At 36.6% G+C, this 144,179-nt stretch overlaps 3 protein-coding genes, 1 long non-coding RNA gene and 25 other non-coding genes across 30 annotated transcripts; 3 read left to right on the forward strand and 26 right to left on the reverse strand.

Annotated features, from left to right (window-relative positions):
- Positions 1-3,272: 3,272 nt before the first annotated feature.
- Positions 3,273-4,593, reverse strand: LOC114472827 (uncharacterized). The gene is made up of 3 exons (XR_003675202.1): positions 4,526-4,593; positions 4,339-4,381; positions 3,273-3,341 (listed from the first exon to the last, which is right to left on the reverse strand). It is a non-coding gene; the product is annotated as an uncharacterized LOC114472827 (long non-coding RNA).
- A 12,254-nt stretch (positions 4,594-16,847) lies between these two features.
- mfsd14ba (major facilitator superfamily domain containing 14Ba) lies at positions 16,848-36,099 on the forward strand. The gene is made up of 12 exons (XM_028463229.1): positions 16,848-17,173; positions 25,621-25,719; positions 25,819-25,881; positions 26,347-26,474; positions 26,560-26,674; positions 27,901-28,119; positions 28,206-28,319; positions 29,174-29,245; positions 29,360-29,472; positions 32,340-32,437; positions 32,520-32,683; positions 33,797-36,099. The coding sequence occupies exons 1-12, from the start codon at positions 17,099-17,101 to the stop codon at positions 34,028-34,030; spliced, it is 1,494 nt and encodes a 497-aa protein (XP_028319030.1). The 5' UTR covers positions 16,848-17,098; the 3' UTR covers positions 34,031-36,099.
- A 1,185-nt stretch (positions 36,100-37,284) lies between these two features.
- ndor1 (NADPH dependent diflavin oxidoreductase 1) lies at positions 37,285-65,919 on the forward strand. 2 transcript variants are annotated; one of them, XM_028463112.1, is made up of 18 exons: positions 37,285-37,376; positions 40,437-40,556; positions 43,554-43,916; positions 44,812-44,925; positions 52,126-52,265; positions 52,468-52,545; positions 53,396-53,493; positions 53,577-53,675; positions 54,905-55,006; positions 55,090-55,284; positions 56,570-56,697; positions 58,952-59,163; positions 61,284-61,391; positions 61,466-61,580; positions 62,087-62,233; positions 62,320-62,438; positions 64,333-64,427; positions 65,511-65,919. In XM_028463112.1, the coding sequence occupies exons 1-18, from the start codon at positions 37,298-37,300 to the stop codon at positions 65,653-65,655; spliced, it is 2,457 nt and encodes an 818-aa protein (XP_028318913.1). In that variant the 5' UTR covers positions 37,285-37,297; the 3' UTR covers positions 65,656-65,919. The 2 variants fall into 2 exon arrangements, with proteins under 2 accessions (XP_028318913.1, XP_028318914.1); XM_028463113.1 differs by lacking the exons at positions 37,285-37,376; positions 40,437-40,556; positions 43,554-43,916; positions 44,812-44,925 and adding an exon at positions 50,214-50,365 and having other exon boundaries at positions 65,511-65,655.
- A 1,513-nt stretch (positions 65,920-67,432) lies between these two features.
- ntmt1 (N-terminal Xaa-Pro-Lys N-methyltransferase 1) lies at positions 67,433-73,983 on the reverse strand. The gene is made up of 4 exons (XM_028462946.1): positions 73,851-73,983; positions 71,976-72,135; positions 69,385-69,637; positions 67,433-67,919 (listed from the first exon to the last, which is right to left on the reverse strand). Exons 2-4 carry the CDS (start codon positions 72,132-72,134, stop codon positions 67,663-67,665), a joined length of 669 nt encoding a protein of 222 aa, XP_028318747.1. The 5' UTR covers position 72,135; positions 73,851-73,983; the 3' UTR covers positions 67,433-67,662.
- Positions 73,984-81,304: 7,321 nt separating this feature from the next.
- Positions 81,305-81,386, reverse strand: trnas-cga (transfer RNA serine (anticodon CGA)). The gene has a single exon. It is a non-coding gene; the product is annotated as a tRNA-Ser (tRNA).
- Positions 81,387-81,650: 264 nt separating this feature from the next.
- trnas-uga (transfer RNA serine (anticodon UGA)) lies at positions 81,651-81,732 on the reverse strand. Its single transcript has one exon. It is a non-coding gene; the product is annotated as a tRNA-Ser (tRNA).
- A 1,675-nt stretch (positions 81,733-83,407) lies between these two features.
- Positions 83,408-83,489, reverse strand: trnas-cga (transfer RNA serine (anticodon CGA)). Its single transcript has one exon. It is a non-coding gene; the product is annotated as a tRNA-Ser (tRNA).
- A 263-nt stretch (positions 83,490-83,752) lies between these two features.
- On the reverse strand, positions 83,753-83,834 carry trnas-uga (transfer RNA serine (anticodon UGA)). Its single transcript has one exon. It is a non-coding gene; the product is annotated as a tRNA-Ser (tRNA).
- Positions 83,835-85,499: 1,665 nt separating this feature from the next.
- Positions 85,500-85,581, reverse strand: trnas-cga (transfer RNA serine (anticodon CGA)). The gene has a single exon. It is a non-coding gene; the product is annotated as a tRNA-Ser (tRNA).
- Positions 85,582-85,845: 264 nt separating this feature from the next.
- trnas-uga (transfer RNA serine (anticodon UGA)) lies at positions 85,846-85,927 on the reverse strand. The gene has a single exon. It is a non-coding gene; the product is annotated as a tRNA-Ser (tRNA).
- Positions 85,928-89,127: 3,200 nt separating this feature from the next.
- On the reverse strand, positions 89,128-89,208 carry trnas-cga (transfer RNA serine (anticodon CGA)). Its single transcript has one exon. It is a non-coding gene; the product is annotated as a tRNA-Ser (tRNA).
- A 264-nt stretch (positions 89,209-89,472) lies between these two features.
- trnas-uga (transfer RNA serine (anticodon UGA)) lies at positions 89,473-89,554 on the reverse strand. Its single transcript has one exon. It is a non-coding gene; the product is annotated as a tRNA-Ser (tRNA).
- A 1,024-nt stretch (positions 89,555-90,578) lies between these two features.
- On the reverse strand, positions 90,579-90,660 carry trnas-cga (transfer RNA serine (anticodon CGA)). Its single transcript has one exon. It is a non-coding gene; the product is annotated as a tRNA-Ser (tRNA).
- A 264-nt stretch (positions 90,661-90,924) lies between these two features.
- On the reverse strand, positions 90,925-91,006 carry trnas-uga (transfer RNA serine (anticodon UGA)). The gene has a single exon. It is a non-coding gene; the product is annotated as a tRNA-Ser (tRNA).
- A 2,486-nt stretch (positions 91,007-93,492) lies between these two features.
- trnas-cga (transfer RNA serine (anticodon CGA)) lies at positions 93,493-93,573 on the reverse strand. The gene has a single exon. It is a non-coding gene; the product is annotated as a tRNA-Ser (tRNA).
- Positions 93,574-93,837: 264 nt separating this feature from the next.
- On the reverse strand, positions 93,838-93,919 carry trnas-uga (transfer RNA serine (anticodon UGA)). Its single transcript has one exon. It is a non-coding gene; the product is annotated as a tRNA-Ser (tRNA).
- Positions 93,920-95,078: 1,159 nt separating this feature from the next.
- Positions 95,079-95,160, reverse strand: trnas-cga (transfer RNA serine (anticodon CGA)). Its single transcript has one exon. It is a non-coding gene; the product is annotated as a tRNA-Ser (tRNA).
- A 264-nt stretch (positions 95,161-95,424) lies between these two features.
- On the reverse strand, positions 95,425-95,506 carry trnas-uga (transfer RNA serine (anticodon UGA)). Its single transcript has one exon. It is a non-coding gene; the product is annotated as a tRNA-Ser (tRNA).
- A 1,148-nt stretch (positions 95,507-96,654) lies between these two features.
- Positions 96,655-96,736, reverse strand: trnas-cga (transfer RNA serine (anticodon CGA)). The gene has a single exon. It is a non-coding gene; the product is annotated as a tRNA-Ser (tRNA).
- Positions 96,737-97,000: 264 nt separating this feature from the next.
- trnas-uga (transfer RNA serine (anticodon UGA)) lies at positions 97,001-97,082 on the reverse strand. The gene has a single exon. It is a non-coding gene; the product is annotated as a tRNA-Ser (tRNA).
- A 2,479-nt stretch (positions 97,083-99,561) lies between these two features.
- trnas-cga (transfer RNA serine (anticodon CGA)) lies at positions 99,562-99,642 on the reverse strand. Its single transcript has one exon. It is a non-coding gene; the product is annotated as a tRNA-Ser (tRNA).
- A 264-nt stretch (positions 99,643-99,906) lies between these two features.
- Positions 99,907-99,988, reverse strand: trnas-uga (transfer RNA serine (anticodon UGA)). Its single transcript has one exon. It is a non-coding gene; the product is annotated as a tRNA-Ser (tRNA).
- A 988-nt stretch (positions 99,989-100,976) lies between these two features.
- Positions 100,977-101,057, reverse strand: trnas-cga (transfer RNA serine (anticodon CGA)). Its single transcript has one exon. It is a non-coding gene; the product is annotated as a tRNA-Ser (tRNA).
- Positions 101,058-101,321: 264 nt separating this feature from the next.
- trnas-uga (transfer RNA serine (anticodon UGA)) lies at positions 101,322-101,403 on the reverse strand. Its single transcript has one exon. It is a non-coding gene; the product is annotated as a tRNA-Ser (tRNA).
- Positions 101,404-102,561: 1,158 nt separating this feature from the next.
- On the reverse strand, positions 102,562-102,643 carry trnas-cga (transfer RNA serine (anticodon CGA)). Its single transcript has one exon. It is a non-coding gene; the product is annotated as a tRNA-Ser (tRNA).
- A 264-nt stretch (positions 102,644-102,907) lies between these two features.
- On the reverse strand, positions 102,908-102,989 carry trnas-uga (transfer RNA serine (anticodon UGA)). Its single transcript has one exon. It is a non-coding gene; the product is annotated as a tRNA-Ser (tRNA).
- Positions 102,990-104,632: 1,643 nt separating this feature from the next.
- On the reverse strand, positions 104,633-104,714 carry trnas-cga (transfer RNA serine (anticodon CGA)). Its single transcript has one exon. It is a non-coding gene; the product is annotated as a tRNA-Ser (tRNA).
- A 270-nt stretch (positions 104,715-104,984) lies between these two features.
- trnas-uga (transfer RNA serine (anticodon UGA)) lies at positions 104,985-105,066 on the reverse strand. The gene has a single exon. It is a non-coding gene; the product is annotated as a tRNA-Ser (tRNA).
- A 10,260-nt stretch (positions 105,067-115,326) lies between these two features.
- trnas-uga (transfer RNA serine (anticodon UGA)) lies at positions 115,327-115,408 on the forward strand. The gene has a single exon. It is a non-coding gene; the product is annotated as a tRNA-Ser (tRNA).
- Positions 115,409-144,179: the final 28,771 nt, after the last annotated feature.

Here is a 144,179-nt window from a genome sequence, read left to right on the forward strand (position 1 = left end):
GCAGGAGCTTCTCCTTTCACGTTCCACTTCTGCCAAAGCAGATTTTCTGATAAAAAAAAAGGAGAAAGAGGCTGATGATCTATTTGGATCAGACTGTAAAAATATGCATTTGAACTGTTCTTGTCCCGGTCCACATTCGACATGTGGCATAGGCAGCGGATACATGGGGGATGGGGGGACTTGTCCCCCCTGATAATTCAATTATTATTAAAATGCTAATGAAGTTAATGAAAAATTATCAATTTAATTTTTCATTTTGAAGTTATTTTAATGCATAAAAATATTGTAGCTTCTTCTAAAGACTTTTGATAGATTTGAGATCCATGGAATGACAAAAATTGATGCTTATTTATTACTTTTGATTAGCATGTTCAGGGTTGTGAGTTTGATTCCCAGCTGTCGGACTTTTCGGTGAGGTTTTATTTATTTTTGCTCTGTTTTTCTGTTTAGTGTTGGGTTAGTGGTCTGTTTGGTGTCTCCCTGTCTGTGTTTTGTGGGTTTAGGCTCATCTGATTCGATTTATTTTAATCACGATACTTTGATGCTGCTGGTACATTTACATTGCAATTCTATTTTATTAAGTATTGTGATTCAATAGAAACAAATATTGATATATTCCATCAAAAACTTTGAATCATACACTTCTAGACACAATATATCAAACATTTATTTCAACTGCACATGATAACCTTTCCCTTCCAGGGAGAAATATTAAGTTTCAGTATAAAAAGATAAATCACAATGTATTGTATGTCATTATTTTTGCACCCCTACTATATATGGTTAGGTAAAAATGCATAAAACATGGATAAGTGGATAAGTTAGTATATATACCACTTATCCTTGGTGTAATATTCCCCCTACTCACAATCTTGTTTCTTGTTTTTCTAGTGAATCAGACAAAATACGGACTGTGATGTACTTGGTAAAGGTCACATGTTTTTAGTTTTGCATCCGATTAATTTTCAAACCCAAGCGGTAAGATTCCATTAAAAAGTACATAGATGAACTATAAAGTGATATACCTGTATTAAAAACAAATAGGTCTTTAGAAAAGTCTCCTGTAACTCCAAATCCTCCAAACATGAAGAGCTGATCATCTATCACAGCCAGACTCTGACCCCATCTACAGAAACATCGCAAACAAGTTACCATCATCATCATCATCATCATCATTCAGACCAATGTTCTGTCAGAGAGGAGTGTTTCTCACAAGGCAGGAGGTGGAGATCCACTGGTTTTAATGGGCGTCCAGGTGTGCGATACTGAAACAGGTGAAAACAAATCATTTAAACTGCGTGTTTTCCAACAGAAGTGAACATTCGGAGTTCTTTCACACCTATGTTGAAAACCATGAGATTATCAGTGGGCTCTCCATCCACAATTCCACCATAAACGTAGATGTTGTCTCCAACTGCAGCAGAGCTGTGTCTGAGGCTCCTGAGGGCCACACCGCTGACTGACAGGCATCTCCATGTCAGAGACACTGATAGAAATGGAAAACACCCGCACGTTGTCAGACACAGGATTTAAGGTGTCACTATATTCATCGTGAGATCCTCACCAATATCATAGCTGTAGACTCCAGGTAGACACTCAGAGGCATCGCAGCAGGAAACTCCTCCAAAAAGATACAGCCTGCCTTTCACAACCCTAGACATAACAATAGACACAACACAACATTAGTCACTTTCCTATTTAACAATGGCCTCACAATGAAAGCCAATGATCTTGTTTGACTTCCTACCAGATGAATTTATCTGACATTTCTACACTAATTGAATAACATTCTTCAAAGCCTTTGATGTAACAAGCCTCTTTGTGACAACATAGGTTTTCACTCGACATCAATTAGATAGAAGGACCTACAGGGCCTGTACTACGAAGCTGGATTTCCCGTTATTGTGTTAGTTTATTTATTTGGTGTGTGGTGCACGACAACGCTACATAACGTCTACTAAACGTCTACATAAGGTCCACATAACGTCTACATAATGTCTACATAACGTCTACATACCGATGTACTAAATCACAGTGGTCACTTAGGCCAGGGGTCTGCAACTTTTACTCTCAAAGGAGCCATTTTGTCTAATCTCACCTGGATTAAAGTCCTTCCGGAGCCAAAAAAAAAACACTTTCTCAATACAATACAATGTATTAAATTCTCCAGTTCAAATTATATCAAATCATTATGTGTAAACAATATTTTTTCGAGTTAATGTATTTGAAGGGCTACAACACATGATCACGTTGGGCAACACATGCTAAGTGATCATTTCTCGCAACATCAAGCATGCATATTAAACTAAATTATATTAAATTATATTTTGTTCCAGAATATTCTTTTTGTTAATTATCATATCAGGGATTTCAAACCTAAGGTTAGCCACAAGTGCAAGTAAAGTTGATGGTCTGTAGAGGTTTCAGGAGGTGATTGATTTTTAGGTCAACAAATGGTTTTATCATAATTATATTTGAAGTCAATGTCATTAATAATCAATACTCTCTGTGAGAAATAGCAATTCATTATTTTGATATATTTTTTGAAAGCTACAGGGAGCCATTGCAAAAGAGTCAAAGAGCCACATGAGGCTCCAGAGCCACAGGTTGCAGACCTCTGACTTAGGCTAAACAAATAACCTGGTCGGGATCAGGTTTTGTTCTGGCTAGGATAAGAGCGAGTGCAAAACTCCCGCCTCCTGACCAATCATTTCTCTTAGAAAATGAGCTGCTCATTGTTAGAAGATCCTGGTTGGTGCAGATCTGAGAGCTGCTTTTAGAGAAGAAAGAACATTAATGGATAAATGCAATCCTTTAATTTGCCGATGACACCCTTTAGGAAAGATATAGATTTACATCTGATGGACCGATCTACTGTCAGCTGATGAAGCCTGTGTTGGACACTCTCCGTATTATGGACGGATCAAGTCATTCATTCTTTGATTCATTCATACATACGCTATAGTGAGGCTGACAGAATCATTGGGAACATACTACAATGAAACAATGTGCTCTCATCCCAGTGTGTGTGATAAATGGAGGACTACTTGAATAGAAACATGTCTGTGCTGTAATAAAGTGAAACTGATCAATTGTTGTATAGTATTGTATAATCTCACACTTTTATGCATCACCAGTGTCAGCAGCTTCCTGTCTGTGGTCTTTTCTTCCTGCTTTTTATGCATCAACAGCATTGTTTTTTATTTGAATTGTACAACATTATGTAACAATATTGAGAAAACAACATTGCTCTGTGCTTTACCACAGTGTGTGTCCTTCTCTGGGGGAGGGAACTTCTCCACTCTGAGGAATCTCTTCCCACGTCACATGATCAGGATTCACTGTAATCAACAACAAATAGACAATGGCCTTGCTGCTAATAGATCAAAGAAACAAAAACAATTGTGTATGTAATGTATCCTGACTGAGCATAAAAATGTGGTTTTAATTTTCAGTTGGTATTAGTTGGCTAACTCAGTGTTGCCAAATCAGAGCTTTCAGAGTCCTGTACTACGACGCTGGATCTTCTCTTATGGAGGTAACTTCAGGATCAACTGAGGGGTTTTCTGTACTACAATACTGGTTAACTTCTAACCAGGGTAAATCGCCATGGTAACTTTTTTGTTTTTGTATGACAATTTTACAGAAGAAGATTAGGGTCACTGGAAAAAAAAAAAAAAAAACATGAGCCACTAGTGAAGAAACAAAAAAAAAAAATAATAATAATTATAGAACACTATTTTAATTAATGTGGTTATCTTCTTATTTTTTGTTTGTTTGTTTGTGTGTTTTTTTTTTCAGTGGCCCTAATCCTCATCTTGGACTGAATTTCTGGTTGGGCATTTGATTTTCCATCACTTGAGTTTTTTCACGTGAGGTTCGGTTCAAAATATAAAGGATAAAAGTAAAGGTTTGTTGTCAATTTTTTAAGTCATAAATGCATATAAAACAAAGCCATGTTTGTCAATTTATTTATTTTTTGAACGAGTTAAAACTATTTATAAATAAATGCATTCTAAAGCTGCTGACAAGAATTCCCACATTTTTGGAAATTTGTGTTTTGTGTGACTTATTATTATTGTTTTGGTTTTATTTTTATTTAATGTTTGGTTCTTTATTGTTAATGTTGCATGTTTTGTGTATTTGGTTAATGTGAATGATAATAATAATAATATATTTCTGGTAAATGTATCTAAAATACAAAACAACAAAAAAAAACTATCATCTACAGGTAAATCCAGAGCATAATGGAGTTCTTTTGTGTGTGTTTTTGTTGTTGTTGTTGTTGTTGTTGTACAATGTTACAAAAAGATGGATCCACTCCACAGAAACTCTTACCTGTTAGCATGTGGAAGTCATTAAAATACACAGAGCTGCTCTCCTGAACATACAGAAAAAAAGTGAACTTTACAAATCACAGAACTTATATTTCTTCTTGTCATCTTCCTTAGTGAAGGTGCTTCACAACAACAACAAGGAGGAGGTTTTCCCAGTAATGCTCAATATTCATGGTGTTTAAAGTCACCTCTTGGTTGATCCTGAAGGCTCCTCCAAAAATAAAGGCAACATTTTCAGCCACTGCTAAAGCGTGACCATGTCTGTAAATAAAGATGCAAATACATGGAATATGTTTGTTTAAAAGTGTCAAACTCTTTTGAGTTCAGGGGTCCCATACACCTTAGTGTAATAGTGTACCAGGAAAATCATGGCATATACAAACCTATAAAAAAAATGACAATTCTAAACTATTTACTTTAAGTTCAAAAAAGTTAAAAACAAACAAACCCAAAAACATATTTGTAAAACATTTACAAACCTGGGACTGAATAATGGAGTGTTTTACTTTATCATTAAAAACTGTTTGCCACACTGTACACACCCCGAGTTAGATCCCTGATCCGTTATCATACTTATTGTATAAGTGAATAAAAAATAATATTACAAAAAAAAAACAACAATCCTTATTATGTTAATAAATAAAACAAATATTGTTTTGGGTGTTTTTAAACCTACAGATGTTGAAATAATTTACTCTACCTCTGCTTTGTAAATGTATAGATTGAGGAAATATTTAGGTTTAGGTTTAGGTTTAGGTTAGGCAGGCTTAGTACATCATTGGTTTTGCTGCCATCTGCTGTCCAGTTCTGGCCTTTGGTTTTGTGTTAGGTCTGGTCTTTGCGTGCACAAATAAGTAATGAGAGTAGTTTGTTAAATTCGTTGAATAATTAAATTTTTATGTGATGTGTTCTCTATAATTTGCCAAATATCCATGTACCAGATTGGATGAGAATCTTATGCACCTCATTTTATCTAATGATATAAAATATTGACATATTTTATCTAAAAACTTATATTACAACTAGGGTTAGGGTTATAGTTGTAGCTAGGCTTAGGCATTTGATAAATGGAAAAAAATAAAACTGGGATTTTGTCTATTTTTTTTTTAAAGTCCAATTGTTAAGGCACAAACTACATTTTCAGTTGCACTTTTAAAAGAAAAAGAACTATTATGCAGTTTTGCATTGTTTATTATAGAACCAGAATTTAAATTAATAGGCTTCATTTTCATTTGTATTATTCCTTTATTTATTTAATTCAAGATTTATTTTTAGTTAAATTGCATTGTTTTGAATAGTTTATCAAGGAATTCTTTTGACAATGAAAAATAAAAGGAAAATAATACAGTATTTTCTAGTTTTTTTCCCCAAAAAAATTTTTTGTCTACAGTCCCATTTTGTAAATGAAAAAATCGTGAGAGAATCGTATCGTGAACCCAGTATCGTGAATCGAATCGTATCAGGAGTTGAGTGAATCGTTACATCGTTACATCCCTAATATATATATATATATATATATATATATATATATATATACACCTCTGGCCTTAACCTAAATCATAATGTCAGAATTACTCCTATGTGTTTTCAGTCCTGTACATATTAATGTTGAAATAGTTTATGTCCTTTGCAAACGTCCTTCTTTAACCAAAATAAAGATGGAGACTCTTACCTGGGACTTGGTGTGTTTCCTCTGACGTCTTTATCCACCCACTGACCACTGGCTAAAGCCATCCTTTCTCCTACTCCACCTGGATTAGTCCAGCATTAAGTCAAAGTCAAAGTCATCTTTATTGTCAATTTTTCAACATGTGCTGGACATACAGAAAAATCAAAAAAAGCATTTCTCTCTGAGCCATGGTGTGAACTAACAGTAGAAAGATTTTTAAAATATATACAAAACATAAAGGATAAAAATAAAAGTACAGATTTACAAAAATTCCAAGATACTGTGCAAAGATGCAGTGCATTTAAAAAAAAAAAAAAAAAAGAGTAGCAACAACAAATGTGCATGGACTTGTATTAACTGCAGGTAAATAAATATAAGGCACTAACTGAGTGAATGAAATAGTAAATATTTGTTTTGTATTTTAAGAGTCCTTTTGTTTTTAAGTGACTGATGCTTCTGTGTTGCTGATGAGGATGTCTTTATAAAATGGCATTCATATAAAAGTTTCCAGTGCTCATTGGTTTCCAGTTCCATTTCGGGTTAACAAGATTGAGCATTAATTTCATCTGTAGGCAATGGTTTTGATATTTCAAAAATAATGAGAATTAGTGAACAAAATGAACAGAACTCCAGGATATACTGTACTGCAGATGTTTTAAGTGACATTTCCTCATCAAAGCATTGTCCATAATCACACAGTAAAACTGATTAATTAAACAAATGTTGGCTCGTAACTGATTTAACATCATTTAAAAAAAAAAAATAAAATAAATTATTTCGTTCTGTTGAGCCAGACATCTGTTTAAGAATATGAGGTAGATTAACAAGTAGATATGTTCGATATAATGTTTTGTATTATTGTCAAGAGGAACATGAGAGACAACAGAGCCAATAATACAAATGAGCCTCTATCACAGACATGAAAAACTGGGGGGCCACAGGGGGGACCTCGATCTAATTTTGTGTGGCTCCCAAAACAAGCACAAAACGACGGCAAAAACCCACAAAATGACGGAAAATTACACATAATTTACTCCAAAAACACACAAGACGATAACAAAAATGCAGGAAAAAGGCAAAATGACATAAAACAGACTCCTAAAACACAAGTTTACACAAACAACATGCAAAATGAGAGAAAAATATGCAAAACAACAACAAAAATACACAAATTGATGCCAAAAACACACAAGATATCTATAAAATACACAAAAATAACAGGAAAACGCATAAAATAACTAAAACACACAAAATGCCTCCCAGCAATGTACCAAATTACATACAAATGCACAAGATAACTCCCAAAATACACAAAACGATGACAAAAACACAACAACAAAACAAACAGAACAATATGGGATCCGAAATACACACCAAAAAATCCTATATCATTTATATATATATGAATAAATATGTATTCCTGTGTTAATGCTCATGATGAAAGTGGCCTCAGAGGCCCTGATCTCCAAGTTTGTATAGTTGTAGGCTTTCATTCATTTTGTTCTTATGGGGGAAGGGAGAGGAGGGGAGGGGTGACTGACCATCTTTTCTCTATATACACTCTGGAACAACAAGCACCAGAAGTAAATCACTCCAAGAGAGAACATGCAGTCTATTCCTCACACAGAAAGTTTCAAGATATTTAATTATTATTTAGGTTAGGCTGAATAGAACAGCAGACATAAGCCTTGTCTCTAGTAGTTCATATTGATCCTCTACACACACACACACACACACACACACACACACACACACACACACACACACACACACACACACACACACACACACACACACACACACCCTACTCAGTAGAGAACAAATTTTAAAGCAAGTGGAAACCATTGAGTGAATAACTGGGAACCAGTAGCATCAGACCTACCTGTACCTGTTCCTGTATAGGAAGTGGACGTCTCACTGCTTTGGCTTCACATCTCCGTCCTTTGCTTCTCAGTTTACAGGTGAACACTGCTTACCTGAGACCTTCTCTGCAGGTACACTGTTGCCCAGCAACGCCTCCAAATGCCGTGTCAGCATTAAGCAAAGACTCAGGGAGGACACTAAGCGAAAAGAAAAACACTTTATTGCTGCTTGAAAATGAATAAATTGAACTAATCAATTATATACAGTAGGTTGACGTTACATCACAGCTTAAGAATTAAGAATTTAAAGGCAAATTTATTTGTATAGCGCATTTCATACACAAGGCGATTCAATATGCTTTACATCAGTTTTTCTCAAATGGGGGTACGTGTACCCCTAGGGGTACGCGATGGCACTACAGGGGGTACTTGAGAGGGAGAGGGTAGAAAATTAACAAATAAAGTGTCAGTCTTGGTCTCACCCCATACATAAGATTACCAAAATGATAAAAAGTATATAAAGAAATATTTTCAGGAGCCACTGAATCAGGACCCTATGTGGGGTTGCCTGGAGTTTAAATAAAGTCACTTGAAATTTCAGAAAAAATAAAATAGATTTTTGAATTTAATTAGGGTCTGAAGTCTCAGAATGGAAAAGAGGATCTTAATGTTTTTGCTATTATTATTACTAGTACAGTGCCCGTCGGAAGTATGTATTCATGAGGAAGCTTAAGTAGAGTTGTCATGCGTTTGTTGTTTTTTTTTACTCATTTTTATTTATTTTTTGTTTGGTGTATTTTTCTGTAATGTATGTTTTTTGGAGTCATTATATATATTTTTGTATCTTTCTGTTGTCTTTTTGTGCATTTTTTGTATAATTATAGTTTTTTGTTGCCATTGTAGTGTGATTCTGGAGTCATTTTGTGTCTTTTTGTATCTTTTTTGTGTAGTTTTGTGCATTTCTGTTGTCATTTTGTGTAATTTTGTATAAATATTTAGTTTTGTGTATTTTGAGTCATTTTCATATTTTTGTTGTTGTTTGGGGTATTTTTCTGTAATTATGTTTTTTGGAGTCATTTTGTGTGTTTTTGGAGCCTTTTTGTATATGTTTGTGCATTTCTGTTGTTGTTTTGAGTACTTGAGTAGTTTTTGTTTTGTTTTACTAATTTAGCATATGTTTTGAGATCTATATTTGAAGCTTTTCTGCTTATATTATCACTTGTCTCTGTGCAAATGACCTCCATGTCTAAAACCAAAATATTTGCAAATTCCACTGACTATGTTTTCTTTCCTTTTTATCCCCGCTGTGTCTCATTGAAAGCTAAATCCAAACAATTTTTTTTTTTTTTTTTTTTTTTTTTTTATCTAAGCATTATTTTTTTTTCTTTTTAGCTTCACAATGGCAACCACTGACCTTGTATTTTCACACAGCTTTGATTTGCCAAACAAGCACAACTGAACTTGCCTCTCATGTCTAAAAATTAGCTTAGAGGTCAATAAAGTTTTAATCTGTTTGATAAAAATTCCTTTATCGGAAATGCTGGTTCTTTACAGCGCTCGAGGACCTCCTCAGATAGACTGGCAGCCTCCTATATACCTCCCTCTCCTTCGTCACCGGACATCACTCAGAACTTAATATTTCATGATCTAGGGAAGTTTCAGGTCCCCTTTCCGTAGAAAAATGGATTTGTATTAAAAATACATTTAAATCCATCCATCATTCTCGTGTTTAGGTGAAAACACTTTGTTCAGATAATCATTCCTTTCATTTTTCTTATTTATGATTTCAACTTCCCTCTTTCTTCTGAAGTGATTTCCCACACGCGGAGAGGGTGGTGTTTAAGGTCAGAACTGCGGCTTCTATTAGCTCAGAACACAGGAACAGAAGAAAAACAAATGAAATGTTTGTTATTGGCTCCAAATATTTCCTTAAGTGCATTCTTACTCGCTTACCGTCTTCTTTCGGTTTCCCTTACTTTACCTTAATTTGGCCTCCGTAGAGAGAGATTTAATCTGAAAATCACAACTCACAAATAATATGTTCGTCTCAAAAAGCTCATCTGCTGTATTTCTAATTACAATTCTGAAAATGTCAGGTCTGAATTTTTCATATACTTATCTTACCCTCCTAAAATAATATGACCTAACTGTATAGTTTTATTCAATAGTAGCACTTTTAACCTTTGATCTCTTAGCATCTGGACCCAAAAATGCCATCACATTCGCACAACATCAACCCAAACACAGAAAATTAAACAAAGTAAACACACATTTCCCCTAACCTATCTCCTCATAGACAGTGGAACTTCCCAAATTTCGTCAGACTGTTTCTGTTCATTATTTTAATTCATATTTCTTGTCTTTTTATCTTTATCTAGTTGTGTTACATTTATTATAATTAGGCTTCCAGCTTGTAAGAAGTGAATATTATTTGGAACTGTATTTGGATCAACTAATAGGATAACCAGAGAAAAACTATTGGACACTTTTCTCTGTTTTTAATAGCATCATTCGACCATCTGACACCTTTCCCTCCCACTTCTACTCCTCTGATACCTGTAACTCCCTCCTCCGTTTTTTTCATTGATAAAGTGAATAACATCCACCAACACTAATCGCCCTTTTCCGAGCTCCTTCAAAATCCCCCCCTGTAAGAAATTTCAAACCTCATTAAAAAATCCAAGCCATCTTCATGCCAGCTCAATCTCATCCCCACAGTCAAGTCCTGCCCCTCTTCTCTGCTTCCCTTCATATCAGCCATCATGCACTCCTCCCTGTCCACTGAAATCATCCCCTCTCTCTTTAAATCAGCAGTCATCACCCCATTCTCAAAAAACCTGGTTCTGACCCCAATGATTTCAATAACCTCCACCCCATTTCCCACCTACCCTTCATTTCAAAACTCTTCGAAAAAATCATAGTCTCTCAACTCCACTCCCACCTCACCCAGAACAGCCTCTATGAAAAATACTAATCCGGTTTCCGTCCCCTCCACAGCCCTGAAACTGCACCCTTCAAAATCACCAATGACCTCCTCATGGCAGCAGTTTAATCTCCATCCTCATCCTCTTTGATCTGATTTCAGCCTTCGACACCATTTATTACCCCATCCTCCTCAATAGACTTTCCTCCATTGATGTCACTCACACCCCCTCCACTGGTTTCACTCCTACCTCTCAGACCATACTCAGTTCATCCAACTCAAAACCTTCACTTCCCAGCCCTCCCAATCACTTCTGGTGTTCCCCAGGGCTCCATCCTGGGTCCCCGTCTCTTTATCATCTATCTCCTTCCACGCAGCAATATTTTCAGGAAATTCGACATTCATTTTCACTGCTTCGCGGATTACATCCAGCTCTATCTGTCCAGACTCCTCTCCCCCCTCCTCCTCCCTTACCCACTGCCTTTCAGAAATTAAAAACTGGTTCACCTCCAACTTCCTCAAACTTAATTGTAATAAGACAGAACTCCTCCTTATTGGCACTAAATCCATCTAAAGCTAACTCTTTCTCCTTCACCATTGACAGCTCCACTGTGTCCCCCTCCCCTCAGGTAAATAGTCTGAGTGTCATCCTCAACAGCTCCCTATCACTTCACTCCCACATCAATAACATAACACGGTCTGCATACTTCTGCATACTTCTACCTACGCAACATCAACCGTCTCCGCCCCTCTCTCACTCCTCACTCCACTGCCATCCTGGTTCACAGCCTCCTCGCTTTCCGGATCTTTTTTTGTAACTCTTTTTCAGTGTCAGTTGTTAAACTACCAGACATAATCTAGCTGAATGTGGAAAAACAAACATTGGCGCGTTAGCGCCCCCTACAGAGTGAAGAGAATTAAATATGGGGTAAACATATTTTAACGCATTTCTCTTAAGGCGTTTCACTGACGGGTTAAAAATCGCTGGAGATCATCTAGAGAAGTGGGACATCAAAAGTTATCTATAGATTTTTGATAACTTGCATTTTGGCTAAAACCTTTTGAAAATTTGAAATGTTTGAAAATGCTCCCATTTTCACATGCAAACTTTGACTTACGTCAAATGTGAATCAGTTCAATGTAGAAATACGGAAATTGACGCGTTAGCACCCCCTACAGAGTGAAGACAATTTAATACGGGGAAGAAAAAATAATCAAGAAAAAGCCAATGAGACACATGCTTTATTTTTCATTGTGTTATTTTAGATCGAGATACTCTCCATTTTGTGTTATTAGGATATTAGCCAAATGTTGAAAATCGCCAGCTCAAACTTTAACACACTCTCCTGGAGCTACTATTACTACTACTACAACTACAACTACAACTACAACTCCAGCAATGTTCTTGGATGTATCGCGGCAAAGGCAGTGCGGCGAAGGCAAGGGCCGTTTATCGCCGCTTGTGGGTATATTTTTCCTATTATACTGGGTTTTTACTAATACCACTGTGTAAACAGGCCTTCTAACTGGTTTTATTGTTTTTCTCTTCTACTGCAATATAATTGTGATTGCTAGGCTAATGGTAAGTTATGGCTGTTAATGCTGTTGCTAGGTTAATGCTAATGTTTGCCTAAAGATAATGCTAGGTTAGTGGTATTGCTAGGTTTAAGCTAATACTAGGTTACTGATATTATTAGGCTAATGATATTATTAGGCTAATGATAATACCTAGTTATTGCTAATGCTAGCCCAATGCTAATAATGCTAGGTTAATGTTAAGCTAATGTTAATGCTACATTAATGTTTATGCCAAGCTATTACTAGCTAATGCTAATTTTAGGGTAATGCTATTGCTAGGTTAATGTTATTGCTAGGCTAATGCTAAAACATTTTAAGTGCAATATCTCAGCTGTTTTTTCACCAATTTGCACCAAATTTAATCAGACCAAACCCGATCCCCAACACTGGGATACGCGACTTTGGGTTACCGACCCTGGCCACTTCTTCTGGCCACTTCTTCGGACTCTACTGCTTGCGGCTTTAATTATTATTCTTTTCTTTTAAAAATTAAAACAACACACAATCTTAAACAACTGTATTTCTTTACTTTCATTTTGTCAAATATAAATCTAGTTAAACTAAAATGCAGTAATACTCAAACATGATAAAAAAAAATGTATCTTAGAACAAAAAATTATTGGGGTCGCCAGAAATTCTTGATATCAAAATGAGGTCACGATCCAAAAAAGGTTGGGAACCACTGCAATAAATAATGTTTCATTCCATCTATTTACAAAATGAGATTCTTTAAAATGTTTATCACTTGTTCATTCCATCATTTTGCTCTTTAGTTGTTTTTAAATAGTTTTCTAAGCAAAATGTTGTCATCAGAAAAAGGGAGTACTTGGATTCAGAAAAAAAGGAAAGGGGGTACTTGAGCCAAAAAATTTGAGAACCACTGCTTTACATGATTAAAAAGTACAACAGAAAATATTCAACAGTTTAAAAAATCAATAACAAGATTAAAACCAGCAGTAAAAACTCATACACAGTTGAGAAAAAGAGTCCCTTTATATTTAAAAATGTTCACATTGGATGCTGACTTCAGCTCTGCTTGCAGTTTGTTCCACCTCTTTGCAGCATAACATCAAAAAGCAGCATCACCATGTTTGTAATAACAAAACAAGTATTTATTTTTTTAATCCTGTTTTTGTGGGTTTTATGAGCTGGAGCCCAAATTATCTAAAAATAAACAAATAAATACTTGAAATCGTTTAAATTGTGGGCCCTGAATCTAAAATCTATGAAAGTTTAACTTTTTGAATGGAATTATAGAAATTAAGCAACTTTTCCATTATGTACTAATTTTTTTGGAAAGAGTCTGTATATTTCTAAAATAGTCAAATGTTAACGCCAACTCTGTGTATAACATTAAGGAAATAAACATTGAAAAATAACATTAAGTTATAAAGGTAACTGATCATATCTTCAAGAAACCTAAAAGCTGTGACACGTTTCCTGCAAAAAGAGGAATAAATGAGACAGATAATAAAGGTAAACATAATCTATAAACAAAACTGCAAGAATACACAATATGACTGCAACACACACACACACACACACACACACACACACACACACACACACACACACACACACACACACACACACACGATGACAACCAAAATGCACTAAACATGACCAAAAACACACAGAATGACAGAAAAATATACCACTGACATAACACAAAACGACAAAAACAACAACACTGTATTAATGTATACGATGGTTATCTGTCTATCTATAATGTGTGCGAGTGGAGCCCATATCTCCATGACATGGTGTCTGATCGAAATTAAACTTTTTTAACAGCTAGCACATAGCCCAATTGTGTGCATCCATTATTTTGGACTTATTTGGTGTTGCAAAACGTTTATTTAAATTTTATTTTGAACGCATGAGGGGGGAGGGGTGTCCGGATATTCTCTGGCTCTGTACTGTGAACACATACCCGCAAAGTCTGTGTAAACATGCACATTTCTCCGAGAACACAGCATTGACGTTGATATTTTCACCACGTGTTCATAACCTAATGCGCACCTTGAATGTATTGCCCCACGCACACAGAGCAGTTTAGAGAGAGAGTTGCGACAAGTTCGAAATAGACTCAAATAGTTCCCCGAGGTTATTACCGGGCAATGCCAGCGGCTGTGCTCAAAGCGAACAGCGAAACATGCACCTTTCTCCGCAAGCATGCCATTATAAACGTTTATAACGTGTTTATAATCTAATGTACGGAAGCGTAGAGCTTCCGTACTAATGCTTGAATGTACATGACATGTTTGTGTGTAATTCATTTTCTCACAGGGTTTTTTTTTTTTTTAGTTTTTCCTTGTCGAAGGAGGGTTTAAGGACATTTGCTTACATCCAGCAAACATTGGTACAAACTTTATTATCAATTCATTATCGTGTTAATGTCCCATAGAATTACACCAGGGAAATTGCACACACTATTTTACTTTGCACCCGCAAATATACCTCTTTATTTTTTTATTTTATTTATTTATTTAAAAAAAATATATATATATATATATATATATATATATATATATATATATACCTCTTTATAACTCGACAGAGTATGTACACCTCTTTGTACATCCAATCTTCAAACACATTCTCATTTGCCCATAATTGACAACTCTACTTAAGCCCCCACTATATGAATACATACTTCCGACCAGCACTGCACTAGTTATTGTAAATGCTGACATGCATGTTGATATTGTGTTACCGATACTGTGTTAAAATGTCTCCATTGATTTAGAACAACAGCCTTACACTGAATTACAATCATAGAGTCTTTGATTTATCTGTTCTGGGACTGACGTAAGTAATGCAGTCACGTTTCCCCTTTAATAATCTTAGTCATTCTCGCTCAATTCTCACACGCACGCGCGCGCGCGCACGCTCGCACGCACACACACACGAGAGGATGATAACCACAGTCAGCGACACGTGAGCTCTGAGCTAATCCGTCGTTGTTAGATCCACCGGAAACCAGTTTTGCTTTCAAAATAATAAACAGACCCTGACCAAACTAACAAACTTTGTTGAGGAAAAGCCTAAAAAAAAGATGTTGACTAAAAAGAGTTTCAATTATCCTTTACAATTAATTTAATTTCAAATGAAATTAGACTTTGCAAACGTTTTTTCTTCTTCATATTTCTATTTTCACAGTAGCATTTCCTTATTTTAATCCCGAGATTTAATCCCACTCGACGAGTGGTTTATCATTGTGATGCTTTCAGGGTCCAAAATCTATTTTAGTGCGTTCCCTGATCCTTAAAATCATCATCTCATCCTATTCTCTGCTCTTCTTCTCTCTATCAGGCTTAGGTGTACATTTCTAAAGGATGAACTAAATAAAATCCTATATTTGTCCTTATCAAATTAAGTGTACAAGGCAGAATGATGTCAGAGTGTTTTCAAAATAAATTTCAAGACATTGCCCACTTTTTTTTTTTTTTTTAATTAATATATACTACGCATTATAACTGGAAAATATCCAAATCCCTACCCTTGTCAAATTTTCATCAACTCTGAGGTCAACGAGGGACCAAATATGGAGCAAATTCTAGGCTGGAAAATGAGCAATTTCAACATTCATGTGCCCTAGTATAGTTTACCCCTCCATGTATAAATTGTATGTAATGTATGTAAGGCACAGACAATATCCAAGCTAAAAGTGACACATGTCTGTCCCTAAAGGACTGATATTGATTTTGTGACCCATTTTAATTTAACTTTGTGGAAAATTTTAAGAAAAATTGCAAGTCTTTCACCAATTTGACAAAAAATAAACAAAAAATCATGGGCATCATGTGATAAAGCATGGTAAAACTGTGAGCCTGGGCACATTTTGTGGAGTTTCATTGAATTTGTGTATTTGGAGGGAGAGAGTAAGATATCCAGAGCTGAATTATTTGGTAAATTACACAATGATTAATTTTTTCTCTGTAACTTTTGCTTTCTTCTGTGGGCCTAATTTGGTGCTTGAAAGGGCTGGACTTTGCCCCTGAGCCTTGAGTTTGACACTTGTGATCTACACCACATGCGTGACAGAGAAAACATGAATTGTTGTGTAAATTACCCACAAATCTTGTTGTAGATGTCTCAAATTCAGCAACTCTACAATATTTTTAGAGGCTTGCATTTTTCCTTGTTTATATTACATGAATGCAGTCATTTGAATTAAAAATTGTGGAAAGAACTCTGAAATTTTTCACAAATCTTGCAAAAAAAATGTATTACACAAAAATCGGTGACAAAATCAATAATTTTTAAAGTAAATTGAACTGATATTGAAAACAAGGGCACAATAATGTTAAAGTTGTTATTTTTCCCCACCTACAATCTATGGCCACTTGAGGTCAAACTGGTCCATATTTGGCCCCTGAACTAAAATGACACTAAACTGACAGGAGCAGAGACACAGAGACAAGCAGCGACTAGTCAGTGTTTGTCATGCTTTTATTATGAAGGAGCCGGAAGTCTCTTCCTGCTCCGCTCCATCGTCACCGCGTCCGTAAACAGTCAGTGGAGCTGTTCACTGACGGTCTGTAGTCTGTAAAGAAAGGAACCGGACCGACAGGCACCAGCAGGGGTTTCTCGGTAACGGTTTTTGTCAGCCCACCACGGGTTCAGCCTCTTCGGGGCAACACACGGAGGCATCCTGGAAACCTCCGGAGAGCCGCGGATATCTACGCGGCAAGGATGCTTCGTGACCCGCGGCAGGTGTGAGGAGATGGCGGGGGAGCCGCCGGCAGGCACCGGCCGAGTGGTGCTTGTTAAGAAGATCATCATGAAGGACGGGCCGGCGGTGAGTGTTACTGTGTCCTCCATTTAATGTGTCACATTTAACACCAATACACAAATCTTTGATTATCTTTGATCAATCATTAATTTAAAATCTAAAAAAAAAAATCTAAATGTGATTTCTTCACCTACCGTCAGAGAGGAGGACAAAACAACATGAAATTAATAATATTTGGTAATATATTAAATGAGGAATGTGGTGCCTATGACATAAGGTGAAGCTGAACAACAGAGAGTGATGTGTCACACTCAGCAACAGAATGACAGGATGTGATGAGGCTCGGTCAGGTGTGTGAGTCCGCACACAGGTCGGTCAGGTGTGTGTGAGTGTTATAGTCCGTACACAGGTCCTCACGGATGGGATGAGACAGACGGCAGCGGATCCGTTATTCTGGGTTACGTAACAGCCTCCCCCGCCCAAGCCCTCCCTGTAGGGCGGCCAACGCAGACTCAGCGTCCATTTTAACTGCAAGGACACCTTGGTGTGTTATTATTTGCAGGGCCGGCTCCAATAATGCATGTATGACTGACGGGGAATCATGTATAGGGCGACCAATGACCAGATTTTGATTTCCGAAAAAGAGGACGCTACGGTTTCTTGAATCTGCCTTGTAATGGCGAAATAAATAATGAAGTTTTCCATTAGGTTTGAAAAAAATAATTTATCTTTTTATAACAGACTTAAGAAAATCAAGTCAATCCCCTTTTTTATGCGTGATGCATTATAACATTATGTCCTCAAAAAAAAAAAAAAAAAATCGCATTTATACCTTCTTAAAATCTATCAATCATTAAAACAATGAGAAACATCTTCTCCTAGAAATTAAAACTATGACAAAAAACTAAAAACTTACCATAACTTCCTCTAGGCCATATATGTCAAACTCAAGGCCCGGGGGCCAAATCCGACCCTTTAGAGCATCCAATTTGGCCCGCAAGAGAAATTAAAAATGAAAGAGAAAACATTAGTTATTGTGTAAATTTCCAAATAATCCAGTTGCAGATAGACGAATTCAGCAATTTTATGAAACTCCACTATATTTTTAGGGGCTTGCAAGTTTCCTTTGTTTATACCACATGAATGCAGTCATTTTTAATTTCAAATTGTTGAAAGAACTCTAAATTTTTTCACAAATCTTGCAATTTCTCACAAACAATGGCACAAATTTCTCTCAGTTACACAAAAATTGGTGACAAAATCAACGAGTTTTTGAAGTGAATTGAACTGATAATGAAAACTAGGGCACAATTATGTTAAAATACCCCCCCCCCCCCACCCCCACACACACCTATAATCTGCGGCCCACTTGAGATCAAATTGGTTCGTATTTGGCCCCAGAACTAAAATGAGTTTTACACCTCTGCTCTTGGCTAATTTTCCTCCTTTGTTTTCAAATCCCTCTCTAAACCTCCATCCATCCATGGAGGTTTTTACTTTTTAATCATCCCGATGAGTCTTCCTTTTCAATTAAATTCACCAGTATTTTATCTTTTTTACTCTCTCTCTCTCTCTCTCTGACTTTGTTCCTCTTTCTCTTTTGCTCGTGTGTGGCAATTTTGTCAAATCGAAGCATCATCTTTAATGATTCCGAATTTAAAGGGAAACTCCTTAGCTTTCAGAAATTGGCCGAATTTTTCAGATAGAGCAAATATTAGCAGAGTTACGGTGTCACATACTGAGTTTACCCCCGTACTGAGATTATAACCCTAACCTAATCCAATAAACAAATAAAACACGTGTCCGTTCACTTTGAAAACAAAAATGAACAAAAATTAATTTATCAAAAATTAATTTTCCGGTAGTGTGCATGTGCGCGAATGGGCATAAATGTGCATATACAATCTCAGTACAATGCGCAACACGACACCAGCCTTTTAAATTAACACCTTCCTCGAGGTGCATTCAAGGTCCCTTTAAAACCCAGACAAATTCATCAATTTGTCAAATATCCCCATACAGCTCGGCCAAATGCGAAAGGAGGACATGTCTGGTAAAACCGGACTTATCCTCACCCTAATCATGCGTGTACATGGGTTACACGAATAAACACAACAGAAATGTGAATTTAAAAACTCACTCCTGCTCCATCACTGTCAGCATATGGCTGCACATTATTTATTAATGTATTTACATTTAAATGAAACATATACTTAACAGTAACATTTCTGTAAATCAGCTATTAAATGTTAGTTTTAAGTTGAATTGTGATATATTTTTAATTCAAATGTTGCTTATTAGGGCTGGAATGATATGCTTTTGCCCTGAGTGGATGTTATCATGATACTTGTGTGACAATTTGAGAGATATTGTATTGCCATCCTAATGAGTATTCTGATCCAATAATAAGATAATTGTAATTTTAATTTCCTTATCCAAAAACAAAAGCTGAATCATACACTTCAAGAAACAATACATGAGTCATAGTTCCCAAAAACTATTCCAAGTCAGCTGGTCACTCTGATATTTATTTCAACTGTACGGCACTACATGTTGTGTTAACCTATGACCACATATGCAGACACGGGGGAAAATAAATATAGAACTTTTGGGTGAAAAATCCATTCTGGTGAGGAATTTCAATTAATATCGTCATCAAAATCATTGGATATTGTGAATGGATATTTTTCCCCATCCGTACTGGTTATATATTTTTTGAGAATTTTCTTAAGTTAGTTTTTATGTAAAAAAAGACAGATTTTGAAAAAAAATGGTTAATTTATGAAATGTACCTTTTAAAAAAAAAAAAAAAAAAAAAGGTGCCCATCATTTAAAAAAAAGTAATAATAATTTTAACAAATTATACAACATTTTACTACCACTTCTCAATGGAGGGATAAAACACATTTAAAACAAATAAGAAAGAGGTAAAAGAAGAAAATTAAAAAAAAAAAAAAAACACACACACAAGCTGGGGGTTGTAGTTTTATATATAACTCCTTTTGGAAGCACTGGACCTGAGGGAATTTGTTCACTAATATAAACCTGTTAGCAATCATCATGCCAATGTAGTGTCTGTTTTTTAAAATTTACACATAACATAATAATTAGAAAGTTATTTAATTGAATACTGTCACAAAATAATGTCTCTCTGTAAGAGCTTAACTTTGAAATAATTGGCATAAAAAATGCTTTAGGAATACCTGTGAGTTCAGACACTGATATTGGTCAAGAAGGCGTGGCTCACATTCTCCACTATAATTCATCCCTAGGGCCCTTTTTTCCGTCATTGCGGAAATGGGCGAAAAATACGGAATTTATTTCCTGAAACGAAAATGGCAATTGGGTGATTATTAATATCTATGAAATGATTTTTTATCATTCTGTTTAACAAAATAAGGCGGAAATTTATATATGACAGTGAATATAGCCTCACATTCATGTTTTCTGACAATATCACACACTTTGTCTTTGTCAACGGGTGGTTAGAGACACTGAAATGTCAATTCTCACTCAAAATGTAACATAATAGGGTGCAACATGATGGAGTTCACCATCTGAAATGGAACTAACTGTATGACACGGACTAAACCCTCACTGACTTGTTTTTGGCCAATATCACACATTTACACCTTTTTTTTCCCACACAACAGTGGTGAAAAATGGAAAATGGAGGCTCTATATGCCAATAGAATTGATGTTCCCACACATTGTTCACCTGCTGCCTGATGTATTCCACCTACTGAAAATGTCAAACAATACAGTAAACATATCCATTTTTTTTCCATAGAACGTGCTCCAAAAATAAGATATTTGGAAGCACAAAGAGATATTTATTTAAAGACAAACAATTAAGCAGCATGTCACACATTTTTTATTTAGATTTTGTTCCCTCATTTCTTTCCTCTATAAACTAAACACAAAGGATTTCAGTTGTCCGACTGCTTTTGTGTGTTGTTGGCCATCTGTTATGTTTAGAAGATCTCCAGCGTTTCACAGCAGGAGTGGGATCAAACCCCTCACCACTGCACTAAAGAATATGAACTACGTCACTAAACTGGAAACGAGTACGTCCTGTTCCCTTTCCCTCATTTAGAGAAAACGACTCTGATTGGTGCGTTGTGACCAGAGGAATTTGGGTGTCATAGTTTTTAATTGGGACAATAATTAATAAACAAGCCTATAAATGCCTGTATATGCCTGTGTGTTACATATCAAGAATGTGTAAATAAAACTATGAGAACATATGACTGAGTACACACTGCATTTGAGATTTTCTGTTTATTTTCATCAACTTACCTTGTTTTTATGGAGTGCATTTAAGTAATTCAGCCCAGGCGACACGCTCTAGGCAGCACAAGCACCTCACTATGTCAATCAAGTGACAAGCACTGATTAATTAGTGCATACATTTTAATGTGACACTGTAGCGAGTAATTATTAACAGCATTTTTAGCATTTCAAAATTCTCCCAAATCCGTTTCAGAGTTTACTAGGCCTGACCAATATATAGAGATTCAAGATATATCAAGATTTCTATTTTGGCGATATAGAAAATTACACTATTGCCTATAACTATATATATATATATATATATATATATATATATATATATATATATATATATATATACATTTAGCTTATTTTGTATTAAAATACTCATTTTAGAAGTTGCTGCTTTTTTGCTACTTCTCAGAACAGCATTAAAAGCACAAGCCACACTACAGAACTCACTCACACATGCTGTCCCTAATAGGAAAAAAAAAGCCAAAAGTGGCATATATAAATGTGCCTGTGTGGCATATTATTACATCAGTAATTTTAAACCAGAAATGCATTAATAGTAAGACTTTATTTAGTTAAATATATTGAGAATCATATTGTATATCGCCAATTATGAGAAAAAAATATGGAGTTTTTGTCCATATTGCTCAGCCCTAGAATTTACACATTTTCGCGTCAGTTTTCTCTTTTGCGTTTTGTTTTCGTTTCATTGGTTTTCCCTATTTAGATGTCATTACAAACCTTTAAACTTCCAGAAATCCTGCCAAATATGCTTAATACTAGGGGTGGGATCAGGGCCAGTCCAAGCCTTCATGGGACCCCTTTACACGGAAGCACAAACTACTGTTAATGAATGCTTTATCATTCACATACACTAAAACGCTTACATTCATTATCAACTACATTATAATTGTTTTTATGTTTCTTTGTTTGAGAAGTCTTGTATTAATGTGTACTTTAAGATTAAAAGTGGCAGTTAATGCAGTGTATTGTCACGTATCTTTTATTTGCTTTTGTTAGCAAACTGAAATTTCAAAAAGTGCAGACAGCCAAAAATAAAAAATTATCAGAACAATGTTGTCATGGTAACTCAGACTAAAATGGAAGCTGTGCAGAACAGAACAGGAGTGACTGCACAAAAGAATGTCAGAAACGACTAAAGAATGACTAATATCCTTCAAACACCCCGTAACGATTGACCAGTAGATCTCTTCATCGAGCAATGTGTTTGACCAAAGTGAGTTTCTTTTAATAATACTGTAAACTAGGGATGGGCGATATGGACTATAAAAAATGATCCTGATAATTTCAGGTATTTATCATGATAACGATAAACATCACGACAAAAAATAAATAAAACAATTCCCAACTTAAAGTGTAAACAGGTTCATTGCAAACACAAATAAATGTGAATACACCAACAGTAGACGCATTAAAAAGGATACAATATCTGCTGACTCAAAGAGCTCATGAGCTGATATTTCATGGAATATATTAGTACATGTGGGTCACTCTATTAGTGTTATTGTTTGTAATTAATTTATTTCCTCACTTAAAATGAAATTATTTTCTAAAAAAAAGCACGTGAAACGCACAATTAATTCATTAGTATTTTTACTACTGCTGCTTATAATGAGTTACATAAAGTTATGATGATTGATAAAAAAACTCTCTGATTTCCTGTAATTATTAAACCAGATCAAGCTTGATGATTTAATCATTCGGTATATTTAGGTGTAATAATCTAACTAGTTACATTAGTCTAATGGGACCAGCTTTGTCTGTGAACACATGAAATATGATTAAGAAATAGTGAATAGGGACATTAGTATTTATGCAAACATTTATTTCACACAACGTGTGACATGTTAGATTTTATCCTTCCATACAAGTGTTAAATCTTACAATGTATCGTTTCTATCGTGGGATGACATATTTTTACCGGTGAGAATTTTTTTGACGATATATCGTGAACGACAATATATCACACATTCTTACTGTAAACGTCAATGACCAATTCAGTGATATTCCTGAATCAAGTTAGTAAATGCTGCTTGTTTTATAATATTGTAAACATATTTACATTTTCAGTAATAATCCTGTGTGAATGAGCTGATATAGTACAGCGCTTTGGAACTACTTTGTCATAAAAGCGCAATTTAAATCTAGTCCATTTTAACATTTACTATTTAATTTAGACAAAATTGCTTAATTTTGCCTACAATTGTGAATGCACTTTGGTGTAGTGGTTAGCACGTCTGCCTCGCAACAAGAAGGTCCAGGATTCAAAGTGTGAACACTTGGCTCCTTTTTGTGTGGAGTGTGCATGTTCTCCCCGTGCTTGCGTAGGTTTTCTCCAGGTACTCCAGCTTCCTCCCACCATCCACAAACATGACCGTTAGCTTGATTGGAGTCTCTAAATTTTCCATTAGGAGTGAATGTAAGTGTTAGTGGTTGTCTGTGTGTTGCTCAGCAATGGACTGTCGCCCTGTCCATGGTGTACCTCCACCTCAAGCCCAACGAGAGCTGGAGATAGGCACCAGCAGACCCCCGTTCTCCTGAAAAAAGAAGAAAGTTATTGTTACTTTTCAACATGTACACATTAAAACATGAAAAAATTGATAGAATCACATTTTAAATTAAAAAAAAAACAATGTATATAAAAAAATAATAAAGTGTAAACTTCAACTATGATAACAAACAAGTTTCAGGTTATGCAAAATGTAAGGTAGTACAAATAATTTAGAGAGAGAGAGAATCGATACTTTAGCAAATAAGTATTGCATCCAGATACGATTTCATATTGATACTTTTTGTGAATATTTATACTTTTTGTGAATATCGATACTTTCGACAACCCTAATCGTGATGCATGATCTTGGAAATCTGAGGTCCTGCGTTTTCTAGAGTGGCTGCAACAACGTATCGATAAAAATCATTGGCAGTGAATGTCATTATTGATTAGTTACGTCGTGGGATTTATGTCACTGACTGTGACGAAGAGCTGTTTGTTTCACCTGCAGAGCTTTGTGTGTGCACAAGATTGTTTGTGTGCGCGCACCAAGAGTTCTTGTTTGTGTGCGCAGGCAGAATATTTGTGTGCACGCACCATGAGTGTTTGTGTGTGCGCGCACCATGAGTGTTTATGTGCGTGCGTGCCAGTGTGTGACTTGCGTGTGCGCGCGTTTATTTGTGCGTGAGAGACACTTTCATTTCAGTTTAATCAGCATAACCAGGGTTTAAATGTGCTTTATAGATAAACTGTAAAAAAAAAATTATTTGATCAATCAATTAATTTATTGACCGATTTTGAAAATAATCGTTGGTTGCAGCTCGTGTTGTAGATCAGGGGCCGTTTTTGGGGGAAGGGAGTCTGAATGAATTGGGATACTATTTGGTTGCATTGGCCGTCTACGTGTGGTTGGTGTTTACCTTTAGTCACACAATGTGCAACTAAATCCTTTTTGTGTTTCACATGCTCGCATTGTATGATGTAACTAACCATGCACATATGACAAAAGGAAATTCAAAGCCATATAATAAATAGACATTATAAATAAATAGAAATAGATAAGGTTGTATTCTTAACATCAGGTACCTTTCGGTCCTCTGAAGACTTTTCCACAGAAATAGAACATAATAACTGGACCAAGCCTCTTCATTAGAATAATAGTGAAAGAGAGCAACAAAAATGAATTAATTAGAGAAAATGGGCCAGTGATAGAAAATGGTCCATTTCAGCACGAAACCTCTTAATCTGTGTCAGTGGGCTAGTAATTAATATATTACTGCACTTCTCAGGGCTCTACATTCATTTTCAAAGGTCACATATCATGTTTGGCAAGTAGGGCAAGTTAAGACTTTGCTTAGGAAACTGAACAATATATCAGTGAAGGAAACGATTAACCATTGAGTATAATTAACACGTGAATGTGTTGTTTGTTTTACCATCAAAAACTACCAAAGTACATCAATATTTAGTTTGATTTAGTTTATATGTAAAACATTAAAATAACAAAACAAATAACAATCCTGCTTCATCCTCACTAATATTTATAAATAATTTTCTAGCAGAGAACAAAAAGAATAAATATTGCTGATTATTGCTTATGGGACTTGGTAAAGTCCCATAGGGAAATGTTTCCCTTTCTTCATTACTTCGCTGGAGAATCGTGATTCACATTAATTAACGCCTGATATTCATATCTCCATTTTGTGTGTGCGTGCAGCTGCAGCAGGGCGTCGGCCGGCCCAGCGTGTACCACGCCGTGGTGGTGATCTTCCTCGAGTTCTTCGCCTGGGGCTTACTCACCACGCCCATGCTCACTGTAAGTGTCAGTCAACATTGTGAGGCCGTAGATTGTCATCATTCAACGCTCACTGCAGCAGACCTACCAACCACTGACGTGTGTGCTCTTTCCTTTTAGGTTCTACATGAAACCTTTCCTCAGCACACATTCCTGATGAATGGACTCATTCAGGGTGTAAAGGTGAGAACCCCTGTCATATATAGCATTACATGTTCGGCCCTCACATGTCAGCGAGTGTTTGCACAATGACGTCTGTGTTCAGACAAAAATGAATACCCATATTCTGACTGATTAAAGAAATGATATTGGTATAGGATTTGCAATATATAATAACAAATGATCTCTTGGATGTATCGTCCGTGGAGGAAGGGTTTGATATGTATACTAAAGTAAACCTTGGCTTACAATGTGTATTTATATTTAATTAACATTACTCAGTTTTATTATCACGGAATTATGTTCAAGAATAGTTTATAACAGCAGAATATAACATTCCTGATTGTTATTGATTTTGTACACAACTTTTGTTCATGTGTAACTGACCTTTTTTAGAGTTTTGAACTAAAACCTGCTGATAAACTTAAAAAAAAGTTTCCTCCTAGAATGTGTCGCTCTTTGTCTCTGACTCCGCCTTCTCCTGTGAAGGGCTTGCTTTCGTTCATGTCGGCTCCGCTGATCGGTGCGTTATCAGATGTGTGGGGCAGACGTACGTTCTTGCTGGTCACTGTGTTCTTCACTTGTGCTCCTATTCCTTTGATGAGGCTCAGCCCCTGGTACGACCTTGTCTCATTTCTATAATTTCCCAGGATTGTCATCATCCATTGAATTCACCTTCTGCTCTTCTCACACCTGCTCCAGGTGGTACTTTGCCATGATCTCTATGTCTGGAGCGTTTTCTGTCACCTTCTCTGTAATCTTTGCATACGTGGCGGATGTGACAGATGAGAGAGAGAGGAGCACAGCCTACGGCCTGGTAAGAACATTTTTATCTATGTATACAGTTGGCCACCTGATAGATATTTATGAGGTTGTCCGAATTGGTTGAACAGGTTTGATCTAGATATGGCTCATAATAACGTAAATCTAAGTTAAACTGATTTTTTAAATATATATATATATATATATATATATATATATATATATATACATATATATGTATATAATTCTGCCTATATTTAAATTCCAAATGGCTGTAACTGAAGGCTTCAATCCTTAGTAAATCCTATAAAATTAGGGCTGTCCTCATACATCTTTTTCACTTCCAATACGATACCGATGTTCATGCCTTGAGAATTGTCTGATATCGTTGACTCTTTGGCATCCCTTCCATTGTCCCACCCTGACTCCATCTTCCCTGTTCCCTTCCCCCTAACTTAGGTGTAACACTGCCTTCTCTTTTCATATTCTCTCTTTAATAAAGTTGTTCTTACCCTTTCTTAGGGAGGGCTGGTAATGGTCACAATTATGCAATAAAATAACTTCATTTATTTGAGTGCAATAATAAAACATGCATTGCTGTCGTAAAAAGATCACACTACATCATGTAGTGTTGACGTTCGACAACATAAAAAGAATAAAAAAGAGAAATGTCCGATACCGATGTTGATCCGGTGGGATACCAGCAGGAATCATATATACTTTTATTACTTTTATAGTGTGGAATGTTAGAGAAGGCTTGATTAACAGGGAGCAATAGTCAGCGACAGTTGGTATGAGAAAAACTGACCCATTCATTATTAACCAATAGGTTACAGACATTTAGACGTTAAACATAAATCATAATATTCTACAGTTGAATAAAATAAATAGAAAATATCTCAATAAATTCAATCTCCTGAATAAATTAAATAAAAACAGGCAGATATACAGTATATTTTCTGATATGGGAACGATATCCGATTTCAACTTTGGATTGTAACACATTCTTCTATAAATAAATGCTAAGCTTTTATTTTGTAGTGGCCCATTTGAGATCAAACCAGGCCATTTGTGGCCCCCTGGACACGCTGATCAATGTACAAAGTGCACATTGGAGCTTCCTTACACTGCATTTACTTGTCTTGTGTTACCCAGCACAGTCATCACAGCTCTTCCTGCACATTTGTTGGCCAAGCCCCTGCAAAGCATTTGGGGATTTAAACAGGGCACCAATGTCCCGCTAAATGAGTTCACCTCCGTTCTGTGCATCCAACCCCACAGGTGTCGGCCACCTTTGCAGCCAGCCTGGTGACGAGCCCAGCCATAGGGGCGTACCTCTCAGCCTGGTATGGAGACAACCTGGTGGTCCTGGTAGCCACCCTGATCGCTCTGGCAGACATCTGTTTCATCCTGCTGGCTGTGCCTGAATCTCTCCCTGACAAGATGAGGCTGAACAACTGGGGGGCACCCATATCCTGGGAGCAAGCTGACCCTTTTACAGTCAGTACACTCTGGATTTTCTTTTAAAGGTTGAGAAGTTGAGATTTGATGATGGATTGAATAACGACTTTGTGTCTCCTTTTCAGTCCTTGAAAAAAGTGGGTCAGGACCCCACAGTCCTGCTGATTTGTATCACTGTGTTTCTCTCATACCTGCCAGAAGCAGGGCAGTACTCCAGCTTCTTCCTCTACCTTAGACAAGTGAGTCACACTGCTAACAAATGCACACTCACACCAAAGCAGAGCTGCCCACACGTTTGTTTGACTCACAATCTATTTTTAAACCTTTGCAAACAAGTATTGGCTAATATTATTATTGTAAAGTGAGTGTTGTCTACGTAACGTGGGATTTGTTTAACATTTCAATGAAAATTTGAGTACATCTTACCGAAGAGCTTGAGGGGTGAAGGCATAGATATAAAAAAAGGGAGACAAGACACGTTTGATATTCCACTCGGATTTGGAATGGTTAATGGTTGACTATAACTAATTTATACTATACTATAAATAATAATAAATAAAATGTTAAAAATAAAATAATTAATACATCGTCACAACACGATATACCCTGATATATCCCGATACTAAACAATACAATAAACATCACGATATATCATAATATCAATAAATACAAGTACAAAATGGCATGAAATACAATTTATTAACACATTTCTTTAACTTGCGAAAACGAGTGGCATATCAAACTGTCAAATTACTTTTTTTTTTTTTTTTTAAAGTTCAACTTTTGCTTCTACAACAGATTCTGATTATGTAAAGTTCTTAAATTTAAAAAGATAAGTAACGACATACATCTATAAAAGTGCCCAGTATGTTTTATGAAAATGAATAAAGTCCAATCAACTTTCAAGCTAAAATACATTGAGGAGTTAGGTAGTTTAACAAGATGTGGTTCACTGAGATCTAGTGACGAGGCGTTCGTCTACGTCATATGCATGTTAGCGCAATGTTAAATGTTCATACCCTTATGGTCATTAATGTTGGCAATTCATTTGAGATTTGAGATTATTCTGTGTTCTGTTTGTCTCTTCCTGCAGGTCATCAACTTCTCCTCCACCACCATTGCAGTTTTTATTGGAGTGGTGGGAATCCTGTCCATTGTGGCTCAGGTAGCACATCTCACACACTCTGAGCGTTTTCTGCTCACAGTCCTTTGGTTGTGGTGGGTACGTCACACTGTCTGGCTCCTAAAGTGTAGATGTCGTGGTTTCTTCTGTCCTCAGACACTCTTCCTCACACTTCTGATGAGGACGCTGGGTAACAAGAACACTGTTTTGCTCGGGCTGGGCTTTCAGATCCTTCAGCTGGCCTGGTATGGCTTCGGATCGGAGCCGTGGTAAGACCTTAGGGAGCTTGTGTTTGTGTTGGGCCTCCGATTTTCCCATTCAAACATTCCTCAATTCTGTTTCAGGGTGTACCCATTTCCACTTTATACTAGGCCTTACACGATCAGGATTTTTGGGCCGATCAATGAGTTTTAAAAAAAACGATCACTGATCCGATCATGTGAATTCAGGTTGTTTTTTTTAGGTACCGACCAAATTTTTTTGGTTCTACTTGATACAGATTCACAGAAAATCAAACGGTACCATGTCTCAGGACCTAAACACAGACTTGTGACTGTGAGGGAGTGGAAGAGTTGGCTATTTCCATGCAGGACCTCAACATAACATTTGTTGTCAGAGTGTGTGTGTGGGTGCGTGGCCCTTTAACTGGGAATAATGCGTTGGCCGCTCAACCAGTGTGCGGAGCGACTGTGACCGGAGCAGATCTATTATAAGCTGTATGCCGTTTTTCAGTGATTGGCAAATAAACGTTGCAGCTGTTGAATTAAATCGGAGTCCCATGTCATACTCAATGGCTGTGAAGCCATCACCGCCCTGAAACGGACGAAAGTCTCCGGTAGGACAGTAAATGTTAACGAGAGCGCATTGCTCCGCTCTTTTTACACGCTCAGGCTGAATAAACAAAACAAGCATGCGCACACAAAAACACACACACATACATACACTGATAAAACAATGCAATGGGAGCATCTACAGAAAGTTTCATCACGTCAATAACGTCATTGATCGGATCGGCGAATTAAGACATAATAATAATAATGCATTGGATTTTATATAGCGCTTTATCAACCTTGGTGTTCTGATTGACTCAGATCTTACATTCAGCAGTCAGATCAATTCTATCACAAAAACAGCTTCTACCACCTAAAGAACATCTCCAGAGTGAAAGGTTTAATGACTCAGAAAGATCAGGAGAAGCTGGTCCATGCTTTTATCTCCAGCAGACTGGACTATTGTAATGGTCTTCTGACAGGAATCCCCCAAAAGAGCATCAAACAGCTACAGCTGGTTCAGAACGCTGCAGCTCGGGTCTGAACCAGAAGAAAGAGGTCAGAACACATTACTCCAGTTTTAAAGTTTTTACACTGGCTCCCAGTCAGCCTCAGAATAGACTTTAAAGTTCTGCTGCTGGTGTATAAATCTGTGAATGGGTTTGTGAATTGATTTTACTGATGATTTTAATTGATTTTTACTGATGATTTTAAATGTTCTTATTGATTTTAAACAATTGAATGTTTTATCATGTAAAGCACATTGAGTTGCCTTGTGTATGAAATGCGCTATACAAAAAAATTTGCCTTGCCTTGCCTATTGTAACCACAGCTGCCCTGGGGCAGACTGATGGAAGCGAGGCTGCCATAGTGCGCCATTGTGCCCTCCGACCACCACCAGCACTCACTCACACACTACATTCATGCTAGGCAATGTGTGTAAAGTGCCTTGACCAAGGACACAATGATAGATACCACTGGAGCAACTGTCCCCCATTGTGGCACCTGGAATTCTCAGTCCCATCCAACTACTAACCAGGCCCAGACATATATATATATATATATATATATATATATATATATATATATAGCATAAATAATAATGCCACTGTTCATTCGTCCCAACTTGTGAAACACATTCATTTATCACTAATGTAACTTTTGAGATTATTACACCAAAATATACTGAATGATTAAATCATCAGCTTGATCTGGTTTAATTATAGGAAATCACAGATATTTATCAATCATAACTTTACGTAACTCATTATCAAATATGAAATAAACAAGGTTCATCAGCAGTAAAAACAGCATTGGAGTTATCTGTGCTTTTCATGTGTTTTTTTTTTTTATTTTAAATAATTTTATTTCAAGTGAGGAAATAAATGAATTACATACAATAACACTAATAGACCCATATGCATTTATTTGTGTTTGTAAGGAACCTGTTTATACTAAGATGTTAATTTTTTTATTAATTTTTTTTTATTTATAGTTTTTATTTATCGTGATTTTTATCATTATCGTGATAAATACCAGAAATTATCGGGATAATTTTTTTTGTCAATATTTCCCATCCCTACCAAGTACCCCTTTTGTCCGACTAACACATTTTGCTCAGAAGTATAGTTATCATTTCCGGTTATCTCCCTCGTTGTGTGGGACCAAGACTGACTCTTGTATCTTTAGTTCACGTTCTAATCAAGATCATTTTTTATCATCATTTTGTGTGTTTTTTGTGTCATAATCAGAATCAGAATGAAACATGGTTTTCCTCTCTCTCAAGTACCCCCTGTAGTGCCACCATCATGTACCCCTAGGGGTACATATACCATTTGAGAAACGCTGCTGTAAAGTAACCACATACTGTAAATCTATAAAAATGTCCAGTGTGTTTTATGAAAATAAAGTGCAATCAACTTCCAAGCTAAAATGCACTGAAGAGTGAGGTAGTTTATCAAGGTCTGATGTGGTTCACTGACACCTAGTGACCGGGTGTTTACATGCTATGCATATGTTAGCACAATTAAATGTTTTTTTGTTAAAAAAACATCATTTGGATCAATACGATAATCGCACAGTGAAATATTGCGAGATATCGCCAAATCAATTTTTTTACACTCAGTTTTTTCTATGATCACGGAAAATCTGAGGCCCTACTTGTGTATGTGTGTGTGTGACTCCAGACTATCCCTGTAGTATTTATACACACTGATCTTCAGTCTTATATGAAGTCTTTTTCTTTAACACGGGATGGTAAACTGACATCATCCTGTGAACATCTCGCACTAATGAGCTTTGATGTAATGCACACTAACAAACGTGCGTGTGTGTGCGTGCGTGCGTTTGTGTGTGTGTGTTACCAGGATGATATGGGCAGCTGGTGCCGTGGCAGCCATGTCCTCCATCACCTTCCCAGCAGTGTCAGCTCTGGTGTCACAGTCTGCTGATCCTGACAAACAAGGTGAGAGAGAATCTCTCCCTAACCGTTCTCAGCCTGCGTGACCTGTAAACTCAAACAGCGTGGTGTTTCTGTGCCCTTATAGGTGTGGTGCAGGGCATGATCACAGGGATCAGAGGACTGTGTAACGGTTTGGGTCCAGCTCTCTATGGATTCATCTTCTTTCTCTTCAACGTTGAGCTCAACTCCATGGACCCCATCCAGGGCGACTTCAGCATAGACCCCCTGCCTGTGCATGGCCCCGCTGAGGTACCGCCAACGCTGATCTCTTTTATTATGTGAAGAATTAACTGATTTATTTATCAGACAAAATACAATTACCGATATTTATAGGCATCCCATTTTAATTAAATTGTTCTTAGATCCTTATAATTGGAGGAGGAGAGTCAGTGAATCCTGCCCATTTCTGTCCAAATCACTAATCTAATGCCTATTCGCATTAGATTAGTATTATCACAGGACCTTGGATTTCAGCAAAATATAATAGGTAATTTGCGGGGGAATTTTTACTTTACAAATTACTGACATGGGCGATTTGCACGGGATTAACATCACAGACATTCTCCGCAATTATTAAAAATCGCATGTGGTCTCTTGGTAAAACTAATCCCGTGCGAATAGGGCTATAGTCGCACTTTTTCTCGCTTCATTGTTTCATCTACTACAGTGACGTGACGACCGGGGAAGTGAGATGAGGAGAAACTCGCCTCGCAACACAGCGTCACTCAAAGTTGCTTGAAAACCTCAAAACTTTCCATTATGAGTGACTTCCAGCGACTCAGTTTGCATGATTGAGTCAATTGAATTGCGTGTCGCTTGAAGGGGGGGTCACTTGACGTTGCGTCATTTACATTGATTTTGAGTGTAATCTCGTCGTTGAAGTCACATTAGGTATGAACGCACCTTTAGACATTTCTTCTGACAGATAGTCTGAGAGTCTGAATGATAACTGCAGGGCTTAGTTTAATTAGTTCAGCGTTTCGCCTGAAAAAGAAGAGTTATGTGTGTGTTTGTGGTTCTCTCTGGATCCTTTTTGGCAAAGGTGGTTTTTAAATGTGTTTAAACAACATGGGATGAGTAAAAGGGGAGAAGAACTTGGTCAGGATGTGTAAAAGAGGTTAAATGCTACTCTTGTTTCTTGTGGTTTACAGTTGAAAGAAATTATTTTGTTGAGAAAGTATCTTCTTTGATCTTAGCATGTCTTTAGGAAGCCTTAGTGTGTAACAATTCTACTTTCCAAAAGTAAGAATAGGTTTTTATCTTTTTATACTGCTTATTTAACCGGTTACTGCAGTTTTGATATCACATGATGCTCAGACAGAATAAATAAAGATGGCCTCTTCTTTTCTCCATCTGTCTCAGCGAGCGCTCATCCCCGGCCCGCCCTTTCTTCTTGGATCGTGCACCGTGGTGGTGGCGTTCCTCGTGGCTCTCTTCATCCCTGAGAAACGTTCCTGCCCCTCCTCCCCCTCCCATCTGTCCTTAAGCGAAAAGTCCCGTCCTGACAGCAAGGAGTCCATGTCCTCGCTGGCCGGCGTCCACATCAACACGCCTCTCCCGGGCAGCGACGAAGAGAGCCCCCCCCCCTGCAAGTGACGAGGACTTTGAGCCCCTGCTGCAGGACAGCATTGTTTGATCGACAGGTGAAGAAACCATTGGTCGTGTGGTTTGATTGTTCGACATTTTGGGGAGAACATTAAAGTGTCGCACATTGTTTTTGTTGGACTAAGTGTGCTTTAATACAGAGGTGTGGGGTAGGATGCAAGCAAAGAGCTATGATGTGATTGGACAGATGAGTCAAGGAGGACTGTTTGACAAAATAAGGAATAAGAGTGAGGTCATGGAAACAATGACTGACAAAAAGAAGGACCAACATTGGTTTTCTAATGGACGGATGAGCGGCATTTTTCTGTCTCCCATTGGAGGACTGAGAGAGATGAGTTTTTACCATCAGCTGTATCATTCCAGGTGTATTTAATGCTGTGTTTGTCAGATTGTACAAAGAAAACATTTCTGCAGCTTATTTAGTGTTGATTTCTCATTTCTGTCGAGTACACGTAACGTCTCGCTGAGTGAGTAACGCCATTAAGGCATGAATGCAGAAGCACGGAGAGGATTAAACATCACGAATGATATCTTTTCTTTTTTTTTTTCACACATAAGAGGATTTTCTCTGCTCTGGAGAAGATCCTAAATTTTAAAAAAGCGAAAGTGCAATATGAAGCGCCTTTAGGAAGACTCCCAACAACGCTAGTAGAAAAACAAAAAAAATCCCACTTGTTTATACCAAAATGAAAACAATTCTCACTACATCTCAACCAATTCACCTCATTAGATCACTTTTGTTTTTACTACCTCAAATTATTCCGTTAGTTTCACAGCAAACAACTTTAGTTTCATTTTTATACCATGGTCACTTTATGAAGCTGCTGCTGCCAGTGAAAAATGTTGTTAAAAAAAGCAAAAGAAACCATAACTTTATTATGAATCCTTTTTGTTTGTTTTTTTTTATTTACACTGTGCAGCGTTACAGAAGCCATCATTCATTCACACAGCTGTCAGACTGGTGGAGGTTAACTAAAACCAGATTGGTGCTTCAGATGATGAGTAACTCTTTAAGCTACTGTATGTACAGGTGCTCAAACAGGCTCTCACTGATTGAAATGAAATGGACATGCTATTGATACAGCTAACATGCAGCACATATTGTTAATATGAACATGGATACAGTGAAAGCACGGTAGAGGGAGCATCAGAGTTTTGTGCTGCTGTGGTTGAAGTAATTACAGCAAAACAGTGTTGAAATCCAATGTGACAATGGATGCAGATTCAAACCTATTCTGTGGTCTTTTAACGTACAAACATTGGTGTTTAGGGTTTTTTTTTTTGCGGTTCAGATTATGTTTTTTGGCCTTTAATGCGCAGAATAGATTTTTACACAGATTATTAGAGTTTGTACCAATATTCTGACCATCCAATGTAAATGATGATTATGGATACTTTAAAATGCCTATCGTTAAATAGGACGATTAGTATGTGGGTCATTGATACCTCCACTGGATTCCTGAAGTCCAACATTAGTCATATCTCCTAATCATAACCGATTTTCCTAATATTTATTCTGCGCACACGTGTGTGCACATGCTCTTATCTGCCTAGAAAGGGCTCTTTTTTGTTGTAACATATTTGTAAACTCTATAAATGATGCCTGATATTGTTCAAACCCCTTTATATCTTATTGAAAGTGACACTCTGAATAGGAGCGTGCGTGTGTTCGCACGCCCTACTTCTCCCGACATTGAAATCTTTAACTTGAATTAGCTTTTTGTACATTTTCTGACATGATTGTGTTCAGTATTAACTAATTTAAACACATCTTCTTCATTGTTGTATCCATAGTATGTCTACTCAGTAATGAAGGTTTGTTTAAGAATTATAATCCATTGTTGTGTAGCAAATGCTCACAGCGAGCTATACTGGTGTAGGTAGGAGAGCTGTTGGACGACGACCTCACGCTGTAAATACTGTACATGGAGTGAATGTGTGAACATGTGAAGGTGAGATATGCACACAGGGTTCACTGTATTTCATAGATGTCAGCTGTCTCGTCTGGAAGTGCACCAGCTGGTTGTTGCTAACTGAGAATAAAACACTATAACACTGTTTAACTTCATTCTTGTTATTAGCCTGTGCACTGTCGAATAATGATTGTTTCTAAATCATTGATCCTCATTACGGTGCATCAAACCCTGCAATGTTTAAAAATCATTCTGTCCCGAGTCACATTATGTTTCAATGACCAAAATAAGAATTTTTGCAAAAAATTTGGTAAATCGATTTATATTTATTGGGTCCACCTCAAGGTTTACATTTTTATATATGCCCCATAATCAATTCTTACATTTAGATAGATAGCATGTGGTTTTTTTTTTTTTTGCTGGAATAAACTATGTTTTGCATTGGTTAATGTAGCCTAATAAAGCACTATTGACACATTTACACAATTAACATGATGAATTGATGATTTAGCAGTAATTTGTAATTTTTGTTTTCTTATGTTCTTCAGGAAAACAGGTGTTTTTTTGGGTTTTTTTCACTGGCTTGGGGGACCCGATAAACTTATAGATTTAGCTAATATTTTGCATGATTATTATTATTTTATTTTTTTTAATATTGGAACAAGTTTAGATTGGGGACAGAAATACTTTTTTAATCCTCATTCATCTACAATTTAAAATATCGCCCTTAAAATCTAAAGATATTCAAGGATTGTGCCATAAATGATCTTCATTTGGCATGGGAATGCATCAGTAGAATTGTTTGAATAACTAAAAAACAAAATATCTACAATAAATGACCTTGTCACGATAAAGAAATGCAAAGTTTGTCTTGTGTGATTAAGCCTTTCCTCAAAAAAAGGTCACATACAATATTTCAATTTTCAGCTACACAACTGACCATTTGTGTTTGTGGAGTTATTTTGTGTGTATTCATTGTCATTTTGTGTATATATGTTGCCATTTTGTGTATTTTTTATTTATTTTGTGTGTTTTTGGAGTCATTTCTATTTTTGTTGTTGTCCTGTGTTTTTGGAGTGATTCTGTGTGTATTTTTTTGTGTTCTTCATTTGCCAAATGGAAACATTTGAATGAATGCATTATTAATATAAAGAAAGTCGAATTTACTCCACACAGCGTGAGTCAATAAGGATATTCAAAACTCACACAGCTGAATTAAATAACATTAGATTAGCACCCTCTACAGGGCAACGGGAGCACTGCCTACAACTCCTTAGAGGTTGTCCAATCAGCGTCCTCATTCCGTGTCACATGACCTTAGTTGAGCAGGAAGGCAACTGTCGCCATGGCGTTGGCGCTGAGCCTCAACGTAGAGAGACACTGGACGGAAGACAGGGAAAAGACACTCATAGCCTTCTTTTCCAGTAAGTCAGCAAAGAGCAACAAAACTGCCCGTTCTTCTCTCTCCCTTCCGCTCTATAAACTTTTTAATTATTGCCTATTTCATGTCATTTGAAGTCGCGCATGTAGAGGCAACCATTGCTGAGTGTAAAAGGCAGCAATGGCGACCAGCAACCGAGGCGGTGTTCTTCCTACCCATCATTTTAAGTTTCTGCATTATCAAATTTAAGCCTAAAAGTCTGAACTTAAAAATGAAATTGAATTTAATACATCCCAATACATTTTTAGGTGAAAATAATGTTTACATTTTAATTTATTTATTTATTACTTTGGGGCTGGTTATTATATATTTATGAAATAAAAGAACAAAATATATATATATATATATATATATATATATATATATATATATATATATATATATATATATATATATATATATATATATATATATATTTAACGGGATGGGTAACGTGACATATTTATTGAGACATTTGATTTGAGATGAAGCGCATTCTAAAATTATTATTGTAAATAAAAAAAGTACCTGTTGGCCAAACTGCTCATAGCGATTACTGGGATAAAAATTTAATTAATGATTTTAACATTGCAGTGCTGGAAATAAATATATCAGAAAATATAGTTAATGACTTAGATAAATTATTAATTGTTAATGGGCTCAATAGAGGATTTTCACGGTGCGTCATCCACTCACTGCGTCATCCACTGCGTCATCAACCCGGAAGTCACAATTTTGGAGGTAAAGCAGCAGGTCTACTAACAGCACGCAGACAAGAAAATCCCGAATTTCGGTGATCTACTGCCGTGTTTTTGGCTGTACCAATCGGTCAAATAAAAAAAAACACATTTGGAGATTTATAGATAAATCATAACAAATCAGGGAGAAGAATCTGAACTACATCCAAATTTTGCAATAACAACATCATCAGTAGGATAAAAACTAACCTGCACTGGTGAATAGTGCAAAAGAATGATGAAGTAAACACGTGATTATCTTTTCCAGTATTTACTTTACTGTGTGCATAGCTGTACATTTAAATTAAATGATATACATGTATGAACATTCACAGTTGCAGTTTAGCTCCAGGGTTATTTCACAGCAACAGGTCTGACACTCTTTGACTGTTTAGCGTTCATTAGAGTGACAGCCTGGAGGAAGAAACTGTTCTTATGACAGGTTGTTTTGGCGTTGATATGAATTATATTATTATCATCACATTACAAAATTAGTTCAGCGCTGCTGCAAACAACAATTTACTTACCTGACAAGAAATGGGCCCAACAAATTCGGATGTTCTCTAGATTTTTTCCTCATAGATCCTGGTTTAGCTTTGCTAGCCACAAGTGCCTCCTTTCTAGGGATGTAACGATTCACTCAACTCCCGATACGATTCGATTCACGATACTGGGTTCACGATACGATTCTCTCACGATTTTTTCATTTACAAAATGGGACTGTAGACAAAATTTTTTTTTGGGAAAAAAAACTAGAAAATACTGTATTATTTTCCTTTTATTTTTCATTGTCAAAAGAATTCCTTGATAAACTATTCAAAACAATGCAATTTAACTAAAAATAAATCTTGAATTAAATAAATAAAGGAATAATACAAATGAAAATGAAGCCTATTAATTTAAATTCTGGTTCTATAATAAACAATGCAAAACTGCATAATAGTTCTTTTTCTTTTAAAAGTGCAACTGAAAATGTATTTTGTGCCTTAACAATTGGACTTTAAAAAAAAAAAAAAGTCATTGCACTGATTTACGTCATAATTGTTTGGACCAGCAGAGGGCGCTGGTAACCCAGTGGTCGGTTGGCATGCAGACATCTTGCAGTGAAGAAGAGATGCTATGCTAGCAGACAGAGCTAATAGAAAAACGTGACTTTTACAGATATTCAAGTAATATTACAGATATTCTTTCGGTGCTAAAGGGGTAATGAATCATTTATTAACATATTTAAGAGTAGAAGGCGGCCAGAAAGAAAATATTAGCAGACTCCGCCCGCCGCCCTCTGCTGGTTAAAAAAAGTACTGCGATTCAATTGTCAGAAAGTCGATATCAACCGTGATACCTATGAATCGATTTTTAACTGCCTTACGATTAATCGTTACATCCCTACTCCTTTCCTCTCATAACTTGTGAAATTGTTCTCTCTGATTTGTTATGATTTTTGGCAATCTAAAAAATTCCAAATGTGTCTCACTGTTTGACCGATTGGTACAGCCAAAAACACAGCAATAGTTCACCATTTTGTCTCGAATTTCGGGATTTTCTTGTCTGCATGCTGTTTGTAGACTTGCTGCTTTATCTCCAAAATGGCGACTTCCGGGTTGGTGACGCACAGTGAAAACCCTCTATAGAGGACAACTCATCTTAAATGAAATGTTATTTGTGAAAACACATCACTCTATTTTTGTGTAGGCTCAAAAATAAACACACAGAATTACCTCAAAAATACACAAAATAACTCATAACAAACAAAGTGACAGCAAAACATCTCCAAAAACACAAAAATATACAAAACAACAACGGAAACACAACAAGAACACAGAAAATAAGAGAAAAATATCCAAAATCATGCAAAAAAAAAAATGACAGGAAATAAAAACGAGCCTTTGTTATTTCCTGGATTAATGCATAGATTCGTCATTATTCTAAATGATGACTTGAATGTCGGTAATGTGGCCTACGGAGCAGACAATCACATTTTTATGGCCACTGCTGTGATAAAAATTTTCCATTTCTGTGATAGATCCATGAATGGAGAAATATTGATTTTTTTCGATTAATAAGGAGATTGACATACAGAGATGGATAAGTTCCTGTGTTGATTAATTCTTTTTTCTAATAGATTCAATTTGGCTCATTCTGATATTGAAGCATTACCATTTTAAATAAAAACTGTATAACAAACAAATATATTATTAGCTGTTGCTTTAGTTTTAATGAAGCAGGGAATTTGAAATAAATTACATTAATTGTAACAACGTCAAAGTTAAAACACGATAGGTAATTTTCTGTGTTGGCAAATGTTGTGTTTGTTTTGTGGTTGTCAGAGCACAGCTGCCTGTGGAATCACAAGTCAAAGGGATACAAGAACCAGACGCTGCGATGGCAAACGCTGGAGCACCTGAGGATCCTGCTGTGTGCTCAGCCCCCTCCTGCTACTCTCACTGGTGGGTTAGTATAATCAGCTCATCTGTTGGGACGTCTACTCAGACCGCAGACAGTGGCGAGTCCAAAAGACATGTTTCAAGAACTATTGACTCATATTTTATTATTTAAAAATAAGTCACACGGATTTCTTCGAGGGCTGGGCGATTTTGCCCATAAAAAAATACAATTTTACAGAAAAATTCGAGTTTTGATTTGATTTTCGATTTTCTTTTTTCAATTTACATCAGATATATGGTCAAAAGTGCAACTTTATTGCTGTGATTGTCCTCAATAGTTAAAATGCATAGAATAATCCCAAAATAAAAAGTAAATGAGGCTCCGTCATTTGACAATTTCAAGCTTTAACCCAGGTTTAAGCAAAACTTCACAGTAGCTTAAATTTTCTGATTAAGAAATCAGACAACTACATATTTTATAACATACAACATTACAATTAAAAAATTATAAACTCTTCCCTTAGCATCTCAGCATAGTGTGAATAAAAAATGAGAGGGGGCTGGCTCACATCGCGCTATGGTAACCCACAAGGACGGAACACGAAAAATAAGAAAAAACTGTGGTGGAATAAAAACAAACTCGAATTTGCAAAATAAAAATAATTTTTATCTACAAATTCAATAAATCAATTGAGTCGATTTTTTTGCCCGGGCCTAATTCCTTCAATAAAAAACTACACATTAATGGATTTACATTTTGTACACGTGCCTTAGGGAACTTGCTTATCTCTGTGAACCTTGTCAGTGACACCCAGAGCAGAGTCACAGAGGGTTCACCAAGATAAGCAACTAATGTCAACCTCAGACAGTGGTCACTAACATGTTAGAAAATACTATTTGTTACTTATACAATAAAAGCACACAGAAATCAGACTTAGTGATCATTCTTTGTTTCCTCAGTCGTTCAGCCTAAGTTACCACGGGAATTTAGCCCGATAAGACGTTAGCCAGCGTCGTAGTACAGGACACACTGAATAAACCCCTAAAGTTAGAGCAATAAGAGGAAATCCAGCTTCGTAGTACAGGCCCATAAAAACTGTAGTGGAGGCCTCATAGATCATCCATCCATCCATTTTCATACCCGCTTATTCCCGTTTAACAGGGTCGCGGGGGTCTGCCGGTGCCAATATCCGGCTCTCATAGGGCGCTGGGCGGGGGTACACCCTGGACAGGGCGCCAGTCCATCACAGGGCAACACAGACACAGACAACCATTCACACTCTCATTCACTCCTATGGGCAATTTAGAGACTCCAATCAACCATACAGTCATGTTTTTGGATTGTGGGAGGAAGCCGAAGTACCCGGAGGAAACCCATGCAGCACGGGGAGAACATGCAAACTCCACACAGAAAGGACCCAAGTCCACCCCAGGGCTTGAACTCAGGACCTTCTTGCTGTGGGGCGGACGTGCTAACCACTAAGCCACCGTGCGCCCCCTCATAGATCAATAAATCAAAAATCACTTGCGCAAAAAAAATATGTATAAGGTTAAAATTGTCGCTCAAAAGTTTGTTTTGATCTCCACTGTACACACTCTCTTATTTCCATTGTCAGAAAAGCTTTGTGCATTGCATTATGGGATGTGGAGTCTCGTAGACGGATGCAAAGACGTGTTTTTACTTAATTTCTTCTGTGATTTCTTGTGTTTTTTCACCAGTTTTAAATGAGCAATTGTAACCCTTATAGTTGCCTAAATTTCATATTTATGATAATAACAAAAGTATTTGCCTCTCATCCAAAGAACTGCAAAATAAACAGAAGCACAATAAGAGTTACAATGTAAAGTATAAAGTGCTTTATGCTGAGATTTTAAATCTCTCGTCGACAAATTAATCCTGCCTGTTCAGTTTTGTGGTTTTGGGCTGCAAAGTTATTGTTGATGGATTGTTTTATGTGAAAAAGTGAGCAGTTTGACCTGGCACTGCGGTAGACAGTATTACATTTATTTACTCACTGTATTTAACAAGGGTGGGAAAAAGTGTTGATTCACCATATATTGTGAAGTTTGTGTATGACCATATAAAAAAAAATTTAATTTCTCCCCAAAATCATCAATAATTAAACCAACTACAAAAGAATTAAAGAAAATATTTTATTGTATTTGTTTTAACCATCTCTGCATTTGTGATGACAGGTTAACACTCTGTGTAGTTTAGTGCACTTTCATGTGCAGTTAAAATTAATGTCGAGCCACTGACTTGTTGTGTGCATGTATTTTATGGAACTACTTGACAGACATCACATTTCTAGAAGTGTAGGATTCAACTTTTGTTTTTGGATAAGAAAAACAAGGGAATTTCAATTGTAATAATCAACAATATCAAATTGCAATGCTTGTAGATTGATGCAGAATAGCAATAATTGAGTTGCAAAAAATGTCAACAGACAAAAGTATATCGTTCCATCCCTAGTATTTAGGTACAGTTTTTATGTATCTGATTCTGTACGTTACTTGAGTATTATTGCTTTTTTACCACATTTCACAGACAAATATTGTTCTTTTGACTCCACTACTTTTCTATAGATGCTCTTGTTATTCGTTACTTCTTTCATCACGGCTCACGTTTTTTTCTTTTTTCTTTATTGCTCTAGTTCTAATAAAAAGTTTCTGTGTTGCTTGACCCAATTTTACCGTCCTTACTTTGTTTGATACGTCATAATCGTCAGTGCCAGAGAAAGTCAAAGAGAGATGGATCACTTGCAATAGCAGTCAATCGCTTCGGGAGAGATGGACCCTGAGAACAACCAAAAAAATAGATTTGTATTTAAAAACAACAGCAATTTGATGATAGCATGCCAGTCTTGTTAGCTAAACAAAAGACATTGTATTATCTAACCTACCAGGTTGTTGATTATATTTAATTTTCCTAAGAACAAAAACTCTTTGGACCATGTCTCATCTGAACACACTTTCCTGACCCCGTCCCCAATGCTCCGCCCTCTTATTTACTTTATTGTGAGCTTAATTATCCTCCCATCTGTCCTACTTCTGTTCCAGTGGAGGACATAAAGAGTAAGTTCAAGAATCTTCGCACCTCCTTCCATCGTCAGTACAAAATGGTCAAAGCAAGCAAAGCGTGTGATAACGAGTTTGTGCCGCTGTGGAAGCACTACCAGCAGCTGATGTTCCTGACGGACTGCTGGGAACAGGACTACACCTCTGAAGACCCCTCAATGTCACCAGTAATTATCACACAACAGGCCCCCAGCCCCCATGTTCTCACGCCTCAATCACAGACCCAGACATCCTCCTTCGTACCAATCCCGTCCACCTCCACTTCCTCCTGCATCCCCATCAACTACATGTTCAAATATCACTGGACTGAAGAGCGGGAGTGTGCACTCATATCATTCTACTCAGGTAAAATAGCCCGACAGATATGTCAAAAAAAAATTCACTTCTGGAATAAAGCATGAAAATTTGTACATGGGGGTTTTTGAGTATGCTGAATCATTTTTAATGGGATTCAAACCAGTGGTTCTCACGCATAATAAGAGAAATCCAAGATGGTCCCCATCCATATTTCCAATGTGGATATTTTGTCATAACTTTGGTTCTATTTGACATAGAAGCATGATCTCAGTGGTGAATGGTTTTCAAACTTTTCAGGGTCAAAGAATTCAATAAAATATCTTAAAATACCATAAATTGTGCTCAGAGCAAGATCCAAGATGGCCACCATTTGTATCGCGAATTTCAATATTACCATAACTTTGCTTTTGTTTGACTTAGAAACATGATCTTTGTGGCAAAATGTAAGTTTTGGGGAACAAGGATTGTGATGAAATGGCTTAAATACTATATCTTGCATATAGAGCGAGATCCAATATGGCCACCATCTGTTTGATTAAATTCGACAACCCTTTATAACTTTTGGATCTTGCTCTGAGCACAATTTATGGTATTTTAAGAAATGTTATTGAATTTCTTGACCCTGACAACTGCCACTGAGATCATGTTTTTATTTCAAATAGAACCAAAGTTATGACAAAATATCCAAATTGGCAATACGGATGGTGGCCATCTTGCATTTCTTGATTTTGAGTGGGAACCTTTGGTTTGCCATTAAAAATGATGATTCAGCATACTCAAAGAAAAAAAACATACAAATTGTCATGCTTTCTTCTGGAAGTGAACATCTAGCCTAATATTGCTACTTATCTGCTGGGCTAAGATGAATGCCATAGCCTGATAATGTGTGTGAAACTAGTTCTGGCTGAAGCTCTTGATGTGTTTGGTTGTCTAATGTACACAGAGCACAACTGTCTGTGGAACATGAAGTCTGAAAACCACAACAATCGTCAGCTCCGTCAACAGCTTTTCGAGACTCTGAAGGACCAACTGTCCGACAACTCTGTGTCCTTCTCAGGTACGAACGATGTCATGCATGTGAATCATTACATGCAAGAGCGGTAAAACCTCAGCCAAGCTCCAAATATCTGGATCACTGATCCTGATCATCATACCATGATCATTTACACTTAAAAGGGTTGAAGAAATTTATATTCCCATTAATAACCATACAGTGGGTCTGAATGTATGGCCCCCCTCTTTGTTTTTTTTAGAAAGATTGCAATGAAATGCACAATCCGGATCCAATCTGGATGAAACTCAGTGTGGTAATGAGGAACCAACTCAACAAAACTGAGTCACATTTCATATAGAGTGGTCAAATACAGAGATAGAAAAATGTCAAATTTGGCCAATGATGAGAAATAGAGAATTTTTGATTTTTTAAATCTATCCAGAATCAGTATAGTATGAGGTCATTATTTGCGTGTTCGCAATACAATCCCTGTGTCTGTACCTTGATGCGTGTGCTTCAATCTGTGTGTGTAGAATTAGGATTTGTAAACAAAGTTGTCTGTACGTAATCCATACGGTGTGCCTGTATTGACAGCCGTATGCGTGTCATCGAACACTCTGTTGGCTGTCTCTGTGCACGTGACCTTTTTGAACACATTTGGCGATTGCGATCTGTAACTTTTTGAAACTTGTAACTCGTGCAATACTGCTAGAAACCACCAGTTGTTGCTGGTACCAAGTGACAGACCCTTCAATCGGAGGCCAACTTTCTTAAGACCGAAGTGCGTGGAATGTCCTGAAAATTTGTTAAAATGACATGGAATTACTCTGTATTGATCTGGATCCCCTCCAAAATTTTATGTAATCGTCCATGGCCTAAGGTCTGTCTTTGGTACAAGTTTTGTCAAAATTCGTGAAGTATTTTTGACATAATTTTGCTAACAGACAAACAAATTTCCCCTTTGTGGGACGAATAAAGGATATCTCATCTCAAATAAACCACTGTGAAAATATTAACTTCTTGGCGCAGGTAATAAAGTGTAGCATCGGTAATGTCCTTTTGTAGCTAGTTCTGTCCCTCAAGGCGCTTATAAAACTATATTCTTCTGTTGCTGTCTTACAGTTGAAGACATAAAGTACAAGTTCAAGAACCTTCGAACTGTCTTTAACCGTGAGCACAAGGCGGTTCAGGCCAGCCTGGCCTCAGACAAGCCTTATGTTTCTAAATGGAAGTACTATCTGCAGCTGCTCTTCTTGGCTGAGTCCTGTAAGCTTAACAACAGCCCAGAGCATCTGCTGATACAGAGTTATCAAGATGACAAGGATGTGGAAGAGGGAAAACAGACTTCCTTTTTCTCCATGGACACATTCTCCTCCAACTTCAACCAAAGCAATGGTAGCAACCTGCATCTCCATGATTCTCCCTGCAGCTCCAGCCAAAGTGATACCAAACCTATAGAGAGACCTGCACCTGGAAACTTTTCCTCTTCGTGTGCAGAAAACCTGCAACCAGGCAGTGAAATGACCACAGAAACACTTCTCACCATCTCATCTCCAGACTCAAAGTCACATGCACTAATATCGCCGCTCACTTCTGGAGCCAGTGTGGTGCCGCCAGCAGACAACAAACTGTCTGCTGATTCCTGCTGCCTCTGGACTGAGGCCAAAGTCCAAGAGCTGATATCCTTTTACTCAAGTAGGTGCACAGTTACAAACTAATGATGCTGAATAGAGTACAGGCCATTTGAAAAGGAGGCATTCAAGCTCCTTTTAGCATCACTTATGTTTTTAAAAAGTTGCTGGGGTCTATAGCTGTATTTCATCCAAAAGTTTGTGTCATCCACTACTGATGTCAGTGTGTTAAAAAACACTCTGACAACGTGACATTTCTGCTATTTTTACAGATTGAAAGTTATGACAAAACAACAGCAGATGTTGATTTTGTGGCTTTACAAGGAAAAATACGAATACAGCCGACTATGGGGCGCCAATTGTAAAGTTGTGCATGCTAAAATAAACAGCAACAATTAGCAACAAACCGCGTTTAAAAAAATGTATGTGGGTTTTTTTTTTTTGTTTTTTTTTTTACGTCACTTTAGGTCAGATTTACGGCAATATTGGTGAATTTTTTACTTTTCTTGTAAAACATAATGCCAATGTTAAATATTAAATCTAAATCTAAATGTTAGATCTAAATGTCAAATCTCAATCTAAATGTTAAATATAAATACAAATATTAATTTTAATCTAAATATTGAATCTAAATATTGAATCTAAATATTGAATCTAAATAATGAATCTAAATCTTGAATCTAAATCTTGAATGTAAATATTGAATGTAAATATTGAATGTAAATCTTAAATGTTAAATCTAAATGTTATGGGTGAAACTAAATCTTTAGCTAATAAAGATTTACTGGAAGTACCAAAATAAAATCTCATTGATGTGAAGGTCATTTAAATGTATTACTTAGATCTAACATTGAAATTATATTTTTATGAGAAAAGTAAATATCACAAATTTGCTGTAAATCCGATCAAAATCAATGCTTTTTTGAACATGTTGCAAAAAGTTGCTGTTTATTTTAGCATGCGCAACTTTACAATTGGTGCCCCATAGCTGACATTTAATGTCATTCACAGGGTGACGTCATGTCACTGGGAACACCATAAACAAACCAGAAGACAAATAGCATTAAGCAAATGACTATCTTCCTTGTATTGCAAAGAAACACAAAAAAAAATCAGGTAGAGGTAACATTCACTTCCCATCGGGGTTGGGGTCAATTATAATTGTAATTGCCTAATTGATAATTAATTACAATTATGACTTAATTATAATTGTAATTTTAAAAATATGTTGCTGTTGTAATCAGAATTGAATTTGTAATTGAGTTCAGATAATTAACTTTGTAATTGAAATGGCATGGAAATTCTATAAAAACTGTCAATTACCGAAATCGAGGGATAAACTGACAGAAAAAAGGCTGAGACGCCCACACCAAAAACATTAATACCATATATTTATGAAATATTTTTTTAGTGTATTTTACAGCTGATTTAAGACGTGTCAAACTGACTCATTATCATAAGGGATGCTAACAGAAAGCTAACACAAAGAAGGGATTATTTATTAAAGGCTCAGTAATTGTGATTAATTGAAATTGAACTTTAGTAATTGAGAATGTAATTATAATTTACTTTGGGGGGGGGTGATTGTAATTGTAATTGGAAAAATTAATTAATAAAGAAATTCTGATTCTGAAAATGCCAGCCATCGTAACTGAGCATGGATAATTGAAGTCGTAATTGTAATTGAAAAATGTATTGGACCCCAACCCTCCCCCCCATACAAAAAAACAATATGATCCTTAAGGTTTTCAGCTGCTAACTAATGACTCTGAGCTCCATCATTCAGTGTGTATCTGTCTGTGGTGGTTCCAGAGCACGGCTGCCTGTGGAATCACAGGTCTGATAGCTACAGGAACCGCGCACTGAGACAGAACCTGTTAGAGACACTGAGCAACATCCTGTCTGACAGCGAGACAGTCTCAGGTACTGCTGCATGGAAACACATCATAAAAACAACATTGGTATAATATTAACTCAAAAAAACTGTGTTGTTGGTCATTTTGTAGTGAAAGACATAGAGACAAAGTTCAGGAACTTGCGAACCATCTTCCAACGTGAGCACAAAGCAGCCAGCTTCAACAAAACCTGTGGCTCAGGGGATTTCTACCTTCCAAAGTGGAAGCACTACAGTGATTTGATGTTCCTCTGTGACTCCTGTGACGAGGACGAACTCCCTGAAAACAACCAAAGACTAGACAACACTTCCCAGACTCTGTCACCCTCTGCCTCTAAGCACTCCTCTTCCTCCTCCTCTTCCTCCCCCTCCAACACAGGCAGCCACGTGCCGGGACGCAAGCGAGGGAGCCGCCCCCAGACGTCCACTGACAGTGAGGTAGTGGAGATTCTGAGGACGTTATGTCAAAATCAGTCCAAGTCGCCACATGAAGGTTTTCTGAAGTATGTGGAGGAGTGCCTGAATGAGACTCCACAGGACAAAGTGAAGACGATGAAGAAGAGGATAATTGACACGATCCACAGTGTGATGGAGCAGGTCTAGGCTTTATTTAAGGAGTTTCGCTCTCTCTCAGTGCAGTTCATTTAATTTCAGGTTTATCTGAGATTAAATGTGTGAATTAAAAGCGTTTGGCCTTTTTCTTCCCTAGACTTTACTTACTTTGGCTGAATTCTAATTTCTAATGCACTTGATTTACCAAATGTTGAGAAAAGAAAAGAATTACTGCATGTCAAAACCAAGAACTTTCATAACAAATGCACTGTTTCTGATTCACAGCTTGCCTTTCTGAAATAAATAAAAATGTACAGCACTATCAGTTGTGTTCGATATATCCATCCATCCATTTTCAGACCCACTTGTTCTTCTTTTCAGGGTCATTTTGGATATAGTTTATCAATATTCTCACTTTGTTAATAGACTCATCATCTGCAGCTATTAAAGAAACTCAGATGGAATGATTTCAAACCCGACAAAAAACCAAGCTTCTCTATTCCCTTCAGCAGAAGTGTGAGCAGGAGGTGAAAGCATTTGTACTTAGATCTAAAAAATAAATTATAAAAATAATTTTGACCAAATATTTCACAGCCCAATGTACAAAGAATAGAACCTAGTCTTTTTTTTTTTTTTTTTTTACCAAGATATATCAATAATTCAGGGGTGTACGGTGGCTTAGTGGTTAGCATGTTCTCCCTGTGCTGTGTGCGATGGACTGGCGCGGTGTACCTCCACCTAACGGGCATTGAGAGCTGGAGATAGGCACCAGGAGACCCCCGCAACCCTGAAAACAGCAACAAGCGGGTCAAAAGATGGATGGATGGATGGATATCAATAATTCCACATCGGACAACTATCTAGGGTGAAATTCTGTTTGTATCATCAGCATTAAATAACTGGGTGATGAAATTCAAACAACTTAATGGTAAATGTATTAATACAGAAATCATATTGTATCAGGCAAACATTCCATAAGTGGTATGAAACCAAACCCATTCAGTTTTTAAGTGAAATGTAATTATTTTAGCTTCATCACTTCAGATTCATAATCAATCTCATTTTGACCCTCTTCTGCTGCTTTTACTAAATCTGAATTTATAATATAATGTTGTTTGGTCAGTGAAGTTAGATATTGCTTGATTAAAAGTTTAATAAATGAATACAGAATGTTAAAAGCTGGTTAGACGACAGGTATCACGTGCGTTTGTTTACATGACCTCTGACACGGAAAAGCTAACGGACTAGCGGACATGCGCAGTGGATCCGTCCGTCTGTTTAAGCTTCCGGTTCACACGAGCTGCTGCGGTGGGTCACTAGTTTTGGTAAACTTTGCTTTTCAGGAGCAGGTCTGTTAGAAAAAAAGAAAAAAGTAGACCAAATGTATCTGATTTAATCCTTTCTCCGGAAGTGTCAGAATCTAAAGGTAATGTTCCGTTTGTGTGTGTGTCTGTGTGTAATGTTCAGTTCAGTTCTCTAAGGCTAACTATTAGCATCCTTTAGGCTCATATACTGACATTGCTGTATAGAGCACATTATGACCCCCTGTGGTAAGGGTCTCCAATCTAGGCAAGGCCAATGTATTTGTATAGCGCAATTCATACACTAGGCAACTCAATGTGCTTTACATGATAAAACATTCAACTGTTTAAAATCAATAAGAACATTTATAATCATCAGTAAAATCAATTAAAATCATCAACAAACACATTACATCAACAACATGACCAAAAATCTCTTTCTCAATCATACGCAGTAGAGAAAAAAAGTGCCTTTAACTTTGATTTAAAAATATTCACATGTGATGCTGACTTCAGCTCTGCTGGCAGTTTGTTCCAGTTCTTTGCAGCATAACAACTAAAAGCATCACCATGTTTACTGTGAGCTCTGGGCTCCACTATCTGACCTGTGACCATAGATCTGAGAGACCTGCTGGGTTCATACTTGACTAACATCTCACTGATGTATTCTGGACCAAACCCATTCACAGATTTATACACCAGCAGCAGAACTTTAAAGTCTAATCTGAGGCTGACTGGGAGCCAGTGTAAAGACTTTAAAACTGGACTAATATGTTCTGACCTCTTTGTTCTGGTTAAGACCCGAGCTGCAGCGTTCTGAACCAGCTGAAGCTGTTTGATGCTCTTTTGGGGGATTCCTGTCAGAAGACCATTACAATAGTCCAGTCTGCTGGAGATAAAAGCATGGACCAGTTTCTCCTGATCTTTCTGAGTCATTAAACCTTTCACTCTGGAGTGTGGGGTCTGTGTAGTCCTCTAATGCAGTGACAAGAAACTTTTATCACAGCAGGGGCCACAAACATGTGATTGTATCTTGATGTGAGGGCCACATTATCAACAGTCACATCAGCATTAGATTAAGGATCAATCTGAGCATTAACATAGGAAACATTTTTGCATACTAATTCTCCTTTTGTGTGTGTGTGTGTGTGTGTGTGTGTGTGTGTGTGTGTGTGCGTGCGCGTGCGCGCTGCTGTTTCTTGTGCTTTTGGAGTCATTTTGTGCATTTTTGTTTTGTACATTTTACTGTCATCTTGTATGTTTTTGAGTTTTATGTTATATCTTTTTTGTCTTTCTCTGTATTTTTTCTGTAATTTGGTGTGTTTTTATTGTCGTTTTCTGTATTGTTGGATTCAATTCAATTTAGACAACTTTGATTCATTCATTTTGAGTGTTTACTTTGCTAATATTTTAGATGATGCTATATTTATTTTCCTAACTATGTTCAACAACTCTGTTATGGGCCATACTTGAATTTTAAAAAGTTTCCCATTAATTCCCATGGAAAGTTTCCAACTTCTAGAATTCTTAGAATTTTTCCACCGTAGGTGATATTTGATATTATTTAATTGTATTATTTATTTTTGAATGGAGGCTAACATTTATATTTGGATATGATACTGTTATTACACATTTCAGGTTAATTCCAATAAGCAATTCCCATAATTTTCTATTTTTGAATATTCCCAAAATGATCAAGCTTAAGTTCTTGTGGAACCAGAACTTTTCCGCCCCTTTGCACCTCTAGTTGAATAATCATACACACAGGTTTCACCTAAAGTTTAAATAGCTTCTTTGGCGTATAATCTGGAGTCTTCTTGGCTTTTTCTGATTAATCATGGATTTAAAATGGGCTCCTGTTCTGTTTCTGTGATTGTGTCTGTAGTCGGGATGCCTCTCCCTCCGCTGCTGGTGCTCTATGGGAGTCAGACTGGTACGGCCCAGGACTCAGCTCAGAGAATAGCTCGACAGGCTCACAGGAGGCATCTGCACGTCCGTGTGCTGCCACTGGATGATTACGATGTGGTGAGTCGTCAAGTTTTTTTTTTTGTTATTACATTCTTAAATACAGCTCCTGTAATTACAGATATCACTGTACACTGGCAGAATATGTAACGTATTAGTGGATGTAATCCTGCTCCTCTGAGCGTCTTTTACTGAATTCATCAAAGACGTAGACAGGCGTGGTTCCATAAAAGCTAGTATTGTGTTTTCTTTCATCCAACAGGCTAACCTGATTACAGAGACACTGGTTGTGTTTGTTTGTTCTACAACTGGCCAAGGAGACCCTCCAGACAATATGAAGGTAATGAAACTCTTTGTGGCTGTGGGGCCATGCTCTGTGGAGACCCCACAGGGTTTGTTTCAGCTAAGGCAACAAAATGGTTTAAATGTGTTTTCGGAGTCATTTTTTTTAAATGTATTTATTTATTTATTTTGTTAACTTTTGTAGCTGTCTTGTGTGGTTTTTTTTTTGTGTATTTGTGTTGTCATTTTGTAAGTATTTTTAGGCTTTTTAGTGTTTTTTGTAAATATTTTTGTGCATCTTTCAGTTTATTCTGTTGGTTTTTGTTATTTTTTAGTCATTTTGTATATTTATGTTGTCATTTTTTTAATTTCTCTCTTATTATTGTGTATTTTTAGTCATGTCTCTGTGATTAATTTTCTGTATTTCTGTTGTCAGTTTGTGTATTTTTGTTTTTGTTTTAAATATTGTTAAATATAATTCCAGCAAGTTCTTTTTGTCTTCTTTTTGAATAATATGTTATGGTTTCATTCATTAAGACAACTCTTTTTCAGGTAATTTGCTTTGATCACCTGACATGTTTAGACTGTCAGATGTGTCCTTGACCTCCGTGTAATAATTCCAGCAAGTTATTTTCCTGAAAAACAGTTGTCTGAATAATTGTGACCTTAACATATTGTTAAATATAAGTTGTATAAGTTATATATTTGTTATTGTTTTGTGTGTTGTTGTCATTTTGTGTATATTTTTGTTGTTTGTTTTTTTGGAATCATTTGGTGTATTTTTCTGTCATTTTCTGTGTTTTAGGAGGTATTTTTTTGTATTTTCGTTGTCTTTTTGTGTATATTTTGGAATTTGACCGAGGGCTCCATGCCATAATTGCTTCTGCCATTGTTTGTGTTCTCTGTAGAACTTCTGGAGGTTCCTCTTCAAAAAGTCGTTACCCGTTGGCTCGCTCAGCCTTTTGGACTTTGCTGTGTTGGGCTTGGGTGACTCCTCTTATCCAAAGTCAGTGATTTGTTATCTGTAACTTTTTCCAGTTGGTGAAACCAAGCTCATGCTTTCAAAGAATCATCTGATTTGTATCTTAGGTTCAATTTTGTAGCTAAAAAGCTTCACAAACGCCTTCTGCAGCTCGGTGCTAATATCCTGCTGCCTGTGGGGCTGGCAGATGATCAGCATGACCTGGGGTAAGGAATCAGCATATCACCATCACTTGTTGATCACATGTTTTGATCTCGATCGTTCACGGCTCAGGATTTTCATTTTCAAAAGATCAAACACATTCTTTAGGTGTGTTCGAGTTGCTGTGCCCTGATTTACCTTCCTAACAACGCAGGCGGACTGACGGAGCGCTGAGAGACACAGGCGCCAATAACAACAAGTTCAGCACAAAGTCCTGTCAGCGACTCCGACTGAAAGAGTCGGTTTAATGCAGACTTTTTTGCATTATATTCAAGATTCAAAGTGTAGAACATTTAATGTTTTTCTTTTCAAATTTGGAAAAGTTCGTCTTCTAAAACCACATGTGCATCTTTCCTCATAAATTACAATCTTGTAGAGTTGCTGGAAAGGCCTCTGCTGAACTAATTACTGCCCCATGGTGGATTATCCTTGTATTGCATGTATTTAAGCGTAACTATGCATTGTGTTTTTCAAGAAAAAAAACAAAAACCTTACAGGTAGCCCCAGGGGCCAAATGTGGCCCTTGCTCTAATTTTGAGCTGCCCCTGAAGTAAAAGTACAAATTGACAAAATTACAGAACTATACTCTACACAACATGAATACACAAAATGACTCCAAAAACACACAACAACAACAAATATAATCAAACACCGAATGAGAGAAAAATTACGAAACAAAAACACAGAAAACGAATACACAAAAAATGTCTCAAAAATCACAAAATGACAACAAAAATACACAAATTGACTAATAACACGCAAAACCACAAAAAACAAACAAAATGAGAGGACAATATGCTAAATGACTTCAAAAACACATTTATAATGACAGTGAAAACACACAAGACAACAACATAAAGCTCAAAATGAGAAAAAATGACACAAAACGACGACAAGAAACGAAACCAAAATACATGAAATGACAACACAATCCTATTTTACTTCCTTGTATTAATGCTCAGATTCATCATTATTCATTATGTTTCATATGGCCCTCAGATCAGAAAATCACTTTGTTGTGGCCCCGCTGTGATAAAAGTTCCCCACCTTTGTTGTAGAGAGTTCCAAAACTCATGTATCGAATATGATACGTTTGGCGTTATCGGGTGTAATCTGACTATTACCTTTTATCTTATAATAAGTTTACATTGTTTTTGATTCCTTTTATTTTCAAATCCGTCTTTAAACTCTCGTGAATTAGTCTTTAGAGTGTTTTCCCTGCTGCTGCTCACAGGTCAGACGCCGTCATCGACCCCTGGCTCTCCTCCTTTTGGGCGAAGGTAAACATTCTTCATCCGTCTTTGTTGGATGTGCGTCCGCTCCGTGACGATGAGCCGTGAGTACAAACCTGAGACCATCACTGTCACAGCAGCCCTGTGGTCTGTGTGTAGTCTGAGCCTGAACTGTTCCCACCCTCAGACTTCCTCCTACTTTCACTTTTCACTTCCTGTACGGGGATGAGGTGGAAGTTAAGACAGAGGAAAGGCGGTTGCACCCTGTGGAGCCGAGCGTCCCTTTTCCAGCCAGAATGCTCTTCAATCGAAGAGTGACGGAGAAGTCACACTTTCAGGATGTTCGACTCTTTGAGTTTGACATCGCACAATCCAATATAGCGTGAGTAATTTTCATCAGTGATGCAGGATTTTGATTATTCAACCCATCTGATAATCTATTATCTGATTAATCATCACATCTATGGATGTCATTTAACTTTCTTTCTAAAAAGAGTTAAATAGGGCATTGGTTGTGGTTATTTTGCTGTAATCACAACAGGGTTTATTACCTGGGACACTTTAACAGCATAAGCAGATCGAGATCTCACAGCTTTCTTTTGTAGCATCATTTTTTTTCCTTTATCCCAAAGAAAACCATTGTGTTGCTGATAAACATTTAATAGCACAGGATAAAACTCTAGCACATATCCATTTAACAATAGTTTCTTGTAGAATCATTGAAAAAGAGGAACAATCAGCATAAATACACAATCCAATACAGAAAAGTGAAATCAGTTTTATGGGCTAAGAGAAGCAGCGTACCTACACAATCAGATATAGCAGTAGTTCTCAACCTTTTCAGCCTAAGATCCCCAAATAAAGGTGCCAGAGACCCCCACTGTACCTGAAGGTGGTTGAACACAGACATGAACATTCATATGGAGACAGGGCCATCCATGAGGGGGAAATAAAGGGGAGACAATCCAAAAAGTCAGCAAAATAATGGTCCATTGTTCTATGAATCTGTGATAACCACATTTATTTATTGATCTGAATAATCTGTTTTCCAGGAAGTTTATTATTTGTTTGGGTCATAGTACACAGTCATCTTAAATATGTAAATCCTTGTTTTAATCAGAAGTAAAATGGGTTAAAAGTATCAAAAATGGTGGAAAAGTTGGTGAAATGGGATTTGGTTAAAAGTCGCAAATTAGAGTGTCCAAAAACAGACAGTAAAAGTAGTGAAAAGGTTTCAAAGTGTCAATATTGGCTTAAAAGAGGCAGAAATGGGGGAGGGGGGTTCGGGGTAATGTAATTTAAAAAGTAGGAACAATTAGTTTAAACTGGCAAATAATGGGCATGACAAATTGTGAATGTGGTTAAATTGGCAGAAATAGGCATGAAAAGAGGTTAAAAGTGACTGTAATGGGACAACATATGCAACATTAGGTGGGAAAAGTGGTGGAAATGGTTTATAAGTGCCAAAAATGTCTTGAAAGTGGAAAAATGCAGAAAAGGCATTGAAATTTATTGGAGAAATGGGTGTAATGTAGCAAAAAGGCATTAAACGTAGTGAACATATTACAAGAATAAGTGATGAAAATAAGTTTGGTGTAGTTGCAGAAAAAGAGTAAAAATTAGCGATAATGGGCTCATTGTTTTCATTAGTTTGTGATGTTTTTCAGGTTCACTGCTGGTGATGTGGTGATGATGCGTCCTTGTAATGCAGCAGAAGACGTGGAGCAGTTCTGCCAGCTGCTGAGGGTGGAGCCAGAGGCCAGTTTCACCCTCCAGGCAACAAACAACTGTACAGGTTAGTGCATGTGGCACATGTGGTGCGTAGAGTATGTGAGTCACAGCAAGTATTTCCTCACATTAGGTCCAAATGGATTCCATTAGGAACGCATGCTGCTAAGGTGTGAAGAAGTGCTTGTACATTTACGTTAGTGGTTCTCAACTTGGGGGTTGCAGCCCAAAATTGATTAATGGAACTATTTCAAAAAGGTCAGAAAAAAAGTAAGAATTTCTCCACACTTGTCACCAGACTGCTTGAACTGATTACACAACACATTATGCACAAATATATCACATTGCACTCTCACTGTAAAATAGTCCACCCTTCCCCACCCCTTTCGTTGTCCTACCCTGACTCCCTCTTCCCTCTCCCCTTCCCCCTCACGACACCGCCCTCCCTTTTTATATCCTCCCTTTAATAAATATATTCTTACCCTTCCTTAGGGAGGACTGGTGATAGTCCTAATTATGCAATAACATAAATCTATATCTATCTATCTATCTATCTATCTATAAATTAAAGGAAGGTCTCTGCGCGGTTTTCTGCTGTGTTGACATTTTACCGGAAGTCCGCATACACTATGATTGCTTATTTCCGGTTATTGTGAAAAAGATCTATTAGGTGGACCATCACATGGTCCGATTGGCCCAGTGCAGCTTGGGAAACGGCGTGATAAGCACTGTTACCTTTATTAAAGTCACCAAGCACAATGATAAGAGTACAGGATCTGGTCGGCGAGCGTGCACTGTGCCTTGCACACATCAGTTGACGGTAGGATGTACACGCCGATCAGGATGAATGAAGTGAACTCATGGGGGGAATAGAAGGGTTTGCTGTTAATAATAAAGGATTCCAGATGAGGAGAGCAGTGCTGAAGGATCACTGTCACGTTGTTACACCAATTACTGTTCACATCATCCATCTGCAGCACCATTCTCATGTTCTTTTGGTTCTTATAAGGCATCTAAACCATTCTCTTAAAGGTTTGTCTTTAGAAGCTGCCTTCTCCTTCTTCTGCTTCTCCCGCTCCTTCTCCTCCTTTTGGTCCTTTTTCTCCTTCTCCTTTGTTTGCTCATTCTCCTGCTTCTGCCCCTTCTCCTTATTCTTCTCCATCCACAGCGCCATCCTCATGTTCTTTTGGTTCTTAGCAGGTTTCCAAACCATTTCTTTAAAGGGTTGTCTTTAGAAGCTGCCTTCTACTTCTTCTTCTTCTCCTTCTTTTGCTCCTCATTTGTGGCTTGCATGTTGTTGAAGGCTTCCTGTGTTTCAGTGAGCGTGGCCTTTATGATGGACATAGTCATGATGTGGTTGGACCGCTCCTCTTCCATTTCCACAAGTATTTTCTTTGGACCTGAGTTTGTCTGGACTGGTTCTCATTATTGCAGCGAGCTTCCATTTCCGTGATTGCTTTCAAAGCTTTTTTATTTTCCACCACAAGGTGGTTCCATTGGTCTGTCTGGGTTTTTAAGTCATCCTCCTTCATTTTCAGAGTGGCCTCCAAATGGGAAATAGTTTTTTGTTGTTCATCTATTGTATGTTTGTTCTGTTTTAAAACACTATTCATTTTGCAGATGTTATTCTCAGCCTCAGCTTTCTGCTTTAAGAACATTTGCTCCTTGTTCTGAAGCTCGTTAGTAATGTCCAACAGAGCAGCCTTTTCTTCATCCAACTGCTTCTTCTGAGCCTGGATCTCCTCACGTAGCTCCCCCAGTTTAAGTTTGAGGCTGTCCTCCCACTGTTTTTTTTTAATTTCTAATTCATTTTCAAACTCATCCAGTAAAAATGAGAGGTAGGAGATTTCCTCTTCCTTTAGTTCCAAGATTAGGTGGTTTTTTTTCCCATTTGATCTTTTGTTCCTGTTGTGCCTGATCCAGTAAAAGAAGGAGATTTGCGATTTCATCTTTCTTGTTTTGAAGGATGGAATTCATTTCTTTTTCCTGATTCAGCATCATTGTTCGCTCTTCTACCCACCTTGCACATTCACTACACTTTGGCTTAGCTGGTTCCAAAGTAAGTCTGATGTCTGAACCATGATGTTTAGCATGTTGAGTCAGGTTTTTAAAAACTCTTTTTTTTTTTTCAGGTTCATTAAAACTGCGACAATCCTTCTTCTACCAAGCTTGTTTTTTTTTTTTACCTTTTTGTATGAATGGGTACCAGACTGTGAAAAGTGTGGGAACCACTGTTCTACACCATATGTTTGTCATGCTGTGGTTAAAAAACAAAAACAAAAATCAATGAAGTTTGTTAAATAAGAATTTACTCTTGTCAGTTCCAGCCAGGCTCCCCCAGCCCTGCACAGTGCGCCACCTAGTGGAGACCTACCTGGACATTTCAGCGGTGCCTCGTCGTTCCTTTTTTGAGCTGCTGTCTACTGTTGCTACCAACGAGCTGGAACGGGAGAAGCTTCTGGAGTTCAGCTCTGCGGCCGGACAGGATGAACTGCACAGCTACTGCAACCGGCCCCGCCGCACCGCGCTGGAGGTGAAACTGCATCTGAAACCACCACAGAAATCACACCCAGGCTTCACTTCTGCTAATGAGCGTTTTTTATTTGGATCTCCATTAGCTTTGGCTACAGCCTTTACTACTCTTCCTGGAGTCCACACCAAGGGTTGGGGTCAATCACATTTATAAATTACAATTAAGTCTTCAATTATCCATGTTCATTTCCAACTCAATTACTGTTATGTTGACCGGCATTTTCTCCAATTACAATTCAAATTACAATCATTATTTGTCCCCTGAAAGTCAATTCCAATTACATTCTTAATTACTAAAGTTCAGTCACAATTACTGAGCCTTTAATAAACCCCATAACACTTATCCTTCCTCTTGTGTTAGCTTTCTATTAGCATTTCTTAATAATAACAGGTCAATTTTCTGTCAGTTTACCCCATCATTTTAAAAATGGTAAAATGATCCTTAAGAGAACTGACATAAATTTGCTATGAAACATATTTTAATAATTAACTACTTATGTGTAAGCCATAGAACTGTAACATGGAGTTCCCCAGTTCTGCGTTTAATAACATTGTAAATGACAGTTTTTATAGAATGTTAATGCCAGTTACAATTAGAAAGTCAATTATCTGAACTTAATTACAAATCAATTACGATTACAACAGCAACAGATTTTTTTCAATTACCATTACAATTACGTCATAATTGTAGTTAATTTCCAATTATGCAATTGCTATTATAATTGACCCCAACCCTGTCTACACCCAATACAATTGTCTTATCAGTGCAGTATACAGTTACATACTGTATGACACGTCACACAACAATTAAAACAATTTATAAAACAAAACAGCATTCATGCAGTCAGACCTAGTTCCAATTAACAATTTGTTCAACATGTGGCTTTTTAACATCAGATGATTGGTTATATAGCAATATACATTTACAATATATTAATATACATTCACAATATATTAATATACATTTAGAGTTATTTATCAATATACATATACATTTATGGATCACATTAAGCTAACCAAACTCACCTTGATTAATTGTATTCAGAAACTTTGATTAAACATCATTAGACACCTAGAGCTGTTTTGTTAATACACTACATTTTCTTTCAGTGGTTTTTTTTAAATCCAAATGTGTTTTTTTTCTTGAATATTTTGTCCTGGAAGAGCATTCCATGTCACCATGGCCCTGTGCATTACAATACTTTTCATTTTATTATCCCCCACCACAAAGTGTGAAGCTCCGTCCGTCCAAGTTAAAGGTAAATGGTAAATGGACTTAATTTATATAGCGCTTTATCCCCACACTGAAGCAGTCTCAAAGCGCTTTACATATCAGCTCATTCACCCAATCACTCTCACATTCACACACAGGTGGGACAGGACTGCCATGCAAGGCACTAGTCGACCACTGGGAGCAACTTAGGGTTCAGTGTCTTGCCCAAGGACACTTTGACACATAGTCAGGTACTGGGATCGAACCCCCAACCTCTCGATCAGAAGACGACCCACTACCACCTGAGCCACGGGAACAGCTTTTCTTAGAAACCGTTTAGGACAGGATAACCAAATTCAGTGTGTGGCTTCAGGCTATTTGTACCTTGATGGAGTTCCAAAATGAGAAGTGCACAAATATTTTTTTCCAAAGTTATTGCTCCTGTGCCGTTTTTTTTTTTAATTTATTCTGTTCGAGGTATCTTCAAAGGGGACAGCTTTTCTTAGAAACCGTTTAAGATAAGATAGTTTTCTTATGTATACATCTAAGTTCTTAAATTTAGGACATTTAATTCAATTCACTTCAACTTTATTTACACAGCGCAAATTCCAACAAAGTCATCTCAAAGCGCTTAACCAAAAAAAAAAAAAAAATGGAGTTCATAGTAAGAAAGAAAGATCCACATGAATAAGTATTTTGCCACAGTGGGAAGATTATTTAGCTTTACATTAACCATGGAAGACAGTTATGCATTTGATTAATACTGGTTTGATATGGACAACGCAGTATGAATGCAGTAGTTAAGAAATACTATTAAACTCTCTCCTAAAATGCTCAGATTTAACATTTGTTTAAAGCTGCTGGAGATTAATTTTTATTTTATTTTTTTTTATCTGCTTCCACTGCAGGTTTTAGCAGATTTCCCTCACACTACAGCAGAACTGAAGATGGACTACCTGCTCGATCTGTTCCCAGAGATCCAGCCTCGCTCCTTCTCCATCGCCTCCTCTCTACAGGTACGTTTGCCTTCGTCACAGCTGTCACCTGTAAAGGTTAGAGAGTATTCCTAGTGAGTCCTGCTCCTGCACAGGCTCATCCTCGCAGGCTGCAGATCCTGGTGGCTGTGGTCAAATACAAGACCAAGATGTTCAAACCAAGGAGAGGACTGTGCTCCTCCTGGTTAGCCTCCATGGACCCTGAACAAGGTAACACACGCCAGGGTTGGGGTCATTTATAATCGTAATTGATAATTAATTACAACTATGGTGTAATTAAAATCTGTTGCTGTTGTAATCAGAATTAAATTGTAATAACGTTTAAATAATTGACTTTATTCATTGTAATTGCCATGTAAATTCTATACAAATTGTCAATTATAATTTAACATGGTGCTAACAGCAAGGTTAACTTTTATTAGGTTATTTATTTAGGCTCAGTAATAGTAATTAATTGTAATTGAACTTTAGTAATTGAGAAAATAATTTTAATTGACTTTCTGAGGATAAAAAAAAATTTAATTTAATTTTAATTGGAAAAAAATGCAGGTAGCTGTAATCATAATTGAATTGTAATTGAACATGGATAATTGAAGACGTAATTGTAAGTGAAAAATGTAATTGACCCCAACCCTGACATGCATAGTCTTTCATTTATTCACGCTACAGGACATTGTTTCACAACATGTGTGTGTGTGTGTGCGTGTGTGCTTCAGGGGACGTTTTTGTTCCTCTGTGGGTGAAGAAGGGAAGTCTGAGGTTCCCCACAGAGAAGGAGACCCCCGTGGTGATGGTTGGTCCTGGAACAGGAGTGGCACCCTTCAGGTCAGCGATTCAGGAGAGGATCGCTCAAGGGAAGATGGGTGAGGGGCGGGCGCTGTATTCTTGTTCTCACTTTGATCACACATCACCCCTGAGGACGCGTCTCTTCTTTTTCTTCACACTGCAGCTAACGTGCTATTTTTCGGCTGTCGCTCAGAGTCCAAAGACTTCTACTTCCGCTCTGAGTGGGAGGAGCTAAAAACGGCGGGTCTTCTGAGGCTCTTCACCGCCTTCTCCAGAGATCAGGTCTGACATCATCATACCTGCATCTATCAGCCTCACTCTGAACTCTCACTCTTTTTGTGCCCGTTTTCAAAACATTTTTGGGGCCTCCAATTTCAGAAAATTAACAGAAAAAACGGAATCCATGTTCTGAAATGAAAAAACCAATCCATCCAGTTTTTGGAGCCCCAACATGAAACAAAAGTGCCTCACATGCATGTTTTGGGACAATATTACACATTAACACACTATTTGACACCAAAAACAGATTAATAAATGTCTAAAATGTGTGACAAACAGACAAATACAGTATGTCCAATTCCACCCATAATCTCTTTTAAAATCACACACTTAGGGTTCATCTAGTGATCATGTAATCCTGTGAAAGAAAATGATGCAGAGCTTCATCTGAACTGTGTTTTTAATGTGTTATTATTAGGGCTGGGAATCGATTTAAAAAAATTAACTAATTAATCGCAAATCTGAAAAAATTAATTTCGATTAATCGCAATAAAAAATGCCAGCAATTAATCAGTTTATTGCATTGTCAGCTTTTAATAAACACGCAAAAATGTAGAAAAAAATGTTTATTTTAACCAAATATCTGCATAGAAAGTGCATAACTCTGAGGTGTAACAAAAATTACTTAACGCGTCTTTAAAAGATAAAGCTTATAACAAATACATTTCTTGCCATTCAAAACATTGTTAGTGCAACTTTGTATTATTCTATAATGTAAACAATGAACAGAAAATTAGAACCTCAGCTGTAAAGCTGGCACAATGAGCTTATTTAAAACTTTGTTTGAAATACAATTATGTAATGTAAACAATGTCATCTTTCACAGCAGCAGTAGAACCTCGGTAACAAAAATGCATTGGTTCCAATGCTTCCTATCAGTAAATTCATGAAAAGACTGGAAATTTTTTTGACAGCACAAAACCCTCTGCAAACAAAATAACCAGCTGTCTTCTGGGGTCTGCTGTACAGTGTGTCGATTTTGGAAAGAATGGTTTTTCTGGTAGGCAGTTTATACGGGGTGTCCCCCATTGCAGTACCTGACACAATCCCGCATCTTCAACAATATTTGTAGGGTGGCAATTTGTAGCTATACAACAAGCAATTGCTTTGGTTAACTTGTCATTAATCTGTTTGGAAAGCAGTCCCTCTCTCGCACCAAACTTCTCCTTCAGAGTTGTTTGCCGTAGTCCGTCGGGTCTGCCTGATGCCGCCGCCACTGAACCCGGATGCTTTGCTCGTAGATGATACATTAAGGAAGAATTACTGCGGTGGTAATTAAATTCCCCTTTGCAATGCGCACACATAAATTTTGTCTTGTCCACATCCCCTTCTGGCAATTATTTAAAGCTAAACTGTTCATTTAGAAGTGTGTTTTGAGTTTTCCATTGCTAGCTCAGGCTGTAGCAGCATTGAAGTGTCTTCTATTTCTGTGAGACAACGGCGCATTGGGTGTCTATGGCACATTACTTCCTCTGCTCTGTACTGCACCTAGGGAAGGAGTGGTGGTCAAATTAATTGATGCGTCAATTAATTTTAACGCGTTAGTATGAAAACATTTACGCAAATCGTTAACGCGCTAATCTTCCTGGCCCTAGTTATTATGTTATATTTTGACTGCATTCAAATCTGAAAAGGCTCTGGTGCAAAGACAGGTTTAGCTGTTGGTGTATTAGCTGAACTGGTTGTTGTTTTACCTGGTGACCCGTCACAGCAAAAGCGTCTCCAATCACATGGCTGTGCGGGGTTTCGTGTAAAACATGAGGGTGATTAGTCGATTGGCGATAATTTAGGTTCCACAAATAATGTTTTGGGGGTCATATCACACATTTTCATGGGATTTTTCATGTGGTCTGGTAGTAGCTGAGCTGTGACACTCGAGGCGTGTGTGTGATTACAGGAGGAAAAGTCGTACGTGCAGCACCGTGTCAGGGACAACGCTGAGCTCCTCTGGGATCTGATCACTCATAAAAACGCCTGCTTTTACATTGCCGGGTGAGTCCTTCCTATCCTCTGCAGATCAGGGTGAGATGTGGGTCACCACCAGTGTTGTGCTAGTTACTGAAAAAAAGTAACTAGTTACCGTTACTTCATTCACAAAGTAACTCAGTTACTATTTTGATTACTTACACCAAAAAGTAATGCGTTACTGGAAAAAGTAACTTTTCAGTTACTTAGAATTAAAGAATGTATTTTTTTTTTTTGGGTCATTTGTGTCCATACAGCTTCATATTAGTGCTGTAATAATATAATAATCCACTGTTGATCAACTGCTATAAAACAACCATAAATTATGTGCATATAAAGCACAAAACAGCTGCTCCAAAATTAAAACAGTCATTTTTCAGACTTACAGTAATGTAAAGTAAGCTGTGCATATTCCAGGTGCACATTCTGCTGTTGAAAATGCTTATGAAAATAAATGTGGAAAAACTAATTCACAGCATTTTTCTCAGCTACACAATGCTAAACATATCAGGCTAATGAGCTGCTGTTAGCAGTGACTCAGCAGTAGCGACAGACTGCATATTTACAACCACATACCGTGCAATAGTTTGGCTGACCTGTCTCTGGATAACAGTCACAGTCCGTTAAAATCCAGCCACAGCGTTAGCTTAGCTTCACTGATGCATCTTTTGGAGACAAAAATAATACCCGTATTTCCACTCTGAGAAGCACGTCCTGCTCTCGCACTGACTCGCCATGATTGGCGCACGTGATGTAAACAAAAACACGCTGACAATGTTTCTTCTTCTTCTGTTTTACCGTGGTTGGCACGGCGTCCAGCAAAAATATGTAGCGCCACTGTAAACAGGAAGTACACTGCTGCTAGCAAAGTAACAGACAAATGCACCTTATTGTAACAGTAACGGCGTTATTTCTTTAGAAAAATATTGCGTTACTGTCAAAAGTTACAAGTAACGCATTACCGCCCAACACTGGTCATCAATGATCAGTTTTACGCTCATTGTGGGAATTGCTGTGGAGGGAAACCTACTCACATTCAGGGTTAACCTGCAACCTCTGCTCAGATAAGGACTTTGTTTATGTCCTGAGCTTGTTTTTGTGTCCTTGTAGCAATGCGAAACAGATGCCATCCAGTGTGTGCGACGCTCTCAGAGAGGTTTTCCAACAACAAGGAAGACTGAGTGCAGAGCAGGCTGAGCAGATGTTGGTGACCATGGAGAGGACAGGACGCCTGCAGAACGAGACCTGGTCTTGAGGTCCTGCTCCTCTAGGGCCACTGCAGTCTGTGTTTGGCCTTAAACGGTACGGCTGGAACGTTCCATAGAAGCTGAGTCACATGGGTAGTGAAGGCTGGCCTACCATTTCTCACTGACTTTTAAAGAAACAGATTGTAAATTTCTAAACTGAGAAAAAAAATGTTTTAGCAAATATAAAACAGCTTTATGTAGATCTCTAATGAATGTTCTGTCCAATGGAGCACAGTGTCTGATAGATAATAAAGTCTGACAGTCTAAAGTCACTTTGGTGTTTGGTTTCAGTCGTTGCTGAGAGGACACAGAAAGCAGCAACTTTACTTTATTCACCATCTGTCTGTCCGTAAAGCAGAACTCTTCTTGGGACTCTACATGTTTTTATTGTGATCTGTGCAACATGTTTAGGACGGCTGGCCCTAATCTGATATACTTAACATGTTTGACATTAAACTGATTTTTAGTGGGTGATGAAACCATATTGAGCAGTTTATGGCAGAGCTGGACTCTTATAAAGAGAGAGGTTGTACAGTGTTGAGGTTCGGGGGTAGGAAAGACAATGTTGCCAAAAATATTTGGACATTCGCACTTGCAGGAATGTAAAGCACTAATTAATTTGGATCAAGGAAAATTTACTTAGATTGAAAGTTAGGATAAAGTTATTACACTTCTTGAACTGTAATACTCAATGATCAGAAGTCTTTAAATAAAAATACAAAAGCTGAATAACGAAGTCGAAACAGGCTCATCTCTCATGCAAAGGCAATTAAGTTTAAGATTGTAAAGAGACCTGTTTTTACGATCTACAAAATTCCTTAAAAACAGACCGTGACCCAAATCGACACAAAAACATGTTCACAACTTATTCTGCTGCTTATTGTTCCATTTGCTCAAACTGAACTGAGAAAAACAACTGTAGTCACTCAGGAATGTCTTTTGTTGGTATTTTTGCGACAGCTTATCATGGTAAAAACTCTTGTGAACCGATTTTTAATGTCAACGGTATTTCCCTGGTTAAATAAAAATATGTTGCAGTTAAGATTTAGCCAGAGTTCTATTAAAGTAGTTATTTATATTTTTCTCATCCTCATCACCTCCATATTTATATGAAGCCAAATCACATGATGTGCCACCATCGTGCTGTGGTGAGATACTTCATTTAAATTACAAAAACGTTCCACTATGCAGAACAAAATTGTTCGTGTGTTAGGGTTTTTCTACTACAAATTGCCAAATAATGGAATGAACAAATTAATGCCGAAATTGTGCCTTTCTAACAGTAGTCATTATTCCTGCTAAGTTAATACAATAACTAATGTTAAACTGTGAAAAAGAAATACAAATATAATTTCCACAACAAACATCAAGAGATAAGTTTGAAATTCAGAAACAACTAAACCAAACCAGTAGTTCCCAGCCTTTTTCGGGTTGTGACCCCATTTTGTTATCACTAATATCCGGTGACCTCAGAGATATTTTCTTTTCTGGAATTAGTTTTTGATCATGTTTAAAGTGTGTTTCAAATACAGAGTAGCCAGGATTAGTGCACCATCTCAGATATTTTTATACTGTATTATATTTGATCTAGATTTTTATTAGATATTTATTGTGTGTGATGTGTATTTGAAAAATGATTCAAAAACTTAAAAATGGAATTTTAATTTGTTTCACCTATGGTTATTACTTTTTTAACAATTACTAGACACTTCAGGGGATCCCGACCCTAAGGTTGAATACCACTGAACTAAACTTGTGGAGTAACAAAATACCAAACACACAGAAAACATAATAGTTTTTCATTGTTCTCTTGTCGACTTGAGACCAAATCTACATAGCAATATAAATATACATTCTAAAATATTCATTATTAAACATTCAGTTATCAAAGTCCTTCCAGTAAAAGTGTCCACAAATGAAGTGATGATGTGGATGGAACCGCAGCAGTTTATCTGGAGGCGAGCACACTGTCCTGCTTGTATTCCGACACGCACGCACACACACGCACACACACACTATCTCAGGGCCAGTGTGTGGACCTGGTAAATCTCTTTGGGGAAGTCGAGCTGTTGCTCCTCGTGGACGATGCGAAGTCCGGCTCTGGCCGCCAAGCTGCGGACGATGTCTAGCTCGCGACACACGCTGCTGTCCACCTCGTCTGGGACCACACCCTCGTACGACATGTTGTCCTTGATGACGATGAGGCCGTTGGGACGCAGAGCTTTCTGACAGCGTCGCAGGAACTCCACCAGGTGCTCGTCTGTCAGGTGACCTGATTGGAGACGGGGGGGAGGGGACATGGGGCCTCATTTATAACCACTGTGCACGCCACACTTTCCACGCATAGTTTGGGATTTATAAAAGATCATGTAGTGTGAGAATCCGAGCGCTGTACAAATATTTTTGAGACCTTGGGAAATTACGGTGCCATCAATCCAACCCCCTCGCCGCAGATTATAGGGTCCACGGGTGCTAGTTTTTAATAGAAGGGGCGGAGCCAACAGCAGAGTTGGGGTTACTTAAAATTTTCAGTTACAATCACATTCAATTACTATTACAGTTACCAGCATTTTTTAAATTACAATTATCCTCAATTACGTTCTCAATTACTGAAGTTAAATTACAAATAATCACAATTACTGAGCCTCTTGTGTTAGCATCTCTTAAAATAACAGGTCCTAAATCAGCTGTAAAATACACTAAAAACAAATATCTAATCTAATTTCTTTCCCATCTATTGGTTACATTGTTCGGCTTCCTAATCAATGAAAATATTGATATTAATATTTTTTTGTTGGCTTCTCAGCCTTTTTTGTGTCAGTATACTCCTCGATTTAGTTTTTTTTTTAAAAAACATTTTAATAATTGTTCACTACATATGTGTAGAACTGTAACATGGTTCGCCAGTTTTTCGTAAAATTTTCATGGCAATTACAAAGTCAATTATCTAAACAAATTACACTCAATTACACTTTAATTTTCATGAGACACCAACTGATTTTTAAAACAATATTTATGCCATTATTGTAATTATCAATCACAATTATAACTGACCCCAACCCTGGCCAACAGTGCTGGTTTCGTGACGCATGAAGCCACTAAACCGTCACAAACCACCAGTGTTGGGGTAGTTACTCGTTACTTCTGTAAACTGTAGTGAGATTACTCATTACTGCATTTGAAAAGTAAGTTAATTACTTATTACATTACGTTTTTGTTGCTTAATTTAACCTGTAGATACATGGACAAACATTACTCAGTCTGTGCAGTGTTTATAGATTGACTATTGATTGATTTTTTTTTTGGCTCAGGTGATAGAGGGTCGTCTTCTGATCGAGAGGTTGGGGGTTCGATCCCAGTACCTGACTATGTGTCGAAGTGTCCTTGGGCAAGACACTGAACCCTAAGTTGCTCCCAATGGTTGACTAGCGCCTTGCATGGCAGTCCTGTCCCACTGGTGTGTGAATGTGAGAGTGATTGGGTGAATGAGCTGATGTGTAAAGCGCTTTGGGACTGCTTCAGTGTGGTTATAAAGCGCTATATAAAATCTAGTCCATTTACCATTTTTTTTTCAACACATGATTCATTTAGTGTTTGAACAGACTCGTCTTGCCCTGAACCTTCAGATCAGATGATTTCTCTTCACCTCATCTCTTCCTTGTTTTACCTGCCATGACCCTTCAAGAGTTCTTTTGATCATTTATGGTAGAATGTAGGTGTGTCGAGCATCCACTCACCGATGACCCACTGGATCCAGATGACATCATATCGCCCATCCTCGGGCACAAACTCCTGAAGGCCGCTGCAGAAGAAGTTCCCCACCCTCTTGGCCTCCTCCCCCAGGTAAGTCCGGGCTTTGTTCAGGAACTCTTGCGTCACGTCCACCAAGTCCACCGTCCTGAACAGAGGCAGCAGCAGACGCTTGGAAATCCTCCCGATGCCAGCACCACAGTCCAGGGCACAGCCTGAAGCTGTCTGTGCCTCTCCGTCCTGCAGCAGGACAAACGCACACACGAGTTACACACGGAAAAGAACGTCTCAATGCTGCTGCTAAACATTAAATCCCGGGAAAATCCCGAGTCCGAGACAAGACAGAGTCAAAATGCTTCCGAGACGAGACCTTTAAAATTTGGTCTCGAGACCGGTCTCCACTACTACAACACTAGTTAGAGCATCAACATTTTAAGTAAGACCTCAGGATTTCTATGAGTCAAATCTTAGAAACAATGGAGGGAAAAAAAAAAAAAGACAGTTGATACAGTAGCTCCGGATTTTCAATGTTTTTTTCCGGAAAACACAAAATTCACATTCTGTAACAGAAAAAGCCATCTCTTTTTTACTTTATTTAAAATCAGCCCCCAAAATGACACAAAAAAGTCTCACATGCAGGTTTTGGGACAAAATCACAATTAGGGGTATAAGGATACATTAAATCAACGATTCGATTAGAATCCTGATTTAATAAAACAAAACTCATTACAAAGACTTGGATGTAATGAATACATACAGATTAGATTTTAGTTTAAAAAAAAAAAAAAAAAACAGATTAGTCAAAACACTGATTCTCATTCTTTTATTTAAATTGTCAAAAAAAATTTTTTTTTTAAACTAACATTTTCTTTTAACCTTCTTACAAACCATTTGAACTCATAAACCAAAATAAACTGCACATTTCTTCATTTATCACCAAGCAAAGTTGAACAAATATACAGTATATATTTAAAAAAAAAAAAAAAACATATGGAAAATATATAAGAAAAGCTTTGAATCATACAGTTAAAAAAAGAGGTTTTTAAAAGTGCAGCTTGTGTTCCTTGCTAGGTTTTTACATGTATTTCTTAAAGGGGCGGTATTATGAAAAAAAAAATCACTTTATAATGGTTTTGCTAGAGTGATATACATTCCTTTAGCCTCATTCAGACGGCCAAGGTGGAAAAAGTTCTGTTCCCTCCCTCCTTATTCCACATTTCGTAAAAAGTCAGCTCCAAATGGGCGAGTTGGATTTTTCTCGCGTTGTGTGAAAAAAATCCAACTCCCCCATTTGAAACTCCTCCTCCTGACAATCCTGGCTCCTTCTACCCTACATAAGAATGTGAGCTTCTCCCTCTCAAACTACCTCACAGGTAAAACAATCATAACAAAGGTCTTCTTTTTTTTGGTCCGATTAAAGCTCCTCTCCCGCTGCTGCTCTTGGTTCAGACGAGTGTGTGCGGCTGAACCAGCGACGTCTATTTTTTTTTTGTATTGTGTAGTGTCTGAGTTCCCAAAAAAGCGCTACAAATAAATTGACTATTATTATTATTAAACATGCAGCACTAAAACAGCCACAGCAAAACATATTGAGTATTGAAGCACATACTGTATCGATTTTAATCCCCTCTTATTTGCACTGATTTTTAGCCAATTGAGGATATATCCTTACGTCCCTAATCAGAATATATAATCATGGTCAAAATCTCACCCTACGTTATCACATGGCTGCGTGGGACTTTGTGCAAAACTTGAGGGTGATCATCCTCAATTGGCTTTAATAATAATTATAATAACAATCAATGTTTTAGCACCTTATCATACATTTCCATGGTATTTTAACGTGTGGCTTAATGAGTGTTTATCATGTGTAGCAAATGGACATATATATTAAAGCTCCTGTGATGTAATCTGGTGTGATTTCAGTCTAAGCCTCCAGGCTTCCTCAATTGATCTGAAGCATATAAATATGAAATTAATAACAGTAGTTGACTTTATTAACCCTATTTATCATGTTTGGTTTGATTTCAGGAAGTTTAATAGCCAGTAAAGTCACAGAGAAAGACGATAAAATAGAAATGTAATGATGAAATCCTTACTTTAAAAACAAATAAAAATAACCAGCTATGCTCAACTGGTGGGTTGGGACCCAAAAGTGGGTCACAGACCTGCACTGGGTGGGTCTTGGACAGCTGGTCAAAAATATCTCTCATGTTGGACTTGTCTTTAATTTTAAAAGAACCTTTTCTTTTGACAGACATGTTGTAAAATGCATGTTGCAAGGAAAAATATATAGAATCATGTTTTAACATTTTTATATATGTGTATGTTTTCAACAGCTATTTTTGAAAAACTAAATTTAATTGGTTGAATTAAAAAAAAAAAAAAAAAAAAAAGTGGTCGTGAATTAATGATCATGGAAAAATGTAGGTCCCGGGATGAGACCAGATGAGAACCCCTGCTCTAAACTACGACACTCTTCACATAGCAGTGGCACTTCCACAATAACAGAAGGATTATGTCATAAATCAAACTTCCCATAATCAACCAACTCCAATCACATGTCTGAGTTTCTTACACCGAGGAACTTCTTGAGGAAGGCTTTGGAGCCGTTGATGTCGATGCTGGAGATGCTGCCGTATCCCCCCAGCATGCCGTCCACAGTGGGCGGGACTTCCCTCCAGTAGTGCTCAGCGTTAGAGTAGAAGCTGGCCTCATTCTCCACGATGTCTCCCATCCTGAAGCGGCACACAGACCATCATCACTTTCACAATGTTGAAAACAAACACCCTACAAGGTGATTGAGACAATATGATCGAGTTGAACACCATCAACACCTCACGAGTTACTTCAATTGGTCGACCACTGCAATACGAATTTGAATCATGTTTTAGGTGATTATTTAAAACATTTATTATACGTGCATAAAACTGATTTTAAAGATACAATGCACTAACAATGATTAGCGATGCTCTTATACACTCATTCTTCCACCTTTAAAAAAGTAACATTCTTTTAAAAAATGACCAAAATGCTACTGTCTGTATTACTAGTAATTATTTCAGCAAACCCCAAAAAGACTCACTTTAAACCAGGGTTTTTCAACCTTGGGGTCGGGACCCAACTGGTCAGACATTATATTGGTATTTATAGTTCACTGATGAATGCGTGCACTTTCAGTTTGTTAAACTGCACAAAATCTTTAAAATGTTGTTACCAATATGGCAATCTGTACATATACTGTATTTACTGTTTGTTTCTGTAAATACAGTATTGTTTGTGCAATGTTGAGCAATTTGAATGCACTAGCCCTTTATTTGTATTTACATAAACTAAATGTAATTAAAAGAACTACTTAAAAAAAAATACTTTTACAGACGATTTGACTAATATGTAGTCCCCTTTAGTAAAGCAAGCATATCCGTCCATGTTCAAAGATATTTGAAGGTAAACTGATTCACAGTTTATCTCTCTGTTGATCTTCACTTGTAGTTAATTTTATTGGTTGAACACTCCTGGATGTAACTTTTCCCTGTAGCTGTTACATTTGGTATTGCTTTGTAAGTTGACCAGAAAATAACAATATTCTCATATAACCGGTCACCTTGGTCATCATCAGAACAGTTGCCCCCCCTGAGAAATGTGTCAGGAGCGCCACTGCTGAAATGTCTAGTAATTAACAATAATAATAATAATAATAATAATAATAATAATAATAAAATACTATTCCTTTCCAAATTAAAACAGTCTTTATTTTGTACTTTCATTTAGTCAAATATAAATGTAGTTATTTAAAATGCAGTAAAAATAAATAAATAAAAAAATAAAATGTGAGCTGGCTCAACCTGTCACTAATTCTGGCTACTAAAACAAACATTATCAAAAACTAATTCTAGAAAAGAAGAAAAAATTATTTAGGGTCGTCAGAAATTCTTGATATCAAAATGGGGTCACGATCTAAAAAAACTGCCATGGAATGACATTTATCCAAGTAATAAGAGTAGCAACACGTGACAAAAACATTTTAAATCAAACATTTCTTGTGAAATGTATTAATGAAACTCCCTCCATAAAAAAAAAAAAAAAAAAAAAAAAAAAAAAAAAACAATTGAAAAATGTGCAAACACAAAAAAGACTAGTGTTTATACATGTTTAGAGATTATTATTTTATTTATAATCAAACCTCTGACTGTTTAATTAACTTCTACACTTTACATTATTTTAAGCTTGTTGTAAAATAAAAGTCTCTGTCTGGGAGCAGAACCTTTTTCAGACTGTGTATATATCCTGGTTTTATTAAATCCTGGTTTAAACGGATCCCAGCTATGCTATACAGCACGTGTTGACCGTCATGTATTTTTAGCCATAACGCAGATGACTACTTCCGGTGTCATTTATACTTTTTTAATACGTTAACACTGCGAGGAAAACATATTTAAGAGCTAACACATACCTGCTAACGAGTCCGTCCCACAGACCCACAGACCCACAGTCCCACAGACCCACAGTCCACCTCCTGGTCCCGGTTCTTCTGCTGCTGCTGCTCACGTTTCTTTCTATTTCAGACACTGCTCCACGAGCATCACGTCACATCCTTATTTGGCTTTGTATAAATAAACGGTAAATACCGCCCCCTGCTGGCCAAAGCTCGCATGTACACACGCACCTAAAAATGACCCTTTTGTCCCTTTTATTGAACAAATGACAACCACGTTAAGAAATATAAAAAGACTGAATCAAAACACAACTCATGAGTTACATTAGAACTCAAGAACTAAACAGAAAAGGAAGAACTGAAACCAAAATAATTCAGATAATAATAATATTTTGGGAGATTTTTTAACATCAGTTTAGAATGAGAAGATTTCACATTGCTTTTGGAAATTATTTTGTGACTCATTCAGAAAACTTGAAAAAGACAGCTTCGTTTTTAACTATCATAGACTTGTAAATGAAACATTGTGCCAAAATTACGATTTTGTTACACAAAAAAATGTTTACATCTATCCTTTATTTTCAGACCGACTTAATCTGACAATTACAATTAATCTGACATTTATCATTTTTAAATTGATTTCTTTAGCCTTTGGAGCTATGGGCATATATCATATATTTATTTCATGCATAGTTTGATTTTTGTATTTTTCTGTTTTAATTTAAATTTCAAACTTGTTTAAAAAAAACAGATAGAAATGTACAGGCAAATTCACAATAATAACTGGGATTGAACATGATACAAACGAAAAAGAACATCAAACACAAATTAAAAATGTTGTACAGATTGTGTTTATTATTATTTGTGGTTGAATACATTTTCTTTTTTCTTTTTTTTCACATGAGTTCATACAATGAGTTTTTGGACAACTTTCCATCAGTTGCTTTTCCGCTATTAATTTAGTCACAGTTTTGTTTTTTTAAAACTGGTATTATTGCATTGAGTAGTTTGTGATGTTTTTTTTTTTTATCTTGATCATTCAATTATGTTGACCTTGCATGGGATATTGGCTAGTTTAAGATCACGTTCTGCCATTTTACAGGATTTCACTGCAACCACAACATTAGCCACTAAATTTCAGAATAATTTGAGTTTTTAAAAGTTTTTTCCATCTAATTTTTTTTTTCTTCGCAAAAACTGACAAGAATTGTCATATTTTTATTTTTTCCTGTGTGTGTGTGTGTTTTTTTTTTAAATTTTTTTTAAATCAGATTTCAACGTAATAAATTAAAACTGAGGCGAAAATATATAAATATCACATTCAGTGGTTGTAGTACTTACTCATTGTCGGTAGGGGGCAGTAAAGCTGCAGTATAGGGAACACACCAGTGTAGGGAACATATACCAGTGTAGGGAACATATACCAGTGTAGAGGGTTGTTGGTGTTGTGTTATTTTCGGTCCTGTTGTTCTCAAGCTGTGAGTTTGTGTTCTGAATCATTGACGTCACTCTTTATTTCATACATCCTCTGCCCAGTGGCTTCATGTGTACTTGGCTCAGAGTTGTTCAGTGTTTGCTGTGAATAAAATCTGTGACATACCAATCACCACTAATATTTTCTTTCCCATTAAACTGTAGTTCAGGGAAAAGCCACGGGGGGGCAGTATAGTAAGCTGTTGTGAGATTGGAAAGTTGGTCAGTGGAGTCTGTCTTTGACCTCTGAAAGATGACTTTACACCATGTCATTTATATTTACACCTCACCTATTTTTTTTTTTTTTTTAAAAAAGACCTGATTTGACCACCTGTCCCTGTTTTATGCCTGATATTTGTATCATTAATTTTTGTGTCATTGTCCGAGACTGTTTTTTTCTGTTCTGTTGTGAAATATTTCTTTAATTCACTGATGCTCGAAAGTAGCCAAATAACTTTTAATGAACAACTCACAGGCTTTACACCAGTAACCATTAGTATGTGGATGTTCTCCCAGTCACCAGTGAGGGGCGCTCCAGTGCAGCATACGTAAATAAATAATAAAAATTAATTCAAGGGCAGAAAAAAAAATGTAGGCAGAGGGAGAAGCTGATTTGTGTCACAGAAATAGTCCGCTCAGCTTGAAGACTCAGGGCTGAAGATCTCTTCATTTCTCTACGATGAGCGCAGAGAAGCTCTGTGTGTGTGTGTGTGTGCGTGTGCGCGTGCGTGGTCAAAATAATGAGTTCATTTTGTGGATACTTTTTTGACTACATTTTGAAATCAATGATTTTACTTGTTCATAGTCACGACATTTCAATTCAATTCAACTTTGTTTGTGTAGCGCAATTTACAACAAAGTCATCTCAGTGCCCGTATCAAAACATTTCTGATCAACACCCAGCCCCAGCTACTTTCTTGGGTTCAGGTTGGGGTTTCTATCTGTTGTGTTGTAAACCACGCAGCACATTTGGCATGGCACTGTTTTCGAGTTCATAAATGTAACTATATTTAGAGCATATTTATTTTTTTCTACCAAAAATAAACGTGTGTGTGTGGGGGGGGGGGGTTACTTTGAGTACTATCTAATTGAGCTACTTTTTACCTGTACTTGAGTATCTTATTTATTATATAGTTTTATTCCCCTTTATTTAACCAGGTTAGTGCAATTACGTTTTTAGTTTTGATTTTCTTTACCTGACCTGGCCCAAAGGGTACAAAAAACATTAAAATCTGCTTAAATGAAACACTTGTACAAAGTCGTGATGAACTGCAAAGAAGAATGAAAAATGCACAGATGAATAATGATAGGGGTAAAGGAACACAAAAGAAAGGGTATTTTGTGATCCCTAATTTATTTTTATTACCAGCTGATATTCATTAGCTGGCACTGCCATAGGAAGTAAATAATTTATCAGATGCTACAAGTAAATAATCCAAATTTAATAGATGAAGTTTAGGGGATGCATTCCAGTTGTGGTCCTGGCACCACTGCATTTGTGCATTGTCTTATAAATATTTCAAAAAGGCAAACTCTCCCTTTAACTTTTCCACCCTTGTTTTCTCTGCATGGATGGCAGAAAAAGAATGAAGAAACAATTACCATGGGTTGGAATTATTCTTGGCTATGTTTAGAAAGTTCTACTGGATTAGAGACTACTATAATAAAAGCAGAAATATCTTTCAAACTACCATAAGATACACATCTATCAGTCATTAAAGGAGACATAACGTGCTTTTAAATCCTTCCTTTTTACATATAAATCATAAAGTTGTGGTCTATAAAAAGTGGAATTGCAATGCTTGGGTCTCAATGTCTCAATTATTGTAGCTTCACAGGTCCCTTTTCTACCCCTTTTCTGATGTGCGTCTGAGAGCAACTCTTTTTGGTGTGTATGCAAATGAGACACTTCATACCACGCCCCCTCTCCAGGTTAGCAGAGATACGATTATCTAGCAGTACAGAAACTTTTTATTCACACGTTAATTACAAAATGTCAGTTACGGAAGACTTGTCCATCCAGCCTTACATGCTCGAGCCAGAGTCGGATCCGGAGCGAGATGGAAATGAAGACGACAAACCTGCAGAACAACGTCTTCATATGAATGTATCTCAATGGTGTGTGTAAGTAAATAACCTAATTTGGCAATTCTGCTACAAATACTGTGACGTAATTGTTTAAAAAACTTAATAGAGAATAGAAAAATGGAACAGATTGAAAAATATGACCGAAACAGAATATAAAGATATCAACACAGCACCTGAAGAGACTAATTTCAACTTTTCTGTACTTCTAGGGGGAATGTTTTGAAGCGAGATTACCTCTTAAAAAATGACTCAACTTTGAATCTGGCAGATTATCAATATTCTATGGGGTTCCTCAGGGTGCTGTTCTTGGACCCCTTCTCTTAAACTTTTGTTGCAGTGGGAGGAAACAACTGGGAACACCGGGAATGCTCACAATAGGACTCAGCTCATCAACTAAACAATGTCAGGGGTCAACATCGCAACACTTCACGCTTCCCATAAGTGAAAAGAAGACCAACTATCGATGCACTATGAAAACCAAAAGGAAAGTATTTATATTTTTCACAACGAGCAGGGTTAAAAGTGGCAGGGGTAAGCCCCATTTGATTTTGAGTTCAACCCCTTAACCACTCGGCTATCACAATAAAAAAAAACAACTCTAATTGACCAAGTCACATAATTATCAACTAAGCTGTACATGTGGTGTTTATTGCAATCTAACATTACAAATGAGCATGAGTTCAAAACATAAATAAAAAAGTTTTGTCAACATCCATCCATCCATTTTCTTCCGCTTTTATCCGGGGCCGGGTCGCGGAGGCAGCAGTCTCAGCAGAGATGCCCAGACCTCCTGACCCCCGCACACCTCCTCCAGCCATTCTGGGGGGACCCCGAGGCGACACCAGGCCAGCTCAGAGGCATAGTCCCTCCAGCGTGTCCTGGGCCTTCCACGAAGCCTCTTCCCAGTAGGACATGCCTGAAACACCTCCCGAGGGAAGCGACCAGGAGGCATCCGATACAAATGCCTGAGCCACCTCAGCTGGCTCCTTTCAACGTGAAGGAGCAGCGACTCTACTCCAAGCTCCTCCCTGAGCTTCTCACCCTATCATGAAGGCTGCGCCCAGCCACCCTGCAAAAGAAACTCATTTCGGCCGCCTGTATCCGTGATCTTGTCCTTTCGGTCATTACCCAAATCTCATGACCATAGGTGAGGGTAGGAACGTAGATCGATCGGTAAATTGAGAGCTTTGCCCCCCCGACTCAGCTCCCTCTTCACCACGACGGTCCGATACAGCGACCGCATCACTGCTGACGCCGCACAAATCCGTCTATCGATCTCACGCTCCATCCGATCCTCACTCGTGATCAAGACCCCGAGACACTTGAACTCCTCCACTTGAGGCAAGGACTCTACACCAACCCAGAGAGGGGAAGCCACCTTTTTCCGGTGGAGAACCATGGCCTCAGATTTGGAGGTGCTGATCCTCATCCCGGCCGCTTCACACTGGGCTGCGAACCGCCCAGGTGCATGCTGAAGGTCCCGATTTGATGAAGCCAACATGAAAAAACTTTTATTTAACATGTTCATCTTGGAACTTTATCAAAATAGGTATAACTTACCAATCTACAACAATCCAAACTTGAACAGATACACCAATATACAATAGGAATATTTGTCTTAAGTTTACTGCAAGCAAGCTAAATGGAGGAGCTAAGTTATTTTGTAAGCTTTGAAAACTTTGAATCTGACAGACAACACTTCAGGATTTCTAATTGTGAAAAAAGGAGCAACTATTGTTACACTATCAATACTGAAGGGACAGCATTTATATTTTTAGCTGGGAGCAGGATTCCAACCTACACGGGGAACTCCCTTTGGACTTCGAGTCTAACGCCTTAACCACTCAGCCATCACAGCTGAAGACCACTTTTAATTGACGAAGTCACAGAATGACCAACTCATCTAATATATGTGATGCTTCTTCTGATCGACCATCACAAATGGGCATAAATTAATAACATAAATATAGAGTTTTTCAAACGTGGGTTCGACTAAATGGAAAAGTACTGCAATGGTTTAAGTCCTAAATGGAGGAGCAAAGTTATTTTGTAAGCTTTGAAAATTTTGAATCTGACAGATTAACAATGTCCTGTGGGGTTCCTCAGGGTTCTGTTGTTGGACCCTTTCTGCTACTACTACTCGCGCCTTCCCCAACAGACAGTCGACAGCTGCCTGTTTTTATAGGAGGGGCAGAGCTAATAGTGGTGGTTCTTGACAAAATTGGCTTCCAAAATGTAATTGGCCTACACCACATGTAAAAACTCCAAGCACGTACAAATATAGGAATAATGATGGTATTAGGGATGAAAGGATACATGACATTTCTGTGGGGTTGCTCAGGGTTCTGTTTTTGACGCTTTGTGTTCAGCCTTTGCATGCTCCCTTTTGGTAAAAGTCTACAGAGCTGTAAAGTCGATTATTGCAGTTACGCAGATGACACACAACTATCTATAACTGAACACAGATGACTATGGTCTCATAAAGGTGATGTGTGAATGCTTGTTGAACTTTACTTGCGATGGGGGAAAACAACTGGATTAAGGAAACGCATAACAACTTGCGCCTTCCCCAACAGTCAGTCGATAACCACCAACAGTGGTGGTTCTTAAAAAAATTGGCCTTCAAAATGTCATCGGCCTGCACCACATGTAAAAACTCCAAGCACATAAAAATGTGCCTGGATTTTGGTTGATTTTTGGGTGATTTTTTGTGCCTTACTGCTTTCTTAGCCCTGTTTAAGTATGTGCATTATCTTTGCAGTAGTTTTAGGGTCAATTGATGGTCCTAATTCAAATTTTTTTTTTTTTTAATTTTTGAAGAAATATGCCTTGCTTTTGATTTTGGGTGATTTTTATTTTTTGTCATTTTTTGTGCCTTGCTGCTTTCTGATCCCTGTTTAAATATGTGCATTTTATTTGCAGTAATTTTTAGGGTCTAATGATGGTCCGGAATCAAATTTTTTTCTTTTGATTTTTAAAAAAATATGCCTTGCTATAGCCTTACTTTTGATTTTGGGTAATTTCAGTTTTTTGTCATTTTTTGTGCCTTACTGCTTTCTTAGCCCAGTTTAAGTATTTGCATTTCATTTGCAGTAGTTTTTAGGGTCTAATGATGGTCCTATTTTTTATTTTTTTTTTGAAATTTTTGAAAAAATTTGCCTTGCTACAGCGTTACTTTTGATTTCGGGTAATTTTTATTTTTTTTTATCATTTTTTGTGCCTTGCTGCATTCTTATCCTTGTTTAAATATGTGCATTTCATTTGCAGTACTTTTTAGGGTCTAATGATGGTCTGGACTCAAACTTTTTTCTTTTAAATTTTTAAAAAAATATGCCTTGCTATAGCCTTACTTTTGATTTTGGGTGATTTTGGTTTTTTGTCAGTTTTTGTGCCTTACTGCTTTCTTAGCCCAGTTTAAATATGTGCATTATATTTGCAGTAGTTTTTAGGGTCTAATAATGGACCTAACTAAATTTTTTTTTTTTTTGAAATTTTTGAAAAAATATGCCTTGCTATAGCCTTACTTTTGATTTTGGGTGACTTTTTAATTTTGTGCCTTATTACTTTCTTAGCCCAGTTTAAGTATGTGCAATTAATTTGCAGTAAATTTCAGGGTCTAATGATGGTCCGGACTGAAATTTTTTTCTTTTTAATTTTTAAAAAAATATGCCTTACTTCTGATTTTGGGTGATTTTGGTTTTTTGTCAGTTTTTGTGCCTTACTGCTTTCTTAGCCCAGTTTAAGTATGTGCATTTCATTTACAGCTTTTTTTTAGGGTTCAATGATGGTCCTAACTCAATCTTTTTTTTTTTGAATTTTTTAAAAAATATACCTTGCTATAGCATTTTCTTGTGAAAATCAAAGCAACTATGTTGCACTAACAATTCTGAAAGGACAACTTCTATTCTTCTCGCTGCGAGCAGGGTTCAAACCTGCGCGGGGAATCCCCATTGGATTTCGAATCTAACGCCTTAACCACTCGGCCATCACAGCTGTAAGCCATTGTTAATTGACGAAATCTCAGAATTACCAACTCAGCTAATGTATGCGGTGTTTCTTCTGATCGACCATCACAAATGAGCATCAGTTAATAACTTAAATATAGAGTTTTGTCTACACAAAACAAATTTTTTTTAACATTCTCAACTTGGAAATGTATCAAATTAGGTAAACTTTAAATGACGACAACAGTGCACAATAACTTGATTTCACTTTAATAAATGATCCGTTCTACAGTAAGAAACAATTAATAACTGCCGCTGCGAGCAGAGTTTGAACCTGCGCGGGGAATCCCCATTGGCTTTCAAGTCCAACACCTTAACCACTCGGCCACCACAGCTGATAAGGAAATCTGTTTTTTCAAACGTGGGTTCGAGTAAATGGAAAAAGTACTGCAATGGTTTAAGTCCTAAATGGAGGAGCAAAGTTATTTTGTAAGCATTGAAAATTTTGAATCTGACAGATTAACGATGTCCTGTGGGGTTCCTCAGGGTTCTGTTCTTTGACCCTTTCTGTTCAGCCATTGCATGCTTTCTTTTGGTAAAAGTCTACAGAGCTGTAAAGTTGATTATTGCAGCTGAGCAGTTTGGGTGATTTTAGTTTTTTGTCATATTTTGTGCCTTACTGCTTTCTCAGCCTAGTTTATATATGTTCATTATATTTGCAGTAGTTTTTAGGGTCTAATGAAGGTCCTAACTCATTTTTTTTTTTTTTTTTAATTTTTGAAAAAATATGCCTTGCTATAGCCTTACTTTTGATTTAGGGTGACTTTTGAATTTTGTGCCTAATTACTTTCTTTGCCCAGTTTAAGTATGTGCAATATATTTGCAGTAGATTTTAGGGTCTAATGATGGTCCTAACTTAAATCTTTTTTTTTTTTTGAAATTTTGAAAAAATATGCCTTGCTATAGCCTTACTTTTGATTTTGGGTGATTTTAATTTTTTGTCATTTTGTGTGCCTTACTGCTTTCTTAGCCCTGTTAAAGTATGTGCAATATATTTGCAGTACTTTTTAGGGTCTCATAATGGTCCTAACTCATTTTTTTTTTTTTTTTTAAATTTTTGAAAAAATATGCCTTGCTATAGCCTTACTTTTGATTTTGGGTGATTTTGTTTATTTGTTTGTTTTTGTGCCTTACTGCTTTCTTCGCCCAGTTTAAGTATGTGCAACATATTTGCAGTAGTTTTTAGGGTCTAATGAAGGTCCAAACTCAATTTTTTTTTTGTGAAATTTTGAAAAAATATGCCTTGCTATAGCCTTACTTTTGATTTTGGGTGATTTTATATTTTTGTCAGTTTTTGTGCCTTACTGCTTTCTTAGCAGAGTTTATATATGTTCATTATATTTGCAGTAGTTTTTAGGGTCTAATGAAGGTCCTAACTCATTTTTTTTTTTTTTTTAAATTTTTGAAAAAATATGCCTTGCTATAGCCTTACTTTTGATTTAGGGTGACTTTTGAATTTTGTGCCTAATTACTTTCTTAGCCCAGTTTAAGTATGTGCAATATATTTGCAGTAGATTTTAGGGTCTAATGATGGTCCTAACTTAAATCTTTTTTTTTTTTTGAAATTTTGAAAAAATATGCCTTGCTATAGCCTTACTTTTGATTTTGGGTGATTTTTATTTTTTGTCATTTTGTGTGCCTTACTGCTTTCTTAGCCCTGTTAAAGTATGTGCAATATATTTGCAGTACTTTTTAGGGTCTCATAATGGTCCTAACTCATTTTTTTTATTTTTTTGAAATTTTTGAAAAAATATGCCTTGCTTATAGCCTTACTTTTGATTTTGGGTGATTTTTATTTTTTGTCATTTTGTGTGCCTTACTGCTTTCTTAGCCCTGTTTAAGTATGTGCAATATATTTGCAGTACTTTTTAGGGTCTAATGATGGTCCTAATTAAAAAAAAAAATTTTTGAAATTTTTGAAAAAATATGCCTCGCTATAGCATTTTCTTGTGAAAAACAAAGCAACTTTTGTTGCACTATCAATTCTGAAAGGACAACTTCTATTCTTTTCGCTGCGAGCAGGGTTCGAACCTGCGCGGGGAATCCCCATTGGATTTCGAATCTAACGCCTTAACCACTCGGCCATCACAGCTGAAAACCATTTTTAATCGACGAAATCTCATAATTACCAACTCAGCTAATGTATGCGGTGTTTCTTCTGATCGACCATCACAAATGAGCATCAGTTAATAACTTAAATATAGAGTTTTGTCTACACAAAACAAATTTTTTTAACATTTTCAACTTGGAAATGTATCAAATTAGGTAAACTTTACATGACGACAACAGTGCACAATAACTTGATTTCACTTTAATAAATGATCCGTTCTACAGTAAGAAACAATTAATAACTGCCGCTGCGAGCAGGGTTCGAACCTGCGCGGGGAATCCCCATTGGATTTCAAGTCCAACGCCTTAACCACTCGGCCATCACAGCTGATAAGGAAATCTGTTTTTTCAAATGTGCGTTCGACTAAATGGAAAAGTACTGCAATGGTTTAAGTCCTAAATGGATGAGCAAAGTTATTTTGTAAGCTTTGAAAATTCTGAATCTGACAGATAAACAATGTCCTGTGGGGTTCCTCAGGGTTCTGTTCTTGGACCCTTTCTGTTCAGCCATTGCATGCTTTCTTTTGGTAAAAGTCTACAGAGCTGTAAAGTTGATTATTGCAGCTGAGCAGTTTGGGTGATTTTAGCTTTTTGTCATATTTTGTGCCTTACTGCTTTCTCAGCCTAGTTTATATATGTTCATTATATTTGCAGTAGTTTTTAGGGTCTAATGAAGGTCCTAACTCATTTTTTTTTTTTTTTAAATTTTTGAAAAAATATGCCTTGCTATAGCCTTACTTTTGATTTAGGGTGACTTTTGAATTTTGTGCCTAATTACTTTCTTAGCCCAGTTTAAGTATGTGCAATATATTTGCAGTAGATTTTAGGGTCTAATGATGGTCCTAACTTAAATCTTTTTTTTTTTTTGAAATTTTGAAAAAATATGCCTTGCTATAGCCTTACTTTTGATTTTGGGTGATTTTTATTTTTTGTCATTTTGTGTGCCTTACTGCTTTCTTAGCCCTGTTAAAGTATGTGCAATATATTTGCAGTACTTTTTAGGGTCTCATAATGGTCCTAACTCATTTTTTTTTTTTTTTGAAATTTTTGAAAAAATATGCCTTGCTATAGCCTTACTTTTGATTTTGGGTGATTTTTATTTTTTGTCATTTTGTGTGCCTTACTGCTTTCTTAGCCCTGTTTAAGTATGTGCAATATATTTGCAGTACTTTTTAGGGTCTAATGATGGTCCAAACTCAAATCTTTTTTTTTGAAATTTTTGAAAAAATATGCCTTGCTATAGCCTTACTTTTGATTTTGGGTAATTTTGTTTATTTGTTTGTTTTTGTGCCTTACTGCTTTCTTCGCCCAGTTTAAGTATGTGCAACATATTTGCAGTAGTTTTTAGGGTCTAATGAAGGTCCAAACTCAAATTTTTTTTTGTGAAATTTTGAAAAAATATGCCTTGCTATAGCCTTACTTTTGATTTTGGGTGATTTTATATTTTTGTCAGTTTTTGTGCCTTACTGCTTTCTTAGCAGAGTTTAAATATGTGCATTATATTTGCAGTAGTTTTTAGGGTCTAATAATGGTCCTAACTCATTTTTTTTTCATTTTTTTTTTTTTTGAAGTTTTTGAAAAAATATGCCTTGCTATAGCCTTACTTTATATTTAGGGTGACTTTTGAATTTTGTGCCTAATTACTTTCTTAGCCCAGTTTAAGTATGTGCAATATATTTGCAGTAGATTTTAGGGTCTAATGATGGTTCTAACTTAAATCTTTTTTTTTTAATTTTTGAAAAAATATGCCTTGCTATAGCCTTACTTTTGATTTTGGGTGATTTTTATTTTTTGTCATTTTGTGTGCCTTACTGCTTTCTTAGCCCTGTTTAAGTATGTGCAATATATTTGCAGTACTTTTTAGGGTCTAATGATGGCCCTAATTAAAAAAAAAAAATTTTGAAAAAATATGCCTCGCTATAGCATTTTCTTGTGAAAAACAAAGCAACTTTTGTTGCACTATCAATTCTGAAAGGACAACTTCTATTCTTTTCGCTGCGAGCAGGGTTCGAACCTGCGCGGGGAATCCCCATTGGATTTCGAATCTAACGCCTTAACCACTCCGCCATCACAGCTGAAAACCATTTTTAATCGACGAAATCTCAGAATTACCAACTCAGCTAATGTATGCGGTGTTTCTTCTGATCGACCATCACAAATGAGCATCAGTTAATAACTTAAATATAGAGTTTTGTCTACACAAAACAAATTTTTTTTAACATTTTCAACTTGGAAATGTATCAAATTAGGTAAACTTTACATGACGACAACAGTGCACAATAACTTGATTTCACTTTAATAAATGATCCGTTCTACAGTAAGAAACAATTAATAACTGCCGCTGCGAGCAGGGTTCGAACCTGCGCGGGGAATCCCCATTGGATTTCAAGTCCAACGCCTTAACAACTCGGCCATCACAGCTGACAAGGAAATCTGTTTTTTTCAAATGTGGGTTCGACTAAATGGAAAAGTACTGCAATGGTTTAAGTCCTAAATGGATGAGCAAAGTTATTTTGTAAGCTTTGAAAATTCTGAATGTGACAGATAAACAATGTCCTGTGGGGTTCCTCAGGGTTCTGTTCTTGGACCCTTTCTGTTCAGCCATTGCATGCTTTCTTTTGGTAAAAGTCTACAGAGCTGTAAAGTTGATTATTGCAGCTGAGCAGTTTGGGTGAATTTAGTTTTTTGTCATATTTTGTGCCTTACTGCTTTCTCAGCCTAGTTTATATATGTTCATTATATTTGCAGTAGTTTTTAGGTTCTAATGAAGGTCCTAACTCATTTTTTTTTTTTTTTTAAATTTTTGAAAAAATATGCCTTGCTATAGCCTTACTTTTGATTTAGGGTGACTTTTGAATTTTGTGCCTAATTACTTTCTTAGCCCAGTTTAAGTATGTGCAATATATTTGCAGTAGATCTTAGGGTCTCATAATGGTCCTAACTTAAATCTTTTTTTTTTTTGAAATTTTGAAAAAATATGCCTTGCTATAGCCTTACTTTTGATTTTGGGTGATTTTTATTTTTTGTCATTTTGTGTGCCTTACTGCTTTCTTAGCCCTGTTAAAGTATGTGCAATATATTTGCAGTACTTTTTAGGGTCTCATAATGGTCCAAACTCATTTTTTTTTTTTTTTTTGAAATTTTTGAAAAAATATGCCTTGCTATAGCCTTACTTTTGATTTTGGGTAATTTTGTTTATTTGTTTGTTTTTGTGCCTTACTGCTTTCTTCGCCCAGTTTAAGTATGTGCAACATATTTGCAGTAGTTTTTAGGGTCTAATGAAGGTCCAAACTCAAATTTTTTTTTTGTGAAATTTTGAAAAAATATGCCTTGCTATAGCCTTACTTTTGATTTTGGGTGATTTTATATTTTTGTCAGTTTTTGTGCCTTACTGCTTTCTTAGCAGAGTTTAAATATGTGCATTATATTTGCAGTAGTTTTTAGGGTCTAATAATGGTCCTAACTCATTTTTTTTTCTTTTTTTTTTTTTTTTGAAGTTTTTGAAAAAATATGCCTTGCTATAGCCTTACTTTATATTTAGGGTGACTTTTGAATTTTGTGCCTAATTACTTTCTTAGCCCAGTTTAAGTATGTGCAATATATTTGCAGTAGATTTTAGGGTCTAATGATGGTCCTAACTTAAATCTTTTTTTTTTTGAAATTTTGAAAAAATATGCCTTGCTATAGCCTTACTTTTGATTTTGGGTAATTTTGTTTATTTGTTTGTTTTTGTGCCTTACTGCTTTCTTCGCCCAGTTTAAGTATGTGCAACATATTTGCAGTAGTTTTTAGGGTCTAATGAAGGTCCAAACTCAAATTTTTTTTTGTGAAATTTTGAAAAAATATGCCTTGCTATAGCCTTACTTTTGATTTTGGGTGATTTTATATTTTTGTCAGTTTTTGTGCCTTACTGCTTTCTTAGCAGAGTTTAAATATGTGCATTATATTTGCAGTAGTTTTTAGGGTCTAATAATGGTCCTAACTCATTTTTTTTTTTTGAAGTTTTTGAAAAAATATGCCTTGCTATAGCCTCACTTTATATTTAGGGTGACTTTTGAATTTTGTGCCTAATTACTTTCTTAGCCCAGTTTAAGTATGTGCAATATATTTGCAGGAGATTTTAGGGTCTAATGATGGTCCTAACTTAAATCTTTTTTTTTTTGAAATTTTGAAAAAATATGCCTTGCTATAGCCTTACTTTTGATTTTGGGTGATTTTTATTTTTTGTCATTTTGTGTGCCTTACTGCTTTCTTAGCCCTGTTAAAGTATGTGCAATATATTTGCAGTACTTTTTAGGGTCTCATAATGGTCCCAACTCATTTTTTTTTTTTTTTTGAAATTTTGAAAAAATATGCCTTGCTATAGCCTTACTTTTGATTTTGGGTGATTTTGTTTATTTGTTTGTTTTTGTGCCTTATTGCTTTCTTCGCCCAGTTTAAGTATGTGCAACATATTTGCAGTAGTTTTTAGGGTCTAATGAAGGTCCAAACTCAAATATTTTTTTTTGAAATTTTGAAAAAATATACCTTACTTTTGATTTTGGGTAATTTTGTTTATTTGTTTGTTTTTGTGCCTTACTGCTTTCTTCGCCCAGTTTAAGTATGTGCAACATATTTGCAGTAGTTTTTAGGGTCTAATGAAGGTCCAAACTCAAATTTTTTTTTGTGAAATTTTGAAAAATATGCCTTGCTATAGCCTTACTTTTGATTTTGGGTGATTTTATATTTTTGTCAGTTTTGTGCCTTACTGCTTTCTTAGCAGAGTTTAAATATGTGCATTATATTTGCAGTAGTTTTTAGGGTCTAATAATGGTCCTAACTCATTTTTTTTTAATTTTTTTTTTTTTTGAAGTTTTTGAAAAAATATGCCTTGCTATAGCCTCACTTTATATTTAGGGTGACTTTTGAATTTTGTGCCTAATTACTTTCTTAGCCCAGTTTAAGTATGTGCAATATATTTGCAGTACTTTTTAGGGTCTCATAATGGTCCCAACTCATTTTTTTTTTTTTTTGAAATTTTTGAAAAAATATGCCTTGCTATAGCCTTACTTTTGATTTTGGGTGATTTTGTTTATTTGTTTGTTTTTGTGCCTTATTGCTTTCTTCGCCCAGTTTAAGTATGTGCAACATATTTGCAGTAGTTTTTAGTGTCTAATGAAGGTCCAAACTCAAATTTTTTTTTTTGAAATTTTGAAAAAATATACTTTACTTTTGATTTTGGGTGATTTTATATTTTTGTCAGATTTTGTGCCTTACTGCTTTCTTAGCCCTGTTAAAGTATGTGCAATATATTTGCAGTACTTTTTAGGGTCTCATAATGGTCCTAACTCATTTTTTTTTTTTTTTTGAAATTTTTGAAAAAATATGCCTTGCTATAGCCTTACTTTTGATTTTGGGTGATTTTTATTTTTTGTCATTTTGTGTGCCTTACTGCTTTCTTAGCCCTGTTTAAGTATGTGCAATATATTTGCAGTACTTTTTAGGGTCTAATGATGGTCCTAATTAAAAAAAAAAATTTTTGAAATTTTTGAAAAAATATGCCTCGCTATAGCATTTTCTTGTGAAAAACAAAGCAACTTTTGTTACACTATCAATTCTGAAAGGACAACTTCTATTCTTTTCGCTGCGAGCAGGGTTTGAACCTGCGCGGGGAATCCCATTGGATTTCGAAATTAACGCCTTAACCACTCGGCCATCACAGCTGAAAACCATTTTTAATCGACGAAATCTCAAAATTACCAACTCAGCTAATGTATGCGGTGTTTCTTCTGATCGACCATCACAAATGAGCATCAGTTAATAACTTAAATATAGAGTTTTGTCTACACAAAACAAATTTTTTTTAACATTTTCAACTTGGAAATGTATCAAATTAGGTAAACTTTACATGACGACAACAGTGCACAATAACTTGATTTCACTTTAATAAATGATCCGTTCTACAGTAAGAAACAATTAATAACTGCCGCTGCGAGCAGGGTTCGAACCTGCGCGGGGAATCCCCATTGGATTTCAAGTCTAACGCCTTAACCACTCGGCCACCACAGCTGATAAGGAAATCTGTATTTTCAAATGTGGGTTCTTGGACCCTTTCTGTTCAGCCATTGCATGCTTTTTTTTGGTAAAAGTCTACAGAGCTGTAAAGTTGATTATTGCAGCTGAGCAGTTTGGGTGATTTTAGTTTTTTGTCATATTTTGTGCCTTACTGCTTTCTCAGCCTAGTTTATATATGTTCATTATATTTGCAGTAGTTTTTAGGGTCTAATAATGGTCCTAACTCATTTTTTTTTTTTTTTTTAAATTTTTGAAAAAATATGCCTTTGATTTTGGGTGATTTTTATTTTTTGTCATTTTGTGTGCCTTACTGCTTTCTTAGCCCTGGTAAAGTATGTGCAATATATTTGAGGTACTTTTTGGGGTCTAATGATGGTCCTAATTCAATTTTTTTTTTTTTTGAAATTTTTGAAAAAATATGCCTTGCTATAGCCTTACTTTTGATTTTGTGTGATTTTGGTTTTTTCTCAGTTTTTGTGCCTTATTGCTTTCTTAGCCCAGTTTGCCCAGTATGTGCAATATGTTTTCAGTACTTTTAAGGGTCTAATGATGGTCCTAACTCAATTTTTTTTTTTTTTTTGAAATTTTGAAAAAATATGCCTTGCTATAGCCTTACTTTTGATTTTGGGCGATTTTGTTTTTTTGTTAGTTTTTGTGCCTCACTGCTTTCTTAGCCCAGTTTAAATATGTGCATTATATTTGCAGTAGTTTTTAAGTCTAATGATGGTCCTAACTCATTTTTTTTAAATTTTTTTTTTTTGAAGTTTTTGAAAAAATATGCCTTGCCTTACTTTTGATTTAGGGTGACTTTTGAATTTTGTGATTAATTACTTTCTTAGCCCAGTTTAAGTATGTGCAATATATTTGCAGTAGATTTTAGGGTCTAATGATGGTCCTAACTTAAATCTTTTTTTTTTGAAATTTTTGAAAAAATATGCCTTGCTATAGCATTTTCTTGTGAAAAACGAAGCAACTTTTGTTGCACCATCAATTCTAAAAGGACAACTTCTATTCTTTTCGCTGCGAGCAGGGTTCGAACCTGCGCGGGGAATCCCCATTGGATTTCGAATCTAACGCCTTAACCACTCGGCCATCACAGCTGTAAACCATTGTTAATTAACGAAATCTCAGAATTACCAACTCAGCTAATGTATGCGGTGTTTCTTCTGATCGACCATCACAAATGAGCATCAGTTAATAACTTAAATATAGAGTTTTGTCTACACAAAACAAATTTTTTTTAACATTTTCAAATTGGAAATGTATCAAATTAGGTAAACTTTACATGACGACAACAGTGCACAATAACTTGATTTCACTTTAATAAATGATCCGTTCTACAGTAAGAAACAATTAATAACTGCCGCTGCGAGCAGCGTTCGAACCTGCGCGGGGAATCCCCATTGGATTTCAAGTCCAACGCCTTAACCACTCGGCCATCACAGCTGATAAGGAAATCTGTTTTTTCAAATGTGGGTTCGACTAAATGGAAAAGTACTGCAATGGTTTAAGTCCTAAATGTATGAGCAAAGTTATTTTGTAAGCTTTGAAAATTCTGAATCTGACAGATAAACAATGTCCTGTGGGGTTCCTCAGGGTTCTGTTCTTGGACCCTTTCTGTTCAGCCATTGCATGCTTTCTTTTGGTAAAAGTCTACAGAGCTGTAAAGTTGATTACTGCAGCTGAGCAGTTTGGGTGATTTTGGTTTTTTGTCATATTTTGTGCCTTACTGCTTTCTCAGCCTAGTTTATATATGTTCATTATATTTGCAGTAGTTTTTAGGGTCTAATAATGGTCCTAACTCATTTTTTTTTTTTTTTTTAAATTTTTGAAAAAATATGCCTTGCTATAGCCTTACTTTTGATTTAGGGTGACTTTTGAATTTTGTGCCTAATTACTTTCTTAGCCCAGTTTAAGTATGTGCAATATATTTGCAGTAGATCTTAGGGTCTCATAATGGTCCTAACTTAAATCTTTTTTTTTTTTGAAATTTTGAAAAAATATGCCTTGCTATAGCCTTACTTTTGATTTTGGGTGATTTTTATTTTTTGTCATTTTGTGTGCCTTACTGCTTTCTTAGCCCTGTTAAAGTATGTGCAATATATTTGCAGTACTTTTTAGGGTCTCATAATGGTCCAAACTCATTTTTTTTTTTTTTTTGAAATTTTTGAAAAAATATGCCTTACTTTTGATTTTGGGTAATTTTGTTTATTTGTTTGTTTTTGTGCCTTACTGCTTTCTTCGCCCAGTTTAAGTATGTGCAACATATTTGCAGTAGTTTTTAGGGTCTAATGAAGGTCCAAACTCAATTTTTTTTTTTGTGAAATTTTGAAAAAATATGCCTTGCTATAGCCTTACTTTTGATTTTGGGTGATTTTATATTTTTGTCAGTTTTTGTGCCTTACTGCTTTCTTAGCAGAGTTTAAATATGTGCATTATATTTGCAGTAGTTTTTAGGGTCTAATAATGGTCCTAACTCATTTTTTTTTAATTTTTTTTTTTTTTGAAGTTTTTGAAAAAATATGCCTTGCTATAGCCTTACTTTATATTTAGGGTGACTTTTGAATTTTGTGCCTAATTACTTTCTTAGCCCAGTTTAAGTATGTGCAATATATTTGCAGTAGATTTTAGGGTCTAATGATGGTTCTAACTTAAATCTTTTTTTTTTAATTTTTGAAAAAATATGCCTTACTTTTGATTTTGGGTGATTTTATATTGTTGTCAGTTTTTGTGCCTTACTGCTTTCGTAGCAGAGTTTAAATATGTGCATTATATTTGCAGTAGTTTTTAGGGTCTAATGATGGTCCTAATTAAAAAAAAAAAAATTTGAAATTTTTGAAAAAATATGCCTTACTTTTGATTTTGGGTGATTTTATATTGTTGTCAGTTTTTGTGCCTTACTGCTTTCTTAGCAGAGTTTAAATATGTGCATTATATTTGCAGTAGTTTTTAGGGTCTAATGATGGTCCTAATTAAAAAAAAAAAAATTTGAAATTTTTGAAAAAATATGCCTTACTTTTGATTTAGGGTGACTTTTGAATTTTGTGCCTAATTACTTTCTTAGCCCAGTTTAAGTATGTGCAATATATTTGCAGTACTTTTTAGGGTCTCATAATGGTCCTAACTCATTTTTTTTTTTTTTTGAAATTTTTGAAAAAATATGCCTTGCTATATAGCCTTACTTTTGATTTTGGGTGATTTTAGTTTTTTGTCATTTTGTGTGCCTTACTGCTTTCTTAGCCCTGTTTAAGTATGTGCAATATATTTGTAGTACTTTTTAGGGTCTAATGATGGTCCAAACTCAAATCTTTTTTTTTTAAATTTTTGAAAAAATATGCCTTGCTATAGCCTTACTTTTGATTTAGGGTGACTTTTGAATTTTGTGCCTAATTACTTTCTTAGCCCAGTTTAAGTATGTGCAATATATTTGCAGTAGATTTTAGGGTCTAATGATGGTTCTAACTTAAATCTTTTTTTTTTTTTGAAATTTTGAAAAAATATGCCTTGCTATAGCCTTACTTTTGATTTTGGGTGATTTTTATTTTTTGTCATTTTGTGTGCCTTACTGCTTTCTTAGCCCTGTTAAAGTATGTGCAATATATTTGCAGTACTTTTTAGGGTCTCATAATGGTCCTAACTCATTTTTTTTTTTTTTTTTTGAAATTTTTGAAAAAATATGCCTTGCTATAGCCTTACTTTTGATTTTGGGTGATTTTTATTTTTTGTCATTTTGTGTGCCTTACTGCTTTCTTAGCCCTGTTTAAGTATGTGCAATATATTTGTAGTACTTTTTAGGGTCTAATGATGGTCCAAACTCAAATCTTTTTTTTTTAAATTTTTGAAAAAATATGCCTTGCTATAGCATTTTCTTGTGAAAAACAAAGCAACTTTTGTTACACTATCAATTCTGAAAGGACAACTTCTATTCTTTTCGCTGCGAGCAGGGTTCGAACCTGCGCGGGGAATCCCATTGGATTTCGAAATTAACGCCTTAACCACTCGGCCATCACAGCTGAAAACCATTTTTAATCGACGAAATCTCAAAATTACCAACTCAGCTAATGTATGCGGTGTTTCTTCTGATCGACCATCACAAATGAGCATCAGTTAATAACTTAAATATAGAGTTTTGTCTACACAAAACAAATTTTTTTTAACATTTTCAACTTGGAAATGTATCAAATTAGGTAAACTTTACATGACGACAACAGTGCACAATAACTTGATTTCACTTTAATAAATGATCCGTTCTACAGTAAGAAACAATTAATAACTGCCGCTGCGAGCAGGGTTCGAACCTGCGCGGGGAATCCCCATTGGATTTCAAGTCCAACGCCTTAACCACTCGGCCATCACAGCTGATAAGGAAATCTGTTTTTTCAAATGTGCGTTCGACTAAATGGAAAAGTACTGCAATGGTTTAAGTCCTAAATGGATGAGCAAAGTTATTTTGTAAGCTTTGAAAATTCTGAATCTGACAGATAAACAATGTCCTGTGGGGTTCCTCAGGGTTCTGTTCTTGGACCCTTTCTGTTCAGCCATTGCATGCTTTCTTTTGGTAAAAGTCTACAGAGCTGTAAAGTTGATTACTGCAGCTGAGCAGTTTGGGTGATTTTAGTTTTTTGTCATATTTTGTGCCTTACTGCTTTCTCAGCCTAGTTTATATATGTTCATTATATTTGCAGTAGTTTTTTAGGGTCTAATGAAGGTCCTAACTCATTTTTTTTTTTTTTTTAAATTTTTGAAAAAATATGCCTTGCTATAGCCTTACTTTTGATTTAGGGTGACTTTTGAATTTTGTGCCTAATTACTTTCTTAGCCCAGTTTAAGTATGTGCAATATATTTGTAGTAGATTTTAGGGTCTAATGATGGTCCTAACTTAAATCTTTTTTTTTTTTTGAAATTTTGAAAAAATATGCCTTGCTATAGCCTTACTTTTGATTTTGGGTGATTTTTATTTTTTGTCATTTTGTGTGCCTTACTGCTTTCTTCGCCCAGTTTAAGTATGTGCAACATATTTGCAGTAGTTTTTAGGGTCTAATGAAGGTCCAAACTCAAATTTTTTTTTGTGAAATTTTGAAAAAATATGCCTTGCTATAGCCTTACTTTTGATTTTGGGTGATTTTATATTTTTGTCAGTTTTTGTGCCTTACTGCTTTCTTAGCAGAGTTTAAATATGTGCATTATATTTGCAGTAGTTTTTAGGGTCTAATAATGGTCCTAACTCATTTTTTTTTAATTTTTTTTTTTTTTGAAGTTTTTGAAAAAATATGCCTTGCTATAGCCTCACTTTATATTTAGGGTGACTTTTGAATTTTGTGCCTAATTACTTTCTTAGCCCAGTTTAAGTATGTGCAATATATTTGCAGTAGATTTTAGGGTCTAATGATGGTCCTAACTTAAATCTTTTTTTTTTGAAATTTTTGAAAAAATATGCCTTGCTATAGCATTTTCTTGTGAAAAACAAAGCAACTTTTGTTGCACCATCAATTCTAAAAGGACAACTTCTATTCTTTTCTCTGCGAGCAGGGTTCGAACCTGCGTGGGGAATCCCCATTGGATTTCGAATCCAACGCCTTAACCACTCGGCCATCACAGCTGTAAAACATTGTTAATTGACGAAATCTCAGAATTACCAACTCAGCTAATGTATGCGGTGTTTCTTCTGATCGACCATCACAAATGAGCATCAGTTAATAACTTAAATATAGAGTTTTGTCTACACAAAACAAATTTTTTTTAACGTTTTCAAATTGGAAATGTATCAAATTAGGTAAACTTTACATGACGACAACAGTGCACAATAACTTGATTTCACTTTAACAAATGATCCCTTCTACAGTAAGAAACAATTAATAACTGCCGCTGCGAGCAGGGTTCGAACCTGCGCGGGGAATCCCCATTGGATTTCAAGTCCAACGCCTTAACCACTCGGCAATCACAGCTGATAAGGAAATCTGTTTTTTCAAATCTGGGTTCGACTAAATGGAAAAGTACTGCAATGGTTTAAGTCCTAAATGGATGAGCAAAGTTATTTTGTAAGCTTTGAAAATTCTGAATCTGACAGATAAACAATGTCCTGTGGGGTTCCTCAGGGTTCTGTTCTTGGACCCTTTCTGTTCAGCCATTGCATGCTTTCTTTTGGTAAAAGTCTACAGAGCTGTAAAGTTGATTATTGCAGCTGAGCAGTTTGGGTGATTTTAGTTTTTTGTCATATTTTGTGCCTTACTGCTTTCTCAGCCTAGTTTATATATGTTCATTATATTTGCAGTAGTTTTTAGGGTCTAATAATGGTCCTAACTCATTTTTTTTTTTTTTTTTAAATTTTTGAAAAATATGCCTTGATTTTGGGTGATTTTTATTTTTTGTCATTTTGTGTGCCTTACTGCTTTCTTAGCCCTGGTAAAGTATGTGCAATATATTTGAGGTACTTTTTGGGGTCTAATGATGGTCCTAATTCAATTTTTTTTTTTTTTGAAATTTTTGAAAAAATATGCCTTGCTATAGCCTTACTTTTGATTTTGTGTGATTTTGGTTTTTTCTCAGTTTTTGTGCCTTATTGCTTTCTTAGCCCAGTTTGCCCAGTATGTGCAATATGTTTTCAGTACTTTTAAGGGTCTAATGATGGTCCTAACTCAATTTTTTTTTTTTTTTGAAATTTTGAAAAAATATGCCTTGCTATAGCCTTACTTTTGATTTTGGGCGATTTTGTTTTTTTGTTAGTTTTTGTGCCTCACTGCTTTCTTAGCCCAGTTTAAATATGTGCATTATATTTGCAGTAGTTTTTAAGTCTAATGATGGTCCTAACTCATTTTTTTTTAATTTTTTTTTTTTTGAAGTTTTTGAAAAAATATGCCTTGCCTTACTTTTGATTTAGGGTGACTTTTGAATTTTGTGATTAATTACTTTCTTAGCCCAGTTTAAGTATGTGCAATATATTTGCAGTAGATTTTAGGGTCTAATGATGGTCCTAACTTAAATCTTTTTTTTTTGAAATTTTTGAAAAAATATGCCTTGCTATAGCATTTTCTTGTGAAAAACGAAGCAACTTTTGTTGCACCATCAATTCTAAAAGGACAACTTCTATTCTTTTCGCTGCGAGCAGGGTTCGAACCTGCGCGGGGAATCCCCATTGGATTTCGAATCTAATGCCTTAACCACTCGGCCATCACAGCTGTAAACCATTGTTAATTAACGAAATCTCAGAATTACCAACTCAGCTAATGTATGCGGTGTTTCTTCTGATCGACCATCACAAATGAGCATCAGTTAATAACTTAAATATAGAGTTTTGTCTACACAAAACAAATTTTTTTTAACATTTTCAAATTGGAAATGTATCAAATTAGGTAAACTTTACATGACGACAACAGTGCACAATAACTTGATTTCACTTTAATAAATGATCCGTTCTACAGTAAGAAACAATTAATAACTGCCGCTGCGAGCAGCGTTCGAACCTGCGCGGGGAATCCCCATTGGATTTCAAGTCCAACGCCTTAACCACTCGGCCATCACAGCTGATAAGGAAATCTGTTTTTTCAAATGTGGGTTCGACTAAATGGAAAAGTACTGCAATGGTTTAAGTCCTAAATGTATGAGCAAAGTTATTTTGTAAGCTTTGAAAATTCTGAATCTGACAGATAAACAATGTCCTGTGGGGTTCCTCAGGGTTCTGTTCTTGGACCCTTTCTGTTCAGCCATTGCATGCTTTCTTTTGGTAAAAGTCTACAGAGCTGTAAAGTTGATTACTGCAGCTGAGCAGTTTGGGTGATTTTGGTTTTTTGTCATATTTTGTGCCTTACTGCTTTCTCAGCCTAGTTTATATATGTTCATTATATTTGCAGTAGTTTTTAGGGTCTAATAATGGTCCTAACTCATTTTTTTTTTTTTTTTTTAAATTTTTGAAAAAATATGCCTTGCTATAGCCTTACTTTTGATTTAGGGTGACTTTTGAATTTTGTGCCTAATTACTTTCTTAGCCCAGTTTAAGTATGTGCAATATATTTGCAGTAGATCTTAGGGTCTCATAATGGTCCTAACTTAAATCTTTTTTTTTTTGAAATTTTGAAAAAATATGCCTTGCTATAGCCTTACTTTTGATTTTGGGTGATTTTTATTTTTTGTCATTTTGTGTGCCTTACTGCTTTCTTAGCCCTGTTAAAGTATGTGCAATATATTTGCAGTACTTTTTAGGGTCTCATAATGGTCCAAACTCATTTTTTTTTTTTTTTTGAAATTTTGAAAAAATATGCCTTACTTTTGATTTTGGGTAATTTTGTTTATTTGTTTGTTTTTGTGCCTTACTGCTTTCTTCGCCCAGTTTAAGTATGTGCAACATATTTGCAGTAGTTTTTAGGGTCTAATGAAGGTCCAAACTCAATTTTTTTTTTGTGAAATTTTGAAAAAATATGCCTTGCTATAGCCTTACTTTTGATTTTGGGTGATTTTATATTTTTGTCAGTTTTTGTGCCTTACTGCTTTCTTAGCAGAGTTTAAATATGTGCATTATATTTGCAGTAGTTTTTAGGGTCTAATAATGGTCCTAACTCATTTTTTTTTAATTTTTTTTTTTTTGAAGTTTTTGAAAAAATATGCCTTGCTATAGCCTTACTTTATATTTAGGGTGACTTTTGAATTTTGTGCCTAATTACTTTCTTAGCCCAGTTTAAGTATGTGCAATATATTTGCAGTAGATTTTAGGGTCTAATGATGGTTCTAACTTAAATCTTTTTTTTTTAATTTTTGAAAAAATATGCCTTACTTTTGATTTTGGGTGATTTTATATTGTTGTCAGTTTTTGTGCCTTACTGCTTTCGTAGCAGAGTTTAAATATGTGCATTATATTTGCAGTAGTTTTTAGGGTCTAATGATGGTCCTAATTAAAAAAAAAAAAATTTGAAATTTTTGAAAAAATATGCCTTACTTTTGATTTTGGGTGATTTTATATTGTTGTCAGTTTTTGTGCCTTACTGCTTTCTTAGCAGAGTTTAAATATGTGCATTATATTTGCAGTAGTTTTTAGGGTCTAATGATGGTCCTAATTAAAAAAAAAAAAATTTGAAATTTTTGAAAAAATATGCCTTACTTTTGATTTAGGGTGACTTTTGAATTTTGTGCCTAATTACTTTCTTAGCCCAGTTTAAGTATGTGCAATATATTTGCAGTACTTTTTAGGGTCTCATAATGGTCCTAACTCATTTTTTTTTTTTTTGAAATTTTTGAAAAAATATGCCTTGCTATAGCCTTACTTTTGATTTTGGGTGATTTTTATTTTTTGTCATTTTGTGTGCCTTACTGCTTTCTTAGCCCTGTTTAAGTATGTGCAATATATTTGTAGTACTTTTTAGGGTCTAATGATGGTCCAAACTCAAATCTTTTTTTTTTAAATTTTTGAAAAAATATGCCTTGCTATAGCCTTACTTTTGATTTAGGGTGACTTTTGAATTTTGTGCCTAATTACTTTCTTAGCCCAGTTTAAGTATGTGCAATATATTTGCAGTAGATTTTAGGGTCTAATGATGGTTCTAACTTAAATCTTTTTTTTTTTTTGAAATTTTGAAAAAATATGCCTTGCTATAGCCTTACTTTTGATTTTGGGTGATTTTTATTTTTTGTCATTTTGTGTGCCTTACTGCTTTCTTAGCCCTGTTAAAGTATGTGCAATATATTTGCAGTACTTTTTAGGGTCTCATAATGGTCCTAACTCATTTTTTTTTTTTTTTTTGAAATTTTTGAAAAAATATGCCTTGCTATAGCCTTACTTTTGATTTTGGGTGATTTTTATTTTTTGTCATTTTGTGTGCCTTACTGCTTTCTTAGCCCTGTTTAAGTATGTGCAATATATTTGTAGTACTTTTTAGGGTCTAATGATGGTCCAAACTCAAATCTTTTTTTTTTAAATTTTTGAAAAAATATGCCTTGCTATAGCATTTTCTTGTGAAAAACAAAGCAACTTTTGTTACACTATCAATTCTGAAAGGACAACTTCTATTCTTTTCGCTGCGAGCAGGGTTCGAACCTGCGCGGGGAATCCCATTGGATTTCGAAATTAACGCCTTAACCACTCGGCCATCACAGCTGAAAACCATTTTTAATCGACGAAATCTCAAAATTACCAACTCAGCTAATGTATGCGGTGTTTCTTCTGATCGACCATCACAAATGAGCATCAGTTAATAACTTAAATATAGAGTTTTGTCTACACAAAACAAATTTTTTTTAACATTTTCAAGTTGGAAATGTATCAAATTAGGTAAACTTTACATGACGACAACAGTGCACAATAACTTGATTTCACTTTAATAAATGATCCGTTCTACAGTAAGAAACAATTAATAACTGCCGCTGCGAGCAGGGTTCGAACCTGCGCGGGGAATCCCCATTGGATTTCAAGTCCAACGCCTTAACCACTCGGCCATCACAGCTGATAAGGAAATCTGTTTTTTCAAATGTGGGTTCGACTAAATGGAAAAGTACTGCAATGGTTTAAGTCCTAAATGGATGAGCAAAGTTATTTTGTAAGCTTTGAAAATTCTGAATCTGACAGATAAACAATGTCCTGTGGGGTTCCTCAGGGTTCTGTTCTTGGACCCTTTCTGTTCAGCCATTGCATGCTTTCTTTTGGTAAAAGTCTACAGAGCTGTAAAGTTGATTACTGCAGCTGAGCAGTTTGGGTGATTTTAGTTTTTTGTCATATTTTGTGCCTTACTGCTTTCTCAGCCTAGTTTATATATGTTCATTATATTTGCAGTAGTTTTTAGGGTCTAATGAAGGTCCTAACTCATTTTTTTTTTTTTTTTAAATTTTTGAAAAAATATGCCTTGCTATAGCCTTACTTTTGATTTAGGGTGACTTTTGAATTTTGTGCCTAATTACTTTCTTAGCCCAGTTTAAGTATGTGCAATATATTTGTAGTAGATTTTAGGGTCTAATGATGGTCCTAACTTAAATCTTTTTTTTTTTTTGAAATTTTGAAAAAATATGCCTTGCTATAGCCTTACTTTTGATTTTGGGTGATTTTTATTTTTTGTCATTTTGTGTGCCTTACTGCTTTCTTAGCCCTGTTAAAGTATGTGCAATATATTTGCAGTACTTTTTAGGGTCTCATAATGGTCCTAACTCATTTTTTTTTTTTTTTTTGAAATTTTTGAAAAAATATGCCTTGCTATAGCCTTACTTTTGATTTTGGGTGATTTTTATTTTTTGTCATTTTGTGTGCCTTACTGCTTTCTTAGCCCTGTTTAAGTATGTGCAATATATTTGTAGTACTTTTTAGGGTCTAATGATGGTCCAAACTCAAATCTTTTTTTTTTAAATTTTTGAAAAAATATGCCTTGCTATAGCATTTTCTTGTGAAAAACAAAGCAACTTTTGTTACACTATCAATTCTGAAAGGACAACTTCTATTCTTTTCGCTGCGAGCAGGGTTCGAACCTGCGCGGGGAATCCCATTGGATTTCGAAATTAACGCCTTAACCACTCGGCCATCACAGCTGAAAACCATTTTTAATCGACGAAATCTCAAAATTACCAACTCAGCTAATGTATGCGGTGTTTCTTCTGATCGACCATCACAAATGAGCATCAGTTAATAACTTAAATATAGAGTTTTGTCTACACAAAACAAATTTTTTTTAACATTTTCAAGTTGGAAATGTATCAAATTAGGTAAACTTTACATGACGACAACAGTGCACAATAACTTGATTTCACTTTAATAAATGATCCGTTCTACAGTAAGAAACAATTAATAACTGCCGCTGCGAGCAGGGTTCGAACCTGCGCGGGGAATCCCCATTGGATTTCAAGTCCAACGCCTTAACCACTCGGCCATCACAGCTGATAAGGAAATCTGTTTTTTCAAATGTGGGTTCGACTAAATGGAAAAGTACTGCAATGGTTTAAGTCCTAAATGGATGAGCAAAGTTATTTTGTAAGCTTTGAAAATTCTGAATCTGACAGATAAACAATGTCCTGTGGGGTTCCTCAGGGTTCTGTTCTTGGACCCTTTCTGTTCAGCCATTGCATGCTTTCTTTTGGTAAAAGTCTACAGAGCTGTAAAGTTGATTACTGCAGCTGAGCAGTTTGGGTGATTTTAGTTTTTTGTCATATTTTGTGCCTTACTGCTTTCTCAGCCTAGTTTATATATGTTCATTATATTTGCAGTAGTTTTTAGGGTCTAATGAAGGTCCTAACTCATTTTTTTTTTTTTTTTTAAATTTTTGAAAAAATATGCCTTGCTATAGCCTTACTTTTGATTTAGGGTGACTTTTGAATTTTGTGCCTAATTACTTTCTTAGCCCAGTTTAAGTATGTGCAATATATTTGTAGTAGATTTTAGGGTCTAATGATGGTCCTAACTTAAATCTTTTTTTTTTTTTGAAATTTTGAAAAAATATGCCTTGCTATAGCCTTACTTTTGATTTTGGGTGATTTTTATTTTTTGTCATTTTGTGTGCCTTACTGCTTTCTTCGCCCAGTTTAAGTATGTGCAACATATTTGCAGTAGTTTTTAGGGTCTAATGAAGGTCCAAACTCAAATTTTTTTTTGTGAAATTTTGAAAAAATATGCCTTGCTATAGCCTTACTTTTGATTTTGGGTGATTTTATATTTTTGTCAGTTTTTGTGCCTTACTGCTTTCTTAGCAGAGTTTAAATATGTGCATTATATTTGCAGTAGTTTTTAGGGTCTAATAATGGTCCTAACTCATTTTTTTTTAATTTTTTTTTTTTTGAAGTTTTTGAAAAAATATGCCTTGCTATAGCCTCACTTTATATTTAGGGTGACTTTTGAATTTTGTGCCTAATTACTTTCTTAGCCCAGTTTAAGTATGTGCAATATATTTGCAGTAGATTTTAGGGTCTAATGATGGTCCTAACTTAAATCTTTTTTTTTTGAAATTTTTGAAAAAATATGCCTTGCTATAGCATTTTCTTGTGAAAAACAAAGCAACTTTTGTTGCACCATCAATTCTAAAAGGACAACTTCTATTCTTTTCTCTGCGAGCAGGGTTCGAACCTGCGTGGGGAATCCCCATTGGATTTCGAATCCAACGCCTTAACCACTCGGCCATCACAGCTGTAAAACATTGTTAATTGACGAAATCTCAGAATTACCAACTCAGCTAATGTATGCGGTGTTTCTTCTGATCGACCATCACAAATGAGCATCAGTTAATAACTTAAATATAGAGTTTTGTCTACACAAAACAAATTTTTTTTAACGTTTTCAAATTGGAAATGTATCAAATTAGGTAAACTTTACATGACGACAACAGTGCACAATAACTTGATTTCACTTTAACAAATGATCCCTTCTACAGTAAGAAACAATTAATAACTGCCGCTGCGAGCAGGGTTCGAACCTGCGCGGGGAATCCCCATTGGATTTCAAGTCCAACGCCTTAACCACTCGGCAATCACAGCTGATAAGGAAATCTGTTTTTTCAAATCTGGGTTCGACTAAATGGAAAAGTACTGCAATGGTTTAAGTCCTAAATGGATGAGCAAAGTTATTTTGTAAGCTTTGAAAATTCTGAATCTGACAGATAAACAATGTCCTGTGGGGTTCCTCAGGGTTCTGTTCTTGGACCCTTTCTGTTCAGCCATTGCATGCTTTCTTTTGGTAAAAGTCTACAGAGCTGTAAAGTTGATTATTGCAGCTGAGCAGTTTGGGTGATTTTAGTTTTTTGTCATATTTTGTGCCTTACTGCTTTCTCAGCCTAGTTTATATATGTTCATTATATTTGCAGTAGTTTTTAGGGTCTAATAATGGTCCTAACTCATTTTTTTTTTTTTTTTAAATTTTTGAAAAAATATGCCTTTGATTTTGGGTGATTTTTATTTTTTGTCATTTTGTGTGCCTTACTGCTTTCTTAGCCCTGGTAAAGTATGTGCAATATATTTGAGGTACTTTTTGGGGTCTAATGATGGTCCTAATTCAATTTTTTTTTTTTGAAATTTTTGAAAAAATATGCCTTACTTTTTATTTTGGGTGATTTTGGTTTTTTCTCAGTTTTTGTGCCTTACTGCTTTCTCAGCCTAGTTTATATATGTTCATTATATTTGCAGTAGTTTTTAGGGTCTAATGAAGGTCCTAACTCATTTTTTTTTTTTTTTTTAAATTTTTGAAAAAATATGCCTTGCTATAGCCTTACTTTTGATTTAGGGTGACTTTTGAATTTTGTGCCTAATTACTTTCTTAGCCCAGTTTAAGTATGTGCAATATATTTGCAGTAGATTTTAGGGTCTAATGATGGTCCTAACTTAAATCTTTTTTTTTTTTGGAAATTTTGAAAAAATATGCCTTGCTATAGCCTTACTTTTGATTTTGGGTGATTTTTATTTTTTGTCATTTTGTGTGCCTTACTGCTTTCTTAGCCCTGTTAAAGTATGTGCAATATATTTGCAGTACTTTTTAGGGTCTCATAATGGTCCTAACTCATTTTTTTTTTTTTTTTGAAATTTTTGAAAAAATATGCCTTGCTATAGCCTTACTTTTGATTTTGGGTGATTTTGTTTATTTGTTTGTTTTTGTGCCTTACTGCTTTCTTCGCCCAGTTTAAGTATGTGCAACATATTTGCAGTAGTTTTTAGGGTCTAATGAAGGTCCAAACTCAATTTTTTTTTGTGAAATTTTGAAAAAATATGCCTTGCTATAGCCTTACTTTTGATTTTGGTTGATTTTATATTTTTGTCAGTTTTTGTGCCTTACTGCTTTCTTAGCAGAGTTTAAATATGTGCATTATATTTGCAGTAGTTTTTAGTGTCTAATGATGGTCCTAACTAATTTTTTTTTTTTTTGAAGATTTTGAAAAAATATGCCTTGCTATAGCCTTACTTTTGATTTAGGGTGACTTTTGAATTTTGTGCCTAATTACTTTCTTAGCCCAGTTTAAGTATGTGCAATATATTTGCAGTAGATTTTAGGGTCTAATGATGGTCCTAACTTAAATCTTTTTTTTTTTTTTAATTTTTGAAAAAATATGCCTTGCTATAGCATTTTCTTGTGAAAAACAAAGCAACTTTTGTTGCACCATCAATTCTAAAAGGACAACTTCTATTCTTTTCGCTGCGAGCAGGGTTCGAACCTCCGCGGGGAATCCCCATTGGATTTCGAATCTAACGCCTTAACCACTCGGCCATCACAGCTGTAAACCATTGCTAATTGACGAAATCTCAGAATTACCAACTCAGCTAATTTATGCGGTGTTTCTTCTGATCGACCATCACAAATGAGCATCAGTTAATAACTTAAATATAGAGTTTTGTCTACACAAAACAATTTTTTTTTAACATTTTTTAACACAAATTGGAAATGTATCAAATTAGGTAAACTTTACATGACGACAAAAGTGCACAATAACTTGATTTCACTTTAATAAATGATCCGTTCTACAGTAAGAAACAATTAATAACTGCCGCTGCGAGCAGGGTTCGAACCTGCACGGGGAATCCCCATTGGATTTCAAGTCCAACGCCTTAACCACTCGGCCATCACAGCCGTTAAGGAAATCTGTTTTTTCAAATCTGGGTTCCACTAAATAGAAAAGTTCTGCAAAGGTTTAAGTCCTAAATGGATGAGCAAAGTTATTTTGTAAGCTTTGAAAATTTTGAATGTGACAGATAAACAATGTCCTGTGGGGTTCCTCAGGGTTCTGTTCTTGGACCCTTTCTGTTCAGCCATTGCATGCTTTCTTTTGGTAAAAGTCTACAGAGCTGTAAGGTCGATAATTGCTGCTACGCAGATGACACACAACTATCTATCACTGAACCCAGATGACCATGGTCTCACAGAGGTGATGTGTGACTGCTTGTTGACAAGACAAACAAGAGCTGACGATGGTGGTTCTTGTTAAAAGCTGCCACCAAAACTTTTGAAGTATAATTCAGACAGTAAACTATCTATATACTTTACATCCTTTCCCTTATTGTTCTTTTAATCGTTTAAAAGATTTCAAATGATGACACATTATAAAAGTTATGAGTTTTTGAAATTATTTCTCAGACAGAATTCCGTTGATTATAATAATTGAGGTAATTTTCTGTAACCTGTAAAATAGTTTATCAGCATAGTAAGATGAGATGTATCCTGTATCTACACTGCTGCACTTGCTTATTTTATTCAGGAGACTATCTACTCATTTGAAGCAGAGAACACCATTGACAGGTCACCGGTCCACTCAGAGGACTCATTATCCAAGCTGTTAATGAATGACTTCACTCTGTCTCTGCTCGAACATTTACTCTGCTTTACTCTTCAGAGGTGGCTTGGAGTTGCTGCCGAGCAGTGATTCAAATGGCTTGTTTAAGCCGGTTCAGGCATTCGCAGGTGTGTGCTTTACTGGTGGGGCGTAGGGAGACGAATGGAGGCGTGAGAGCTGCAGAGGGAACAGGAAGACAAAGAGACAGAGGGGATGCATTGGGAGACAGATTCACAGCTATTCAAACTTTGGCGTTCCATCCAAGGCTTATTGGAAAATCGTCCACTGTGGGCGCAGCTCTGAAATTAGATATTGATCCTTCCTCCTCCCCCAGCCCAGCGCCTAGCACCCCCCCACCCCCCCTCTTCACGAGCTTCCCTCTGATGAGCCTCTTTCTCTCTGCCTCGCTTTCTCCGTCTTAGAACTCATGCGCTTAAGATTCTGTCCTTTATTGCGTTTTTGTCTCATTTGCCTGCATCCACCTTTGCTTATAATGTTTGAAATACATTTATACATAAGAATAAAGGCAGAACTTTTAAACAACTGAAGAAAAAAAACAGTTGTTAATTTTTACTTTCGTATTTTAAAAACTAAATATTTGCTTACAGCAGGAGCATTGAGTTAATTTATCCCATGATCATAAATCCAGACTTCCAGCCTGAATATCTATTTAAAAGTGCTTTTTGTTGTTTTTTTTACTGCTTTTAAGATATGTCATGGAGTAAATCATTGCCTTGTATCAGGAGCACAGACTTTAGACCTTAGTTTGGCTGTTAATGTTATTTCTATTTTTAAATGTGCTCACTCTTTCCCTCTCATTTCAGGAGTCACCTACCTCCTCTCCTCTCCTCCCATTCCCTGTGTCCATGGTTGCCTTGGTTACACACACCTTTCCTTCGTCATCATCATCCTCCAACCTATTTAGGTTGTGTGTTTCACTGCAGTCCTTGTCAGTTTGTCGTCATCACTGTGTGTGTTGCAGTTCTGGCTCCTGTCGTCCTCCCGTCAGTCAGGTCTGCTTGTCTGTTTAGTCAACATTTTCATTTTTGTCATCCCTGTGTGCTGTGGAAACCTGCTCGGCTTCACCGTGAGGCCTTGTAAAACTACTCCTGGTAATATCAAACATCCTGAATCGTAACTTTCTGGGTACGGGTCTGAACCAGGAACCTGACAGCCTTGTATGTTAAATTATTGCTTTGTTTACCAAAAGATATTCAGATGTCAATGACTATCTATATGTAATTTGTATACATTTGTGTTTTGTAACCATCTTTGACTTTAATTCCATTTTGATCATCTTTCCCTGCTTAGATGACTTCACTGGCTATTAGATAATAATAATATTAATAACGCATTGCATTTTATATAGCACCTTTTATAGACACTCAAAGCACTTTACATTGCATTATTCTTTCACTCCACAGGCAGTGGTGGTAAGCTACTATTGTAGCCACAGCTGCTCTGGGGCAGACTGACTGTTGCCATACTGTACCATCGGCCCCTCCCACCACCAATAAGACTCACACACACACACAGACCACATTCATACTATCAAACTGATTAAACTTCCTTAAATCATACCAAACACGCTAAATAAGGTTCATTGAGTCAACTTCTGTTATTAATTTTATATTTTTGTTCTTTAGATGATCTAGGACAGCCAGGATTGTGAAATAACTCAAGATTACGTTGCAAGATAATTGCCATGCCTGTTTCCTATATGCTAGCCACTTATTTCAATTTTTTTGGGAAAAAGTAAAATAAAATCTGCAATCCAGATCTGATGTGGTTGAAACTTGGCGAGGTAATTGAGATACAAACATGACCTAAGTTAGTAAAAATTCACAAAAATCTGTCAATTACAAACTGAGATATGAATTTTTAAAATTTCAGTAATGATGAGAGATAGATTTTTTTAAACCGATCCAGAATCAGCATATTGATCTGGATTTCCTCCTAAATTTATTAGAATCTTCCATGGCATAAGGTCTTTGGTAAAATCTTTGTCAGAATCAGTTTAGTACTTCTGACGTAATTCTGCCAACAGACAAACAAACAAATAAATAAAGGTGTGTGAAAATATTACCTCCTTGGAGGAGATACATTCTTCCAGCTGATTCTCCATGTGCCTTTTGTTACAATACAGAAGCTCTAAATATATCATGGATATTTTTCTTGTGAAATGACTTTTTTTTACTTCGAGCAGGTGAGCTGTCAAACCGAAACTGTTTATTGCTTTAATAACACACGGAATATCAGTTTGAATCTTTCGCTGTTACTTTCACAATCAACAGGGCTTCCAGCCTAAAAATCATGCATGTTTTTGCACTGAGGAGGAAAACAAAAAATAGTAGACAAGCTTAAAATGAATGAACCAACACACTAGGGGTAGTGTTGCTGCCTCCTATTAGGTAGATGTTGTTTTTTTATATTTAGAAGGAGATTGTTAAAAATTAAAAACAAAGAAATGTCGACAATATGTGCATCAATCCTCAGTTCATAAGAAGTTCATTAAAACCTGTGTAAAATATCTAAGTGAACAAGAGATTAAATGATCTCACATTCAGCAGCAGTAGATCGTGCAAAGCTTTTAAAACACAAAAAGGATCTCATGGCACGTCAACAAAACGATCCAGCTGAAGAAAACAACATCCAGCTTCACCCCTTCTTTCTCCCCGTGCACACAGCTCCTCCCTTTCTCCTTCCAATCCCCGTGCCTCCCTCGGGCTCACCTTCACTCATCACCTCATCTATTTTTCCTCTTCTGTTGCTAGGCAACAGACAGGAAGAGCATCACTCGGAGACGTCAAAACCACAGGAAGAGCTAGCAGAGAGACACATCACGGAGATGTGCCATCAAAGAGTCAGCCTCTGTCCAAACAAAATCTCCTTTCTTCGTCATTGAGGATTTAGAAATGGAACGAACAGCGCTAATGAACGTGAGCACAATGAGTAAAAACACAGCTCTGACTAAAAATGGATGAGGTTGGGTTGCTATGAATGCCGACCCATTGATTCTGGTGAACAGAGAAACCACACGTTGATAAAAGGGATTAAAATTTCAGGAAAACCAATGAGTGGATGTTGCTACAGGACTATCTTTCATAGACTCATCCATCCATCACATCAAATAAGAAGACTGAAGAATTCCACACTTCTACGATCACCCTCAGATATAACGTACATACTGTACCTTCACGCTGTGAGAAACTGTTCAAAATTGTCCAGAAAAAATATTTAAAGAAATGAAACCGATAGATTTTTTTGTATTTGTTAGTGTGGAATATTACACCATAACGTGGATGGCTGTTCATCATAGGAATGGGATCCACACAAGGTTCCTGCTGCTTAACAGAAGGTTTTCCTTGCCGCCATGATGAATTCATGTTGGGTGTGGGATACATATGTATGTGTATATACGTATATATGCATATGTGTGTATCCATAAAATGAAGAGTCCGTCCTTAAGACTGCTCTACTGTAAAGTGCCTTGAGATACCATTGGTTATGATTTGGCGCTATACAAATAAAGATTGATTGATTGATTGATTGAATATTGGCGATATTACCTCGAATTCCAATTGACTGTGTGAGCTCTACAGTCGTCAAACATCATGAAAGTTCAGTCAGTGCACGGCTGAGTGTGTCTCTTAGTGTTTCTCTGTATGAAGACATGCAGGACGCAATGAGAAGTAGTGCCATCGACAGTATCTTGCAGCAGCTCCATATTACAGTGTTTTGTGTGTGTGAATATTGCAGATGTATGATTATTAAACATATACAGTGCCAGTGTTAGCATTCTGATGTTTGCTTTGATTTTAAGCAGTTCGTCTTAACAATGCCTACACTACACATTTTGTACACTAATTCAATAATCTATTTAATTTTTTCAGAAATTTCACCAATTTCTACCCCAAGGTTGAAAACCCCTCATTTGGTGAATCCTGAATAGAATAATTTCTTTAGTTTCACACCTGAGGTGGGATCAAGACTAATTGTTAATTTTCCACTCTCTCTCTAAATCCCACAATGCAATGCATTGTCAAGTCATATGACCATTTGTCAACAAACCCATTTTTATAGTAGAATAAAACACAAACTTCCGAGTGGAAATTTCTACCATCAACATTTGTTTGAAAAATTAATAGTTAAACACACAAAATTACAGAAAAATACACAAAACGAAAATACACAATGGGCCTATGTTACAAAGTGAGATTATCTCTTATCGGACTAACTTCCAGGATTTAATCAGTGTGTGCTCTCCTACAGAGCTTGCTAACGTCTTACGGAGCTAAACCACCATGGTAACTTAGGCTGAACGACTAACCTGGTCGGGAGCAGGTTTTGTTCTGGCTAGGATCTTAGCGAGTGCTAATGTCCCGCCTCCTGACCAATCCGTTCTCTTAGAAAATGACCTACCCAATAAAAGGTGACGTGTGAACACGTCACTTTGTAGATCTGATCTGACAACTGACAGGAGAGAGAATATTTAGACATCAATGCAATCCTTTCATTTACCAATGACAAAAGATATAAATTTATATCTGATGGACTGATCTATAGTCAGCTGATGAAGCCTGTGTATTCGCTTGCGCAAACGGATGAAGTTATTTATTCATTCATTCATTCATTCATTAATACGCTAAAGTGAGGCTGACCGCATCAACAGGAACATACTACAGACTGTGAAACAATGTGCTCTCATCCCAGTGTGTGTGATAAATAGGTCTACTTAAAAAGAAAAACGTGTGCTGTAATAAAGTGAAAATGGAGATAAATCCAGGATATAATTATCTAGATTCATAGCATAGGCCCAATGACTCCAAAATCACACAAAATGAGACTAAATATATGAAATAACAACAAAGATACACAAAACAACAAAAAACACTCCAAATAAAAGAAACCCTTTGTTGTTTCCCGTATTAATGCTCACATTGGTCATTATTCTTAATGCTGACATGAATGTTGATAACGCGACCCTCGGATCAGAAAATCACATTTTTGTGACCCCACTATGATAAACGTTTCCCATCTATGTCCTTGACCAATGAGTCCCAATTCCATCTCTGTATTCCAAGGACAATGATGATGTATGACAAACATTCCACACAGAAACAAACGATTGGGAATATTTTGTATTTTCAACAAAATAAAAATCACTTTGAAGCTAATAAAATACTGGTAAATATGAAATACTGGTAAACTGTGATGGTTGGCAGGTATGACCGTATCAGAGTTGGTTTGTAAGAAACACCCATTTACGAGTATGCTTCTTTGATCTGCTTCAGAATCCAAGTTCAGACCTGATTAAACAAAGCAAACCATCCAAGAAGATAAAGCAAAGTAAACCTATCCTTAAATTAACTCGTAAAGTATAGACATAGTCATCCTCTTGCACAAAATAATTACTTCCAATTGTATGTTTTGGTCAAACAGGAACTCTGTGTACTTTTGATTCAGTTACTACCTCCAACAGTTTGACTGATTTTCAGCTGCAGTTCTGTTTTCATTATAGAGACAAACAGATCCGGGTTTGGTCGGTACTTTATTTGTGTTTGTTTGAGTGTGTGTCAGTACAGTTTTATAGGAAAAAGTCCCCACATGATTAATCTTCAGTCAGTAATGTGGCCTCTTTTTACGTGAGCAAATTTCATCCTTATCTCTTTGCAGCTGCTTTCTCTCTGCTCAGCTCTGCTTTTGAGTCTCTTTTCTTCCTCGTGGCAAACGCAGCAGCAGCATTTCCTTCTCTTCTGTGTCACCTCCACCCCCCCTCCCTCCCTCCATCTCCCGCTGCTTCCATCCTCCCTCCCTTTCTTTTTCACTGTGTTTGCAGATGAAACGGGCAGCCTGCCAGTTTTTCATATTTCTTGGCAGCAAAGTGGCTAGCCAACTTCCTGGGGATGGGGTGGGGAAGGGGCGGGTATGGGGTAGGAGGGTTGGGGGCTGGGGCTTGCAAAAGGTTACATTTGCACAATGTGCCTGTGAAAAAAAGCAAAGAAGAGTGAGAGACGAAGTGAAAGAAAGAGAGAGAGAAAGAAAGCCGGGCTGGATCAGCTAACTGACACCCTCATTCCGGGGTAATGGAAAAAGCCCAGTGGGGAAATAGTCAGTATGCAAAAGTATTGAGTTTCATGCACTCATTACTAAGACGTGTGTGCCTCTTTCCCTCTCTTTGTCTACCTCTGTGGAATGTTCCACACAACTACCTCACCTTCCATCTCTGTGAGACCACAGCCTGCTGAAACCAAAGCGGCTATGTGCGTGCGTGGCAGCGTCAGGGTGTCAACTCCTGCTACTGATTATACTCCAAAAAACCTCAGCCACACACCGGCACACACTGCCTCATACTGGGGAGACTGGCTGTCAATAGATGGTATGAGGCTCATAGAGCTAAGTCAGGAGCGTTCAGTTGTTTAGCTCCACTTCTCATCTGTCAGAGATGAAAACTGGTACAGATGTTCATTTAAGACTAAGAAGAATTATCTGTGAAAACTATTGAAACCAGTAGAAATAGCACTTTACAGTTCAGAATATTAGCAGACTAGGACCTGTTTATTGATGTTTCTTCCCTATTTAATATACAGTACCAGTAACACGCTGCAGTCGGATGAAGGTCAGGGCTCGAAGTTCTTCACAGCTGGATGACCATTGGATTATGTTTTGATTATTTGGCTTGGAGTAAAACAATAACCAGCGTATAATCTAGGAGACATTATCAATCAATCATCTATGTGTCAAAACAGGTGCTAAAGGCGTCGGACTTGAAATCCAATGAGGATTCCCCGCGCAGGTTCAAACCCTGCTCACAGAGAAGCCGTAAAGTAATTTTCCTTAAAGCTGACACCCGGAGTTTCTGAGAAATCTATGTTTATGCATGTATGATTCTTTTGAAATGAGAAAAAATACCCAACTAGTCTTTTACTATGGTCTAATGCCAGTGTCATTCAAATACATTAATGTATATGAGTCCCTCCTTTGTCCTATAGACCCATATACAAATGGAAACGATCGTTGAGTGCGCTCAGCCAATAGGCTTTGACTTCATGTTTTTGAGTCTGTCAATCAAAGTGAATGCGGAACTGTGCACGGAAACAAGGCTGCGTGTCACAACAGCAAACAGGTAAATATGATTTTGTCTCTTACACCTGACCCATAGACCTACAGTATATCAATGCGACCCGATGCGAGCTTGTTATGTTCCGCAATGCACGTGCAGAAAAGTAGAGGTGTGGCTTCTGGTAGATTGGGAGAGGCAGTGGGAGGAAGTGAGGCTGTTTAGGGCGGGACATCGAGACGTTTCTCAGAAACTCCGGATAGCAGCTTTAAGATTAATGAGTATCTGTACTTCTGTGGGAACTAAAGTGATTGTGGACTGTTCTATAGAGGTAAGGAGTAACTTTTCAATAAAGCTCCAAGATGAAATCAGTTTATCTAGTGTGCATTTTTTTGTGTTCACATACATCTCACTTAAAATGTTAAACATAGGTTATTTTACAGAGAAAACTCTATAGTTTTGTTATTAACTGAAACTCATCTGTTTTGTAATATCAGAAAAAAACAACACCACATACGTTAGCTTGGTTAGTGATTCTGTGCCAACAAAGTCATCTCAATGCGCTTATCAAAATATAAAATTCATAATAAGAAAGAAAAAACCCAACAAGATCCATATGAACAAGCATTTAGCCATCTAACAAAATAAACATCGTAAAATACCATTAAAGAAACAAACAATTATTGAAAATACCCTCCATACTCTCCCAACAACATATATCTCATGACACGGCAGCGCATCCATTGTTGGTGTTGGAAACACAGAAACACAGAGAAAACGACGACAACAACAACAACAACAACAGCTCGAAACAGCCTCAGCGAGGCGCATCCACAAAGCCAACCCTTCCTTTCACTGTAGAAACCACAAACAATTTTCTGACCTTACCTTTGCTGAAGGTCTGGTAGCTCAGGTGTTGGTCTCCCATCTTTTAAAAGCTGTTGTTTTTCCTCAAAATAAAGTTTCTTTATCGTCTCTCGCGCTGTCATCCTGCCTGTAGTATTATCCCACTTCTAGCTAGAGAACGTAGCAACAGTGGCCATGTAATAATAATTCACTAATGCACTGTGAACTTACGTATAGCATTTAGCATAGCGCGGTTACGTCCAAAGGCAGCGTAGAGAGCTCCATTTGGACGTAAATGGTTTTCATTTTGGGGAACTGACTGTGCATGCGCAAACACAAAAAAAACACGCTATGGAAACAGAGGCAGAGCAGCAATGTGCTTTTGGGAGAGGGTGTGGCCTCCACCTGCCTTACAGCAGAGTGAGACTGTGCAGCGTCTCTGCCGTACCAGGAAATAGCAATGTTTAGTCATTTGGACTATGAAAAGCACAAAATGCTGACACTTTCAAACTTATAGGTACTGTAGGTTATCGGAAATGGAAAAATAAATAATTTATAATTATATTATAATTAAAACAAATAATCAAAATATCAATTCACCCTTGGATAGGCACTGCCTACCCTGACTGCACCTAGACCCTAGGTTCCCAAAGTGGGGTACGAGTAGGTGTACACAAATTGTCATAGGGAATACTGGTACTAATGGTAGGCTAATGGAAATACTAAGTTATTGCTAGTTAATGCTAATATTAGGCTAATGCTAAAGCCAGGCTAATGCTGGTTAATGTTAATGCTAATGTTAATGTTAGGCTAATGTTAATGCTAAGAAATGCTAAAGTTAATGCTAAGAAATGCTAATGTTAAGGCTAATGTTAATGCTAGGGTAATGCTAATGCTAACAAATTCTAATGTTAATGCTAGGGTAATGCTAATGCTCACAAATGCTAATGTTAATGTTAACTCATGCTAGCTAATGCTAATGATAGGGAACAGGAATGCTAGGCTAATGCAGTATTCAGTGACGTGGGCCAGCACCTGCATCCTCACTTACATTTGCTTCAGGAAATGCAAATATTCTAGTTATATATGATTCCTCAACAGGATTGGTAAATTTCACTATAGGGCGACATTGTATATGACATTACCCCATATATGGCATTCTACTCGTGTCATTTTGTGTGTTTTTTCCCCCAAAATCTGTGATACCACTTATAAAATTGTTGAACTGTAAAATGTCACTTCCATGAAGCTGTTTTTGTGCTGGGGCTCTTTTGGCTATGCTGCTGAAAATACATTTGTGATCATGAACTGTGTCTCTCTTTATTTTGTCCACGCATAATAAGCTATTTAGTGGTAGTATATTGTTGTTGTTTTTTTGTTTTTTTTTTGTGATATTGCCAGATTCTTATCAGATTTAAGTAAATACTCAACTATGGATATTTATACTGCACTCAAAACTCTTGTGGACAACATTAGTGCAGCCGTGCACATCTATGCCATCATACTGTTCATTCAGTCGCAACGCCTCACGAACTCAGTAACTGAGTTAAATTACAGTGAAATCCATCAACGCAACAAAAGATATGAATATAACCGTATGCACGTATGCATATGTGAACTTTAAATAACACTATTCCAAATTGTTCTATCAGCAGCTGTGATGGCCGAGTGGTTAAGGCGTTGGACTTGAAATCCAATGGGGTTTCCCCGCGCAGGTTCGAACCCTGCTCACAGCGAAACTTTAACGTAATTTTTGTGATTTTTTTCTCCGTGAGTGAGGGGTGCATACATTCCTCTGGAACTCCTCGCTCACGGAGAAAATTCGAAAATTCCGTCATTTTGACTCGTTTTCTTCCTCAAGCAACTCAGAAACACACTGCCCGTCTCCACCTGTGTTTTGTGTGGGAGGAGCTTGCAGTCGTCCCAAAAAAAAAAAAAAGTTAAGTTAAGACTAAAAAAATAGATTACTTCGCTCTGTTTATTTCTTCTTCTTTTTTTATTCTCACTACTGGCTCTGTTTTTTTTATTCTCACTACTGGCTCTGTTTTTGTTTGTTTGTTTTTGTTTTAGTGGCCCTAATCTACGGAAGCATAGAGCTGCCACAGGTGAAAATATATTTTGGATCACTATATTGTATGAACAATATAATTATATTGTACAAACAATATATTATATTTTACGAACCATATACTTATATTGTACAAACATGATATTATATTGTTTGTACAATATAACTATTTTGTACAAACAATATAATTACATCGATCGAAAGTGTTTTGATCTACCGTAACCTACGGATTTTGATGGATGCAGGATTTGATCAAATTCTACTTCATGCTTGGGCTGAGGCATGGAGAAATCCTCATGATGCTTCTTTCAGTGGATGATATTATTAACACTATGAACACTCTGAGGAGAAAGCTTTAAAGTATGGGACTATCCGGGGTGTACCCCCGCCCAGCCTAGAACCCGATGACGGCTGGAGATATTCACCAGCAGACCCCCACAACCCATAAATGAGCAAGCTCCTCCCCACGCTGTCTATAGACACGTCCTGCCCTGGCCCCCAGAAAAAGGTGATGTTCGTCCTCCATGTGGGAAAGGCACCCCTCAGACACACAAAGATTACATAGAAACCGCAATAGTGGAGAATCCATGTTTTGACACTCATCTATCACCGTATGTGCATGTGTTCGACAACTTTCTTACTCCTTTTACTCTTACTCCGGGCTTAAATCCACTACCTCCACCATCTGGACATTATTATCACGTTTGTACAATATAAGTATATTGTTTGTACAAAATAATATCATGTTTGTACGATATAATTATATTGTTCATACAATATAGTGATCCAAAATATATTTTCACCTAATCCTCTTCCGTACAATTCAATGTGCTTTACATGATTAAAAAGTGCAACAGAAAAAAAACATTAAACAGAGTTTTAAATTAAAAATGGGAACATTTAATCAACAATATAATGATTTGAAAAAAATCTCTCAGTCATGGGCAATTGAGGAAAAAGAGAACCTTTAATTTGGATTTAAACATGTTCACATTGGACTTCAGCTCTGCTGGGTTCATACCTGACTAACATCTCACTGATGTTTTCTGGACCAAACCCATTCACAGATTGATACACCAGCAGCAGAACTTTAAAGTTTATTCTGAGGCTGACTGGGAGGTTGCTTGGGGTTTTCACATGCGGTGTAGGCCGACGTTTTTGAGGCAGATTACGTCAAGACCCACCACTGAACTGAGGGGGCATCCTTCGACGGACCTGACCCATCTGCTTCCTGTTTGTCACTGAGAGGGAGCACCTCTCACAGGCCACTCCGTACAAGATGGCTGATGCCACCACTGTATTAAATAAGGACTTGATGAGTGTTCCCTGCACTCCAAAAGACCTCAGTCTCCAGAGCGTCACACTTTTGTTAAAGTTGCATTAAAATGCTGTTGCCACATAAACTATATGTGTCATTTTGCTGGGCACACGACTTGACCGAGAGAAACACTCTTCATGAAGGCCAGAGAAAGAGTCATATTTAAGAGGAAACTCTTGTTGCAAAACACCATCAGTACAGTATAAGCTACCTGTCTCGCAAGAGCCTACGATCACTTTACTTTGCCTATGAGTGAAACAGGCAGCATTTATAGTTCATTAGTACCTGAGTGAAATTTCTTAAAGGAATAAAGGGAAGAAAAAGCGAAGTTCTTAGGTATTTACAAAGCAGGAAACTTTATTTCTATACACAAAACATAGAAAACTATACTGGAAACTTATTTTTGCAGCTGTTTTATTTTAAATAAAAGTTAAATGAAATAAATTACAAATAAATAAAGCCAAAACAATCAGTGAGAGAGTTTTCTTCAAAGAAATAATGCTTGTTTTTTGATTTATCATGTTGTAATATTATATATTATATTTGAGTATAATAATATTGTATATGCAATACATATAACATATATTACATACATTATTTATACAATATACACAGAATATATGTTAAACATAAGATATATGGATAATATATTATTTTGCATCTTTATTTTTAGAGTACAGACAGCATAATAAAAGAGCATTTTAATGTAATCTGTTCTTGGATACAATATTGAACATTCATTTATCAATAAAAAAAAAAAAAGTGCGGTAAATTAGAGAGAGAACGAAAAGTAAGAGAATTTAGGTGATCCGTTTTTAGATTACATGTGTTTAACATCAGAAAAAGAATCAAATAATGCTCATTAAACTATAATCCACCGACTGAAAGTTGCATATAACTGTATGCATACATAAATTTGAATTAGATTTAGGGAAAACAACAATAATTAATTCACTGTAACATACCGTTGTCGCTTTCTTGTCCTTGAAAACAGCAATTTTAATGTAAGTTGTCCCAAATAAATCTCCGGATTGAATATTTTCCTGCCCACCGTGCCACTCGGCACATCTTGCAAAGGTGGAGTTTTGGCATAACATACCATATGTACTACGTGACTTGATAGGACATATTAGGGCTTGTTAGGACTTGTTTTCTTGTGTTCGGTATTGTTAGGACTTGTGTTAGAACTTGTTAGGAGATGTTCTGACTTGATTTGACAGTCTGATCGGTGAAGTCACAGCTCAAAACCCTTTGTCTTATTTTAAATGTACAATCTTTTGGCGACACCCATCCATGTTTTGTCCTTGCAGGTTATTTTGCTTGAGTGTAACTGTCACCAGTCCTCCCTAAGGAAGGGTAAACCAGACTTTATTAGGACTAAAAACATGTAAAAGATCTCAAGTCCTTGTATGTTACAGTGCTGGCATCAGTCATCCTGTATGGTGTGGACTGCTGGAGGCGCAGCAGCTCAGTGGCAGACAAGAAGTCGATGAATCAGGAAGGACAGAGGGATATTTCATCAAAGTGCTCTTAATTAAAATAGCACTTCTTACAGTTTAAACCTGGTTCTTGACAAAATCTGCCTCCAAATGATCAAATGATTTTATGCTGCGAGCAGGGTTTGAACTGACTCCCAAGGAGGGCGGGAGGAGGTTTATAGTTAACCTGGCAACAGGCAATAGGCTACCAACAGAGGTGGGTTGTGCAGCAATACTCATAGTGTTAATGTGTTGTATATATATTTTAACTCATTTTTAGATGGTTAGCTTTGCTATCGTGAGTAACATTTCAGCCTATTTACCATCACGTTTTCACGGATTTGAAGTGGATTTCCATCGTTTTGGTTTGACAAAGTAGGAAGTGCTTTACATGACGTTGGAAAGGCAAACAGGGTGTAACTGCACTTTTTCTGGAGGAGACGCCAGTATTTATTGAACTACAGTGAGGTGAAGGGAGGCCGTGGAAGGGGCGGGTCTACAGCTCCGTCCTGCTGCGGTGCTGCTGCTGTGATTGGTTAATAACGTCTCTGACAAAGAGCAGCAGAGCTGCGTCTGAGCTCGTCTGAATTTATTTATAGACAAATTGATGTAATAACATCGGAGTAAAAGTACATATATTTTCTCACAAATGTAAAAAAAGAGTAAAAGTATTCTGCAAAATAACTACTCCTAAAAGTACAATTTATTAAAAAAAAAAAACTCAAGTACATGCAACGGAGTAAATGTAATGCGTTATTATCCACCACTGCCCATAAGCCATTGCGCATTACCCATAAACCAAAGCGCTTAAAGGAGCAGGCACATCCACGCTTAATGTGATTTCTACAAGTGGTATTACTATTTTCTCATTTTTGGTAATCCAGAACATTACCAAAATTTAATCACCTGTTTCTTGTCCCATTATCAACATTTCCTGAAAATGTCATCCAAGTCCGTTGATAACTTTTTAAGTTATCTTGCTAAAAGTCAGACAGACAGACAGACAGATAGGTAGACAGAAAGACAGACAAAAGCAGGGTGAAACAGGGTGTGTATATATGTATCTTACCAAAAATACAAATATGTAAAGAGCTGAAAATGAAAGCACCATCTCGGCTCAGCCAAAGCTAGTTTTGTGTTGATAGTGTGTGTGTGTGTATTGTTTTGCAGCATTTATGGTCATGCTTAACTTACATTTCAAATGAAATGCAGCACAAATGGAATTTTACCTAAACAACACTATTTTTTTTTTATTATTATGTTATGATACTTATCTTCAATGTTAGATCATGATGATCCAGGCATTTAAAAAGCATTCAACTGTAAATAAACACACAATCTAAAGGTGCTTTTATTTTTGCGATGAATGTCACATTCTTGAATGTTATTTCAGGACAAAGGCAAAAATAACACATTTGTTAACACAGCTTTATCATATTGTCCTAAAATAAATTTGTGAATTTGACCATTTTGTTAAGAACTGATGTGAAGTCCCAAAACTACCAGACTGGTAGAGAAACTCATAATCAATTCATATTGTTGTTTTTCCTGACTTTAGAAAAAAAATAAATCAGTTGAGTGTCTCTTTATATAATGAAATGAAGCAACTAACACCTAACCAGAGGTCACTGAGCACATTGTAGTGGTATATAGAAACAGTTATTAACTAGAATATTAGAATTTGCTGAAGAAACTGCAAGTGAGGATGCGGGTGCTGGCCTATGTTGCACTGTATTAGCTTAGCATTAGCTAATATCCGAGCAATAGCATTAGCCTACCATAAGCATTAGCTTAGCATTAGCATTCACCTATCAATAGAATTAGCCTAACACTAGCATTAGTCTAGCAATAGCATTAACTTAGCAGTGGTATGTAGAAACATTTATTAACTAGAATATTTGCATTTCCTGAAGAAAATGCAAGTGAGGATGCAGGTGTTGGCCCGCGTCGCACTGTAATAGCTTAGCATTAGCATTAGCTAGCATTGGCTAGCATTAGCAAGGCATTATCTGAGCAATAGCTCTAGCCTAACATTAGCATTAGCATTAGTCTTGCATTAACATTAGCCTAGCATTAGCATTCACCTATCAATAGTATTAGCATTAGTCCAGCAATAGCATTAACCTAGCATTAGCTAAGCATTAGCCGAGCAATAGCTGATTATTAACAATACAATCGAAAAAAGTTGAATTAAGTTGAAATGGGTTGGAAAAAAAAGTTGAAATGGATCAAAAAGGTTGAAAAAGTTGAAAAGGTTCAAATGGGTTGAAAAAGCAGAAAAAACTTTCAATGGTTTGAAAAGGTTGAAATATTAGTTATTATCAAGACAATTCCCAAGTCCTGTTATGAGCCTGTTTTATTTAAGCATTCAGACACAACAAAAGAACATATTTGAAACCGACCAAAACAAGTTGTTTTGTATGAATAAATGACTTGAATGTGCAGAGTTATTGCTTCACTAAGGATAGGGCCTGTCATCATTTATAAACACACACAACAAATACTACCACTGCTGTATATGACAAATACAGAGCGGGCAACTCACACACAGTTAGTTAATTCACACAGGCTCATGAATGCCACACTCCAAATTTTGATCCACTCCTGTACGGTAGGTGGCGCCACCTTGCTATGACCTGCAATGACGACTGACGAATGACAAAATTTTTCAAGTCTTTTTTTTTTTTTTTTACTTTTTTTTAAATTTCAAGTCTTCTTGTGCTGCGTTTTCATTTACCTCAATGATGTCACAGCTGAATTATTAGCGTTCGAGTTACAAAGTTGGAAAACAATATGGCGACGTCTATGAAAGCTATTCTCATGCTTGCCTTGCCTGAATATAAGCAACTTCTGAACAAATATGAAATGCAGTGGACGAAGAGGGAAAACACAAAGGTGCAGGTGCATATGCCATTGTTTACAAAAAAGTATTGATGGCTTTTTGGACCATCTTTAGTAAACAAAACCATAATCACTGCCTATATGCAATTTCTAAATGATTGATGGAAGCAAATTTTTCTCAATGTCTGCAGTTTGACGTATATTTGATGTAATTTAGAGAGTTAATATGTGGTGCTCTCTCTCTTTTTAATCTGTTTGATCATATTTTTTGGTTGATATTGACCGGTTATTGTGTCTGCAATAGCCTTATGATTGTTTTATTGAGTGATTGATTTACATGTGAAAATCCCCTCCATTGATGAAACCAAAAGTGAAGGCCACAAGTCAGGATTACTTTGAATTGATGCAGTTATACTCATCTTCAGAATGCTACCCCTAACCTTATCAGAATGCAAAAAAATATCTCTCTGCATGGTATTTGTTTATATGTAAACTATTAGGTAGTGTTGTGTTCAAGAGCACACTATCCGAGACCAAGACTTGCCCGAGACCAGAATGCACCGAGACCAAGACAAGACCAAGACTTTCGGGAGCCGAGACCGAGTCAAGACCAAGACCGAGACAAGCCGAGACCGAGACCAAGACCAAGACCATAAACGTTTTTTTTTTTTCAATTTAAAAAAATATACAAATAAATAAAATTATGACAAGGTTCGACAGTTAAATAACATTCTCTCTTTAATTTTAGTTTATTTTAAATACATTTGAAGGAGAAAAAAGGTGCCTGCAAAAAATTAACTAAAATATTAAAACTACTACTGCTACTGATAAATTCACAACTTTTCTACATATTTGAAAACAATATTTTTATGTCAGCTGAATATACAGCAAGTGTTTAAAAGCATTTCTGCCAAGAAATAATGATTCTCTGATTCTTTGAGTTGTGCAGGTCAACAGGTCACAGATTTCACAAGATAATTTTTTAGTTTGAAAAAGCCTTTACACAGGCCATTTTTATTAATTCACTTAGTTGATATAGTTTAATTTGGTTGCTGTAATGTAACTAGGATATTCAATTAACAAAGGTTTCCAGCTCTAACTGTAAAAGTGAAACTTTCTGAAATAAAACTACAAACAAGTTGTCATCATTCTAAAAAACAAAGAGCTACAGGTAGATGTGAAACTAAATAAAACAAACTCAAACCCTGGAAAAGTCATGTGACAAATTAATCAGTAGTTCTTGTTGAGAAATATTATTATTATTCTGGATACAGTGGAAACAGAAACTATAAATAATAATTATATTGTGAACCTGTTTATATTGTGGGGAACATATTATATACATAAATGTAATTGGAGTCTGAAGCCGCAAAAAACACTACTTTAAAAAGAAAATAGACTAATATAAGACCTCTTTACAGTTATTTGAGTCATTCTGCGCATGTGCAACTTGCGGCAATGATGCCCTGGTGACGACATAATCCAAGATGGTGGCGGCCCGGACTACAGCCGACATTATGTAATAAAGCCTTAAAAGACATGGATATAATGAAAAGAGTGGATGGACAGAGACATAAACATGCAGACTTTCACACGGACACACACAGACTTATTAAACACACACGGACCTCGGTAAACACGGTAAGCGGCTGCACCGGACGGCTAGCACTAGGACCCAGAGGCGGAGTAAGTGCGTCCCCTGTACTGCATTCACAGGCTGTAATATCACCAGTTTATCATTTTACCTGTTGTTAGAGCTACTATCGTTACCAGGGAGATAATATTTATTCATGGTGACTGTTTTCTGGAGTTTTACTGGGATTTTTTTACCGGTGATTAGTTCATATCTCCCTTGCGCTCCGCGGTCCAAACTGACAGACAAACACACACACGTCACTCAGTCACATTAAGGAAGGTTGCGGTCATAATACAGGGTGGATTAAAGAATGAATAAAATATTGTTCTTCTCTGTGTTATTATCACATTATAAAAAAGTTTAAAAATAGCAGGAATTAGTGCTGGTCTCGAACGGTCTTGACGGAAAATCCCGAGTCCGAGACAAGACCAAGTCAAAATGCTTCAGAGTCCGAGACGAGACCGAGACCTTTAAAATTTGGTCTCGACTACCACAACACTACTATTAGGCACTATCCATCTCAAGCAGGAACCCCAACATCATTAGGATGCAGAAGATTGGAATCACATTTACAAAATAAATTGACGAGAAAAGTTTTTTCGTCTGAATCTTATGTTTTTTTTTCCAAAGATGGCAGCTCTGACAAATAAGATTAAAGTTGTGTAAGATGGATGGATACATGGATTGTGTTTCTTTGAGCTGCACATTTTGCTGGTGAAACACTGTGCAAGTGATGAAACACAAATAGAAGACAAGTGACAATTTTTGACTAAGAAAACAAAGTGTCATTTCATAATTGTCCACGAGAGGCACTGCTTTGGTGAGCGCACAACAATTGATTTCAGAGTGTGTGAACTAGTGATTTATTTATTTTGAAATGTATACAAAGTCATTGATCAGTATCTCATTTGTTTCAATCATAGTTGTTTTGTTTTATCCAGTAAGGTTTAGTTTGACTGAACTCTGCTGTTACAAGTTACAGGTTTCTAGCAGAGACTCAGACACTCTCGACTGCATTCATTATTCTTTTGGTTAGATGGTGGAGCTCAAGCTGAGCAGGAAAAACTCACCCACCGTTTTCTCAGGAAGTAGAGCCTCCTTCCACTGCAGCAAAATGCAACTCGCAGCATCTTCTAGATTGTTCTGATAAGTCTCTCCTTCAAACCTGCGCTCAAGACACTTTATGTGCTGCAGCTGTTGTTGCTGTTTTTGTCTTCACATTAGGAGCATTTGCAGTGTGGTATATTAATGTGATACATTCCATCATAATCATCATTTCTTTATGCATTTCCTATTGTTTAAATCCTAGGGAAAGAAGCCTGTCCTTGTGAAGCTATGTATAGAAGCAGCTGTGAATGTGTGGCTCCAAACAAGGAAAAGAAATAAGTGGGACGTAAACTAATGCTAGGTTTAAAACTCTGTAAAGAGAGGTTCGGGCAGACCAAAATGGGGCCCTAAGCGAGTTTGGATGCCAGGGTCATCAAAACACCCCATCCCTAATGTATCATCGGTACAAAATGATCGTAAAATAATATGCATTTAAACTGGATTAAATAACGTTCTGTCTGTTAGTATAGATACAGTAATTTGGTTCTATGAAAAATATGAATCAACCATTAAAAGACAAATAGATAAATATTAAATGCCTTCAAACTAAAATAACAAAAACAAATCTGAGTCACAAATGGAACTAAACATGTCAGTGTGCCAAGAATGAAATCCTGAGTTTTCATTGGTTGTCATGTTTCATTTTGGATGGATCAGCCAATAGGTAACCTCAGTCAGTGCACACTTATTGTGATTTTTTGTTTCTGTAACTAGGTTAACTAGTGCTCATTTTCCCAACACTAGTAACTTAGCGGTAATATACCATTTTACCATCAGTAGTTCACTGGTGCTGCTGCAAATGGGTTTACTCGTAGATATACAGTACGTCAACCTAGTTTACTAGTAAGGGCAAAAAAAGGCTTAAAAGAGAGCATGCTTACGAGTTCAATAGTTTCAGCCTGTTTTGCTAGTGAGCTTTTCAGCCTCCAAGTACAATTGCATCACTAGTTAACTCGAGACCTTAAAGAGTAACTAAACCCCAAACCCACTTTTTACTGCTGAATACATATGTATTTGGGTATTAGGTAGTTAGGGATATCCCAATACAACTTTTTCACTTCCGATACAATACCGATATTGTAGCCTTGAGAATTGGCCGATACTGATGTCGATACGATACATTATCAGCAAGAATCATACACACTTGTATTACTCTTTTTGTAGTGTGTAGTAGTGTTAGAAAAGGCTTGATCAAGTGATGTTACACAAACAGTAAACAATAGCCAACTATTCAAGTTCACTTCAGTTATTTGTTACTGTCAGTGTGTGGTGGGAACAACTGAGGGCGGGGACAAAAACAACAAAACTTATGCGAGTGCTTATATCGGAGATTTTAGATGCAGTCCATTAAAATCCGATATTTGTTTTCTAGCGAATATCGAATCGATATCCGATATCAATATCAGATCGGGACAACCCTAGTAGATAGTGCTGTTTATTAATCTAATGCTGCGTGCATTCCTGCAATTATGTTTTTGACTCTGCTTCTATAAAGAGCAGATTCAGCGCTAATCGGAGGGTTCATCAAGCTATGTGTGTATTTGCAAACAGATCTATGCGATGTGTGTATTCCCATCTGTCACTGCGTGAGCGAGGACGTGTGTGTACGTATCGCTATGTGTGCGAGGTGGTGGGAGAGCAGGGCTGTTTGCCCCTGAATGGTGTCTGTAAGGCTGTGGGTGAGCTTCACATCATGATTGTGTGTGCTTATGGTTGTATAAGCCTTTTTACACTCTCGGAAATCTCGCTCTCGTTTAGTTCTCGCGCATGAGGTCAAAGGTCAAGAAGGATAAACTCGCCATAGCTGACGGTGTAAACAGCGAGTCTGACAGAGATTTAGATGATTTTTTCTCCATTGGAGCATTGATTCTTTGAAAACAATGTTGCGGAAATGTGGTATAAATGCTGAGTTAGCTGCTAAAGCTAATGCTGCACACAAGCTAAAAATTCAGGTTTTTCCTGGCTTTTTAACAGTGACCAATTAGCTAAACAGTGCTGTTTCACTTATCAACCGGTCCATCTTGTGCACTTCCTTCAAATTTGTAAATTGAAATAAAATAATAGGTTAATAAAAATAATCACGGACCTGGTTAGTGAATGGTGGACCTCGTAAATTTACCTTAGAACTCACACTGTCCTTTTCACACTCGGAAATCTGTCTTGTCCATCAATAATAATAATACATTTTGTATTTATAAGCACTTTTTAAAAACTCAAAGACGCTTTACTGTTGTTAAAACAACTACAAAAGTTAATTTTAAGTTAAATACAGAAAATACTGGAGTAGGAAGCAGAGGAGGTCTGTCGCTTTAATACTGTGTGGAAGTGCTTCCATACTGCTGCTGAGCTGCTTCCATCGGTTTTTAAAAGTGCTCGGATCTGCCAAAAGTGGCATCAACGAAATACCCAGGTCACCTCCTCGAGTCCGAATATGTGTAATAATAATAATTTAAACACTATTAAAACACAAGATTTCTGAAATAAAATTCATCCCGCGAGACTTCAAAGATGAACGCTCAAACACTCCTTATAACACTCTGTATTCCTTTGTTGTTTCACGTGGCAGTAATAAAAAAATATATAATGCTAAGAAATATCCCAGTCTCTCCTTCTGTCTACACGTACCGCGTCATGTTTACTCGGAGAACAGTCGTCATGTAACCAGGTGAGTCACGTCCTGTGACATGTATTTGCAGAAAAGGTGTGTCCACAGCACTTTTGCGACACATTTCATTATCAAAACGTCTGAAATACCTCCTCATGAAAGCGTAAAAACTGTTTTTTCGAAAATTTTCTAAAGTTTTTCTTGCTCTATTTAGAGTTCGTGCATTTCCAAGGGTAGGCAAGGTAGGCAGTGCCTACTCAAGGGTGAATTGATATTTTGATCATTTGTTTTAATAATAATATAATCATAAATTATTTATTTTTCAATTTCTGATAGCCTACAATACCTATACGTTTGAAAGTGTCAGCATTTTGTGCTTTTCATAAAACATAGCTATTTCCTAACCGCTGTAAGGCAGGAGGAGGCCACACCTCTGCCTCTGTTGCCATAGCGTGTTTTTGTGTGTTGACAACCATTTACGCCACAAGGCAGCTCTCTACGCTGCCTTTAGACGTAACCGCGCTATGCTAAATGCTATACCTAAGTTCACAGTGCATTAGTGAATTGATATCACGTGACCGCTGCTGCTACGTTCTCCAGCTAGTGGGCGGGATAACACTACAGGCAGGATGACGAGAGATGATAAAGAAACTTTATTTTGAGGAAAAACAACAGCTTTTAAAAGATGGGAGACCAACACCTGAGTTACCAGAGCTTCAGCAATGGTAAGGTCAGAAAATTGTTCGTATTTTCTACAGTGAATGGTACAAAAGGAAGAATTGGCTTTGTGGATGCTCCTCACTGAGGCTGTTCTGAGTTGTTGTTGTTGACATTTTCTCTGTGTTTCTGTGTTTCCAACACAAACAATGGATGCGCTGCCGTGTCATGAGATATATCTTGTTGGGAGAGTATGGAGGCTATATTAAATAATTGTTTATGTTTCTTTAATGGTGTTTTACAATGTTGATTTTGTTAAGATGGCTAAATGCTTGTTCATTGTTGGGTTTTTTCTTTATTATGAATTTTATATTTTGATAAGCGCATTGAGATGACTTTGTTGTAAATTGCGCTATACAAATAAAGTTGAACTGAATTGAATTGAATTGAATTAACATATGAAACATATGAAATTGTCATTGGTGTTGACATTGGTGGTCTCGATTTGGAACGCCCTGCCTACCCAACGCTAGTGCTCACGGCACGTCACTGCAAGTGAACTAGTTTGTGTTTTTGACATTCTCGATATCAAGAATACATCAGCTAATAAATACTCTCTCAGCTTTCCATACGCTTCTGAATCAGGATGTGACAACTTCAAGTTCTGCAGCTCTACAAGCTCTCCTCTGATTGGTCATTGCTGCTTTGAATGCGCAGTCACATTATAGCCCTCTTTCATCTCCTTTATGTGCGCGCAGAGCGTCATTTGCAAATGTACGCAAATACATCCTAATGCATAAAATGCCCCCCCCACCCCCCACCCCTCTACCCCCGATGCAAAGCGCGTCTTCTGCATGTAGGGGGGTCAGCCCTCGGTTCGGGTATAGGATTTCTTGATGGATTCTGGGGTTCTGCCTTTAGGGTCATAATTTGCTGAAATTCTCACTGCACTGCAGACAGTTATTATGACGCTTTGTTCAAACTAAATCCTTGAAAATGGCATCAGCGGCTCCTGGACACTTCATCTTTCATGTCAGAAATTGTAGCTTCACAGTTTTGTGTTGAATTATTGAACCTGCTTCGAAACAAAAAAAATATATTATCAGTCCTATTATGAATAACTTTAACAAATACCATCACCAAATGAGAGAGACTACATGGTTAGGGTGAAATTTAACAAGTAGGTTTTTAAAACGCGTTGGTGATTCGAAGTTTGCTCAAATCATTACTTCTCCTTGGTCTGTGAAGTCTTCTTAAATTAATCCAGGACGTTTGAGGGTTTAGAGCCGAGCTGCGTGTCGCACTGAGCATGTTTGGTGTCATTTAACTTTGCATTGTGAAAGGCTGAGGAGTAAAATTAACTTCTCAACAATGCTTTAAAACCAGTCTCCTCTGCTGGAACTGTTCTCTCTCTCTCTCTTTCACTCACACACACACACACACACACACACACACACACACACACACACACACACACACACACACACACACACACACACACACACACACACACACACACACACACACACACACACACACACACACACACACACACACACACACACACACACACACACACACACACACACACACACACCTCCCCCAGCCTCTGCCTCCCTCCCTCCCTCCTCCCATGCGCCCTCTTTGCTGTGCTGCTTCTATAATTCAAATTCTGTCATGCTTGTTCCAGACTGCTGGCTCCACACCCCCCCACATCACCCCACGCCCACCATCCACACTCCCCCCCTCCCTCTCCCTCTCTAGAAAAAGAAAAAGAGCTCTTTGAAAGCTGACAGAACCACACACAGACAAATACACCGAGCTCAACTAAACAGCAAATGAGGAAAAAAAGGCGTGCTCTGCATGTGGATTCCTGCAGGAGCAGAAACCTTCTCCTCTCCCATACGACTCTTTCTTTCTCATTAGTTCTCCTTTTCCTCTCATCTTTAGATTCTTTCTAATTGCTCCATTAAAATGTACCCCACTACTTTAGAGCCACAGTCCAAAAAACATGCTGCAGAATGAAAATGATCGTTCACTAACTACTCCTTAATCGTTACCTGCGGACAATGGGTGTAGATGATATCATAACTCTGGTTTTCAGCTGCTGTCATAAGTGACATTGTGAGTGTCAAATTGAGCGGCACAGACTGATCTATTATTATTATTTTTTTAAATTATTATTATTATTATTATTGTGGAAGGAGTGACCAGATCCAGCCACGCCCCTTTAACAGGCGGGGCATCTTTCCTATTTGGGTTTTTGGTCAGACATGGGCAACTAGTGGCCCGGGTGTCACATGCGGTCTTCAGTCTAGTTGTATGCGGCCCCCAAACAACACAAAAATACACAAAATGACAGCAAAAATACATTATAAAATACCAAGAATTACAACATTGCAAAAAAAAAAAACAGTCAAAGACAATTAAGAAAAACACAGAAATGACTCCAAATAACACAAAAAATACACAATATGACTAAAGAATGTACAAAATTAGAGAAAATGACAACAAAACTACGCAAAAAGACAAGAAAAACACAAACAAAAATGACTGCAAACCCACAGTACTAATAAACAAGCAAAACGACAACAGAAATACACAAAAATCACGCCAAAACATGCAAAATCACAACATAAATACACGATATGACTCCATTTACAGGAAAAATACACAAAAGGACAACAGAAATGCACAAAATGCAATCATAACAAGCGAGGACAAACATACACAAAATTATTATAAAAACTCTTTGTTGTTTCCTGTGTTAACGCTCAGATTGGTCATTATTCTAAATGCTGACATGAATGTTGATAATGTGGCCCTTCGATCAAACAAACATTTTTGTGGCCCCTGCTGTGATAGGAGTTGCCGACCTTTGGTGTAGAGGGTGGTTTTCTTTTTCCAAAACTTTTGTAATTCCCTCAATAATTGTGATAAATCGGTCCAATCAGATGAATACTGTGAAAATAGTGCCGTAAAAATAGAAGATGAGTGACAAATTTGTCCATAAAAAGTCCCCATTTGTCCACTAGGGGCACTATGTTGGTGGGAGCACTGAACTGGTGCCCATTACACGGAGAGGTGAAAGTAATGGAGTACAAATACTTCTGGTGTACAAATACTTCATTACTGTACTCAATTTTTTTTACTTTTACTACAAATATCTACTTTCTACTCCTTACATTATACTAATGAACTTGTTACTTTTAAAACCTTCAAAGATGACGTCACGACATAAAACGATGCAACATTTTGGGAGTTTGAACTTTTTTATGTTAGGCAGCCCTTAGTTTATTGGTTAACAGTTTCAAGTTTTTCAGAATGTTAAACTTAAAGCTGCTCTGGGTTTTATCGAGCATTTGCATTTTTTTTTTTTCCTGACACATTAATTAAACATTTTGTTTCAGTATCAGTACTCATTACACCGCTGATTACAGGGTCTTATGGTTAGCCATACATTTGATAACAGTGATATCGACAATAGTTCATCTCTACTAGTACTCAAATTTAAAGTAAATGTACTCAATTTTGGATAGTAGTCTGCAAGTACACTAATGAAGTAAAAAGTGTCACTTGCACTACGAGTGAAGCAAAACGTAGTACATATTAATTATTCAGGTTTGCCATTGGCCTATAATCATATTACAATCAATCAGGGGGCTGGACTTGGTTATAATAACTATAAACAATTTACTAGTACTACTATTGAGATTTTGAGTGCACTGATGGTACCAGTAAAAAAAAAATTTGTGCCACGAGTAAAGGTTTTTGGTGCACTAGTGGGCGATTAAAACTTACTAGTAAATAGTCAACTAGTTGACAATTTTGTGTTACTAGTAATACTAGTAAACTTAAAATGTATGTATGTAAAAATTCAAAGCTTTAATGATTTTGCTTTTCTAGTAAGGTCTACTTGTGCACTAGTGCACCAAAAAACATGACTAACAAAACATTATTTTATTTACTAGTAGTACTAGTAACCTGAAAATCTCAATAGTAGAACTAGTAGACTGTTTTAGTCTACTAGTAGTACTAGTAAAGCTAAAAGATTCACTCATAGTAATAGTAGATGAAATGAAAAAGAAGTAGGAGGGATTATAACCAAATTTAGCTCCCTGATTGGTTGGAGTATTTTCAAAAGCCAATGGCAAGTATTCTTTTCCTTCCCTACTTATTAGCATGAAAGGCTAGTAATAAGTAGGGCAGTAATAAGTCAAGTGTACTCGTGCACTAGTTAACAAAAATGGAGTGAATGTACTCCAAATGTGAGTGCGAGTAGAGCACTCACATTCACTGTGGTTATCAAAATCATGCTTAAATGACTTTCCAGAGTATGTTTGGTTATAGGCTCCAATGCCCTGCTGCAGGGCCAGAGCCTATAACCCTATAAGGACGAAAATATGTTTATTCATCTTATATCTTGTCTTATAGTATTGTTTTATTAAAAGCAGCTGGTGCTATTTGTTAATATGAAAAAAAAAAACAAGACAACATGAATTTACCTACACTACCTTGCAAAGCCTATAGAATTATAATAATAATATTAAACAATTACACCCTTCCAAACTGAAACGACTGAAGTTTACAGTCAGACTTTAAAATTAATAAATTATTATTCTACGGAAAAACCAACATCGGAGTGTAAATATGGAATATTATTCATGGTTTCTTTTTTAACATACCATAATTAAATGTCTTTATACTCAATAATTATAATCATTAAATGTATTCAGGTCAAATTCAAAGCTATTTTCAGTATATTTTTACATCAGTAATTTTACTTCTGCTTAAGAACATTTTAAAAGAAGTAAAGTAATTCATTACATTTTTACACCCAACCTTTACTGAGCATATTTTTATTTTTAGTTTAAAAATGACATTGTGAAACTACGAAAAGTGAAATGACCAGACAAAAATCAAATGCATCACATTATAGCCAACCAACCAGATTAAACACAATGCACCGTGCCAAAATAGCATTGAATGGAGGTTATTTTCTCACTTTTTAGAGTTAATAAATGTAGCTATACTTAGAGCATGAGATTTGTTTTCATTTTTATTTTGAATTCAATTCAATTGAGTTATTTAAAAAAAAAAAAAAAAAAAAGAATTGTAGATTTTGACAAACCTTTTATTTTATACAGATGCCTTTGTGGAAAATAAATTAGGTTACAATTGTGCAAGATTTGGTCTCTTCCTTTTAAAGTTTATACATGAGATGTTTACTGTATGCAAGGGAACCGTGGCAAGATCTATTACCAAAAATAAATGTGGGGGTGAAAGTAAAGTAACTTTTACTATTTAATTAAGCTACTTTTTTACTTGTACTTGAATATTTTGACTTACTTGTACTTGAGTACAATTTCAATCAAGAAACAGAACTTCTAACCTGAGTAGGATACGCTTTACACCTGTAATGATATCTAAAACATGTTGTGCAATACCTTGAAAATTTGAAAAACGTCTTTTCAATAACTATAATATTTATGGATGGATGGATACCTTCTTTTTCTGTTTAGGGACAGACTCACACAACCTCTGGGCTTAAATTGATGTTACTAATTATCGATCAGCTCCAGTGAGTGAGCCTGGAAGCCATACTGAGTTGTTTTATTTTGTAGATCTAAAACTAACTCAGTCCTGATGGACTAATACAACCACAAATAACAAATGAAATGCATTGGTTTGTATTTCACAGTCCGTGTGGATGGCTTGGAAGAAAATGAGTAAATTGTTCGGTCTTGCGGTGCACAAAAAGTTCAAGAGTTTGTTTGAACCCACTGGTCCAACTAGTTTTTGGAAGCACGTGCTCGAGAAAAATACTGGTGAACTGTTTGGCAGATTTGATGAATGCTACGAGAACCGTTAGGACCGTTTGTAAACGGCTGCTCAAACAAACCAACAGCAGTCTTCATTCAGAGGCAGAAGGCGAGGGAGAGAAGGAGACAAAGCTTCAGGGCTGTGAGCAGAATGCTTGCAGGCTTTTTTTTTTTTCTGTTTCTGCTCCCCTCCCTCACTGCCTCCACGCAGTTAGCTGGAGACAGAAAATCAGTGGCTGTTTGGGATAAAAATGGAGGCAAAATAAAGCCACACAAAGGCAGTGCTTGCTTTCTCCACCATCGGCGTACTAATCGGCGTCTTTGCTGTGCTCGATGCATGCCTGTCGCCTGTTACATGGCAGGCATTGCCATGGCGACCAGGGTCTGAGTAATCATTTGTGCAATGACCCCTATTCTCCAGAGGGAAGATGGAGGGCTGGGGAAGTGGATGGGGGAGGAGGATGGAATGAAAGCAGAGCCAGCAAAAGCAGAGGAAGGGAGGGAGGGAACGGGAGAGGGGAGGGGAGGGCTGCAGCCGAGCAAAGCAGCAGGGACCGAGACAGCGAAAACCAAAACCATCGCTTTTTCTTCTGACAGCAGCAAAAGGATCTTTTATGTTTTTCACATAACGAACTGAACACACTTTAAAAAAAAAAGAGAAAGACAGGCAGAGGGTGGGATTCGGTTCACAATAATGATAGGACGACACAGACACAGTGTAGAAGTTGTGGACAACAGAAGCACAGAGGACGACACGAAAAAGACAAAAGGCATTCAGGGAGGAAGACAGCCACGCAGCAGCATCCATGACTCTCTGCAATGAGCACGATTCACTGTAAATGTCTGAGACGGAGGTTACATCCACACAGGGACATCCTTTTCACTCCGTCATTTAAAAAACAAAAATGTTCTTATGGCGTTTTAGAGATGGAGACAAAAAATGGCTGAAACCCTGCAATGATTATTACACATCTGCAGGGGGCGCTACTGAAATGCAGCAAAGTGAAGAAGATGTGATCCGTGTCCAGAAAGTTCATTGTAAAACTTGTTAGTATTTGGTGGATTTTCTGGAGTTTTGAGGCTGGTAATCCTCAATAGTATCAGGTAACACATGTTCAGCCTCATGTGCACAGGTATTTATTGTGTTTACTCGTTCAAAGTTAGGTTTGCTTTTGTTGACAGGGACAGAAAAAGCAGCATTGAGACACTAAAATCTCAAAATACACAGGGTACTCGTTTACAGTACATTGGTAGTAAACATTACTATCACATTTTTCAATGAAACATATTTTATCCCTAATAATTGATATTAGGCATTAGGCGGATAGTAGGCATGTAATATTGGTCTACAAATGTGCTGTTTTTTCAGACACCATTTAACAAACAAATATGGCACTTTTTCCATTACTGGAGTTATACAGTATACTGTATACTGTATATGCATGTTAGCAAGTTTCTCATTAAAATGATTACCTAGAGATGTTCAATGTTTGGTATTATGTGCTGATATTGTCAACACAATATTTTAGATTTCCCAACACAATTTTTATTTATATGTGTGTGTGTATATATATATATATACATATATATATGAATTGTGTCGGGGGGTTAGGTGGGGGTCTATGTGCAGTATATCATGGTATCGGTTAACATCAGAAATCTAAAATTTTCAAGTGGTGCACATTTATTGATAAATCTCACATATTTGCTGGATGTCCAAGCCACAAGTGAGCATGAGAGTTAATTTGATATGATAACATCACGACATAGTAGAACAACAGTGAAACTCGGCCCCCTCACCAGTGTTGCCAAAGTAGTTACTTGGATGCTACTGCGACTTTGCAACACTCCAATGTAACTAACCACTAGCAGATCGCTAGTTTTCTAAGCTATTCCTTTGCAAATGTGCCGGATATAAAGTATTGTGACGTACATGTTGACAAGTGCGTGCTTCCGTGGGTAATCTCCAGGTCGTTTGGTTTCCTCCCAACCTCTAAAAACATTCTAATTACCCAAATATCAAAAGTAGAAGTAAAAAGTTTGGACTGGCACCCTGTCCAGGAAGTGCCCCCTCGCCTAGCACCCAATGACAGCTGGAGATAGGCACCAGTAGATCCCTGCGACCCTGAGAAGAAAAAAAACTAGCAGATTAGACAATGTATGGATGTAGATAAGTGCAAAAAAGCTGTAGCTGTGTTTGTTTTCACTGCAAACTATTTCCACATTTTATTGGGCAGGCTTCAGTGATTGATTATTAGCTTTTACAACCAACGGGCTGCTAAACAACACCGGGCAATGCTAATGGATTACAGTTATATAATGTGTGGGTTATATCAATATAATAATATTTACAATATGTATATTGTTAATTAACCATAAAATGATAATATAAAAATCGATGTGTTTGATGGACACCTGCCTGTAATGAAACATTGGAAAGAATGTCCTCTACAATGAAAGCAGGGAAATGTTATAGATCAAAGACTAATGTCCACTATAGAGGACAAAATAAATAGACCAAACCCTGGACTAACAGAGACCAGGTGTTATGGACATTTCTCAATGTTTTCCTGATCTTTTGGACAATTTACTGTTTTAGTTACGCCTATGAAGGTGAGTCGGTTCGTCAGCCATGTGGAACCAATTGTACGCCCCTCACATATTTTTTGGTAATTGGTTGTGCTGGGTCATAGTTCAGTTTACACTCTCTGTTTCTGTCACTCCCTGTCTCTCTGTGTGCATGTGAGGGGGATTAAGTTGTCATTAATGGTGATTCCTACTCATATGCTAGTTTGCCTTTGTCCATCCCCACTCTCTACCTGCTGTCTACCTTGATCCTTTATTTTTAGGGTTTTGACAGCGCCAGTTTGTATTGAGTTTATTTGTTTTCAGTGGCTGCAGCATTCTTTGGTTCCTCCTCTTTTTCCCTCACCGAAACGACCTCTGGAGTTAGAGTTTAATCTTCACAGTTTGGTCCTTTTTCCACTACAACACTACATAGCATTACGAACAAGGATACTCAAAGTCGTTATCTGGATCAGGGTACATGGATCATTCACACTTTAATGGTTTGGAAGAAATTTCTGTCCCCAATAAAAAAATCATACAGTAGGTCCAAAAGTATGGGCATACCCATTTTTAAACTGTGGGCTAATTGAGGAACCAAGTGTGTCAAAGAGAATCAAACTTCATTAAAATAGGTCAATTGCAAACCGCTATAATAATTTTTTGATTTTCACAAATGATGAGAGAATAATTTTAAGATTTTATAAACTGATCCAGAATCAGTATATTGATCCGCAACCCATCCAAAATGTCTTTGGTTAAAGTTTTGTCCAAATCCGTTTAGTACTTTGATATACAGTAATCCTGCTAACAGAGAAATAAACAATTGAAAACATTATCTCCATGGCAGAGGTAAAAAGAACTGAAATAATGGCTGCTTGTGATAAACTGAGAAAATTTGGTCCTCACAAACCTGTAATCTACCAGCTGTGAGACAGTGCTGATAATCACTTTCTCCAATGATGCTTGTATTATTGGGTCTATACTTGAGTGTATGAATGTGTGTCTCTATGTGCTGATATCTTCTGACAGACTGGTGTGCTAACTGATGTGAGATAGACACCAGCTGCCAAACCAGGATAGTCCCTGGAATTTAGCTTGATTAGCAAGGAATGTAAAGAATTTCACCTCTTAATATTTCAGCTAACAATGGCCACAGTTATTGACGTTTTTTTTTATTTTGGAATGAATTATTCGGAATTAAATAATTCAAAATTAAAGTATTTTGCTTTGTGTTTAATAGAAATAGTAATTCCGAATTGAGGTTTACCTGGAAAACACGTTTATTAGGTCGAGGGGTTGGGAAGGGTTCTGATTGGACAGGGGGCAAATGTGACATATCACGTCTATTGGGAAAAACACACAACAAATCCTTTATTTTTGGCAAGTACTATGTTCACTTTTATTTTGATTGAAGTTTTGAAGCAGCAGCTCGACAATAACATACGGTTTCGCTTTCGTCAGCTGAGCAGAAGAAAGGAGATAAAATAGCAGAGAAGGCAGTCAGATGACCTCACTTTGGTCAATCAAAGCCAGCGGTTAGTGCAATGGCTACTTTATGATGACCTGTGTGTCATTAGTGAAGCACTGTGTCCTGGTACAAGGCTTCATATCCCCCAATGAAGCCTGTTTTGTTTGCCGATGTCCGTGTGTGTGTGTGTGTGTGTGTGTGTGTGTGTGTGTCTGTGTGAATGTTTATCCTTCCGTCCATCCACTCTTTTCATTATATCCATGTCTCCTAAGGCTCTTATTACATAAATAGTCTTGGCTCGAGTCTGGGCGGCCATCTTGGATTATGTCGTCGCCACAGGACGAGCATGCGCAGAACAACCGGAATTAATTTAAAGTGGAATTAAAGAATAATACAAGGAAAACATTCTATTCTGAGATAAAATTAGAATTTAAGTCTAATTCCAAATGACAATTTTCATTCGGAATTAGGTGTTAATAAAGGTCAGCTTAACGAGAGTTTAACTTTTATTCTGAATTAAAGGGGAATTAAAGCTCTTATGTTGACGTGGTCATTCACACTGTAATTTTAAAAGCAAACCATCATCTGTATAATATCACAGATATAACAGCTTCTTATTTTGGGAATGACTTTGATCAATACACCGATTCTAGAATAGTTTGAAAAATCTACAAATCCCTATGTTCAGCTATTTGAGCTTGTTCTACAACACCTCCTGCTGGTAAATTAGTTTATTACATGCTCCAGTCATGAGTTACCTACACATTTTTCAAAAATATTGGGGTTTCGACCTACTATATGGTAATTAATGGGGATATACATTTCTTTTAAGCTTTCATAGTGTGAATGATCATGATCGCTGATCCAGATAACTGACAATATCTGGCAAAAAGAAGATATTTGGCATTTGGCGTAGGTTTGCACTCCTGAGTGCTCTTGTGTACTTTTATTTCAGTGTTTAGGTTAGCAGTATCTGTAGTGCAATCTGTGGTGAGTAGGTTGGATTGAGATAATTGTGAATAGAGAGCTATAGTGAGTATGGAGTTAGCATAGCATAGATAGTTCTTTGGAGATTTTATAGTATAGACTGGGCACGTCTTTCTGCTCCAGGAGCCCCGCCCATAATAATTTTTTTAATTTGCCTTAGTAATATTTTGAAAAGTTTCTTTGTTCTTTTCGAACAATGTTTACTTTTGTGTTTTCATTGTGGTTTATTGTCTTCAGTTGCATTTTTTAATCATGTAAAGGACATTGAATTGCCTTGCGTATGAAATGCACAAAACAAATATGTTTTCCCTTCCTTGGGTGTTTGCTACGGGTCACTGCCATGTTGGAAGACTAATCAATGACCTAGTTTGAGTTCCAGAGTTTTAAGTTTCTTTAACTGCGTTACCGCTGGTGACTCCTGCTCACCAACGGTAACGCAGGTGAGCAGGAGTCACGCAGTCTCTCGGACGCAGCCGAGGGTTCTATTTGGCTGCGTCCAAATAGTCCCTCCTATCTCCTTTCCTATCCACTTTTCCTAAACCCTGTGGATGACGTCACAGAATTAAGGAAAGATGTTTGGAGTCTTCCTAAAGGAGTTAGGGAAAGGCCATCACGTTGTTTTGACAATCCGACGCACTTCCACTAGGTGAGGTAATAATCCAACAGCGGTGAAAAGACCACACATTTCTGAAAATCGACTACTAAAAACGTATTCATAATAATTTCCGCTGATACAATCTCAACTATCACAAGGTTTGAATGTAAATCAAAGGAAAAGAGGCTACCTGGCTACGAGGAACAAAAGAAAAACGAACGTCACATTGAGAATGTTTGCTCACACTTACCTTCCACTCAGAAATCAACATTGATCCAAAATAAAATGATTTTAGGAAATTGTTACATTTATGCAAGATACAGGCCTATATAATGTTGTATGCATACACATGTACAACCACACAAAGCATTCCTATGTGAATTAAATATGTTAAATAAAACATAATGTGGCTAAAAATGCCTCTGATACCTTTTTCTTGAATGACAGAGTGCTCTGTTTTATGTCAGTTATAATCTGATAATATGGCTTGCATATCATAAGATATGGGTTTTAGATTATCTAAAGTTGTGCAAGGCATATTATTGCATTGGTAACTTACATGATCTGCATCCCTTTTCAGTCTTTGTGAGTTTCCGTGAGCGCTCGGATGAGTGTGTCCCTTTAAATGCCGTCATCGCAAGGAATTGTGATGCAGCATTATCTGGTCTCCTTTGGCAAAGGATGCATCCGTGTTTCCTAGGAGGTTGGAAAGGAACTATTGAGCCCCCATTCCTTAGCTTTAAAAGAATTGGAACATCCCTTATCATGGCCGCCACTTAGACTTCCGGAGGTTAAGGAAAAATGGATTCAGATCAGCAATCAGATGGAGAGAGAGGAGGGCTGTATAAAAGGGCTGAAAGGACCTGAAGGAAGGAAGGCATAACATTAGACCGGCAGCAGACATGTACCCCACTTTGGGAGGCCCTATATGGACTAGTCACCTAGTTCTTGCAGCAGAGAACCATCTCCACAGCATGATGCCGCCTCCACCATGCCTCACAGTAGTGATGGTGTTTAGCCAGGTCATGAGCAGTGCCTCTTCTTCTCCAGATATGTTGCTTGCAGTTCAGACCAATCTTTTCTTGATTATTCATTTATTTTGAATTAGGCAATAAAACAAACACAAAAAAGATTGTACAAAAAAGGAAATACATTCTGTGCAAATCAAGTCTGTATCTGGCTCTTGAAACAAGATACAAAAAATAAAACATAAATTGGTGTGGGATGAAGTAACTCTTATATGAACACACCCCAGTGTCAAAAAACAAACTAAGAAATCTTTCCCCAGACTTGTGCCATTGACACAATCCAGTGCAAAGGATGTGAATAATTATGTACCTGTTCAATATTAACCTTTATTTCATATAAGTTTACAAAAATGTCAGAGAAGATGTTTTCAATAATTGCCTATTTTGAGTAGTTTTTCTCAAATAAAACTGTGCCCAAATCCGTATTAGGATAACTCTATAACCGTGGACATAGTGAGAATGAAAGAAAGAAGGAGGGAATATGCATATTTGAAATCAGCTATTAGGATAAAGGATTTCACATGACTTCATGCCTTGTAGACTGCATACAGTGTACAGTGAATCAAGTCGTGTTTTTCTTCCCTGAGGCCAATCACCCATATGTATCATTCTCCAAAGCCTCATTAAAATCCAATCGGTACTGTATGATAGGATTTTATTTGATGGACAGGGTGGAGAAGAAATCAGGCATGATACTCTCATGAGCCTCAGTGTGGGAGAAAATGATGCAAGTCTTCATCAATAAATCATCATCCTTTTCATTTTCAGTGTTGCCTTCTTCTCTGGAATACTTTGCTAGTCTCACACTTTAAAACCCAACTTCTTACTGAAGAAAAGTAAAAGATGTTTAGCAGTGATTATTGAGCTCTGGAGAAAAATGCTCGGTTTTGGAACCTTCACAAAGGAAGGTAGCCATAACTACAGGACAGAAAATGGTCCTTAATGCTGACCATGCATGCAAAAGAAGCTGAGAGAAAGCAACATTGACTTTTGCTGACACCTGCATCTGTGCTGCAGTGCTGCACGGCTTCTCCAAGGCGCAGGGGCACATAAACATGCTCAGGAGGACACAAGGGCTGAAAAATAGGAGTGTTAAAAGGAGCCAGAGAGTATCGAGCAGCCAGGCTGAAAAAATGAGGAGAGAACATAAAGGAGGAGACGAGTGAGGGTGGGAGGATTGCTGCGAGCAGCAGAGTGCAGATACAACGAGGACAGACTGAAAATAGAAAGTGAGCGCAGCATAATGCAAGAGTGGGGAGAGAGGAGGCGAGAACACAAGGGAAGCAGTGGCTTATATAAAACTATTGCATATGTGGCAAGCATTTTCTCCTCAGCTTTATTAGATTCTTGTGTCTATATTTTAATTCCCAAAAAGCATTTAGTTACTCCAAGGATACTAATATATGCTTTGAAATTTCAAAATGTTAACACATAATATTTCTCTTTTGAATGGATAGAAAATTCAAAATAGCATCAGTGAAGTTGAATTCAAATAGATTTTTCATAATATTCAACTTCCAGCAAGAAAAACACAAAAAAACTTATATAAAAACATATATAAAGCAGTACATCATAATCTAAAGCAGAGATGGGCAACAAGCACCCTATTGAAAAAATGACTCGAAAATGTGCGTACACAAATGGAGACACTAAATCAGAAAATACATATAATGACAACAGAACTACAACAAATTAATTAAAAAAAAAAAAAAAAAACAGTCAAGATGACATACATAAAAACAAGAGAGAAATACATGAAATGCCTCAAAAACGTATAAAATGATTGAATAAATAAAGTTAACTAAAGTTGAACAAGATGACTAAAAATACAAAAATAATTACAGAATAGTTTACAAAATGAAAGCAAAAATATGAAAAATTACTCAAACCAGATGACTACAAAAACAGAAAAGTAAAGAAAATTCAAAACCAACTTTTTGCTCCTTCCTGTGTTAATGCTCAAACTAGTCTGTATTCTAAATGCTGACATGAATGTTGATAATGTGGCCCTCAGATCAGAAAATCACATTTTGTGGCCCTGCTGTGATAATGTTTCTAATGTTGTGGTTGTTCAGGTAAACAGGGACACATGCAGCCATGTCACAGGCTGGCAGCACTTCATTGTTCTGTACTGAAAAACATCTATTTAATCACAAAAATGCCTGTGTGCTGAGGACAAGAAAAGTAGAGATTTCTGTGTCCTCTATTTTACATCTGTATATTATGATAAAGTTTGAAAATCACATGTTGCAAAAATAAATTTTCTGCAACTATCAAATGAACAAGGGCGGAGACTTTCTGTCACCACCAGTTACATCAGAGATGGGCAACTTTTATCACAAAAATATGCTTATCAGATATGTGCATTTTTCTACCATTTTGTGTGTTTTGTTGGAATTTTGTGATTTTTTTCTGCAACCTTGTATGTTTGAAGTCACTACTTTGGGGACGGCACAATTTTAATATGAGTTTCCCATGTCTTAGAGTTATCGTAAGAAAGGAGAGAACTGAACAGGATAGAACAAGAACCTCAGCATATCCCAACAGGAAGAGTAAGGTTAATCAATATAGTTTTAAATAGTTTTTCACCTCAGTCCAGTTAACTCCCTGTTGGTCCATGAATGTTGGATCCTGTTTGTTTCCTGTCGCTCCCTGTCTGTGCAATAATCTCTCTTACATATGAAGGGAGGGGAATTAGTTTGGATTAGTTAGGATTTGGGTTTTTAGGTTGTTAAAGGCCTTGCTCACCTTGGGAGGGTATTAGCACGACAAATGTTCCTCCAGTCAAGGGATTCAAACCACTGATCTCTGGTACCGCTAACAAGCTAGTACCGCTAACTTCCATCGTTGCAAATAAAACAAATCAAAGATATCTTAACAGCAAAAGGCCTAGTGTAAATTTAGTAGCATAAAAAACTAAATACAGTTTTATCAGGGTTATTTTATAGCCACTGGAGACGATAATTATGTTCAGAAAGAGACATATGTAGGCTTCACAGATCAATAAACGGATGATCGTTTGCTCAATAAAGATGTAACACGTTGAAATTGATGCTCGAAAGTTGATTTTGATCTCTACTGTAAACACTCTCTTGTTAAAAAGTTTCTCACATTGCATTGTGGGATGAGTCAATGTGTGTTGAGTCCAGTAGACTGATGCATAGAAGTGTTTTTACTTCATTCTTACTGTGATTTCTTGTGTTTGCACCCAAAACCTCTGCCAATGTGACTTCCCAACACATTTCTGGTGATTTCACAGACTGAAAGTTGTGACAAAACAATGGCAGATGTTTATTTTGAGACTTCCATGGAAAAAACCCAAATTTGGTGAAAATTGAATGTCTCTGATAGGGAATACTGGAGACAAACTGGAACAAAAATGGTGTCAAGTGAATCAATGTTGTCCTTGTCTGGCAAAGAAAGACAAGAAATCACAGTAAGAATGAAGAGATGTGCCACAGATTCTATGAATACACTTTTGAAAATCGGTCAAGAGGCTGAATAATAAAATGTTGTTACTAATTCATACAAATACATACTGTATGTTATCTCGTCATACATGGGTATCGCCATTTTGGAGCGCGCGCAAATCATTTTGTTGTCACGTCAGAGCTATTCTTTGTGTTTCCAGTTCCAATGTTACTCTGTGGTAAAATATCGATTAATTAGTATGTTTCAGTGCTTAGTTATCCAGTCCCTTGCACATTCTGACATTATTCCTAAAAAGACCAGGAACAATGCGGTGGACGGATTTTGACGTTGCACCAGGAAAGAAGAAATGGGATTTTATACATATAGGTGGGCTCAGCATGTGGACACCACTATCATCCATCTTACTACAGATCCATGCATGTCAACAGCTGAACAAGGAAGAGACCTTAAAACAGGAAATCTAAGCTACCATGGCAACCATTGGATGGCTTTAACTAGGGCTGGATGATATATGGAGAATTAAGATGTATCAAATTTTCTATTTTGGGGATATTGAAAATTCCAATATCGCCTATAGATGGGTTTCCGATGACGTCACGAATTTCCCACAATTCCACAGTCTGCCATTTTGTGTGGCAGCTTTCACTGTTTATATCCTGACACAAAAAAATGTTTGTCCCCCAAAGCTTTCAAAATGACATCAAAACTGGATAAAAATAGCCAAAAGGAACAAACAATCTACAGAGACAGTATGAATGCAACTTACAAAGCGAGGTATTTACAGAAGTTGAGTGAAATCGACAACAAAGATCCGTACGAGATCGGAAAAAGAGAAAGGGTGTCCTACATAGATACGTTCCCGGCCATTTGTATCCAGACATTGTAAACTATGTGGTG

Source organism: Gouania willdenowi, chromosome 12, assembly GCF_900634775.1.
Source record: "Gouania willdenowi chromosome 12, fGouWil2.1, whole genome shotgun sequence".
NCBI classification, from domain to species: domain Eukaryota; kingdom Metazoa; phylum Chordata; class Actinopteri; order Blenniiformes; family Gobiesocidae; genus Gouania; species Gouania willdenowi.

Excerpts from the sequence above, each read along its gene's own strand:
- mfsd14ba (XM_028463229.1), top strand. The coding sequence starts at position 17,099 with ATGGCGGGGGAGCCGCCGGCAGGCACCGGCCGAGTGGTGCTTGTTAAG. Across the intron at positions 26,475-26,559 it reads TTGATGAGGCTCAGCCCCTG|GTGGTACTTTGCCATGATCT; the intron begins GTACGACCTTGT and ends CACCTGCTCCAG. Across the intron at positions 32,438-32,519 it reads TGCTGATCCTGACAAACAAG|GTGTGGTGCAGGGCATGATC; the intron begins GTGAGAGAGAAT and ends GTGCCCTTATAG.
- ndor1 (XM_028463112.1), top strand. The coding sequence starts at position 37,298 with ATGGCGTTGGCGCTGAGCCTCAACGTAGAGAGACACTGGACGGAAGAC. Across the intron at positions 40,557-43,553 it reads CCCTCCTGCTACTCTCACTG|TGGAGGACATAAAGAGTAAG; the intron begins GTGGGTTAGTAT and ends CTTCTGTTCCAG. Across the intron at positions 43,917-44,811 it reads ACTCATATCATTCTACTCAG|AGCACAACTGTCTGTGGAAC; the intron begins GTAAAATAGCCC and ends TAATGTACACAG.
- ntmt1 (XM_028462946.1), bottom strand. The coding sequence starts at position 72,134 with ATGGGAGACATCGTGGAGAATGAGGCCAGCTTCTACTCTAACGCTGAG. Across the intron at positions 69,638-71,975 it reads TCCTCAAGAAGTTCCTCGGT|GACGGAGAGGCACAGACAGC; the intron begins GTAAGAAACTCA and ends GTCCTGCTGCAG. Across the intron at positions 67,920-69,384 it reads CTGGATCCAGTGGGTCATCG|GTCACCTGACAGACGAGCAC; the intron begins GTGAGTGGATGC and ends GTCTCCAATCAG.